This window comes from Lissotriton helveticus, chromosome 9 (assembly GCF_964261635.1).
Source record: "Lissotriton helveticus chromosome 9, aLisHel1.1, whole genome shotgun sequence".
In the NCBI taxonomy this organism is placed as follows: Eukaryota; Metazoa; Chordata; class Amphibia; order Caudata; family Salamandridae; genus Lissotriton; species Lissotriton helveticus.
The window spans coordinates 1,119,408,475-1,119,552,653 of NC_136070.1; the positions used below are offsets into that span (position 1 = coordinate 1,119,408,475).

A 144,179-nucleotide genomic window follows, 5' to 3' on the forward strand; every position below is an offset into this window, starting at 1 on the left:
GAAACTAAGATGGGTTTGGCTAAAGCGTAGTAAGGCTGCGCCGAACAAGATTCTCAACAAAACAAAATGCCAGTACTGCCAGTTCGTTCACCAAATTTTAAATGCACAATGATATTAAACAATTGTCGCATAACCACAACACAAATTATGACTGACTTAATCTGTTTATTTTTTAGAGTTCATAAATATTTCTTATCACATTATGTCTAAAAAGTTTGACAATTATATAAAAGTGGGCGGACGAGAAAGTGAATATATGTTAATCCATAGTGTGTAAAAAAGTGCAGACAAAAACACAGACAAAACCTATTCGAAAAATAGGACCATCAACTTCATACAGTCCATTCACTATCTTTCATTTATTCGGTGGAACAGTCATACACATTCATCTAGCATTCAAAGCAATTTTGGATGAGGGATAAATACGAACAAAGGTGAGCCCGTCTGCGCCCGTCCGCGCCCGACCGGGGCCAGGGGCCCGAGATGCTGCCCAGCTTTTCACCTACACTCTCTCAGAACTAATGGCGTGTCAGGGTAGATGGACTATTTCTAAACTTATACAGGCCAAGTTAGTCACCTTGGGTCTTTTCTGTCCTTCTGACTCTCCCTCTTTGATCCCTGTAGCTGGGGAAGTCTTTGCCCCCAAAGATAGTGAGAACCTGCCTACTGTGCCCTCCTCTGTCTGCCCTCCCGTGGTATTTTCGGCATGCCTGCTTAATACTCGGTCATTAGTTAAGCATCAGCTAGAGACTTTTTGCTTTCTTGATCAAGTCCAACCTGACTGTCTATTTCTAACTGAAACTTGGCTCTACCCCGCATCCTCTGCAGATATCTTAGCGGCCCTTCCTGAAAATTACTATCTACTGCGTTCAGATTGTGCGACAGGTAAATGTGGGGGTGGGGTGGCTGCCATTATTCATTCTAGATGGTCTTTTTCCTTAATGCCCTCCCCGGCGATCCCTGCTGTGGATTACTTAGTTATGAAAACCTTATCTGTTCCTCCCCCGTTGGTTTGTGTTTTGTTTTACCGTCCTCCTCAATCTATGCCCGCTTTTACCTCTCTAGTGAGCGAGATCTTGGTCAATTTGATAGTTAACAACTCGCGTATAGTGATTTTAGGCGACTTTAATTACTGGCCTGGCAACCTCATGGAGGACTCTCATTCTAAGGAGTTCTCTGATCTGCTTACTAATCTGAACCTGATACAATTGGTACACTCACCTACCCACAAGTTTGGTCACATTTTGGATGAAATTTGGTCGGCCAATTTGGATATCTCTTTACTCTCAGTCTCCCCCTGTTTGTGGTCCGATCATTATCTGGTCTCATTTTCTTTGTTATTAAAACCCGTGACTACTACCCCTTTACCCACCAATGTCAAAGTGAGAAACTGGGGGCGAGTTAATATTAACTCTCTTTGCTCCTCGCTTTCCGCCTCCAGCCCGAATAATGCTAATAATCCAGACTCCTCCCTCCATGACCAGGCCTTGGCCATTAATTCTTGGCTCATCTCATCTTGTGATGAACTGGTCCCTTGGAGATCGATTCGACTTAAACGTCCACATGATGCGCAGAGTTGGTTTTCTCATTCTCTACAAAGCTAAGAAACTTCAGCTTAGGCAGATAGAACGTAAGTGGCGTCGGCATTACGACCCCTCTGACAAAATCATTTACTCCGCCATTCTTAGGGAATTTCAAAATGATATTTTCGCTGCAAAAACTCAATATTTTTCCGCAATGATACTATCATCTTCCAATAAATCTAAGGACATTTTCTCTGTTCTCAATAGTCTTTCCAAACTCAATCGAGTAACCGCCAAACCCCTTCCTTCTCAGGACCTGTGTGATTCCCTTCACGATTATTTTTTTACAAATATTTCCACCACTAAACTCTTTATATCTCCTCCGTCTCCCTCTTTCGCCCCTCCTAATATACATTCCATTTCACATTTCCCATCCATTCTGATAGAGAATTTTCTCAGTTTGGTGAGCTCCACGAAATCCGGCTCTCCCACTGATAGTTGCCCTTCATATGTCCTCCGTGAGATCTTTTCGATCTGTGTCGATCCACTGCTTACTCTCCTTAATAAATCACTGGCCTTGGGCGTTGTCCCTAACCTTTTTAAATCAGCCATGATCGTTCCTGTGTTGAAAAAGGTGGGAGCTGATCCGACCATTTCTTCCAACTTTTGTCCCATCTCCCTACTTCCCCTTTTGGGTAAGGTTTTGGAGAGATATGCCACCAACTGCCTTAGCTCTTTTATTGAGGCCTCTGATTATTTTAACCCTTATAAGGCTGGTTTTCGCCCTACTCATTCTACGGAAACTGTCACTCTCGCAGTGCTAGATGAACTGAGAGTTGGTGCTGACCGTGGATCCACTCAGGCCCTTGTACTTCTCGATCTATCGGCTGCCTTCGACATGGTCGACCATCACCTTTTGGTCGATCGTGTCCGGGCAGCTGGCATTTCCGATGTGGACTTGAGTTGGGTCTCTTCATTTCTGGAGAACCGCCAACAGGTGGTTCAGCTTTCCCCTTATTGTTCTACTCTGCGCACAGTATCTTGTGGTGTCCCCCGAGGTTCTGCTCTTTCCCCTCTTCTTTTCAACCTTTATATTTTTCCTCTACTTTTTGCTTTACGCAATCGGGAGGTCACAGTGTTTAATTACTCTGATGACCTTCAACTTATATTTACTGTCTCCTCTTCTTCTGACTCTATCTCCCATTTCCAGAATACTATGATTTTTATCCAGGATTGAATGAGCTTAAACCATTTAAAGTTAAACCCCGACAAAACGGAGTTAGTCCTGTTCGGAGGCTCGTCCAATCCCTGGTCTTCTAATTTTTGGCCCCTTTCCCTTGGTTCTGCCCCTTCCCCCGTCAAGTCGGTGAAAAGTCTGGGCATCAAAATCAGTGACGATCTTTCGATGCATACCCAGATTAGTATGATCGTCTCTTCCTGCTTTTTATGTCTCCGGACTATTCGCAAGGTTTCTCGGTTCTATACTACTGATGCTCTTAAGGCTATTCTCCTCACCCTGGTTATTTCCCGGGTCGATTATGCCAATTCTCTTTATATTGGTATTCCGGCCTATGAACTACGCCGACTTTAGCTCATTCAAAATCAGACCGCTAGGCTGATTTATAATCGGCCCAGATTTCATCATGCCCTTCCGTTGCTGAGGCAACTGCACTGGTTACCGGTTGCCCATAGATGCCTATTTAAACTAGGGTGTCTTATTTTGAAATCATTAGCAGGCTTAGCTCCCTTCTATGTAGCCTCTAGGCTCTCAACCTACATCCCCTCTAGGAATTTACGGTCTTCTTCCAAGAACCTCCTGGTTGTTCCTCGTTTTGTTAGGAAGAAACATGGGGGGGTCAAGCTTTTCTTTCCAGGCTCCCTGATTTTGGAACTCCCTTCCTGATAACCTTCGATCTTCTCAATCTTACTTGGAGTTCCGCAAAGGTTTGAAGACCTCGTTATTCATTAGAGCTTTTGAGGTCTAATTGTTACCCTGTTTTGCTGCCGACTGCTTTAGCGCCATGAAACCTTTTTGGTATACGTGCGCTCTACAAATTTCCCCAACTTCAACTTCTATACTCTCTATTTTCAACTCACAGACCTAAAGCCAGTCTTGTATATAATTTATTGATAGCAAATGTTATTGAGAGACATAAATCCCACATTGAGATTGCATGGGAAATTGATTTGTCCGTTTCTTTACCTATTACTACCTGGGATAAGCTATGGTCCAAACTATTCAAAGTTTCTGTTGCTGCTCGTATAACCCAATCGTTGTATTTTATTTATCATAGAGCGATTATTACTCCTGTTAGTATTTGTAAATTTTCACCAATCTCTTCTCCATTATGTTGGTCATGTTCCAATGAAACGGGCACGTTGAAGCATCAACTTTATGAGTGTTCTAATGTTTTATCCTTTTGGAACTCTGTTTGGAATATGTGCATGTCAGTATTTAAATGTAATGCTGCTTTAACACTACAGAATGTTTTTTCTAGGTTTCTTATCACCTGCTGTGGATGCTGTATCTTCTGTTTCTAGATTATGTGATATTTTTATTGCATTAGCTTTTAAAGGTATTCTATCATCCTGGAAAGACAACTCTAAAATTTCTTTGCTAACTTGGTGGAATTTTATTTGTGATGAACATATGATTGCTACTGTTTCCTCCTCCTCTATTTCTCAGAAAATTAAATCAGATCTTCTTTGGCTTCCTTTCACTACATATTTTTCTTCACACTCTCCTATACATTAATTCTTTTTATCTCCTTCTCTATATTATTCTCCCACACCATTTTGGTTCCTCCTCCCCTGTCTTCCTTTCTATCTCTCTTTTCTTCTTTCTCTCTTTCTCTTTCCTTCCTTCCTTTCCTTTCTTCTTCTCTTTAATTGTACTATTTCTATTTTACCATATGGTATTTGCCTGACTGTTTATTTTAATTATGTTATGTACATTTTATTATGGCTTTTACCCCTTCCCCATTTTATTGTTTCCATTTTCTCTCTTCTCTTCTGTATTTGAAAAACTTAATAAAAATTTCTTAAACAAAAAAAAAGGATAGAAAACAATTCTGATTATTAAAGAGAACCCTCCCAACCATGGTGTTATGTTTTAAATTCTGAGTTTGTGCTTCTCTAGTGTTGCAAAGCCATCCTGTGCCCTGGGCACTCTCCAACTTTTTGCTGACTGGTACTGGTGGTACCTGAGTCTGACTGACCCTGGGCTCTGCCTAAGTAGGCCCAGGGCCAGTACTATGCTGAAAGACACACTTAAAAATACAGTGAAAACACCTACATACACTAGGGTGCACTATGGGTACCCCTATGATTGGCATGACCTCTCCTATAAGTCCCTAGTACATAATAGGGCAGGGGTGTTAGAACTACCTTTAAGTCCCTAGCATATAATAGGGCATGGCAGTTTAGAGGCCAGCAGCCCTTTCTGCACTTGCATGTGTGCACTGCTGAAGCCTGAGGTCAGTTTAAAAGTAGCCCTGTGTTGTAGGACTGCTTTTAATACCTTCGGCGCTCATGACGAGCTGAGCTCGTTATAACCGCTGCGGAACGCCCACGCAGGGATAATTCCCCTCCTGTGCGGGGTGTTCCATTGAGTGGGTGGAGTTGTGACGAGCTCAGCTCATCATGAGCACAGCTCCACCGCGCGCGGCCCCCCCTCCTGCCCGCACCGCGGGGGAATTAGCCCAGCGGGGAAGGGGTTAAAATGCAAAATGTGCCCTAACTCGACTTTTGGGTTTGGGGCACTTACACATTGATAAACTACAATGTTGGGGCATATTAGGTGTCCCCAGGGTTTTCCCTTGGGGTACCAGGGGTGGGGGGTCAGGTATCTACAAGGAGGACCCTTATAAAATGAGTTTTATATGCCCTGGGTTTAGTAAAATTGCACATTTCACTGCCCACATTGTAGTAAAGTTCTTCCCAAAATCGGCTTTTGTGCTAGAAGCACTGTGAAGTGAGGATCTGTAATATTTTCATATAATCAGAACCCCTAAAGTCTTTCCTAGGTATTCCAGGGGTGGGGGTCCTATAGGTACAAGCAGAGTCCTTATATAGGCCCTGGTATTTGAGAAATTGGTCAGTTCATATTTCCATTGCAGATCCCCATCCCATAGGTTAACAATGGAAGTGGTCATTAATTAAAAACTAGAGAAAGAAAAGCCATAAAATTAGGATTAAAAGACTCGGAAGAATATTAATGATAAATGCAACAATGTGGTATTATTGAATGTATTCTAAAATGTACAGACAAGAAGTTATAAGACTTTCTTGCCTGTAAGCCACAATTAAGCCCTCTAGTGCTCTGCCTTGATTGGTCAGAGGTAAGTGGATTAGCCTGGCTGTTTGAAGAGGTGATAAATTACCCCTGAGGTTAGGAAGCCTTTCTGCTAGGAGAGGTTGCTGGGCATAGGAATGCCAGAGCCAGGGGGAGAGGTAGTAAATAATGCTCTTCAAGAGAAGGAGGAGACAAGCTGGATAAATCATTTTCATTTACACCTCTCCCCCCTGTCCCACAGCCGGATGGGGGGATTAAGGAGGAATTCCCAGATGTAAGGGGAGTGGACCAATGTAGATGAAGCCATCTTGTAGGCTGGTTTAGTTAGTTCTGCTCCCTCTGCTGGAAAATCAGCCATGATGAATTTTGTAGCAATTGTGCTCTCTGGGAGAAAAACAATGCCACACTTTAGAGGATGTGGTCATACCCAGGAGCATCGCCCTGCACCCAATTGGACAGGAGTGACCTCCTTCTTGACCCAGAGAACTTGGAATAAGTATCTGAAAGGGACAGAGCCTCTCAGATGATGCTGCTTCAAACTTGGGAGAAGAAGAGTCCCTACTGAGGAGTTTGATTTGCACAAACCAGACCCTGGAGATTGCGCCTGTTGCACAATCTGGAATTATAGCCATGCGGACTACCTTGCTTCAAAAGGACTAAAGAGTGGACTCCCTGCAAGCTTAAGGTTAACAGATCCCATCTGGGCCACCACCACCAAGAATCCCCAGCCTGGAGAACTACCAGTGAATTTGTAAGGGTTTTGTCCAAGTGGATTGTGGGTACGGAAGACCCTTTCAAGGACCATCTTGGAGATTCCAGACCCTTGGAGTAAGTTTTGGACACTTTGACACCCTTTGGGAAACTCCAGGAAGTAGTTCAAGAGGTTTGGAGAAGTTTGGAGCAACTCTGGAAAAAAGCTCCATAAGTAATCCGACTAGCCCTGGCCAGTCAAGCCGGCAACCCTCAACCATGAGTTGGCCTGCTGTCCAGGTTCCTCTCACTAAAAAGCTCCTCGGATCCGACTTCCAGAATTTGACCAGGCGTAGGCGGTGAGTCAAAACTCGCACTAGAGAAAACTCAGATCTCTCTCCAGCAGGAACATTAATCACCATATTTATCTTTGACTTACCAACTCTGAGTCACTGTGACAGTGCTGGAAAAAATAATGTCTGTTTCCCTGGGCTGGTCACTGTACTCACTGCAGACAGCTGGTCAGGCAGTGCTGTAATTTGCTCGAGACAGGAGTCAGTTGGCGCAGTGACAGAGATAATGCTGAGGGTCCTCTGCAGACAGTACAATAGTGCATTGCATCTAATCTGCCGCTGTATATTTAAGTGACAGTGAGAGCGCATGGCTTGGATGCCTTGTGTCTACACTCAGTGCCTGCTCTCACTATCACTGGACTGTGGACACAACCCCACGAGCAGGGGACGGTAGCACGTGTTGAGGGGGTCACTGAGGACACCTGAGAGGTGCCAAAAATGAAAACACAGATGAAGCCCATGGTCTGCATTCGAATCATGTCCCCGCGGCTGTCAAAGTGTCAGAGCACTACACCAGTGAGGTTGCACAGGCCAGCTGACATGGTACCGCCTCTGAGGCAGATGGGGCGGGATCTCAGCTGCTAATCAATAGATTCATCTGAGCCCGCCTGTGGCACTCAAGCTCCAGGCAGGAGCAATTGCAAGTTGCTTACTAAATAATTATTGAATCATGTGAGTTAATTATTAAAACATAACCTTTGACAAACAGACACCAGATTGAGACCAGTGCAAGTGAGTCTTCCAGCAGCGTTCACATCACTTGCGCTGTTCCTAGTGTATCGTGACGGTCGGGGTCACTCCCAGCTTCTCTCTAGCAGGTCACATTGAGGCACAAATGTGTGACTAATGCATTTTAGTGCAATGATGCAACCACCCCACTCGAATGTGTTAGTCTAACCCCCCTTGAATGCATTAGTCTAACCCAGTGCTTAATTTGTAAAATATGAAGTGCAGGAGCTAAACTTTTTGTCGGAGGCCACACCTACTTTTCTCTGGCTCCACCCACTCCCAATGGCTCCACCCACTCCCTCCACTGGCTCCACCCACTTCTTCAACTGGCACTGCAAATAGGGACCCTACTCCTGCCGTCACATTTGGTATGGTTGGCACTTTACCTTCAGACAATCTCAGGAATGGGCTGGTGAGGTTAGCTGGCCGCCCTCGAAATGGGGAAAACTCACTTACCCAGATAGGAAAAGCAGACCCATGCCTTGGGTTAAGCAAGGCCTCAATGGCACTTTTCAGGCAGCATGTAGGCCAGGCCTGTGTGTTTAATAGTAAGAAGAGTGACCCAACTGCAAGCTATCCCAATTCCCGAGCCTATCCCAGAGATGCTGTGCTGGCAGGGATTCTTTGTTGAGCTTCCTGAAACAGCTGTGTGTTGTAGCTACTATTAGGTGTAGTGAGTGATAACTTGACATCTATGTTCGAGCGTGAGCACCTGTGCAGACTAATTTAACACATCAAACTTACACATTTGAAAAATAAACTTCAATGTAATGACATTTGGAAGTAGGAATCCAAGGCCTAAAGTATTATAGATAATTTGGACTAGAGTTTTGTTGCCGGCCACACTTGAGAAATATTTTTTCTATGCAGCAAAATAGAGTACATCTTCACCACAACCTTGTTGTCAGTCCTAAAAATTACATAAATAGCTCAAAGTTGTTGAACAATCACAGACGTGTAACGCCGTGTTTGGGAGCATAACAGCGGAGTCCTTATTATTCTTTCTCTCTCTTACTCGCTTCTATTTTTCTCTCTTACCCCCTGTCTACCTCTAACTCTGATTCTCTTTACTTTTTCTCTACCTGCCATCCCTCCCTCAACACCCTGTCTTTCTATATATCTTTCCTTCTCTCCTCACCCATCTCTTGCTCCGTCATCATCTATCTCTCTTGGTATCTGACCTCACGGCTCACCCCTCTTTACCTCTGTCTCTGCTACCTACCCTTTCCTCTCTACCCTCTTCGAAGTTCACTCGGGAGTACATATCAGCCGGAAGACAATTTCCTACTGGGAACATGGCTATGTGCAATATGATCAATCACTGTCCTTGCTGGATATGTTTTTGGGAAGAGGTTAGCTTGGAGTTTAGTTATATGCTTAAGTGGTTATAATTTAGACAGTGCAACTGTCTAACTGGCGCTGCTAAAAATGATGAAGGTAATTTCTTACAAATGAAACACACTGGTGGTGGTCAGGCATGAGAAGAGTGTGAAAAGGGACCAGTAAGTATGCGGCCTCAGGCAGAGCGAGAAAGAAATTAAACAGAGAGGAGAAGATGGTCTTTTGAGGATAGCATGGTCTCAGAGAGTACTTGCACACAGCAACATTATGGTTGCAATTTGCAACATGTGTATAATATATTTGTAGAAATATCAAACAGGACATTGAGGCACACCCAAAAATGGGCCTCTCAGTGTTGTGTTATAATAAATGAAATCTTCAGTGGGACTGCAGTGAGGAGTCTCTCACAGAAGTGCACAAGACTGCAGCTGTATCAGGGACAGCGACATGCCCACGAATGGAGTTAAAGATGTCTCGCTGCCAAGTTTTGGGCCAGTGAGCCCAAACTCCTCTTTAATAAAATTCTTATGGAGCGCATGCCCTGCGCTTGAGTCGATTATTTCAGTCAAGATTTATGTGTGGCGCGGCACGCCTCAGAAATTCGGACGGCCAACAGAGTGTTATTTTACAGGAGCGACCGACCATCATCATCAGTTTACGATTTTTGTAACTCGTAGACCCATACACAATTGTTTTTGTACCCTGCCATCGGGGCACACTTAACTAAGTATTGTTCAACGAGCGCCTTAGAAAGGTGAGTGTTGTGCACGTTTAAGAATGAACAGACACAGCAGTGCAATGTATGATCAAAGTAATTCCACCAAAAGAGAAGTTTTAAGTGTTCACAGTTTCTGTTGCTGTATAATAACAAATATTCACAAAGGAAAACGGTGAGCTAAATGGCTGTGCTGGAAAAACAAGGGTTAATTATAACAGCCAGTCATTAATGGAATGGGTGAGACTTCAGCTAACCCTTTGGGTTTGGAGGGGGGAGTGAAACACTTGCATAGACTATAGTGTGATTTATAGAATGCTTCCAGCTGTAGAGTCTCAGAACTTTTTTCAAAGTGGCTAACTCCAGGCTCTTTTACCTTTGAGGACTTATCTTCATCTCCTAAAACCAGACGGGGTGCAGGTCAAATAAAATCAGGTTGACAAGTGCTATTTTAAGAGTATGGATTTAGACCGATTATTTCATGTTCGATCTGGGGCAGCTGTGGTAGTGTAACATCTCTGACTGCTGTAATTGCCTGCATTTTTATTATAAATGTAATGCTGATGGAAGGAAGAGGGAATGCCGCTGCCTGCCTATCTTTTAGGGAGTTTTGTTGAGTGCGATGGTGAGCACACTTGAGAAAGTGAAAGTGTGAAACCAAACTGTGTTTCGTCGTCGACTTGAAACCTAATTTGTGCCCGGCTGCGCGCCAGCTGCGATGTTTGGACAAGGACAAGTGAGCGAGCCAGGGGATGGGGCCTGGACGGGTAGGGCATTGGCCTTTTATATACTTGTCTTAAACCCGGCAGGCCCTATATCGAGATTGTGACGCCACGGCGGGCCCCGGCGGACGTGGCGGCTACTACTACTACTAGGCCAGGCACTCGCATTCAGTGTGAAACTGAATGAATCATAAAATCCTTAGTAATAATCGTATCTCTTATGGAGCCGCCGGAGGTGAGCTGCCTCCCTCCATGCCGGTGATCTTAGTTACAACCGGATCGTCACGCCACCCAAAAGAAAATACAATGTTGGTTTTGGCACAGCCTATTTATCAGTATATTGGAATAGTTAGTTAGCTTAGCTACTAGTAATGTAAGTTAGGTGTTAACTGCTTAACTTCTTACCGTTACTCGTGGTGGACCGGCCGGCAGGGACACACACTGGCTGCACTGCCTTTGCTCAGTTTAATAACTGATTAGTATGATTTAGCGGTGGCCTGGAGCTGCTTGCTCCAGACAGTCACAGTACTGTACTACTGGCTGATTGATGCGGTGATGCCTGCACAGGCTGGCTGCCCAACGTTGTCATAGGTCGGAACGGGCTGATCTCAACAACGTAGTCGAGGATGGCTCGTGGTGAGCTGCGGTGGTTATGCTGGGGCGTGGCCATGTGAAAAACATTTGCGCACGCTACCGCGCGCTGCTCACATAGCACATACCCCCTTCAGAAGAACCAAAATCCAGCCCACCCAAATAAATCAGTGTGTGTGTGTCCCGGGGCCCGCCCACCGGCAACACTGCAACAGTCAACTCAACACTGAACTAAGGGCCGTGGCGGCCTGATCAACATATATATTAATTTATGAATCTTCTCTTGGGCTCAGGCAGCCTCACTGCCTCAGGGCAGGCTAAGCAGTTTGATTAAGAAGTCTCACAGGCAGCCGCAACACTGTTAACCGCCTTCACTCACACTCGAGAGACGTGAACACGGTGCGGCTGCACCGAGCAAGTAAGGTACATTTTAAAAGACATCAATGTGTGATGTGCGCAGCAGATGTGTAGACCCGGCCCTGATAATTAAATGCCGGTGCTAAGCACCGGAAAGCACCAGCACAAATTAAGCACTGGTCTAACCCCTGAGGTGTGGTACTTGGCAGGGCTGCAATATCATACATGCAAATGGACCCGTTACAGGCGTGAGACTCCTGATGTTTGAAGGCCAAAATATCTTGTTTCTAGCTGAAATTGCATCTGCGTCAGTACTAATCAATGTGGAAACAAAAATGTTGGAATGTATGCAATATTATTCTACAGTTCTTTGCTACACAAATTCATGTCCATTCCCACACCATCTACTTTTAATACTTCACATTACAATATAACAATATTTTAAAGTCAGACCTATTGGCATTGCATGCTTGTTTTTAGGTTGACCATATTAAGTCTAGAGATAAACGCCAGTGCAGGGTCACTTTGTGGTGCTAGGAGGGACGATCATTGCCTGCTGTATTGCTAATATAGCCAATCGTGGAAAGGGAGGCAACTGGAGGACACAACAGGCCAAAAATGGTAATTTTATCTGGCGTCAGCATTAATTAGTTTGTGGTCAAGCACCCAAATTCATGTTATTTTAATACAGTTTAAGCAATGCTTTCATTTTTCGTTCACTTGCAACCAATAGAGGGATTACCTTTCGGTAAATTCACTGTCGCACAACGCTAAGATGGCCGATACATTTACAACAAAAAATCAGATACCTATCTCTAGTCGGCGACTAAGCTGTAGATGCCTCGTGACGTAATTTCCTTTCAGTTTCCATACCTACACATACACAAATGTAGGACATCACTTCCTGTTGTACGAAGACTAGTACGTTAATTACTTTAGTTCCAGTTCCTTCGCTCTTTAAACGGTAAGAAGCGGCAGATGTTTCACGAGGGCGCGCCGCGGTGGCATATGTCGCCGCCTTCACTGTTCCATGATCTCTACCTTCTGCATGAATGCGCCTCCGCCAATTTATCAGTGCGCATGTTCAAGCGTCGCCCTTCACTAAACAAGTTCCACGACTCTTTGCAAAGACACGAAGCCTGTATAGTACTCTGTAAATTCGTACATTGCTTCCTCTGCCGGGCGCCTTGTACAGCTCGATCCTATCCCTTCACAAAAACCCTGCATTACGCTATCTCGGTATTTAACTCCCTGTGGAGTTACCCCTCCCCGTTTCTTGGGTCGGGGTCCAACTCCTGCGCTGCTCTCACCGGTAGGTGGTTGAGCAGCGAAATGCTCCAGAATGAAGCCTGACTGACTTAGGTAGAGAGGCCCAGTTGGAACCTCTAGCCCATAAAGAGCCGAGCTCTCATATGGGTCCTGCCCGCCTCCCTCCCTCACTGTAACTTCCAGTGCTGCCGACTCTGAAACTGGGGAGACAGGCTTAATTGTCTCGGCGTTAGCTCGGCATCCTGTGATTCTGGGCAAATAATATAATCTCCCCTTGACTATAAACATTAAAGTGATCTTGTGTAAATGGAACTAGTGCTCACATTATAAAGTGCTCCATGTTTGCGCCATCTAAAAACTGCATACAAATGTAATAGTCATAACATAAGGAAAGGAATAAATATACTCGTTTACTGGCTGATTTGTAAAATGTGAAATCAGAATAAATTGCAGCTTCTCTACTTAAATTGTATGATCTTTGCCTGCTATTTTATTTCACCAAACGATTTAATAGAACTATAATGTTGCTCTGTAGTAATCTGGGCCATGTACAAGGTTTACATGACACCGGCCTTGTCTCTGTTTTAAAACACTCACTTTTAATAGATACCTCTCAGTGCAGTGCTATAATGTGACATGTTAATGTCAAAGCTTCCACATGTTTAATTATTGAATTTTGGAAAGTCTTCATCATAGTGTACCTTACGTTTGTTGCATGAATTTTGTTTGTGCACATCGCGCTTCCTGGAAGAAGCTATCTGCTACAGGGAGATTTTAAACAAATCCTTTTGTGTCGCTTATGCTGTTTAGTTTAGCCGCTTTTCCCCCGTTGTGAACAACTGTTTAGTATTTTAAAATAACTGTCCTCGCCTCCTTACCTGGGTCCTAACTCCACGGAACGCTCTCTTGCACAGCGGTATTACGCCGCAAGCACCGCCATTGGGGCGGGCCGGTCCCCGCGCTTTGATTACTAGGGGCGTCATCTTGGGTGGGGTGGAGTGAGACTCTTCAGCTGTTTGCTGAAGCCTGTCACGCGGACTGGCTAGAGGCCGTCCTCCTGGGCCTTACTTAATTCGGGTAGGTGGAGAAGCTCACCCTCTGTCTGAATTTTGTTTGTGCACATCGCGCTTCCTGGAAGAAGCTATCTGCTACAGGGAGATTTTAAACAAATCCTTTTGTGTCGCTTATGCTGTTTAGTTTAGCCGCTTTTCCCCCGTTGTGAACAACTGTTTAGTATTTTAAAATAACTGTCCTCGCCTCCTTACCTGGGTCCTAACTCCACGGAACGCTCTCTTGCACAGCGGTATTACGCCGCAAGCACCGCCATTAGGGCGGGCCGGTCCCCGCGCTTTGATTACTAGGGGCGTCATCTTGGGTGGGGTGGAGTGAGACTCTTCAGCTATTTGCTGAAGCCTGTCACGCGGACTGGCTAGAGGCCGTCCTCCTGGGCCTTACTTAATTCGGGTAGGTGGAGAAGCTCACCCTCTGTCTGAATTTTGTTTGTGCACATCGCGCTTCCTGGAAGAAGCTATCTGCTACAGGGAGATTTTAAACAAATCCTTTTGTGTCGCTTATGCTGTTTAGTTTAGCCGCTTTTCCCCCGTTGTGAACAACTGTTTAGTATTTTAAAATAACTGTCCTCGCCTCCTTACCTGGGTCCTAACTCCACGGAACGCTCTCTTGCACAGCGGTATTACGCCGCAAGCACCGCCATTAGGGCGGGCCGGTCCCCGCGCTTTGATTACTAGGGGCGTCATCTTGGGTGGGGTGGAGTGAGACTCTTCAGCTATTTGCTGAAGCCTGTCACGCGGACTCGCTAGAGCCCTTTATTAAATAATGGAAACGACGCGCAGCGTGTACGCGCATCGTGGGCGCCGGAGTCACGCCAGAGTCCAGCCCGTCTGCGCCCGTCCGCGCTGAGGACGCGCAGGACGCCTGGACTCTGGACTCTGCTGATGCTACATCTTCTCTGCACAGCTATTCCCGTCAGGAAATGCTGCGACTGAAACCCCGTAGATCTGGATGTATGCATTCTTTGGAACCAGACAACCTACTCCTCCCTTTAAGTTGTGGCTGCTTCCCTATCTCCAGGCCTTCCAATCCCCTACGTAGTTCTTCTCTCGGGTCCCCTGGTGCCATTGGGCCCATAACTATGATAGCAGAAGGTATTCTGGTAAATGCCCGCTCTCTTGTTAAAAACAAGATCATGTTTAGGGAAATGGTCTTAGATAGAAATCCGACCCTAGTGTTCATCACTGAAACTTGGGCCAAAGATTCCTCTGGCCCCGATCTAATCGAAGCGGTCCCTGAAGGGTACTGTCTGGCTAGACTTGATAGACAGGGTCGAGTGGGAGGTGGTATAGCGATCCTCCATAAAGACCACCTTCAATGTCATACTTCATCTATTCTGGACTCCCCGGACTCTTTTCAAGCCCTTCATTTTTCCATCAGGGAAGCACAGTGTCCTCTCTTTCAAGGAATTTTATTATACCGACCACCAGGTCCCCGGACTGATTTTACCCTTAAACTTCTTCAGGCTCTGGAACCATACTTTGGCCGAGAAAACTTTTCCATTCTGGGTGATTTTAATTACCACCTAGAACAACAGGACACTCCAGATACCTCAGGACTTATTGAGGCTCTGGCTTCCTGTGGGCTTACGCAGCGCGTCAGCAGTGCCACTCATCGGGCAGGCCATACGCTGGATGGTATTTTCTCTAATGACGGTCGCATAACCACTAAGGACCCAGTGCATCTATCCTGGTCCGATCATTTTGCAGTTCCATTCCATCTGGAATATCTGCGGAGAAATGATAGAAAAAAAGGGAACCATGCAACGGTTACGGCTAGAAATCTTAGGGACATTACCAGCCATTCTTTTGCGCCCTGGACTGCTAGCCTTTCCATTAAAGGCAAGGATAATGTACAGACTGCAGTTGGTCATTTCGAACGAGTTGTAACTGAAGCTATGAATGAGCTAGCTCCTATACAGACCCGACGCCGAGCAAGGAAGAGACCCTCGGCTCCATGGTTTTCCGACTCCCTTAGACTCCTTAGGCAAGAAGTAAGGAGGAAGGAAAGGCTTTGGCACTCCAGCTGGGATTTTAAGAATAAAGAGGCCCACAAATTCCTTGTCAGGAGATATAAGGCCGAGATCGTGCAGGCGAAACAAGATTACTTTGTTTCCCTGACAACCTCGCTGTCCTCGCCGAAGGAGCTTTTTACAATTGTCGACTCGTTAGTCACACTACAATCCCCGGACCCTGTGATTCCTTCGCAGGATTTATGTGATAAGATTGCCTCATTCTTCCACACTAAAATATCTGATATCCATCTAGCTCTTGAGAAGCAAAGAGCTTGTATTAGTGTGCCCACCTCCCTGGTCTTACCGAAGGTACCTGCCCTCGATGCCTCCCCTCTGGACATCCTGGATTCTTTTCCACCGCTAGAATTGCAGGATCTTGAAGCACTGCTTAAAAAGATCAAATCTGGTTCCCCTTTGGATACTTGCCCTCTGAAAGTCATCAAGCAGTGTGGGGAGTCCCTTCTACCACCATTGCTAGATATTATGAACCTAGCAATAAGAGATGGTGTCTTCCCCTTGGAATGGAAGAAAGCAGTAATCAAACCCCTGCTAAAGAAGGCCTCCCTGGATCCGGAAGTCCTGAAAAACTTCCGACCAATTTCGCTGCTTCCCGCCCCTGCGAAGATGCTTGAGATACATCTAAATAAGCATCTCGCTGCTTTCGTAGAAAGCTCGGGCTGCCTTGACTCTTCTCAGCATGGATTCAGGAGGGAACACAGCACCGAGTCGGCCCTCACTGTCGTGTTTGATAACATCCGCTCGACAGTGGATAGAGGCCAGACCACCCTCCTGGTCCTGCTAGACCTAACTGCCGCCTTTGACACCCTCTCTCCCTCAGTTCTTTCATCTCGTCTGAGGGATGTGGGGGTGAGGGACGCAGCTTTGGACCTTCTAACTTCCTTCCTTACTGGGAGGGAACAGAGAGTCAAGATGGGTGAGTTCCTATCTCCATCCCAGTCTGTGCTATGTGGGGTCCCACAGGGGTCGGCTCTCAGTCCGACCTTATTTAACATCTACGTGACCCCACTGGCCAGACTCATAAGAACTTTCGGGATGGAGGTAGTCTCCTATGCTGATGACACTCAAATACTCGTCTCTCTCTCCCATTCAGATGTGCAGACCGCCTCCAAATTTAGATCATGTATGGAGGCGGTTGGTCACTGGATGATACAGAACTCCCTTAAACTGAATGGAGAGAAGACTGAGGTGATGGTGTTTGGCGGGAACGAAAACATCTGGTCTTCTAGCTGGTGGCCTGACTCACTTGGAGTGTGCCCCTCCCCCACTTTATCCGCAAAGAATCTTGGGGTGATGGTAGATCCTGCCCTGGATATGAGCAGACAGGTGAGTAGGACCATCTCCACCTGTTGGGGCCTTATCCATACCCTGCGAAGGATCAGGAAATATCTTTCTGCGCAGTCCAGAAAACAAATAGCCGTCGCGCTCATCAGCTCTCGTCTGGACTACTGCAATGCGCTGTATGCGGGGCTTAATAAGACCCTCGTGCAGCGCTTGCAGGTGGTCCAGAATGCCGCGGCCAGATTTGTCTTGGATGTTCCAAGCCGCTCATCGGCCACTTTGGCCAGAAAAACGTTGCATTGGCTCCCGGTAGAGTACCGAGTACGCTTCAAGGTCCTGTGTATGACATACAGGGCTATTGCCAGAAACTGTGTCTCTGGAGTAGGCTCTATCATTTCTCCCTACATTCCTGGAAGGAATCTGCGTTCCTCCGGGAAAATGCTTTTGTCAGTCCCTCGGGTGCGAAGAGCAAGATGGGGTGGTAGGGCTTTTTCCACTCTAGCTCCGAAATGGTGGAATGATCTTCCCCTGGATCTAAGGTCCTTACCCTCCCTGCAGACTTTCCGCGGGGCCTTAAAAACTCGTCTTTTTCTGAAAGCCTATGTGTAAAGATGATTGATTTAGACTTTCGATATTATTGTTAGGCGCCTTGATACCTGCGGGTTATTGTTTTTGCGCAATATAAATTTTTATCAATCATGATTTACATAGCAAACATTTCCAGGGCTCCACGCCTGTAGGGGCGTTAAGATCTGAGCAAGACCCTTGGCTTGGCTCAGCTCTCCCTGTTAATTTGTTGGCACGCCCCCCCCTCTACTCAGGCGCGCAACACCCATTGGGCTCATGGGGCTTCAGCCCCTCCCGTCGTGTGTCTCAGCCCGGGCTGACACGTCTTCGCGGGCTGGCGAGCATCTATTTGCAGCCGCATCCGAGCACTTAACAGGTCTTTAAAAGACCATTAATTGTAAGTTAGGCTTTTGTTGTGTGTTCACCCATTCTTACAGCCACTCTGTCTGTGGTTGGAAGAATTAGCCCCCCCCCCGAAATATTTTGCAGCCCCCCCCCCCGAAATTTGGCTCTAGTTGCCCGCCTGCCTCTACTGCCAAGTTGTCGATACCACGCTGGCCAGCTCCTGCTTTATATCTGATTACATGGGTTAATTTGATCGTTGTTATTCCGGTTATAACCAGTGCTTCAAATGGAGAGACATTTCAAATGTGAGGCTACTGGTACGCCCCCATCAGAAATATCTGTCCATTTACCGTGCTGCAAATCTCAGCTTTATGAGCGCGTCTGACTGAAGGGATTTACCTTGCTGTAGATGTTGCACTTTGGTTTTCAGTTCGCAGCAATATATGTCAAACTATGGGAAAATAATACCTTCTGCTTCCCTTATTCCTATCCATCCTTATCATTTCACCTGTTTCTCTTGCATACTTTGAGTGCAACCACATGGCTTTTTCTAACACTTGCTAAAAAGGGTTTCCCTTGTTCAATAATGTGCAGTGCTTAAAGTAGGATCAAAAACACTTAGGGCCATATGTAGGTAGCCAAATTGCGATCACAAATTCAGAAATTCACAGAATTTCAGCGTTTGCGATCGCAATTTGAGCAGTATGCTATGTAGCACACAAAAACTCAAATGCAAAATAAGGAATCGCAAAATTTGCGATTCTTTATTTTGCAAATGCATTTAAGGAATCCCAAATTGCGATTCCTTAAATGCAATGTAGGAAGCACCCAAGTTGTGCGATTTTGGCTTAAGGAATCGCAAGTTAATACTAACTTCAGATTGGTTGTAATTTGCGATTTCTTTGAAAAATTCACTTTTTTGCATTTTTCAAAGTGCCATGTGGTGCACATACATGCCCTTAGCGCATGTATGTGTGCCACATGTGCACACATGTTTATTTCAGGGGTGCAAAAGGGTGTCCTATTGACACCCTTGCAACCCTGAAATTGAATTCTCAATTTGCGATTCTCTAATTGAGAATAGCAAATTGAGTCTGTCTTCCCATTCATTCCTATGGGTCTTCTAGCCCATAGGAATGAATGGGAAGGTAGTCCTTATTTGCGAATCGCAATTTGCGATTCGCAAATATTGAATATGTGGGATTCGCAAAATATTTTGCTAATCTTACCTACATTGCTTTTTGCAAATTCTCTAATTGCGATTCCCTAAAAATCGCAATTTGAGAATCGCAAAATACATTTTACCTACATATGGCCCATAGAGATCTCTAAAAGGGGTGTCGCAAAAGAAGCATACTAGGAATACTTTTCGAGAGGCATAACTCATGTGATTAACAGTGTAGCTTAAACTTGTAAACTAAAAGCTCTTGCTTCCCACAGCAGGCCACCTGAGGAGTTTTTTTGACTCCTCTTTGAGTTTTCTACTATTGTATCCAGACATGCCACACAACAACGAACATCTACACCTTAAACAAGCCAGATATATTGGCTTTGCCAATCCCTGTAATCAGCATTATGAGTAACAACAATGGTTTTGTTGTGAATAGTAAAAATTTTAAATATTTCAGTTCTGAAAGTATGAGTCTGAATTAAACATTACCTAGGTCAGCAGAGTGAGAGTGAACTTCTGAGTGTCTCAATCACTCCTGTCCCACCTCTTCACACCATTTGTCTTTGCAGTCCTTTACTCGGTCACTTGGGCCCTACACCTCTCTGAAATCCGCTATCTGCATTTCTCTCACGTAGTCTTTCATCTTCAGCACCATCTTCCCATTGTCACCTGCTTTTGCTTCCTTGTATGTCCTTGAGTTCACCATCCCTTGGACACACATGCTCAAAACCCACCAACTCACCTGTAAGCATTGTATATCCTTTTCCCATGGCACTGTCTATATTTCAACATCTGCGTACCTCCTTCAATCACTTTCCTGCATTTACATTTGGCATATAATTGATTCTCTCTCTGCAGCGAAGCTAAGAATTGGATTTATATGTAGTCTGCACCCCTTTGTGACCCACTGACAGGCCCTGCAAGAAACTTGGATTGCCTTCAGCTACAGAACCCTCAGCTGTCCAATGCCATAACCCCCTACCCACAATCTAAACTCACCCAAACACCTGGGGGTGGCTCGATTTAAAGAATACTTTATACAAGATACACTTGTTGCAATATCTTAAAAAAAAAAATACTCTTAGGGAATGCTAGATAGACTAAAACATGTGAAAAGTAACAGGTTTTGCATTACTGTCATTGTTGAGAAATCTATTTGTATTTTTGCCTGTATTGTTAAGGACTTCTGTTTTTAATTTCTGGGACCTGGCAGGACTCCTCTCACCTAAAACTCTGAATTTGCTTTTAAATAGGTTTACCTATACAACTCTGATGGTCATTTTTTTACTTGCAGGGTGGAACATTGCTCTTACCCTTCAATGGGTACTCAGTCGAAGAGTGGGATGGATTTTATACTTTCGTGTATCCTCGCCTTTATTGTTTCAAATTGCTTTATATACATTAAGCATGATGTTAACAGCTAATAGCTATCTTAGTGATAATGCTGCTAACCCTAACCAGAAATGGAGACAGGTGTGCCAGATAATTGACTAAATAGCATTATCTTTAGAATTTTGCTTACATGGGCTGAATATTTATCATATATCTTCATGATCCTGTTATTTATTCCTCGTCCTACTACTTGCCTATTGACTTGTCACCTTTTCCCCCTGAATGTAGGTGACCCAAGTCAAAAACAAAAATCAGAACTTTCTCATTCTTAACCCCTTCTCCCTTCTTTCCCTTTTTCCAAAGTCCAGGCTATATAAGTATGAACTACCTGTTCCACGTAAACATAATTAGAATTGAAGTGACACAAAAAGAGTGAGGGAGGGTTGACTACGACAGTAAAGGAATATTGCAGTAATGAAGATACCAAATAAGTAAAAGGTTCTAGTTTTTGAGCATGTACTATAGCAGCCTGCCTTGCCCAAAATGGGTGATGAAATCATCTCTCCTGATTTTATAATGCTCATCGAGTTAATTCAAAAAACCAGGGTGTAAAACACAGTAAAATAACTTGGAAATACAATTAAAAGCTTGCTTGTACCAGCTGTACTAGAAGTACTGTTGAAAGCTCACCTGCATCAAAGTACAGGAAACCCTTCTCCCACATATGCATCCTATAGTGTAACAGCCCTGTAACAATCAAAGTTAGATGCCTCTCCAAGTAGGACTCCTACATCAAACACAGTCGCATCTCCGCCTCTAAGTGCTCGCTTTGTAACTTGTTCCTAAGTAATCATATAGTCATGATTCTCAATCCTTCCAACCTTGCTCTGAATAAGGTCGTCTGCCACGCCCCAATTGATGTGACTTCCCATAGATCACACATTATCCGCTGCATGCTAATAAACACCAGATCACTTAATTGAGTATCATCGTTGGATTAATTCCGCAGTAAATGTATTAACGCTGGAAAAAGGCCAAAAAATATGTAGAACCCCTCCTTCTGAGCCTTAGTCCTCTGAAGAACTTAGACTCCCCAAAAAATCTGCCGCAGTCAAAAACGCAGGTGGAGACTAGATCATGATACCACAGAGAAAGAAACGTATAAATGCACTTTTGCTACATAAAAAGAAATGATTCAAAAGAAAAAACTCGATTTTTCATGCATAAGATCGAGGTATCCAAAATTTCTTCTAAGGAGTTGTTTGCCATGGTAAAAAAAACTAGCCAACCTTCCTGATAAAAAGCACACCATGGCCAGTCAGTCCTTTTGTAATGCGTTTGCCTCCTTCTTTAAAGCCAAAGTTAAAGACGTGTACAACACCTTCTTGGCCAATAAGTGGCAACCCTCTCTTTCTCCAGTTGGAAAGAGGTAATTTCAATGTGCTTAAGCCATGTAATGAATTTGAATTTTATTTTTTATTTATATTGCACAGTTACTTAAAACCATTTGCAATACAACTCACATACAATTAAAAGAAAGTTGGAACAACCATTACAAAAAACATTTACATACAGCACTATCAAAACATAGTAAAAGGATAAATACATACATTAGTAAAACGACGAAGATTGCCAGTTAACATTTTTGCAAAATTTCATATGAGTACTAAAATGTAATAGTTAAAATGACGTCTTCACCGACTGGTTGCTGGAGACAAATTATTTAGTAAACCAGATTGACTTTCATATTGCCTGGCCCCTCTTCTTCCATAAGCCTAATTTGGAGCTCAGCCACGTATCTCCCAAACCTGGCCAAGCCTGACAGTAGAATGCAGGAAAAGAGTACCGAGACGGCTTCTTTTACTGTCCGAACCCCGTTACACAGCCATATTTGTTTTAAAAGGTTCTGACGGGGCTGAAGCATACCGAGACAACAACAAATCAAGTGTAGCAGAGATTCATGTTTGAAGTTGCAGATTTTCCATCTGATTTTGTGTTCAAGGGACTTCCACCCAGGGTTTAATTCTTTAATTGGGAGGGGCACTAATCTGGCCCATGTAATGTTTTTGCGTGCTTTCCTTCCTAGAGCTTGATTAAAATAGTGCTGGATTTTATGCCCTACATATGATGTTAACAGCCCTGGTGGACCTCTTCCTGTTACATATTCCGCTAGGTCATTTATATGCGACAGTTGGAAACATTGTTTATTAAGTGACCAGATAGTTTATCGACCCTTCCTGCTAATTTTCAATTGCCAAACCCAACATTTCCACTGCTTTTTCCCTGTAACCTTGCCACGGGTTGAATTCCCCCCCATAGATTGGCTTCAGCATGCTCTTTAAGCTTCCGGCTGGGGCTGTTAAAACTTGAGAGTAGTACTTTGCGGGCATTCCCAAGCATTCCTTACTTTGTTGCTTCAGTCGGAATTCCAAACGAATTAGGCTGTTGCGGGTATATTTAGGGAGTTTGAAAATGCATTTGTAGGCCAGGCATTGTGCTTTGTCCAACATTGCTTCCATTTTGCCTGGAAATGCCTGCTGTGCATAGCCTGCAGTTGCCCTAATTTTAGCTTGTATTACTTTTCTGATAGGGGCTGTCGTTGGACTACGCATTAACTCATTTTAGTTTGCATAGCGAAAAAGTTGTTGACTGTGCTCTGGCCTTCATTTTGTGCAGATGTAATGTTGCTTTACCCGTTTCACTTAGTCAGCACCCGAGGTAGTTGTACGATCTCATGGTATTGATGATTTCTTTGCCCACATGCCATTTCAGTAAAGCTTTTTTGGAAAATGGCAGAAAATAACTACTTTCGTTTTTTGAGCGTTTATTATAAGCTCATTTCTTTCATTATACTTATTGAGGGTGTCTAGGTCCCTTTGTAGCCCGATTTTTGTGTGGTAGATTACCACTAAGTCGTCTGCATATTGTAATATTTGCAGTTTGTTGGTCCAGATTTTCGGGGTTAAAAGACTGGCATTATAAACCTTCCTCAGGTCAGCGGTGTATAGATTAAACAGTGTGGGGGCAAGTACACATCCCTGTTTTAATCCGCGATTTGTCAGGCACTTCTTCTTTGTGGTGTTATCTGCTAACTTCACTTTGATCCAGGTGTTGCTTTATAATGAAATAATAGCATTGAGGAGACCTACTGGGATATGCCAATCATGCAATTTATCCCAAAGCTTATGTCAGGGTACCCCGTCAAAGGCAGCTGAGTAGTCAACAAAGCATGCAAAAACTGTTTTTTTATTTTTGCCGTTTGCTTGCTTAAATACGACATGGCCACGATCTTATCAGTTGTGGAGCAGCCTTTACGAAATCTGGTCTGATAGTGGGGGAGGATTTCGTTCTCTTTAATACATGTATTTAGTTCATTCAGTAAGGTGCTAGCATAGGCTTTTCCTTCAGTGTCCAAGAGGGCAATGAATCTATAATTTTTTGGATCTGTATTGTCTCCTCTCTTGAAAATTGGATGTAAAAAAAAACCTCGCCACGAGTCAGGCACTTTTGCTTTCAGTCTACATTCGATGAACAGTTTAGATACATTTTTCCCCAATATACTGGATGTTCTCTAAAGATAGCTCCTGGAAGACCATTGGGCCCGGGTGCCCCGTCTTTTCTTATCCTTTGGGTCTCGGCTAGAAGCGCGCGAAGCGCGTTCTCGCCAGAGAACTATAGTAGTCGGCTCAGCCGACAACGAGTGGAGACAAGAGCTGGCCACGCGCGCAGCATTGTCAATGGCAGAGGCGGTTTCAGATGCGCGCTTTTGGATTGGGTCACGCGCGTGAGCTTGTAACGTAGACAGCTCACGCGCGCGACCCAATCCCAAGGCACGCGTCGGAATCTTCCTCTGCCATGATGGTGCCCTGTCCGCTCGTGCTCCGCGCGTTCTACGCGCCACTGCCAGAGGAGCTTCGCAGAGACACTGGGAAACAGCAGCGAAGCAGCTGAGAGAGTATGAGAGCCGCCCCGTAATGCTACCGGGAAATGTAGTTCAGCGCCGCCAGCTGGCTGCAGGTGAAAAACTGCAGGATCCACAATCGCACTACAAGTCCGGGCATGCTGAGCGGCCCAGGAGCGCAGACACATGCACACGGGGGAGGAGAGGACACGGCATCGCGGCTGATGCGGCACAGGGGGAAGGAAACTCCAAGGAGCACAACAAGGGGTTGTGTGCAGCTGTGAAGGACCCTGGGCTCTTCCTTAGGTTACTACTGCTGCCTTACGCCGTGCGTTACTATGCCCCTCTCACACATACTGAGTACTACCTCACACTTACTTATTGATACTGCCCTGCTGCATTAGAGTATTGTTAAAACTGCCTAATCCAGGATATTTGTACTAACCAGCACCTAGGTCATAAGTAATGAAGCCACGGTATTAATGTTGGTTTACGCCAAGTTATTAACGCCACTACGCCTGTTTATCATAAAAAGTAAAATGCATATATTGACCTGTAGCGGGTATTTTTAACACTATTTGCGCCGCATCATTAATCCAACTTTGAAAAGGGATGGTTTATAGTGCCACAAACCCCCCGCATTACCGCTGCCTTTCCTTAGCGCGTTAATGCTGCTCTTTGGCGAAGTTGTTACTCATGTGTTCCACTTAACTATCGATAGTTACACCTCGACCGGAGCATCAATACTGCACTGTGGTTTGCCAGCAGGCAAACTAACATCCAGCGGCTGAAAATACCACGTTACAGTTAAGTGCTTAGGTACAATTCACAAAGACATTGCTATATAGCTCACAGGCGCAGGGGTTCACGGGGAGGACAGAGGGATCCCGGCAGACTCTGTTGTCTTAAGAGAAGCGGAATTCCCTCCCTCCCCTCTGTTGTCGCCGCCATTCCGCAGCACTCTTTCTGGTGAAAAGGAGCACTGTGCTTCCCGTTAAAGAGCGTCGTCACCAAATCATGAATTTCTTACATTTTGAAATGCAAATGACAATCATAACTGAGACAACATGCGCTGGTATGCGTTTAGAGACAGTATACATTAAAAATGAAATACGTGATAATTGGCTCACAGCTGTTATTATTCACACAGCTCTGATGATGCACCTCAGGCATGGGCTCACAGCTGTTATTATTCACACAGCTCTGATGATGCACCTCAGGCACGGGGCTGACGCAGTTATTATTCACACAGCTCTGATGATGCACCTCAGACCCGGGCTGACGCAGTTATTATTCCCACAGCTCTGATGATGCACCCCAGGCAGGGGCTCACAGCTGTTATTATTCGCACAGCTCTGATAATGCACCTCAGGCACGGGACTGACGCAGTTATTATTCACACAGCTCTGATGATGCACCTCAGGCACGGGCTGGCGCAGTTATTATTCACACAGCTCTGATGATGCACCTCAGGCAGGGGCTCACAGCTGTTATTATTCACACAGCTCTGATGATGCACCCCAGGCACGGGGCTGACGCAGTTATTATTCACACAGCTGTGATGATGCACCTCAGGCACGGGCTGACACAGTTATTATTCACACAGCTCTGATGATGCATCTCAGACAGGGGCTCACAGCTGTTATTATTCACACAGCTCTGATGCACCTCAGGCACGGGGCTGACGCAGTTATTATTCACACAGCTCTGATGATGCACCTCGGGCACGGGCTCACAGCTGTTATTATTCACTCAGCTTGGATGATGCACCTCGGGCAGGGGCTCACAGCTGTTATTATTCACACAGCTCTGATGCGCTCTCTAATACTCTTTACTAATAACTCTCTCCTACTCACTATCAACTTCTCACTTTACTACTTACTCTGTGTGTGGGTGCTAATGCAATAGGTCTCGCATATGCAAGCGATGAAGCTATTGCCAATGTAAATGACAATGCCATTTATTTATGATTTAGGATACTGGACTGCACAATCTTCTGCTATCTTGTGAAAGTGTGGGGCTCCATCAATTAGTTAGGGACTCAGCTCACAGAGCAGGACACCGACTTGACCTTATTTTTTCAGTCCCACAGCTAGTACATCTGGATGAAATCTTGCCCATGGGTTGGACTGACCATTCCCTTCCTAAATTCCATATTAACAGTAAGGGGGTCAGAACGCCGGTACACGGCACCACCTCTGAATTCATGTATAGAGACTGGAGAGCCCTTGACAGGCTGAGAACCACTGACGCTGTGTTCCAAGTGGATGACAGCTTCTCTCCGGACTGTCCAGTCGATGATAATTATGAGGCTTTATGTCTCAGGATTACCACGAGAGTGGACTCTCTTGCTCCACAAAAATATTGCAAGCATAAGGGCAGAGTGTCGTCTCCATGGTTTAACGACTCTTTAAAGGCTCTAAAACGTGCCTGTAAACAGGCGGAAAGGAAATGGAGGCAAGGTTACAGTGATGCCAACAAGCTACTCTGGAAAAATAAACTTTCCGAATATAAATCTTTGATCCATAAAACTAAATCTGATTATTTTTGCTCCACAATATGCAGAGCCGCGAACAGCTCCAAAAGCATTTTTCAGATTTTGAATAGCCTTACTCACCCTGACTGCTCTAAAACTTCGACCCTTCCCACACAGGCCCTCTGTGACAACCTGGCTCTGTTTTTTAACGAAAAAATAGCAGCCATCATTCGTAATCTGAACATCTCCCCCACACCGATCAGCCCCCCTGCTCTGGGTAAGGCACATTAGACATCGGAGCTGCGAATCCAGGCTGGCAGCTTGAGGATTGTCTGCTGGAGCTCCCCCCTATTTCTGAGACAGACTTTGACAGACTGGCTCGCGGTATTTCATCTGGATCTCCTCTGGACCCTATCCCCCACAAAATCTGGACGGCCTCTGGTGAGGAACTCTTCCCCACTCTCTGCAGGATCTGCAACCAATCTCTGCGTAGCGGCTCAGTCCCTGCTTCTTGGAAGCAGACCCTTGTTTCGCCACTGCTAAAAAACCCTCCCTAAATCCTGAGTGTCTACAGAATTATAGACCTATCTCCCTGCTACCATTCCTGGCAAAAATTGCTGAGCGCTAGGTGAGCTCATGTCTCTCCAAACATTTGGAGCAGTACCATTTCCTCGACGAAATTCAATTTGGTTTCCGCCCAGCCCACGGCACCGAAACAGCCCTTCTTACCGCCATGGAGGACCTTCGAATGCGTGCGGACAGGGGTCAGGCAGTAGCTTTGATTCTGCTGGACCTGTCTGCCGCATTCGATACGGTCAATCATGAGATTCTGTTGGAGAGACTGAGGGAGGCCGGGGTAGGTGGCACTGCCCTGCATTGGTTTCGCTCCTTCCTGTGGGACAGGAAGCAAGCTGTGTCCCTTCCTCCGTTTCAATCGGCTTTTTCCCCAGTATCTCACGGGGTGCCCCAAGGCTCGTCCATTAGCCCGATTTTATTTAACGTATATCTTAAACCATTGATTACGTTGATATAGTCTCATAGGCTAGAGGCGATCAATTACGCCGACGACACTCAACTCATCCTCTCTTGGGAGGGTGAGGAATCGATCCCTTTGGAATCCTTTCATGACTGTCTACGAGACACAGCTGGCTGGCTACACAACAACTCACTACAGTTCAACACCTCCAAAACCGAGGTTCTGTTCTGTGCAGGAAGTCGGATCCCTCGCCCTTTCCCGGTGGATTTTTGGCCCCCTGAATCCTCGGAAAAACCCCAACCGGTCACCACTGTCCGCAATCTTATGATGGACAATAAACTTAGCATGGAAGCCCAGGTTGCAAAAACAGTATCCACGTGCTCCGCCCTCATTCGTTCCCTACGTAAGATCCTGCCACTACTTCCCTTACAGGCCCGGGCTTTAACAGTCAGGTGTACTATTCTTAGTCGCCTCGACTATGGCAATGCGCTGCTACTCGAGTCTCCAGCCACACTGTTAGACAGACTCCAAAGAGTACAATCTGCCGCTGCTAAATTAGCCCTTGGTTGGCCTAGGAGAGCATCGGCCACTGCGGCGATGGCCGAACTACACTGGCTCCCGTTGAAACAACGAGTGGCTTTCAAGTCCCTCTGTCTGGTGTTCAAAGCCCTACAGGTACTTGGGCCCACCTCTCTACAAGCCTTGTTTGATTGGTACCTTCCAACCAGAGCCCTTCGCTCTACAACGGCTTGCCTTGTAAAAGTACCAAGATTCAAAAAAGTTAGGTCCGGAGGCAGATCTTTCAGAGTTGCGGCTGCTAAACTATGGAACAGCTTGCCCCTAGACATCCGTCAAACGAAAGAACTCCTCCCTTTCAGGAAATGGGTCAAAACCTGGCTGTTTCCTAAAGGTTAACCTCCCAGCCACTAATCTGCTGTCCCCGTGCTTCCCCCTTCAGGAGTTACCTCAGCGCCAGGATGCCTGTAAGGCGACAGCCGCGCTATACAAATGTTTTAAATAAATAAATAAATAAATAATACAAAAAAAATCATGAGCAATGCCAATAGCTCTACCTTTAATGCTGCCGAGACTATTGCATTGTAAATGCTTGTTATTACTTGTTTGACTGCGGTACAATCTTGATCTTTACCCAAGGATTCCACTGGGGCCTCCTCATCTGTGTCTGCACTATACGAGGGACAGACCTCGGAGCTTTCAGGGTCTACTGCTTTTTCACTATAGATTGTAGCGACGTGTCTCAGCCAGGCATCTGCGTGAACAGAGTTACGCCTATCTACTTTACCTTTCTCCAGGTTTGCTATGAATTGCCAAAGCTGGCGTTGTTTATATGGTTTTGAGAGCTCATGTATTGTTACCCAATCTTTCTCTAATTTATCTTGTTTAAGTGACCATAGCAAATGTCTGCGCTTTTTAGATAAGTCTTTACACCTCTCCCTTATGTCTTTAGTTCCTGCAATTTTATGTGCTCTTTTTGCCCTATTTTGCTTACGTATTATTGTGGTTAGTTTTATGTTGTTATGTCTAAGTCGTGAGGTGTACATTGTAGTTCCATGTAGGTGAATTTATGGGTATTAACAAGTTTAGCTTTTAGAGCTCCATTCCACCTTGTCCAATTTTCCATACTCGGTTGATTTCCAGGATATTTCTCTTTGCACTCTTGTTTTTCTTTCTAAACGTTAAACAGCCTTGCTTGGTGCTTATTCCATTTTAGCCTTCAAACTAGTGTGTGTTATTCAATCCCTGTTGAGTGGGATACTACAGCTGCTTGTTCCCTCTGTGTAATGCCAGAGTTTAGTTCCACCTGCAACAATTTATGGTCACTAGTTTCATGTGTTTTGACTTCAAAGTTGACAATTTTCTGAATGAACAGGTTGCATAAAAAGATGTAATCAATTGTGGAACAGTTCTTAAATGTAGCAGTACCAGAGTGCTTGAAATCCAGACTTTTCCAGGTTTCACTGGCGGACTTTAAGTCATGATTTTGTAAAAAATTAGTTGAAAACTCTTTCAGAGCTGGTTAGACCCAATCTGTCATTCTTATATGTTCCCAGGTGGGGCAGATTGAAGTCTTCTACAATCACTTTAGCCGACAGCACATTAGAGTGTAACATTTCCTTTATTAAGGTTATGATATTTTTAGTAGCATCCAATTGTTTCTGACCGTATGCGTTTAGGTATAGGTTTATAACTAGGATTGGGGCACTATCATCTCTGTCCCTTTCTCCCTGTATTTCGAGTGCCTGTAACACATCTGACTCGATTTTGACCCTTTTTACTGTTATCTGTTTAGAAGTTTTATGTAAATCGAGATACCCCCCGAAGGTCTACCAATCCGATTGTGTTTGGTTGCTAGTTTGTGAAAGCCGGCATAGCCTTCGAGGTGTACATAATCTGTGGCCCAGGTCTCTTGTAGGCATACAATGTCTCCTTCCTGCAGTATTTTTGTGGCTGTTTCTTGTTTAAGTGCTTTACGTATTCCTGCCACATTCCAAGAGATGATTTTGAGGTTGGAAAGTGATTTATGATTAATGTAAGGTGTACTGGACGTTTCTGATGTTATCGGTTTTGCAATGGGTGGCCCTTGTTGATTCCATAGGGTGTCTAATGTGCTTGAGCCATATAATTTATCTCAGTGTCCATCTTAAGAATGTTCGGCTGAAAATATCTCAGCAAATTCTTTTTTCCTTTTCTCAAATAACTCAGGTCCAGAGACACCTCAATACTTTTAAATTTGGCTCCCCACTTGATCCATGGTCACTTAAAATAATCCAGTTGGTTCCAGCGATCACAGCCTGTCACTTAACCAACATTTTGTATCTCATGTTCAGATCTGGCTATTTTCACTAGCAATGGAAAAGAGCCTCAATTCCCCCTCGCCCCCTCCTGCAAAAACCCAACCTCAATACTTCAGATCCCAATAACTAAAGACCTATTTCTCGCTTCTCTTTCCCCTGCGAAAATTGTACAAAAGGTCATTAATCTTGCACTAACTGCCTTTATTAACAAGAATGACCTTTTAGATCCAACACAGTTTGGGTTCAGAAGTGGGCACAGCACAGAGAGGCTCTGATTGAGGCTTCTGAAGAAGTCAGATACTCGCTTGATAAACGCTGGAATGCTGCTCTGATTCTGTTAGACTTGTCAGAGGCATTCAATACAGTCAATCATAATTTACTGATTGACCGCATCCATTCCTTAGGAATCAGGGGATTGGCGCTTGCCCTGTTGCAATCTTTCCTATTGGAGTGAGAGCAATTTGTCGCGCTGGACAAATTTATATCACCTCCTTTCTCGCTACCATGCAGGGTGCCACAGGGCTCCTCCTTAAGCCCTACCCGTTTTAATCTTTAAGTTACCCCTCTAGGCAATCTCATGAAAAGCTTTGGCTTATCTGTGATATCCTATGCCGACGTCACTCAGATTATCATCTCAGTGGTGAGTAACCCTAAGTACACAGCAGCCAGATTCCACAACGACATGCTACCGGGTAGCAGTTGGATGAGTGAAAACTGCTTGAAATACTGAAGTACTCCTGTTTGGCAAGAACACGTCCGTCTGGTCTCCCAGCTGGTGGCCACAGGAATTGGGTACCCTACCCACACCTGTAACAAAAGTGAAGAAACTAGGATTTTTTTCTATAATACTCTTTCGTTTAAAAATCAGATCAATGCTATTACATCTTCTTTCTTCACCCTGAAACTACTAAGGGAAGTGTTCCCATGTATTCCTCATGAGCTACAGAAAACAGTAGTACGAGCTCTTGTGCTGTCTAAATTAGACTACTGTAATGCTCTCTTTATCAACCAGCAAAAAATACTATTGAACAAACTTCAGATTTTACAGAATGCAGAAGTCCGTCTCTTAATGTGGTTTCCCAGACACCATCATCATCAGAAATCAAGTCATTGCATGGCTTATCACCCGAAAGGGTATCCAGGCGCTGTGCTTCAGGTATCAGTTGAAGAGCAAGGTCTTGTGTCCCGCCCTGAAGTGGGTCAGCGAGGGCGAGGTGCAGAGGTGGAGGGCGTTCCAGGAATTGGTAGCAAGGTGGGATAAGGAGCGTCCTCTGGAGCGGCAGCATTGGAAGTGTGGTATCTGTGCGCGGGCAAGGCGTGCGGAGTGGAGGTGTAGGAAAGTGCTTTTTTGACATGGTTAGCACCCACTTTTTGCCTGGAACATGATGAGGCTTTGACTGAAATTGCACTGGGTCCCTGCTAATTAGGTTCACAGGGCCAGAACATTTCCCCAAAATTGTACCATTTCTCCACATTTGGCACAACCTAAGACCTCTGTAACCCCTTGTAAGTGGTACTTAGGGTATTGGCATAAGGAGAATCTCTCATTGGATGGTTGTTGTTTCAAATCAGGCCGGAGGAACAGACCATGAACCCAATAATAGCACTGTAATAAGAGGGTAACAGTGGGTATGGGAGAAATTAAGCCCCAGTAGGCTCGTGTGTAAATGAGGCCTGCACAGGAGCACCCCATCACTTAATAATCAGGAGTTGCAGTGGCTGGTATCAGGGTAGTCTTGAAAGGACTGCGAAGAAGAACCTAGGTAATCACTCAGTGGCCGATCTTTGGCGAAAGTGTGACTACAGGACGGCACTACTCGCCAGAACCGCATGACCCTTGGCATTAAAAACTAGATGGAAACACCTCTGGACAGAAGACCAAGACAGGTGAGAGCTTTAGGCCTCACAAGTGTGCATGGTGTGAGTGTACAAAAGAGTAGAGATATAAAAAAACACAGCCCTGACGAAGGCCCCATGGCTCTTGGAGTGGGCCGAAACATGTTGCACAGAGGGTATAATTGAATGGTTATATTCAATAAAACCCCACAACCGTGCGATTTTATCCATACCCCAGGTACCCTCAAAATAAAGAAGAATCTTTGGGTATATCTAGAGGTATTTTTAAATTAATCACCCTTCTGGATCCCTGCTTGTCCAGTTTGACTTTATCTAAGAACTCCCATTCCATCTATGGCTCAGTCCACCCTGTTGGTACCACCTTACCAGGTTGTGAAGAGGCGCCACTGATGAAGCATGTCACGATAAGTGAGTGAGGGGTGTATTCCAATTTCTTTGGATGTTGCAGAGGTGCGAACATACATCCTGAAACATAGAGGTTCCTACTCTCTTTTCTGTTGAAATTCTATAAGCACATCAGTTGTTTTTGTGTATGAGGATCATCTTGAAAGGACCCCAATGCGATCCATTAAACCCTGTTCAGCATGCATTTGCATCCTTGTTCTTGCTCTTTGCTGTGACTGTTGTCTGTTCACGCAACCACCACCTGTCCTTCCACAAAAAGAAAAATAAGCTCTTGTCGCCCGGTCATCGTTCTCTGCCGGTGGTCTCAGTTCTCTGGAGTTGGATCACTACACATGGACTGAGCATGATCAAAGACCATTGACCCACGGCACTCAAACCTAGCTTGCTAGCATCATCTGTGATGGCATATTGGGAGAGAAAGGAAAAAGCACCCAGCACTAGGTGAAACTACTGCACCACAATCATGCAGAACACTTGTATTACCCTTGCCCCTCCAACCGGATTTGCCACGGTTTCCTCTTCAATTTCATTGTCTATCAAGATCAGGAGTGTCTTGATACACATCAGTTTGCAATGTTTGCGACATAAGTCCGTCAATTTGCCGCTACCTTGCCATATCCACTCTACTCTCATATTCTGGACTAAGCCTAAACTGATCGTCCAAGTTACCTCCCCTCTACTCCCACTGTATCCTATCTACTGTCCTACCTAAAACAGATTAAAGTCTCTTCACAGTCAAATTAGACATTCCCCTCAAGTGGAACTATGCCTCATTTGACTCAAGAACACAGTTCCTTTCATTTGTGTTCGATCCAGAACTCTGTTACATTGTCATTACTGTTGACTAGTACGAGTGTGTTGCAAAGTCATCCTGTGCCCTGGCCATCCTCCTCCCCCAACGTTTTGTTTACAAATCCTGGTGATAACTGACTCTGAGAGACCCTGTTCTCTGCCTAACCAGGCCCAGAGAGAAGGAGACACTGGAATACAGTGAAAACATATACATACCTTAGTGTACACTATGGGTTAGGGTACCCCTGTGATTCGAATGCCCTGCCCTATAAGGCCCTAGTACATAATAGGGCAGGTGTGCTGAAACTACCTTTAAGTCCCATATAATATAATAGGGCATGGCAGTTACAGGCCAGAAGCCCTTTCTGCACTTGCATGTGTGCACTGCTGAAGCCTGAGGTCTGTTTAAAAGCAGCCCTGTGTTTCAGGACTACTTTTAAAATTTAAATTTTACTCAAACTCAACTTTGGTATTTGGGGCACTTAAAAGTGGGTAAACGAAAATGTTGGGGAATATTAGGTACCCCCATGGGTGGGGGGGGCGTGTGTCAGGTAGTTCTAAGGTAGACCCTTATAACATGAGTTGTATATGACCTGGGTTAAGTGAAATTGCAAATTTCACTCCCCACATTGTGATAGAGCCTCACAAAATCGACTTTTGTGCTAGGAGCACTGTGGAGGGAGGATCTGCAATACCTGCACATATTCAGAACCCCTAAAGTCTCCCCTAGATGTTCCATGGGTGGGGGGGTTCTATACATATAGGCAGGATTCTCATAACATAATTATTTATAAGCCCTGGTGTTGGAAAAATGGCCCAAGTCATTTTTCCCATTGCAAATCCCCTGCCACATAGGTTAACATTAACATCAATGAGATAACCCTGTGTTCCTTGGAACCTGGGAAATAATGATGTGGTTCCATTGGGTAGAGCCAAAAGAAAATTACCTTTTAGAGCCAAGAATCATTTCCTATAAACAAAAGTTATTGAAAGCAATAATTTACAATGGTTACCTCAGAGATATGTGATTGTAGATTGGAATAACTTTACTGTGTGTCCTACACTGGTTTTGTAATAAGCTATGTATTCTGACATGCATAATCTGTAAACATGAATATTATATATAATTTTCAAATCAGTTATGTATTTTTATGCACACTTTTACATTGGAAAGATTCCTCATAAGCTGCGTATTTGGACATTTGATATCTGTAATCACATTGATCATTTGCTTTACAGTACCTAACGTTCTGAACTGCACATTGGAAAGATCTCAAATAAGTTCTGTATTTTAATTCGAAATTGTACATTTGAATGAGTGCAATAAGTTATGTAGTCTTATACGAGATCCCCCCAATACATAGATTACATGCTTTATGACACTTGCTGTATCAAATAATGATTGCCTTTGAATGTAGATTTCTTTACACATTCAAATAATCTCCGTCATTGTATTGAATCTTAGGTATTAAAACTTTGATGGTGAAAAGAAAATTAGGAGCACCACGGATTCCTGTCTTTATTTCTGGTTTTAGGACTGCATCCATGGATGTACAGCCCTCTTTGAGTTTCACAGTCAGTCTACCACGCTTTCCCTTTACACAGTGGAGGCCTGTGGGGTGGTTGGCAGGAAAACTGTATACAATAAAAAGTGCAACAGAAAGCCACACAGTTGGCGAGTACATTGTTGTGAAGAGACTGGCTGACTGTGTGTGTGTGTGTATGTACACGTGTGTGTGTGTGTACATACGTGCTGGGGCGGCCTGACCGCAGCACATTGACGTTGATTTTGAAGGATGGATATTATACCGAGCAGATATTGTTCAGATGATGTTTGTGTTGGGATGAAACAGTAAGATATATGTATATGAGGCAGATAATTTTGATGTTGGTGTGGGTGTCTTCAGTAGTTGTGTTCCTTAGGCTAGGAATGGTCCCTTCAAACTCTAAATCAGTTGAGCCATCGTTCTATAACCTACGATTTTCAAAGTTCTCACGGTTGGAATATTTGTTTTATACACAACCATAATGGAGGGTGCCCGTTGCTTCTACAGAATATCAGCCAGAACCGTGGATCTGTCTGTCACCAGAAATTCTTGACTGCAGCCAACTGTGTTCTAGACACAGGCATTTGAAATACTGTGACCGCCTTGGGTACCACAGTGAAGCCACATCACATTTCCAATCATCCCTTGTGTCCCTTAACCTTGTTTGAGACCAGCTGGCTCCCTGAGCGGTTAGTGTGTCAGACACATAAAGCCCTGATGGAGCTGACACCAAAGTTGAGGGATGCTCTGCTGTTTCTCCTTTGTCAACCAGTGCCTCTTTTCAGTTTTCATTGGAATCTAGAGTTTACTGTTCGGTACACTAGATTACGCTGTGGGATCTACAGCATCCACTCAGACCAACAGAGCTTCCTTATTGCACCCTGACTTGAGTGGTAAACTAGGTCAAATGGCAGACAGATTATAGTTTGGTTGTTACTTTTTAACCGTTCATGTTATGGAGCGCAATTGATTACCATTAATAGAGTCTAGATGACCACATTGGTTATCTGAGGAGAACTATTTAAATTCAGAGACAGGTCTGTGCCTTATTAATGTGCACCCCATGGCCATTTATCCTGCAAAGATACTGGTTCCTTGTGATAGCATTCTCTAAGCATGATAATAACATTTGAGTATTATATCTCAAGTCCAGAAGGTGCTAGAATCACATGTTTTTCTGTTTTTTATTATCTCATTACCCTGTCCTTTCAACATGTAAATAAATATATAGCTCTGAATGAACTGTTTTGTGTGTGATAAACGTGTCATACCATATTTCCAAGTCTATAACCTAGATCAAGACTTGACTACTTGCCTACGCTACCGTTGGCGAGTCAATGGCAGTGACTGAAAGGGCCGCTTCTATTCATTCTGGAACTTTTCTAGAGACACACTCCGATGGGTCTTTTAAGCAGAATGAAAATATGAAGGGGAGAAAATCATTAATGTACAGTCAATTTAGAGATAACTTTTACTGATACATAATAACCAAAAGACACTCAAAGAAGGTTGGTTTGATTTATTACAAAGCCAAAAATAACTGAACATAGATACCCCTCAACACGAGAGTATTAAAATATACAAAGGAAACAGCATGAAGCCAAATCTATGCACTCCATTCAGATGGTGCAGTATGAACAGGACTATTAGTTCAAGAAGGAGGATACGGATGATCAAGAAGCAAGAGTCCGAATTCCCCTGCACTGAGGGTTGGTGAATGAAGAGCATTTAAATCTATCCCTACTCTATCCCTTAAGTGACATTCCTGCGTTAATTTTGAAGCAAGAGAAAATATCTGTCGTGGAGTCTTCTTAAGAAGTCTCTCCACCATTGATTTGGGTCAAGCAGCATGAAGCAGCTTAAAGCCACTATCTCAAGAGAAGGAACTAATCTCAGCAACCAGTTATCCACAGGTAGAGTACCCATGATGCACTTGTCGCACATACTCAACAATGGGTACAGTCATGAGCTTACATTTTCACGGTGTTCTCTATGTTCATCCTTTGCAACAATTCGCCCTTGGTTCCCATGTCATCTCCATTGTGCAACCAACTTTTCCCTTTATCACTTCAAGCCATGTAATTGTAACTTCTTCTCTCCTTCCCTGCCTTCTAAAACAAAGACATGAATTTTACCTAAAGAATGCTTCTCCACCTGCAACGTAAAATGTGAGAAAAAACGTCTTCCACAGTGCACGTGAAATTCCCAACATTAATTCTAAAGCAAGAGTTTACGTTTGCATTTCAGGCCTACAACTTTGGCTAACATAAGACCGTATCACTAAAACATTACGAGTTTGCATAACTATTTTACACTTCGACTAACACATTTACCAAATTATAGGAAATATCATTGTTAAACACATCTAGTACACAAATGGTGTCAAAACTTCACAACACGATTTCTTCATGTTAGCGTTCTCTGCAAATTACATTTAATTCCTACTTTAACTCCTCAAACTGCTCGTCAGTAACTAAAATATGTTATGTAGATACGTTAACACTGTTAATTATTTTAACAATCACGTTTACACAAGACAAGATTATATGCCCATGCGCTCTACACATGATTATGATGTACCCCTACAGATGAATAAACTGTGAATACAGAATTTCCACTCCATCAAGAGTACCTGCCATTTCAAATGGAATGCAGTAGTATGTAAGGCCTTAAGACATCTGTGGTAAACAAAAATACCTCAAATGAGATTGTGAAATAAGCCAAAACGTAAATCAGACACCATTATCAAGATTTACTTTTACGCAGGCCACCTAGCGGGAGGCAGTAACGTGAAGAAAAATAGGACTAACATGATCCAGGGTATTCCACTTAAATAGGAACTAAACCAGCAAGCTTCTTGAGTTCATCTTTGTGCCACCTAACATCTCTTCCAATTTTTTCTGTGTGGGTCTTGGTTGTGAAAATGTCAGTTCTCCCTAATGAATATCTAAATATTAATTGTTATTTTTTTTTATAGAGTTTTAAATAGTGCGAAGTAGACCTGAAGATATCGGGTATCAGAGTGCTTTACATGATCATCAGTTTCGTTGCAGGTGGACACATTCATTTTTTTTGTTAGGCACAAGGAGATTAAGTGATTTGCCCCGAAACATAGGATGTTGAGCGTTGATGCCGAGACTCTAACCCGGTTCCCCAGCTTCGAGGTCAAACGCTCTAGCCGTAAGGCTACATCCTCTCCCCTTTTATGCTATCATTATGCTTTTTCCCAATTTACAGTAAGTCCTGAAATTATTTCACAGTTTGGAACATCTAACCATGCGTCTTTGATCCTCTTAACATCAGTCCAGCCTTGAACGTACTAGTAGTAATCAAAGATTTTTATTACCAAGAAAACTCTCAACTTTCTTTTTAGTCAAAACTTCAGTTGCATTGCTCAGTTTAAAAGCTTGGCTCCCAAGAAACTAGCTTCGGCTCACAGCAATTTGAAAATTGAGTGCTTCCAAGAAAGCTTCTTGCAGGTTGACAGTATTTTGTCTTCTAACCCTCAACCAAGCAGTCGCCAGTAATTTAGCTGACTTTTGGAAGCACTGCTTTTCCTACTTTGCCATTTTCCTAATGACATCAGTACAGTAGAGAGCCTTGTGGCAGTTGAGTGGCACACACTAGATAGCTAGATTTTAGGAGATCTGCAGTTCCTTCACACCATTACTGTTCACGTGTGGTGGTGCCATTGTTGGCATGAACAGGCTCCAGTCACAAGTCAGCATATGTGGAAAACATTTATATCCATTTTTAAACATACGTTTACAGACTGTACAGGGAATCCATACCCAGTTTATTAATTATTCATTTGGCAAAAATGCTGGTGAATGGCGGATCAAATAAAGACAATGGAAAAGATGATGGTTGGGAGTAGTGTTGCCAGACGTGACACAGCTTGAAAAGGCAATGTTTTTCTCAGGTGTGCTGATTAAACGTCCCAGCTAGTACCTCATCTAAACCCCTTACCATCATGCTAGTAGAGATATGCCTGCCAACTAGTTAGCTCATATGATGGCAGTACTAAATCCTGCAATAGTTTCTAAAATATACTCTTACACTGTTGGTCAAATCAATTTTTGATGTTGGCTAGCACAGCACGATAAGTGTGCAGTAAAATAGTGTCCTTAAGAAAAATCGGTCTTCGGTGATTTTATGAAAACCAGTCAGTGGGGAAGAATTCCGGTTCCACAAGCAAGGTTGTCCCAAACTTGTATGGTCATTAGAGGACATTTTCTGCTTCCTTGGCTCACCTGTCCAGAAGCAGGGGCAGAGAGTTAGGTAATTGTTAGGAGAGCAGGGGTTTTTGGGAATGTAAGAAAAACTCTACATAAGTAAAATCTTCGCGCAAGCACTATTAACTAAAGCACTCTTTACAGTAGTTTAAAACTTGATCAAACCAAGTTCAGAGCCTCGGAATTTGGGACTATCGTAACTAGATTGGGCCCAAGTTCAAAACCTTATATTTGTAGTACAAATTAGGAATATTACAGTAACACCACTCACGTACTACAAAATGTAATTCACAAACTTGTGTGTGGAGACTTCTGCTTCTCGTGGCTTTTCTGTGCAAAAAACTCAGTCGTGTGCAGACATTTCTGCTCACGTAGGCATACGCTTTGATACTAAATATGTGAAGGACTGCAGCAGTTGGTGGAAAATGGTGAGTACTTACTCCTAAATGAAAGGGGTTTAGGTAGAGGTAAGCAGGGATGTTTGGAGGGATAGGCATATGCAAACACTCACCCAAAAATGAATAAGCTCATTGCTATTCACAAACGACACTTCTAAAGTTACTGAAGCTAAAATGGTCCCAGAACTGTAGGGGATATCCTCCAGTTCAGCCTTGGAGTTAGCCATGGCCACTCACAGGTACTGTACTTACACCCATAAAACATAATGGAAGCAGGGACTTAATATAACACCCCATAGGAGATAATATTACATGGATTACATTAGTTTGACTTATAAATCAAATATATATATAAAATCATTTTTAGTGGCAAAACATTATTTGAAATCAAAAATTAAATATTTTAAAAATCAATTTACCTTTTTTTATAAAATAGAAAAAGTTACATTGTTTTAAATGAATGCAAAACATGCCTATTATACTTTATAAATAATAAATATTAACATGGTATTGAAGTCTTTTAATAAACTATGAAAACTATAAATTAATATAATTTACCGTTTCAATTTTTTATTAAGGTTTGTATTTGCGTTAATGTGCTGTAATATTTTATATTAGTTCTAGAGCAATATTTATGATTAAAACATTATTTACAATTTTATTTTATATTAAGATATTCTAAATATGTTATTTTTAAACAATGAAATTGTATGTTTTTCCCTATACTTTACCATGGGGAGCTCTCTGCTCGGCTGGTGGTGATCTCCCTCTATGTGTGAAAAGCTACTAGTTTACCTTACACATGTAAATTCAGCCTTGAATATCTTCATCCCCTGGTCTGAGGTGTTGGAGACATGTAAGTCTGCAGTTGGGTGCAAATCTACACTCTAAAATGTTGAATAGCAAAAAATTGTAGAGATAGATCTAAGTACAAGAGTAAATTTACACACAAGTAAATCTATATGTGTAAATTTACCTTCTTAAAACACATATAGTTTGCCCACACTGTGACGGCTAAGAACAAGGATCTTCAATCACATTCATCCCTTGCCTTTTCCCTTTTTATGTCCTTTGTTTTACCATTGACAGGTTTGAGAACAAATTACTGATGTGCATACCTCCATGTCTAAGGCTGAAACCCATTCAACCATTACTATTTAAAAGATGTGTAGGATGGGGCATTTGACTGCTATACTCCTAAAATGCTTCCTCTTGAGAGGTAACTTCCCCTCTGCCTTTAACATGCCTACATACAGCCATATTTAAAAAAAAGCTGATCCACCATAACCTGCCACTAGCTAATATTTTATTTTTCATTACAAGTCAGACTACTTGAAAACATCTCCCCCCCACCCCCCCCCCCCCACACCTGCGAGTCATGCCGGACGATACTGTGCATCAGTATCAAAGATGCTGGGCTCTTGTAGATCTCATTTTTATACATCTAAATGTGGAGTCCTGCAAGCCTCCTCATTGTGCCCCACCCTCTTTTAGACATATATTTCTGCATTAGCAAAAGTTGTTAGGAAATGGGTCTTCGAGGTCTGCTCCTACGCAGATGATTCCCAGTTGATATCATCGCTGGAAGAGAATCATGATGAAACTCGAGGCAAGCTTTGAAAATGCCACACCGAAGTAGCAGGCTGGATGGCAAATTCACTGCTTAAAATTAAATGCAGATAAAACTTAGATCTTGCTATTCGGTGGGGCCCACTTAATCTGGGGCAGATCGTGGTGGCCAGATGCACAGGGAGAGATGCCCACCCTCAAGAAATCAGCTAAAGATCTCGGAGTAGACAAAACAATTGTACCCCGGAACTTCTAAATTTCACATTTCTATTCATGAATTGTAAACATCTGTCTTTATCCAAAATCAATATTACAACTCACAGGAAAACAAGTTTAGGGAGTCAGTTATGCAAAACCCCTATTTATTTCTTGTTGACAATGTTTCACTCAAAGAGTAATAATAATACGGTGCAAAAATAGACCAAAAACATAAACTGTTTCACATCATATAATACTGTGTACAAGTTAACACTTAAAGGTCCCATTATTGAGCCTTCCTTGTTAGCATACGAAGATGGCAGACGACACGTGTTTCGTTACTGATGTAACTTCTTCAAAGCATATATTTGCATGATTGTTGACTCTTATGAATTGTCAACCCAATGCGCAAAGTTAAAATGTTGCCCCAAAGCAGAGAGTGGGGATCCTGATATTCAATATTGCTGGTGTCGAATCATTGATTGAGAACATCCACATCAAATGGAGTGGATCCTAGAAAGGGTGTAACCAGCCTCCCGTGTTAGGCACATACTCAGCTGACGAAGAGCGTGATGAGGGACAAATAAGTGCCATGGAATATGAAAGTGAAAGGCCGGACTTGAGGGGAAATATGGACGAAAGGGCGTTTACTCCATTTTCTTTGTGAAGCATCAATGACTGAGATGTGACTTTTAGTGGGGCTATATGAAAATAAATGTGTGCTAGAATTAAGATATTGTTTGGCTGCATGGATATGCTTTCAAAAAAAGATTAAGACAGATGAGCATGAGATTTAGAGTTGTCTATATAAAGAAGACACATGCATGTAGTAGATGGGTAGGAGATGTATTCAAAATAAATGAGGGAGAGAAAAGCTAAATTCATGATCAATTTTTCATGCAGGATTTTATTAAGTGTATGTGGCAAGGGGAGATGTTTTCCAATACCATACAATCTGTAGTTGTTAACCTGTAGAAAGAAAGTTTTAAATTCTGCTGTAAAGGAATGCAGCTTTTAACAGTCTTTCTAGAGCAAAGGTCTTTAAACTGGGGGGCCGTGGGGGCGTTCCGAAGGGCGGAGGTTGGTGGGAACAAAAATCTCAGTAAGTACTTGTGTATGAAGTTGACTTGGAAGCCCAACTTTAATTATTTTTTGCGTTTCCAGGCAGTCTTCGTATACATTACAGTTGAAGTGCAGAAAAAGTAAGACGGGGTCAACGGCTTGGCAAAAAAACAACAAAGTATTCTAAATGTATTTTGTTGTATTTTCACTTTCATAGCAACTGATTTAAAATAATGCATATACCTAAAAGTGTAAAACAAGTTGATTAATAAATGCACATTAAGCTAATTGATGGGAAATGCATTCATTCACATTATGAAACGTGGTTAATGTGATCAGTGCAGATGTCTGTATTTTAGACCAGAAAGTCACAAGAACTCAATCCTGGTTGGTACAGTGCATAATTGTGACTTTTGTATTTATAGTGCTATAAGGTCCCATCATGTAACAGAAAGCAATGTGAATATGTAAGGCATTATTCTAAAATTGGTTTACACACTGTGTAAGATAGGCTGCCACACAATGATTTTGTGTATTTGATCATGACCACTAGTATTATGCGCCGGGGGCACCAAATTATGCACAGGATTTACTAAATTATGCGTCAAGAAAGACAATTTATGCGGCATAATGCGGCACATTTTTTGCTAGTATTACTTCATTAGTTTTTTACATTTTTAGTCACATGGTAGAATTGTCTGGCAAAGATTTCACCTCGTTAGTACCGATTTAACAACCAAAAACAGAAATAAGCAACTGAAAGATGACCAGTTACCCTTTGCTGTGGGCTTTCACTGCATGCAAACACGTCACCATGTTATTAGTAACTCTTGATCTGTCTGAGTTGATTAAACTGCAGGAGGTGGATTATGTGGCAAATGCGGCAAATCCATAACTATGCAAAAAATGCAGCGGCTGCAGAATTGCAGAATTCCAGTGCCCCTGTATAAGATAAAACAAGTGTTTTCAAAGAATACATATTAGTAATAGCTAACCAGATATTTTATAAGTCCATGAAAAGAACACTTTCCAAAACGTTGCATCCTTACGTTACTTCTAAAAATATTTTATTTTTATCATTGTGATCCTTCAAGTGACTCTATAAATGTAATAATTTTAGGCCGCCTCCTTTAATTCTCACACAGATGTAACTCCAGGTCCACATGAACAAATCTGGGATGGTTATTTTTAACAAAACGTATGGAAACAGTTTTTGTAAAATTACAAAACACATGGGCACCTTCGTCCTTATACACCTTGCCAACTTGGCCTCTGTTTACATACAGATATCCTTTCAGGTGAGTCGAGAGGGTGGAAGGGCATAGGCCCAAACAGTCATATTCAGAGGCCTGATCGTCGGGACCCCTGGGGTTTCCAGGTAATGGTCCAGGAGAAAGAAGAAAGGGGTGAAATCCATGGATAACGTCAAAGAGATGGCCCAGAGAAGGTAGTATGATGTGGAATTTACTTTATAAATGAGACAGCTCCCCCCTTCCTCAAAGAGATGCCCTGAAGAAGCTGTTGAGAAATGCGGGCTCATTTTTATTGAAGGCCGTCCCAACTATTAGTGCAGCAGGTGTATTGGCACTGAGACAATGGAGTGCACCCCAATAATGGGTGTGGTACTAGCACAAAGGGTTGAAAGCCATTTTTCTTGTTAGCACAGGGGCTCAGATTACAAGCAACGAGAGGGGCTATGTGGCGATGTGGATATTTTCCTCCATTTCTTTAACAAAGAGGCACACATTTTGCTTTGGGACTTGGGCCTAGAAATAATAGCCAGTGGAATGGGCAGAGAATTAAGTAACATTGATGCTGCTGGTGCTGTGGCAACGGAACCCTGGGGTGTGAGGACCCAACTAAAGCCCTATTATGGCTGCTTTACTCGTTCCTTTCTTGCATTAGGGCTCAGTGCACCCTTGCTGTGCCAGTGTTGTTTTAGGCATTGGACCAATAGCTCAAGAGTGGGGATAATTGGAGAAGAGGAGACACCTTAGCATCTGGCTTCAGGGTGATGAAGAAAGGAGGATGGGAGTAGGACTTTAACAAGGGGAAGATAAGACTTCCCTCTTTGCAAGGCAGTAGATCAAATTAGCGAAGGAAGCAAAGTGGCACTTGGGCCCAGGAATCTGAAGGGCCCATTTCATCACAATTAAGACTGTCTTACTTTACAATAATTCAAAAAATCAGAGGGGGAAGGGATCACTTGTCCTGGGTCACCAGGGTTTTTTTCTTCATTCGTTTCACGGTACCGATAAAAAACCCTCAATCACGTGCCAAGGCTCGGGTGGCGGTATATCTTGGTTCTCCGTCTTCAAAGGTACGTGGCAGCATCATAATAGGGTTAGTGGTTATGCTTCCTCCACCCGGAGGTAAACCACTGGTAAAACCAGTAGTGATCATTGATCAAAAATAGCAGTGAATTACAAGTGAGTGAAAAAATGTTAAAAAGCATGAATAACCAGAAGGAGGGAATTTATTGGGACTGGGTTCAGGCTGTTTTAAAATATGTGGCTTGCATTGGAAGGGGAGTTAGGGGTATTCCGCACTGATATTAGTCCATAAAAAAGGTCGACATATTTCAGCCTTTGGATGCCCAGGACGGGTCAGTTAGGCTTTCATCAGGACCAAAAATGAGTGGGAAATATAATCTTGACCTTAATACTAGGCTTTCTGTTAGTCTAGGTAAATTGTCCTGACTGTAGTGAGGTATATTGGTACCTCCTAAAAAGCTGGGGGAGGAAGACAAGACGTACCCACTTATACAAAATGGGTCAAAATGCTGTACATTTAACAGAATGCTGCACTTGTACCAATTCTTGGCAAGCTCTATATGAAGAAAGAAACTAAAAAATGGTAATTTTCTACATACTTTACATGACAAAATTCTCGCTCATTCTTAATACTTTACAATAAGACATATGCATAACATTAGGGATGAGGTAGGCCACATGTGGGTGCTCATTTTTTACTGAAAGGGACATACAGTCTGTTTCGAGAATGGAGTGGTGTCCAGATGTGGTGGGGAAGGGGTAAAAGAGGCAGAGGAGATAGCCTACTATGCATGGCTGCAGCTATCATTAGTGCAGAAGGTGGAGATGCATTGGGACCCAATGACCCATGAGGAACTCATATTTTGGGAGTAGTGTTTTTTGTCTAGTTCAGTTTTTTATGTGTTTGCTCATTTGTATGTGTATGAGCTACTGAAAAGGTGTACCTGATATTATCTCACAAGCCCCACCCCCTTGGCTCAGTCCTACCCCTCTCCCTTCCCCAAGACTTTATGTAAAGTTTTTTTTTGGGTGGGGGGCAACTTCAAAATATGTTGGGCAGGGGGGCTCGGAGCACAAATGTTTGAAGACCTGTGTTCTAGAGGTACCTAACTTTTGAAGGGGACAAATATTTTACTCACTGCAAAAACCAAGCCCAGCGCTTGTTGAAACCACTTTATGAGTAACCCTCATGCAGTGCGACATTTAAGCATATCCCAGTACCTGCAATTACAATTTGATTGCGTAGCACCATTTTCTCCCCACTTGTGCCAGGCAAGCAATACTTTCCCACCCCTGAAAGACCACTTTGTGTACCTACTACAGTAATATATTCAATACCTTAAAGTATTTTTACAGGTTTTGCAAATCATTGTACACCAAACATCCAAACATAAACTACATATATAATATGAACGTTATGTAAACATACACCAACTTAAAATATTACAAGACAGCTGATAAACATGCATCAAGGAGCAAGCATCATCAGTAAGTTCATTGTATGTTTGTGACCCATTCACTACCTGGTTTGGATGGTTCTGCCCCTTGTGCCCACCTGAAGAGCACCGGGCCACATAGAACATACACCATGTTCTGCACAATGAATGTGACATGTGGTGACCATGACTCTACACCATTCACTTATCCTCATAATTGAGCACGCCTGGCACTAAACTAGTGCAGTACCGAATGTTTTAATACAATCATGGAATGTGTGCACACTACTTTCAGACGTCTGGAAATTAATTGAAAAAAAAATATGGAAAGTAATTGAAAACAAAAGAGTGAATACAGATACATGCAATTCGAATTGGAAAGTTCAGTGAGAACAAGGAAACTAGGTTGCCCTCCTAATATTGTGAAAACATTTACCAAGGATTGAGTTTTGTGGACAGTTTGAACTCCAGGAATGGGCAGTCCAGAAACACCACTGCTGGCTGTCTTTTAGAAATTAAAAATCTTTGCAAAACCTAATAGATATTTTATCAACATTGAAGTATCACAATCTTTCTCCCTGAACGTGGGTTACGTGGTATCAAATATAATTAAGGTTAGTGACCCTGAAGGTTCACAACCATCTAAAACAAAACAGCAGAAGAAAACACAAAGGCAATTTGGAAGAGGGCAGTGACTCTGATTTCAAGAGTGCAGCGAAAGACACGAAAGAGGCATGCCAACCTTGAGTGTCAAAGTTGACAGTGCTCAGAACCACAGGAACACACAAGGGCTCCCAACTGAGCACAAAGGTCGCTGGTCAGGTAGCTGTCCATATGAGTATTTGCCCACCGATCATGCCCTAATGAAGAAAAAAGGGAGCAAATACATGGATAAGCTTAAGAAGATGCCAAGAAGAGTTATGCTCGCCAGGTAGCCTGGCCGCGAGCTCCTCTGCACTTGCAAGGGACATTCTTTTATGCTGTCTACCTCCGTCTCTAGTAAGCCCCGGAAAGATACGCTAAAGAGCCAATAGCGTGAGGTGAGAGAGTCATATTCCGCTTGGCAGAGTCAAAGCTCTCTCCTTGTATATTTTCAGGGGTTGGTAACATTAAGTTAGCAGATAGATAAGTTGTCATTCCAGACCTAAAATCACAAGAAAGACAGAGAAAGTGAAAAGCATGTCATATCACAGATGACAACACAGTTAGGACTTTCAGTCACGACATGGCCCGTGTGAAGCTGTTATGCATGTTTTTCGGAAATTTATCCGAAATTATTGCAGTTGCATTATTGCACTGTGTAGAAATCAGCTTGAACATATAATTCTCCCTCGTTCTCCAACTAGTCTCATGTTGTCGTATTTCAATTGTGACATTGTTTTGTTTCTGGGTTCTTATTTTTTGATGAGTCGTTTTGGCATTTCCGATTACTGTTTGATTGTTACAGGTCTCTGACATGCAAGTCTGTGAAAATATTAACGCTTTCGGTTAGAAATACCTAATCGAATGAATTTTTCTTTTTCTTTTGCTTAATATTTTTTATGTGTGTTTACTTAATTTTAACACTTCATTTTTCATATGTTTTGCATACATACTCATTTTGTTAGGTTCAGTGTACACGTATAGAGAAATTAAATCAGTTGTGCAGTTGTAAAATGTTATTGCCGAAATTAGTGGTGTCGCCTTCTGTGTTCCCAGGAGTAGAAATTCTAAAGCTGAAATGTTTGATACCTTGAGGTCATCTTGGGTGACATTCTTAATTTGACAAGCGACCGTAGGCAGATGTTGCCATTTGTTTAAGGAATGGAGTAAAGTCAAAATGTCCATAATGCATTTGAAGACTCTATTGATGGATGCTGGTGCTATACTGAAGAGTGACACACAAGAGTCGCTTTGTCCGGTTGTTAGAAACCCAAAGCCTGGAATGCTGTACAGATTCTTGGTCAGTGTTGGCTAAAGGATTGTTTACTTTTGTTTAAAGTTAGACAGTCAGGATTACTTTTTTTTTTTCATATGAGTGTAAAATTAGCTATCCTCATTTACGTTTATTCAAAAAGCAGTTGAAATAGAGCCGTCTGCTTTTTGCCGTTGTTGTTTTAGGTATAGGGCGTCTTTCCACAAAATTCAGCCTTCATATTTTATATGAATCTGAATATAGTGCTTTTGGTTCCAATTGAGTTTCAAGGCTGTCCCCCTTATGATACGCCTGCAGCCTAGCAAAGTTGAATTCGCCTCCATATATTACGTGTTTGTCAGGTGAAAGAGGATTGGATAAAAAAAATGGGTTTGTTTTTCCATGCTGCTAAAACACGGTGCCTTTTCCATTCTCATAATATTTTCTCCCTCCCAGATCAGTCCCAGTTAGCCCTCACTCTGCTGGGTCTGCCACGTGTATCCTTCAGAACTTTCCTCAACCATCTGTTTTGTGCCCCTACTGGTGCATGGCTATGCTATGGTGCTGCTGCTTCATGTGCTGTCCCTCCTGCTCTGTGTATGAGCTGCAGCTCGTTGAGTACAGTCCTCTCTAAGTAGTAGAGGCATCTGGGGCGATCTTCACTGCTGGGCTGGGTGAATTTGCTGGTCAGCAGGCACTGCAAGGCCTCAAAAGGTACATGAACTTGCATTGTAGCTGTTGCTTGCACTTTTGCAGATCCCCAGAGTCAATCTCCTCCACAAACAGCGTCCTCTCATCATCGGCCAGAACAGCAGCTTAATCAAGACCCCTGTCTGCTTACTTAAACCCCATCAGACATTTCCCTTTCACTGCTGAAGCAAAATTTCACTGCAAACAGAGAAAGTGCCACCATTGGCACCCCTCAACCACAGCCATAACTCTCCAGAGGAATGATGGGTCCCAAAACTCCAGGGGATTTGGCAGTGTAAGCATCAGTGTTTTAACTAAATACTGATAGAAAGTGAGTCCATCAGTGTAGTAAGTCACTAATGGTTCAGTGGACAATATTACTGTACCTTGGTTTATTGTGACTTGGACGTATCCCTGTTCAGAGACTAGCCATTAAATTTACTGGACTAAAGCCTTTTCGGCCAGCTGCGTAACATATTCTGTAGCCCAGCTTATCATTTGCTCTTCTGTAGTAGCTTCACTGTAGGTAATCATACTTCCTCCTACTTTGCATCACTAAAGATAAATGTGTTTCTGAAGCTGCAACATCTTCCACCGTCTCTCCCATAGACACACTTTATGAGATTCCAGTCCACTCAAGTCTTGTCCTATGACAAGAGAAAAACTAACCTTCAATTACTTGTGTCTATTATAGAGACACAAATGCTTTCAGACTGATCCTGTTAGAAACATTGAATTAGGATCCCCAGAAGCACTACAGCTCTTTGAGGCTTTTTCTGGACCATCAGGGACCCCTACAAAGTGCTTGATTTTTTTTCTCCTGTTCGTCTCTCACCTTATAATGCCTATGTAAGTCGAGTTTTTTTTACAATTCTGTTTGTTTTTGGGTCACCGCATTTGCATATAAAGGTTTTGTGGCTTCTGTGATATGCATTGGAATATACAGCAACCTTTCTTCCATCCAAAATACAGCAGTAACAACAAAAAGCACAGTCACTTAAATTAGCTAATGCTTGTTCTTTATGGATGTGGAACCACTGGAATTCAAGGTCTAGATCAGTGGTGCTTAAGCTTTTAACGTCTATGGACCCCCACTTTAATCATTACTGAAATCCAATAACATCCACTGAATCATTATTGGAATCTGAGGACCTACACTGACACATTACTGGAAGCTGGGGACCTCGGCCTAAGCTATTTTGATGATTTAAATTGCAAAGCCATACACAAAAATAGACACAGGCACTCCTCAAACAAATGACACAAATTATTCAATATTTTATTTAATTCACAAATATAAAAAAATCTAATTTTAATGGGACAGTTGAAGGTTTTCTAAATTCGACTGAGGCCACCCATCATCCATATTATATTCTGTTTGTTGCACAAGCACTGCTCCCACAAAACAATCTGCGGATACCAATCTAATTTTTAGCCTCCAATTTCAGATTCCTTTAAATTCATAAAACTTTTAAAAGTTTTCAATTTCACTTTTTATTTATATATACTTTATTAATCTGTTAATGTTATTTAATTTTCTAATCAGTCATGGACGCCCTGTGTTGCATTGCTAATCTCCAAGGGTCACAAGACCCACTAGTCTAGATTTGTTAAAATACGACAACAGAGGAGCCTGGACCATAATCAGAATCTTGGATAAACCCCATTCCATTAGGCTACCTAGTATTTCTGGTCTCATTGATATATCATATTTGTTAGAAATGGGATTCCTGGTTGGCTGGGGTATGCACCCAGGCCAGACAGGAACCACCACTCTGGTCAGGGTAAGCTAGATACATATTAAAAGATAACCTGTGCTCACCCTCTGGTAACTTGGCACAGAGGAGACAGGCTTATCTAAAGACGTGCAAAGTATTTGTGCAACACACACTTGTAGCAGGGATTCCGTTCTCCTACAGAACTGTGCATAGAGATTTGGAACCTCAGTGAATTAGGGTGTGCCAAAACTCACCTTAGTACCCAAAATCCCCTTACCGAGTAGCTACAGTGTCTCATTGGTCATTACACACTCCCAATGTTTAGACAAACCAGAACATGATCTTAGAATACCTCAGGTCACGTGGAATACATGAGCACTCTTTCGTTATATAATCATTTCAAACCAGAACGTGGAGTCAAAGAAGACACGTGAACATTTGAAATATTTATTTACTAATGCAGTGTTCTCAAACGCAGTATCTTAGATAATACAAGCAAACATATTATAAGAAGCAAAGTTATCAGCATAGTTACTAGTCCATAAAAGGCAAAAGGTGACAACATACTAAAATGTTGAAATGAATAAGGGTTAACAACACCTAATTCTCACCCTCCCTAACTAGCATATTATATTATTATCTAAGAAGGTCTCTTTGGGTTTTAGCAGGGCGGCTCCATACCTCAAGATCCTAGTGTGAAGGGATCACATCATCTTCCACCAGCTCTCTGCATGTGAACCGCATCAAGTGTCTATCGTGTGCTCTAAACAAAGCAATATAAAACGCGCCTAAAGCCAGATTTTGGCAGCAGCTGCATTTATGTTATGTCTAGGAAGGTGCGAAGATCAGACCTCGCAACAATACTGTGTCGAGTTATCCTTGAGGCTTCAGCACTCACTGTACAGACATAGTTTACCAAGCAAAGCTGATATCAGAGCAATAACATATTCTCAGGTAAATCACAATGCTCTTCTAGGCTGAAAGCTAAAACATCAATTATGTGTCGTGTGCAGAAGCAGCAAAAGGTAAAATGGCGTTTAAACATTTAATAAGCTCATGCTAACTTAACACAGTATATAGGTAAGCAGTAACTATATGACACACTCACAGTAACACATGCACAGTAACACAAGGAATAAACTACAAAAAAACTGCACTTAGGTTTAGAAAAAAAGAGGGAATATTTATCTGAGTAAAACAAGACCACAACAACAATATTCTAATTAGTAGATATTATTTTTTAAAGATTAAATGTAAATGCAGTCACTAATGGTCAAAAGGTTACTTGAGGTTTCGAGGGACTGGTGTAAATCCAAAGTTCAGGCCGACCGTGATGGAGGGCAGGCTAGTTACAGGACCCACACAGGGCCTGCTGCAAAAGTACCTTGGATGGAGCAAAGCGTCAATGTTGAGGTCTCGATGCATCATCAATCTTTTCCACATAGTTGGGTTGCTGCGTCGTCATTCGCTTTGCTGAGGTGAAGGCAAAGCATCATCATCCAGCAGAGCGTCGTCGGGCCGCACAGGCTGTAGAACCGTTATTGTCGAACAGCCTCTGTGTTGGCATCGACGGGCGATGCGTCGGTTCCGATCTGCGTAAAATAACAATGCATCGGTTTTGTAGGAAAACAGCTTTAGAACCCACCGCTGAGGCCCAGAACTTAACGAGGGCACCTCAGGTAAGGGTAGGACTCACAGGATTCAGAGTGCAACACCAAAATTGCAGGAAGTCTTTTGTGTTCCTGAGACTTCAGAAAACAGGAGGCAACCCCTTGGAGATCACTTGGAGGGAAGGCAGAGTCCAGCTGTCCTTTAGTAGAGTAAGGGAGCAGCAGGCAGCTGGGCAACACGCAGAAAAGCAGTCCTTCAAGAAAGGCAGTCCTGTTGAGTCCCTTTAGCAGCACAGCAGTCTTTCTGACAGAGGCTCAGTTCAAGATCAAGATATATCTGATTTTAGGCGGTGAGAGACCCAGTACTTGTACCACAAAGTGCCTTTGATGTAAGTGATGACTTCAAAGCAGCTCTTGGAACTGCACAATGATGTCTTTCAACAAAGTCCTGTCTGCCAGACTATCTGTAGGGGGTACATCAGTGCTTTGTGTGTGGACAGGACACTAACTATTGAAGTGTCATTGTCAGCCCCTCCTATTCCTACCTGCCGGGGACGACCCATCAGAATGCAGATGAGCCTCACCTTCATGTGTTTGTGGCCGTATAGATGAATGCACAAAGTGTAGCTGTTAGCCTCATTTAGATGTGTATTGAGATAGGCTGTCTGGCACATAGAGCAGTAAGTGCGGAGAAATGTCCACTTCCTAAAAGTGGCATTTCTAAAACTTTAATTTTAAATCCAACTTTAGCATTTCAAAGATATGAAACATGAAAACGCTACTACTCTCTGATCAGGAATTACAACTTAAAAGTGTTTTAAGTAATCTGCAATGCTGGCCTGTTAGAGGGGTAGGGCTCACAGTAGTGAAAAACAAAATAGTTTGTTTGTCACTACCAGGACATGCAAAACATAAAAATACATGTCCTACCTTTTGTTTACATGGCAACCTGCCCTTAGGGTTACTTTGGGCCTACCTTAGGTGTGACTGCTATGTAATAAAAGGGGAAGTTAAGGTTTGGCAAGTAGTTTTAAATACCAAGTTAGAGTGGCAGTAAACTGCACACTCAGGCACTGCATGGTCAGGCCTGAAACAGGTTTGAAGGCTACTTCTGTGGGTGACAAGGTACAAAGTGCCTATTTTAAGAAATCCTCACAAGGCTTGCCAATGCGAAGCCCTAATTATTTCACGGTGTTCCATTTACTCCTGTATTAAAGTCTTCGCTTCACTGGTTTAAGTTTTACCTGCCCTTCTAAGTAACTTATCTATCTGCCCTTTTACATGATTTAATAGAATAATTAGAATAATAGTCCTTTACTGTGCACTATTAACCAGTTTCCTCTCTGCTATGTCTACGAACTTAAAAAATCTTCCAGTTAATTGTAAAGCTTCTCCCTGCAAGGAGGTTATTACTGCTTGACGGCATGTTTGTATTGCTTGGCGATTAAAGTCCTGATTTAACAGACTTCTACGTTCGGCTGATAAAGCTGGGCAACTACAAACCATATGGCAAATATCTTCTCTCTTGTAGTTGCAGATGGTATTTTCCCTACTTTTCACTCGGTCCATAATCCCTTGAAGTCCTAGAAGCTGCCTGATTAAAGTCGTCATACAGCACCACCATTTGAGACCAACCCACATAGAGTGTGAATCCAGTCCTGGTTTTCCCAGTTCCTCCAAAGTGGTTATCATTCATCATATATGTTATACCTTTGTACAGGTACGTAGGGACATCAGGGGGTTCTCTGTGGGTCTGAGTACTCAGAACTTTACAATCTAAGGAGCATTTCGGTCTCAGTGTTGTAATGGCGTTTATGCTTCTACTGCTAACATCTGACTTGGTATTGCAGTGCATGTAAGTAACTATTTTCGCTCCTCCGAAGAAACAACTTTCAAAGTTGGTCATTATGAATACACTCGTATCCAAATTGGTCTTTTTTTAATGTATTTTCTTAAATCATAAGAAGATACATTCAAAGGTGGCTCAGAAGATGTGTGTACATATGTGTTGATCATCTACAAGAAAAAAAACAAGTACAAGCAAAACATATTGGTGTTGCTAATGTTTGTTATCAATTGGAGTTAAGAATTTCCTAAATAATGTCGCCAAATAAGTGTTTCCTCTGTCATTGGTGATTAATTAGTGTCTCACTAGAATCCCAACCCTCAGTTTCTAGGATAAATTGTATGCTTTTTCTATAAGTTTGCCGGCTCTACCTCTTGCATGATCCTTTGGCTGCCCTACTGATTCCATTATCTTATTTTTTGTCTCTTACTTCCCTTAGAGCATATTTCCCCTTTCTTCTTATATTGTTATTTAAGAGGCAAAGAAAACCGTCATTACTTCTTTGTGTTAAACTTGGTTCAATCTGCCATATTTCCTTTTTGCAATTTCCTCATATACATAAATTCATTTTATGTACTGCAGTTTGTTCCCAACCAGAATGCACTATATCTTACTTAAATCAGACAAAGTCTTTTCAGGAAAAATTGTGATAAGATTGTGGGATTGGATTCAACATTTGGATTTATCAAAGAAAGTGTACCTCATCAGTTAAAGTCAACGATAATACAGTGTAAGATATAGGTAGTAAACTTCGGGAAAACGATCACTCTTCATTTTTTCCATTATTTCATAACAAATGTAACAACTGAAATACCAAACGGAGATCTAGTGGGTAGTTAGCAAAAACTCAAAATAATATATACTCCTTTAACTTTTGATAGTTCTATCCACATTTACTCACCTGTTTAACTTAATGGTTGTGTAGCCACAAATGGGTTTTATATAGGTGATGACGTTCTCTTCTGTGTTGGTTTTCAGGTTGTTCAATTTATAGAGTATGAAAAAGAATTAGAAAATGCCAAAATATTTATCACAAGAAGTTGAATTAAGCAGGAGACATAATGATATGTAAGTACATGTTCTGTTATTTTACAATTGTTTTTCTTAAAGAAAGTTTCTTCAGATATTGTTATATTACATCTAGCATTTAAAGTTCCAAAGATACAGGTGAATAGAAATGATCCCATTACTGTGAATCAGATAGCCTGAAACCGAATAAACATGTATCATCCGTTGAACACTGTGAAAAGTACCTCTTTTTGCAGTGCTCCCCTTTTTTGTGGACTGATGCTGCTGGTTTTCAACTGCACACAGACGCTCTGTCCAGGCCCCACTCCATGTGTTCTCATCGCTAAAACATGATAGAATTGATTAACTCCTAATTGGTTTATTTAACTTTCCAGTAAGGCCCTAGAATATAGTGCAGGAATATACACCTATTGCATGGAGAGTTAAATGTCAAGTGTAGGCTGCAGCACATGTAGCGACATCCACTAAACTGACAAAGAAAACATGACGTCAGCCTACTTGGGCAGCCTGTCTGCGGCAGCTTTTAAACTTGAAGACAAACCTGTAATAATAACCCTGGTGACAGAAAAGAACCTTACTTCTAAATATCAAATAAGTCACCCCTAAGTAAGCTTTGTAGACACAAGGTAGGGTGCCTAGTATTTCAAAGTGGTACATGTAAATATTTAGTATTGGCATGTACCTTTAGTTGCTAGCCTCCAATGCGATAGCTGCTTCTATGAGTAAAACTAAAGTTCAGCTAAATTAATAGTTTTGCTATCTTTGTTTTGGGAAAAACTACTGGAATGATACAACCACTATTAGAAATCAAATTCACTGGTGGATGTTTAGGAAAAATTATTTACAAAAAAGTTAGACTTTGTTTGCCCGAACCTCCAGAAGTCTAATTAGAATTAGCCTGTCAACAGCTGGCCCCTGTCAGTGCTTCCCATTAATGATGTATGAAAACTGCTCCCAGATCAGAATCAGTGGCTTAGGCTTTTTGGCAGGAAGACCTTGGTTTAAGGTATGTGACTCTTTTCTGCACAGGAATGACAGCTGGGGAGTGCTCGGGAACTTCATTAACTTGAAAGGGTTCATGGGGAGGACTGCCCATTTATAGCTAATTGAGAAGAGAGGCCTAGGGCAGACACATCTGTAGTGCGCTTCGCACCAGCCATGTGAAAGTGGGAGCTGGTCCCAGAACCTTTTTGGCACAGGTGAGGATGAGTGGAATGCTCATTTCCCTAAACACACCCCTGGGTGACACACCAGACACCTCCAAGAACAGACTGGTGCTGCCAAATTGGTTTTGCCTCAGAATAGTGCACTGAGGGTACTTTGCAGTAAGGCAAACAGGATGTGCTATAGAGGGAAATGTTTTGCACTGTCTAGGAGGTATCCCAAACACTAGAAAGTAACTTCTTCAAAGGTTGTACACCACCACGGCTCAGGAGAATGCATCTGGACCTGAAGAAGACTGTACCTAATGTCTGTGACCTGTATAAAGACATGAGGGGCTGGGGCTGCTCCCACCTATGCCCAGGACCAAGAAGAGGACTCCAAGGATCAGTTGGCTGACCTCCTGTGTGGCTTCAGGAGCTGCAAATAGAGTTTTTCTTGAATTGCCAAGCTCACCAGTAGTAACTGGACCTGGACTAGACCCTTCTATTGGCCTCTGCTGGAGTGATTCCTAGCCCCAGCGTGTTGTCTCTAAGGCCCAGGGAACCTGAGAAGAGACTAACAGGGGCTACTCTAGAAAGTCTGAAAAGTTGGGGCCTTGAAAATATTTGGACTTCCAAGACTTCTGAAGCATCAGCAGGACCATGTGGCAAAGGTGTCCAATTTCAATAGCACTTCATCTAGTGGAATACCCACGGTGTCTAAACAAACAGTGTAGCTGGGGCGCCATATTATAAATATTGGTGTGTAGTGAAGGGCGTGGTCTTCTAAACAAGTACATTTTAAGTATGCTTCAAACTGGCGCTATTGTAGTTTTATTTCCATCTGCCCGTTTGATAACACTTAACATGAGCATTAATGAACTCTTTAGAAATGGCACCCATTTGCTGCATACTGCACACATGACTTCTAAGAAGACTACGCCCTTCACTATATGCCGATGTATATTATGGTGGCCCAGCTAGTGTATTCTTTAGACGCCTTAGGGATTACAATAGATGAAGGCTTTTTTTTCCCTGGGAGCCTGGTAAGCGCTGTATTAATAGTATATCCTGGTTTTCACTAAAACCGCAGTGCAAAGGTTTTATTTGGATCTCATCTTCAGCTACACAGCCAACCATCTCTTTCTCATCTCTGTGGATTCTAAATAAGATTTCTCACACCGATTTGAAGTGACTTTTCGCCACTCTACATGTGGTTGCTTTGAATGCTGCCTCCTCCAATTCGCCATTGTGTACAGCAAAGTGGCCCGTCTGAGTGACCTCTTGGATGCCATTAAGACGCACTTGATGAGTAATCTCTTTCAATCCGTCCTCTGCGAATCACCTCCAGAGAGTTTACTGCTGTTTTTTCTGGTTCAATTTATTAATGACGCATGCCGAGGTGTAACCTGGAATAGTTAAACCCTTTTGTGCCTTTTATGCCACAAAGATAGAGCTCACATAGGGTAAGAGAATTCAACTAATCTCTTTTATAGAAAAAGATAACATCTGTTTAAATGTTTGGAGAGATGGCTATCCGTTACTAAATAGAAGTATGTTCCACGTCATTTTTCCATTCATAATTTAAGAATCTATATACAATAAGGATCCAACCACAGGGAACCCTTGGCCTAATGACATACCCGAATAGATGATGCTGTCCCACACAATGCAAAAGAACAGTAATGGTTTTGGCTCTAATAGGTAAGGCTGAGCCTTTTATCAAAGAACAACAACAGAACTGCCAATACCGATGCTTTATTCACATCTAATTCAAAACGGCGCAGGAAAAATATATCTATGTAGGATCATCACTGATTAATAGTTTTTAATTTCAAAAAGATTCTAGACAATTTTTTTTTTTTCGTAACCAATCTTTTCTGTACAAAAAATACACAACACCACAATATCTTTAAAACAAACACTCGAGAAAAATAGAACAATGACTGGCCTCAAGTTGGGATTATCTCATCATACACATTCATACCAAATTCAACCATACATCATTCCACATTCAAACCCAAGTCACATACCACACACCAAACCCTTGGTTAGCTGCCAAATTCTTATTTCTTTTAATTACAAAAACCAAGAGCCCTACGCCAAACAAAGAACAATTTTGCATCTGAAATTAGATGTGTACCAAATCTCTATATATAAAAACGAATGTATGTCTGTCTGTCTGTCTGTTTGTCCTTTATGCATTACTACACCATTCATCCGATCGCCATAAAGTTGTTGAGTACAATCCCGCGAAGGTTTCTGGCATAACATTTTTTTAAATATCGGCCCCCCAGGGACCTCATAATCTTTCGAATACTGAATTTTTCCATTTACGTAATACCAGGCAAAGCGACAACGTATAAGTCCATCAATACTGTGATGAATCAAGACGAAGTTGACAATTACCCAACGGAATTCATGAATTCACTGGATTTGCCAGTTATGCCACCGCACATTTTAACATTGAAAATTGGCGTGCCGATCATTCTTCTCCGAAACATCAACCCACCACGACTTTGCAACGGTACAAGACTTTCGGTGAAAAAGATGATGAACAATGTCATCGAAGCTACAATTTTGAATGGGAAATTCAAGGGGGAAGATGTACTGTTGCCGCATATTCCAATGATCCCAAAAGATATGCCTTTTGAATTCAAACGTTCACAGTTTCCGTTGCGACTCGCTTTTGCAATGACCATCAACAAAGCACAAGGACAATCGCTGCAAGTGTGTGGACTAGATTTGGAGAATCCTTGCTTCTCACATGGACAACTGTATGTGGCCAGCTCACGCGTCGGAAAACCTTCTGATTTATTCGTGTACGCACCAGACGGAAAAACTAAAAATATTGTGTATCCACAAGCACTCGAATAAATCATTAGAATTAAAACGACACTTTGAAATGTTTTCCATATTAAAATGAATACGTTTCAATAAAAATGACCCAATGCAAATTGAATGTTATCATAACGAGTTTCCTTGTATTTTCTTTCTTCTGAGATCGCAGCAACGCGCGACGGGTAAGCTAGTATAATAATAAAAAGCTTTGCAGATCACACATAAGAATTTTAGAGGTGCACAAGACAAAAAACCTTTAAGGGGTACATTTGTTTGGCAATTCTAAAAAGGGTCTACGCGTTTCAAACCCACTTCAATCAGGGGTTCTCTTCAGGACCAAACAACGTTTCCTTAATTCACCAATCAATGGAATCCAAAAGTTATTGAAATATCGCCGTGCAGGCTCATGATGGTGTTTATCACGAAGGAAAATCTTTATGGGTGCTGGAGGAGAAGGAAAGGACTTCAAATATTTGACAGTGCCTAATAGCGGCTTGGTGCTGTAGTCCTCTGTTACGCCGATTTGGCGTTTCTTTTAATTCAATTTGTTGCACGCTCTCCTCTTAGTTCGGAGGGATACTTGACTTCACTATGCCTCAATTAACCGGAAATTCAGTGAAAAAACCACAATGAGCATGAACATGGTGTAGCTCATATGATCAAATTCAGCAGTCATGAGATTGCGGATACTTCCACCTTAGGGAAGCTGAGCAGGAATACTGCCCCTGTGGTGTTTGCTGTCTGGCGTTGGCCTGCAGTGGCTACTTGCTGCCAAGGAAAGGAGAAAAGGACTTTGCTGTTTACTTTGTCACCTGCTTGAGGAAAAGATCTCCAAGGACTTGAAACTGAGCTTGCCTCCTTTTCTGAAGTCTCAGGCATACAAAGACTTCACCACCAGCTCCACTGAACTTCCTTGCTGGGAGTTCTGTTCTCCGAGAGGTGCCTGCTGTTGTTTTGGACCTCTAGAGAACTGTTTTCTGCTAGGAGCTGGAAAATCAACGCAGCATCGAAGAAGCGTGACACATCCGTACCTCTTTCTGACGCATCGCTGAAGAAAACGTTGCAGTGCCTGCCGCGGCTCGAGAAATCGGTTCACGATGCATCAAATGCAACGGTGTCCGAATTTCGAGATCACTGCACCGAATCCGATGAAAGCCCTGCTGTGCGGTTGCAAGGATCCACCCATCGTCCCGGATTGTCGCATCGTTAGGGGACGCAGTAAGACACAGATGCATCAACTCCCCACGCAGTATGAAATCGCATCAACTCCTCTCTGGTAAGGAACAGACACCTCAACTCCCCTGCGCTGCAGTAAGTAACCGACGCATCACCTCCCCCCAGGGCAAGGAACCGATGAATCTCCTTCCCTGGTGTAAGGAACAGATGCATGACCTTCCCTGCGGCCCGTTTTGTTTGTTTGGGTGTTTGGATGGCCCATCCAAGGTACTTTGTTTGAAAAGTGTGACATCTAAAAGTAATATTTTTATTACTGTATTGTGGGTTTTTTGTCATTTGGTCTTGTTTTGGTTGAGATAAAGATTACTTATTTTTCAAAACTTGTGTGGTGTTCATTTGTAGTGTTTTCACTGTATTACTGTATGTGTTCACAAATGCTTGACACACTGCCTCTGAGATAAGCCTGACTGTTCGTGCCAAACTACCAAGGGGGTGAGCAGGGTTTATTTTAGAAGTGTATCCCCCTAATCTGACTAGAAGCAAGGGTCCCTATTTGGACAAAGGTACCTGCCTCTGCCAACTAAAGGCCCCCATTTCTAACAGTCTCACATTGTTGGACAGAGTTAGCAATGTTGGTATTACTCCTTGTTGCCAGCTGGGAAGCGTGAAAGTGGGAAGCAGCGATTGAGGGGGCAGGCCGCGAGGGACAAGCAGTGGCTGGGACACAGAGGGAAAAGGCGCAATAAGCAAGAGAGAACAACAGTGAAAAGAAGCAAAGAAAAGCGAAGGAAAATGAAACGGAGGGAAAAAGAGATCAGGAGGCAGAGAAACAGTGGGCAGAGCAGAGCTCTCCTTTGGACACCAGGGATGAGACACACATGGGTGCCTGTGGGTGGAGGAGGGCCTCGAACTTGGACCAGCAAGGATCAGGGGCAGCAGTTAACTAGGCAGAGCTGTGATAGAAGGGAAGCAATTCTCTGACAAGGTCAGTGAGATTGCTCCCTTCACTGTCCACCAGGCACCATAAATTGTGTAAGGGGAGGGCTGGACAGCTGGGAGGTGGGAAAGGGGGGCACAGAGGGAAAAGGCGCAAACAGTCATGGTGGCCACCAAAGCTGCACCAGGCCCTATGGGAGGTCAAGCCAGGATGGTTGTGTCAGAGTGGATAAAGGAGGCGCTATAGTCGTCATGAACACGACTTATTATGAAGCACAAGTTGAAGCTCATATCACTGACAAACAAACGTATGCTAGACTTGATGCTAACCCTACCGAAAAATGTATGGATTTGTTGAAGCACACTGTCAATAAGGCTGTAGAGAAAGGTGTGATCAATGAAAAAGTTTAGAGATTTCTCATACATAACAATCCTAAAATTCCATCAATGTATATTCTACCAAAAATACACAAAGACTCACAGAACCCACAGTTTCGACCTATAGTGTCCACCAAAGGTAGTATGCATGAACCGATAGGAACATTTCTATATCTCTATCTCCAACCAAGTGTGAGAAAAATGAGCACATACATAAGGGACACAAATGAATTTCTAACTAAAATCAATCAGATCTCATTTACTGAGGAAAAACATATTCTACTATGTATAGTTGATGTTAAATCCTTGTACACTTCAATTCCCCACCAGTTGGGCATTGAAGCAATTGAACATACACTCCTTCAAACTGATCTGAATTTGGACTTACACATTTTTCTGATGGAACTTTTACATTTTATCCTATATCAAAATTAATTTAGATGGAAGTGAAAAAGTGAAAAATATCTTTATTGTCTAGTTAGTTAAAACCATCACACTATTCCAATACATAAAATACGTTTTATCCACACAGTAAAATACCCCAGTTTCTTTGAATTAAAAAGAGAGAAAGAGAAAATAGTATAGGCAGATGATACACCACCGTCTTTGTTCAATACTTTAAAATTTGATTCATTATTTCTATTTACAACATTATGACTGTTAAAAGACAGGGAGAGTCCGCTAAACAATATTGTGGGCTGTATCACTGTTTCATTAATTTCTCATAACAGATTACAAATGTTATCAATAGGCAGATTAGTTGCGGGTCCTTTGGGTCCAGGCATGTTAATATTGCCGATCTGCAGGTGCGGATGCCTCTTTCATTAAACTGTCTCCTCAACAGATGATGGCGGTGGGACCCTAAGGCTGGGCAGATATATATTAGAGGTATGAAGTCCTGTATTGATGACCAACATAGGCTGCATGCTTTTGAGCCCTGGTACTTCCAGCTGGGGAGGTCGGCGTTGGGAAGCAACTTCCCCATGCGCAGTTCTAAGAACTTAGATTTTAAATGAGGGGAAAAGACAAGGCCCAGGTATGTCGCTGGCTCGGGCTTAGCGTAGGAATGTAATACCATTTAGATGGAAGGACCAATGGTACCTCCAACTAACTGGTATCTCAATGGGCAATTGTGCAGCACCCGCATATGCAAATCTTTTTTTGAGCAAATTTGAAGAGGAAAACATCTTATCTATATCCCTCGTGGAAATCTCACATCAAACTATTTTTAAGATACATTGACAGTATCTTTATCCTATGGAATGGGTCTGAGTCAGAACTGTCTAATGCTTTCAGAAAATTGAATGACGTTAAGGAAAGACTACAATTTACCCATGAAATACAGGAACATCATATCACTTTTTTGGATGATAAGATCAACAAAACCCAATTTGGATTGGAAACTGATACATGGGGAAAAAAGACGGACAGGAATAACACACTTCACTACAATAGTTTTCATCAACAATCATTGAAACGTCATCTCCCATACAACTGCTCAGAGTCAAGAGAACTATATCCAACCTCAATATATCTAATGAACGCATGGAAAACATGCTACAAAGATTTGCAGATCGTGGTTATCCAAAATCAGTATTAAATCAAGCTAAACTTCGGTGTAACCTAAAATCTCGCAGAGATTTACTCACAAGCTTGATTACCACCACACAAAACCGCATGGTGATCGTATCGAAATTTGCCACCATGAGTGGCCCATATAAGAGAATCATCAAGCGACATTGGCCAATCTTAACTTTGGAACCTGACTTCAAACTAGTCTTTGCGAAAAATCCTATCTTTGCTTATAAGAGTGGAAAAGACTTGGGTGAAATTTTGACATGTCCCACTAAGCACATTAAACTACCTAAACCAAAAGGAACAATTCCATGCCATAATTGTAATAACTGTCACAATATAATTCCGGGGCCGACTGTCATACATCCGAGAATGGGCACTAAAGTTAGATTGAAGGTCACTGCTAGGTGTGACACCACAAATGTAATTTACTTACTGAAGTGTCCGTGTGGCAACATTTATGTTGGTTAAATCTGAAAGAAAAACAAAAATCAGGATCAATGAACATAAAAGTAACATAAGAACAAAGAATATGGAATCTGTTGTCACTGTTCATTTCCTAGAACAGAACCACAATATTAGCCAATTGAAATTTCTTGTTCTAGAAGTTGTTGAAAAAAAGTAAGGTAGAGATAACCACAATCATGTACTGCAAAGAGAACACTTTTGGATTAGACACCTGGATGCACTTAAACCTCACAGGATGAATGACAGAATGGAATTTCAATGCTACCTATAATTATCATCTCCGTTGATTGATTGACTGACAGTTTTATAACCCAACACATTGACTAACGTTCACATGGACATTTTACATTATTGGTAGTTTTGTGGTGATTCTGTTTATACATTAGCAATGACTCTACTCATTACTGTTTACATTTGGGTAAATGTATACCATATTACTATTTGCTTTATTTCACAGAATCGTTTTGCAGTTTTAATTGTTATTTCACTATTGTTAACCCTTCTCACAACTACAAGATATTTGTCTTAATCTTATTATTTGTTTTAGCGCTCAGTACTTTTTGCTTTACAGTTCTAATAGTTATTTCACCATTGTTGATTTATTTTAGTTTTTGCCTTTTACCGCATATTCCAATATGGCCACTGGTGTGACTTTCTATTTGGTAGTCTTTGGCTGTAGTCCTATTACTCTTTCTTAACTTGAACAGCCAGGGATAAGAGGAACATACACACACTGCGCTTTATTTGTTACTAACACTAACAGCACACCGCCTTGGTGAGTTTAACGAATAAACCGAGAAACACACTGCTTTCGACGATTGAGTAAGTACAATTAGCATGATACTTGTTGGACAGCGGGTTTTGATGGCATGCTGGAGCACTTAATTCTCTCGCTAAACACTTGAGGCTCTTGTTACCTCGCCTATTGGGAGCACTACTTTTTCCGTATAAACATGCGATTACTTATGGTTATTCACAACTCATAAGTTCATTTACAGACACGCATGCATTTATTTTGTTTTTTATTTACTACTGTTGTCTTGCTTCAAGATGGGTGCTCTTCATTTTGACTATCTCTTCACGCTCTTGACCGGAGAGCTATACCCCAGGAGCACATCAAAATACATTTGATTGTTGAACATACTTTATTGAACTTCATTTGCATTGAATTTGGCTGTGTGCCTACATTAACTTTGTGGACATTCAAGATTATCTCATTGGGCATGACAGGCATAACTTTGGGCAAGAAATCAGTTGATCCTTGGGAAGAGATCGAAGCCTTATCAGAATAAGAGTCTTGTGGTTCCTCCTCGTTGCCAGCCGAGGGTGGAGCCAAGCCCCCAACATTTAAGGCAGCCATTTTGTCCACCCCCTGCTGGTGCATATGTCTCACCAGCGATTGAGAGGGGTCAACTGCCCGGCCATTCTTGACCTGTTTCTGAGGACATTATCTGTTATGTTATGTTATGTTATGTTATTATTATTTTTAATGCGCACAGATGCTCCAGCGAATGAGCGTCCTGGCGCAGGGAAAGGTGGACATAACACAACACTAAAAACCAGAAACAAAGAAGAAACAGGAGTGATTGAAACAAAAAAATTAAAACAGACAGATCGCGTGTCCCTTGAAGAAGCATCTCCCCCTTGTTGAGGGTAAGTGGTCCATCCATTCCAAAGCGCATGCGGTGATGTGAAGAAGTGTATTGAATTGCCTGTGGTATCCCGCGGACTGGCTGGAAACATCATAGCATATGTTAGACCCAGCGGGCCAAGGATTTTTTGGGCATCTATGAAAGAGGCTCTTTGCTTCTGGGCCTCTCTCGTGAAATCAGGGAAGAGCATTGCTCTGTGATTGTCAACCATGATATCCCCCAGAGTCTGGCTTAGTACAGGGTATGATGCTGGTCTCAATAGTGTAAGAACTTTGCCACTATTGGCCACGGAGCCACTGCAGGTAATGTGGGCCGTGTAGGGACACAAAGAGCACATTCTAGCACATGATAGAGAGAGCGGAACCCTCTGGGGTCACCTTCTCCCTAGGCCACTCCAAGAAGGCAAGCATGTTTGCTGCGGATCATTCAATGCTCTCCGGGAGGCCAATAATTCAAATGTTATTTCACCATGCCCTATTTTCAGCATCTTCAGCCCTGGTTTCTAAGGTGGTGGTTCTGGCCTCCGTAGTGGACATCCAGACCTGGATCAAAGCCAGCCCCGGGGTAAGGTCATCTACAGCATGCTCGGTGGACGTGACCCACTCGGCTTGTCGCTGCTGGTCATCATGTAGCATGCCCATGTCCGCCGCCATGGTATCTATCTCATGTTTGAGTGCTTCCTTGGAGGCGGCCAAGGCCTACAAGATTGTGGTCAATGTGTGTTCCGACTGTGCAGCTCCTGAGACCTCCAGGGCAGGTGCAGATCCTACCAGGTCTTGCAGTGTCAGCACCTGTGAGGTGCATGAGTCAGTTGGCTCCCTTCTCTGGGTAATTTTACCCATGGCGGTGATCCCATAGGGCAGATGCAGAGGTTCACTTCCCAATTAGTCAGGAATACAACTTGTGCAGGGGTAGGAGCAGCCGCCGCCGTAGCAGCACTGTGGGCGAAGAAAAGATGGGATCCAGTGTCAGAAGGGTCTGCAGCTCAGCCATGCCAGGTAATGATTGCTGTACATGTGGAGTCAGGTTTTAAGTAATTGTGCGCTTTTGAACCATGCACCCTGGGGGATCCAGGGTCCCACAACAAGCTCAACAGGGGCTGGGGCTGGCTCAGTCTCGTCCCCTGATCAAACAACGGCCCCAATTTCACAGACACCGCAGTCAGCAGTGACGAGAGGGTGGGGCCGCAAGTAGGAACTCCCTGTGCAGTGCTGCCCACCCAGGGTCAGCCATCACTAACCTTCAGAAATGGAGGGAGCCACCCAAATTTGCTAACATCTAGTCTACTTGGCCTCAGGGAATGTTTTAGACCAGCTTGCAGAGGATTCCAGGAGATGGCCCCTGTCAGGCACGGCCCCCTAGAAGCAACACCCAGCCACCAACACAGATGCAGCGGGCCCCTCCAGGGCCATCGGGGAGCTGTAGGAGGTAGCAGCCAATGCCAGTGCAGGATCCCACCGCATGCCGGTGCACCAGAGGCTGCAGGGCCACCGCGTGCACCCCAGGAGTCAAATTCAATTCCGCATGTCTGTTGGCACTTTCCAGCGATGGCCCACTCATCCTGACGGTCTGGAGAAGAGGTCCCGGGTCTCAGCTGCAACAATAGGGAGGGCATCAGCCCCTGAACTCAGAGGCCTCGGTTTCTCGCCACGCCACTGCTCCTCGAGCCCCAGGCCCCCAAGTAGCCATGGCTTACTGTGCTCTCACTCCTTATCTCCCAGCTACAAAAGTCCAGCTCATTTCCGCCATCCCAGGCAGGCAGCGTCGCAGCACTAATGACCTTTTTGAGCCAGCTGCAGCACCGCTGGACAGAGGAGCAAGCAAGCACCAGGCCCTGCCACAGTCAGGCTGGGGCCACAGCAGTATCCTGAGCAGCGCAAGCTCACCTCACAGTCCCTCTGGGCCACCGCCAGGTCCCGCAGCCATCAACTCGCAGGGCTCGGCCTCCAGCTCTTGGGCCCTGCTGATGCACACCAGGCCGCAGCTCCACCACCTCAGGTCATATCGGCCCTCAGTCTCTCGGGCTGGAGCCTCTTGCAGCAGGGCTCAGCCCCCACGATACACCCAGATGATTGGGTGCTGCGGTCCAGTGCAGCCAGAAGGCCAGCTTCCAACAGGGGCCCTCCACTTTAATGCTCAGACCAGTGAGGGACCATTATACTTACTGGGGTTGTCCCTCAGAACTTGGGCATGCAGTGTTACAAACTAGGAGTTCCATTGGTTGTCATAAATATAAAAATATATATTTTTATAGGGGTCTAGCTATGGTCACCCTATTGAATGAAGTCTGGATATCTACAACACGACACAGACACAACTTTTTGATAGAAACATATATTGAATAGTCATGTATCTAATCTTTGGATAAACTTTTGATTTACACATTTTTAAGTTTATCCAAATATTAGATATATGTCTATTCAATATATCTTTCTACCTAAAAGTTGTGTCACTGTCGTGTTGTTGTGGATAAACAGACTTCATTGTTGTAAAAGGTTGACCATAACTTGGCCCTTATAAAAATGCAATTCTTTAGAATTGTGACACCCTGCCCAATGAGCAAGGCAGACCGACATCTTGCATGCAATGGTGCTGCGTGCCAGCCATAGTTACCCCAGGAATTTTGGTGCCAGCTTGATTTTCTGCAACTTCAGCGGAACTCAATCATTCCAGGGCCCCCAAACGCCAATAATGGGAGCCAGATGCTGCGGATGGAGGTCAGAATGCCTCCAGATGGCAGAGTTCAGCCAGGAGCCCCTCAGTCCATGTCCTGCTCCATCGGAGCCAAGCCACGCCCCCACCCATCTACATACATCGGCATTCTGAAGGGCTTTTCTAGGCATGAAGGGAGGAAGGGGCTAACACATACACTTCAATAGGTAGTGGTCTGACCCAACACAAAGGACTGATACGCTGCTGGACCACTGCTTTGCTGAACTCTGCCTTGCTGTGCTCTTGCCTTGCTGAGCTGCCCTGCTGCCTGCTCTTTGATCGACTGGGTGAGACGGACTGGGCCCACATCACTTGAACAAAGAGTGACTCCAAGGGCTTGCTGGCTTGCCTCATTTTTTCAAGTCTCAGGGATATCAAAGGCTTGAACCACCTGCATCTGGACTCTACAAGACGTGAGTCTGCCCTGCTAAGTGGTGCCATCCCAGTTCTGGACCCTTGGAAGAGAGACCCTATGATGCTTGACAACCCACACTCTCACATCTGCATTGTATTCAGTGCCTCACTGCCGAAGTGTGGGTCAGAACTAGCACACTCGCCGTTGAGTTTATTGGACTCAGTGCATCCCTGCTGTTACGTGGAACTCCTCTAAGCATCTCGTCCACAGTGTGATCTTCACAGCCTCGTAGCGACAACATCGTCCGTATCAAAGTTACTTCTGTTAAGCTGACCCACAGAGGCCCTGTTGCTGATCTGCGCTCCCTCACGGTCAGCCTGAACTCATGACTTTGTCCTAGCCTAGTGCGACCCGATAATTCACGTAAGCACTTATTGTCTCTAAGCACTCTTCTGACTTTTGGATTCCGGATAGCTTCATACTTCAACAACTACTACAAAGATTCTTAGCGTTTGATCTTGTTTTTATTTATAAAATCATACTTTCTTTTTTATAAACTGTTGTGAAGTCTTTTTGTGGTGTTTTCACTGTTTTACTGTTTAAGTGTTGCACAAATACTTTATGAATACGCTAGAAGTATAACTGTTCCTTAAGAAGAAAGTGTGTCAGGATGGATGATGGTGAAGGGGGAACATCCTTATTAGAAAGTGGTGCCCTCACACACTCATGAGGGTGTCATGCTTCACCATAGAGCTTAGCTCCTCGTGGAGTTGATGCTGCAATACCCCACGGGCATCGCAAGACTGCTCTTTGGCGGAGACCTTTTCAATAAATCAGGGGTCCTCTTGGTATGAATAAAAATGTGTGTGTAGGTTGTGTTCCAAATCATGACTAACAACAATCTATCAATATGAGTAGGTCCAATACTTTACACATTGCCTCTTAAGTTAAGCTTGATTGCTCTGTGCCGAGTTACCACAGGGTGAGCACAGGATAAATTAGGTTGTCTAATGACTTACCATGACTAGACTTGGGGCTCCTGCTTGGACAGTTTACATACTCTGCCAACCAGAAACCCCATTTCTAACTCTCAGCCTCTTAGACCCTAAATTTAACAGAGCTTAAAAAAGCTCCCTGTTATTTAAATACTCCTGGGACCTCCAATGATGCATAGAACAGGCAGTTGCTTGACAGAGTCAGTTCTTTTAATCGATATGGGAAATCAACGAAAAATCCAGTCTTATATCTCTTGTGGCAGAGGCACTCGGTGCTGGGGAAAGGGGAGGCTCATTTATGGCTTTAGTGAAGATTCCTGTAATGCAGAGCCAGGACTACAGGTAGGGGACTGTTTCTTCCTTTTTATTAGCAGTTCTCTGTGTATTTGTGTGGCGGTATAGCGGGGCGTGCTGGACTTATCCATGGAAGTGAACATCGTGGCTGTTGTAGAAGCAATAAAGCCCTTCTCTGTTGTGTGTAAGGACTGTGTTCACTCTTTTCCACAATAGGACTTTTGCCGCTTGGTGTGTTGGGTAAGAATAGGCTGTCCTTTCTCTTGTATGCTGTTCTTTTTCTTCGGCTGTGTGAGTGTGCTCTGGTTTAGTGTCTTAATAATTTTGAGATTATCGAGTACGATGAGACAAAGCATCATGGGTAACTTGCCTTGTGCGCTTAAATGCACGGAGGTGTGTAGTGTCTCTTCAGGATTTCTTACAGTTTTCCTTTGTGTGCATTGTATAGGAAGAAACATGTTTAGTGATTGTCTTCCTGTGTGTTTGTATAGGTGTATAGTTTGACGTCCATCTCTTTCAAGGTGACAATGTCTATGTGGGTCATGCCATAGCTCAGGATGTCTGTGTGGGCAATGCTATAGCTCAGGATGTCTATGTGGGTCATGCCGTAGCTCAGGATGTCTGTGTGGGTAATGCCGTAGAGCAGGATGTCTGTGTGAGTCATGCCCTAGTGCAGGATTTCGGTATGGGTCATGCCATAGCTCAGGATGTCTGTGTGGGTAATGTGTTGCTCATGATGTCTGTGTGGGTAATGCCATAGATCAGGATGTATGTGTGGGTAATTCCATAGTGAAGGATGTCAGTGTGGGTAATGCGTAGCTCAGGATGTCTGTCAGTCATGCCATAGTGCAGGATGTCTGTGTGGTTAATGCCATAGCACAAGATGTCTGTGTGGGTAATGCTGTAACATAGGATGTCTGTGTGGGTCCCGCCATAGCGCAGGATGTCTGTTTGGGTAATGCGTAGCTCAGGATGTCTGTGTGGGTCACGCCCTAGCGCAGGATGTCTGTGTGGGTAATGCGTAGCTCAGGATGTCTGTGTGGGTCATGCCTTAGCGCGGGTCTGGTACTTGGCCAGACCAGCTGCGCCTTAGCCTCTCAGACCTGCTGCTAGTGGAGGGTCTTATTGCTTGTGCAACCTAATGGTGTAAATCAATACTCTATTTACAAGTGTGCGTGTGGAGACAATCCAATAGCCACTGCGGAAAAAAACATTTGTATATAGGTTGTATATAGGTTATGCCAGATACCATTTTGGTACAAGTCTGACAAATGCTGTTATTTATTCAGGAGAATATTAGAGAATGGTTTGACACAGAAACGAATTAACTGTTTTCTGATGTATGTTCACTTCATAGATTGTCTCAAAGAGTTGTACTACTTCAGCAGATGGAAAGCCAGCTCGAAAACGTCAAGGCTGAATCGGAATCTTGTAGGGAAGCACATGCTGCAGCACGTATCAGAAATCAGACGCTTATAAATGTACGTATATTTAAAGTAAATCCAATGATCTTTCCGACTTGTGAGTTTTATAGGCAGAACAGGGACACTAGTAAGGTTTATTCACCTCCTCAGCATTGACATTCGTTCTTGTTACCAGCATGTGTTGATCCTGTTAAGAAACGAACGTCATTGTCTATGAAATACTGTAACTACAGAATTCACCACAATCAAGTTAATAAAAGTCACAGTCTGGAGACCTGTTTCAGAATAAACATCAACTGGCCTGCCCAGTGTCACTCATCTTGTTTTAAAGTGACACATTTTGCAAACTTTCCTGCGTCTGAAACTGATCACACCTATCGAGTTTCAACATGCCATATTTCTTTAAGCATTTCAGCTTGTTGAGTTTTAGACACTGTATCCTGGCCTCACTCAAACGAGCTTAATGCTGACCAATAACTGACCATGTTGCCTCACCTTACACGAGTGACTTACCATGATTTTAACAGAGTGCAGCTGTCAGTGTTGTAATCACTATGTAGCCTCAGCCTGGTGTAACTGCTTACTTCAGTACATTTCCCTTCCTTCCAGCACTATTGACGTTTGTTTGAACTTTATGCAATGTGGTATTAGAATGCGTTTGACATTGGAAACAGTATATGGCAGGGGTGGAGGAAGGATCAAGATTGGGTGAGATCTACGCCTTTATCTGCTCTGCTGGAGCTAAAATGTTCTACAGAGCCAGAGTAGGGTGAAGTTGAGGAGGATCACCTCTTGAATGTCGGACTCTTCCGCCCTCTCATGCAAGATGCTTCGGTAAATTTAAATTTGAAAGTTCGATGACCCTGCTGGGAAAGGAAATGGGCTCTTAATCCTAGAGCAGCATTCAAATATCCCGGTCTGCTTTCCGAAAGACATTTTGAAAGCATTCTCTCAGATATTGGAAAACATGTGTCCTTTTCTGCCGTAGTGTACATTTGAGTAACAAAGAGAGAGCTCTGAAAATTGAGCGCTTGGATTTCATTATTCCCTCTTATACCAATATCTGGTTTCAGACATCTGCATTTTCAGCATTTTTTTCATTCCTTCAAGAAGCCCACTGACTTGACTGTTTACTGAAGTTTTTTTATCAAGAATATTATGTTAATATGCGCTTGGCAAATGTTTAGGCATTCATAATGGGGGACCATGCTAATGTTGAAGATATCAGGGTCATATCATGAATAAGCTTATTCATAGAGTGCATCCAGGAAGGTCAGCAGATGACAGAATTACTGCAATGTTTCTATTGAGATAATCCCCAGATCATGTCAACACCATTCCAAGGTTTGTGGCCTTAGGCAACACCTTACAAAGATCCCTAGCTTTACTCATTGTGCTTACCCTGTGAAGCCCTGGTGATTGTAATATGTTGGTTGTGCCACGCAAAGATGGCGTTTTCAACTAGCGTAAGATAGTAATGGTGCTGTAGAAGGTCTTTAGAAACTCTTTACTAAGCTACTTTAAGACTTACTAAAGCTTTGGAAGCCCTTTCCATGTTGGCAGAAATAGAACATCACATCTCTTTTTGAGTTTATGAAAACCGAATACCAAGTAGGGCAATTCAACGAGCATTCGAAGGGTAAAATATGAGAAGTCCTATAAGACTTTTAATCCTTAACAACATCCGCTAAAACAGCAGTGTTCCTCTGCTCCAGGCCTCTAGCTAATTTTTCTATTCACTGATCTTGTGAACTCCTCCTGGAGGTTCTGAAGCTTCATAATCTGAAGGCCATAAACTAACACTCTAGGAGGAGATCAGCACTCCCTCCTCCCACCCACAGTCCTTTCTCACCCATCACAGGCCATCCATCCTCTGTTTTCTACAACATGCTACATCTACATTAGTTGACCTAAGCCTTAATTCAATGTGTCAAAATCAACCCACATCCAAGCTCTATGGTTAAAATTGTGCTTTCAAGCATGAAATTATAAAAGGCTCCTTCCTAAACAGATAGTGGCCTGTCTAAAGGCGTTGCTGCACTTATTTCTTAGCCATAGACTGTTGAAAGCCATCCGGGTAGTCCCCATGCAGCTTCTCAAAACTCCCTAAAGATAACAAGAGCTAAATCCTCTCTCCCTCCAAATGATGATTTTGGACCTAGCAAAAAAAGAGGGACTTAAAAAGGCAATCTTATTTTTTAGCTTGTGGCATTGCTCTCTTAGCATCGGGCATTAGGTAGGCATAGAACAAATGAGTAAATACAGATTACGTACATTTGTGATTCTATTTCTCTTTGTCCCACAATTCAGATTACTCCAGACACCCCAGCTACTACAATTACATGTGCCTCCGAGTTTCCTTCTGGGAGGAGAAAAGAAGTCAGTTAAGTCTGCAGCTGACTTCTGATTTTAAGATTTAGGCTTTTCATCACCTCCCCTCACAGGATTGACTTACCATGAGTTTGGCAGAAGTGTGGCTGTCAGTACAGTAATCACTATGGTTAGTAACTTGTAGTTTGTTGCCATGTTTTTTTTCTTGCAGGATATAGTAGTAGCAGAGAAGAGCCTCCATGCAAAGACACTTTTAAAATTCAATCCAGATGTTGTCAATTTAGAAGTAAGTCTTCTTTTAACCTTTGCATTTCCTGCAGTATCATTAGACAAAGCGTCCTTAGCCTTGCACATCTTCATAGAAACAATGACATAATATGTATATGTGGGGGGGAGAGTTGTTTTGTAGCTGTGCATTCACCAACATATTCCTCAAAACGAAAATAGGACTGAAACCCACCATTTTTTCAGTTTTCGTGTTTAGCAAATGACGGTTTAGAACATCTGTTCTATCAAATAAACATTCAACTGTTCTTATTGGGCACAAAGAACGACACAGTGTAGTTTCTGTGACATCCGGGGGAAAGAACTGTTATGGGAGGTGACTTGAGGTTGTCCATGCAACCGGGGGAGGGTGGGGGAGGGGGGCTGTTGGACATTCTCAGTACCAATATGTGAAATCAATAGTGTTTCATTGATCATATTTGTATTTCTGCAGTGGCATGTAGTGAGACAAAACGTGCTTTTTGTTTGGAATCTACGTGGCAGGCTATGACTACGAGAGGCTACAGTCTTTGCATTAGCTATGACTGAGCGTCAGCACCATCTGATAAGGGTGGCTTATCAGTCTTTCCCACAAGGGCATCCTTTTCTTCATATTTGGTAGCTTACACCGAGGGCATAAATTAACTTGAACAAATATTCTAATGATGTGTGGTGTTTCAGCGTAAAAAAGAAAAATGCAATTAAATGCTAAAGCACTTAACTACCCTACTCATCTTTTAAAAGTATAAAAGTGCATTAACTAAGTGCAATGAACGATTCGATTAAAAATGAGCGAGTGAAACTGCATTCAATTGTTTTAAATATAAAAACAACAACGTGAGTTTTGAGATAAAACAAAAGCCGTTAAATGAAAAGTACAGAAAAAACTTCCGCACCAACAATAGTCTTTTAGTAAATCTGTCCCCTAGAGCGCAGCGGAGCACCAGGAATATTCACTTCCGGGTCCCAGCATGCCAAGTATACAGAGGCGAGCTCAATTATCTTCGGCATCCACGTTGTTTCTCTAGCGTGGTGGTACAGGTTTCCTGTGTGTATACTGAGATTCAAGGCCAGACCTGGTCAACACAGTCCCAATTAGTACAGCTCCTGCGAGCAAACTGCAAACACCACAACTTGCCCCAAAGTTGTTCAAGTCCTTATTAAACAAGCTATGTTAATCTTTTCCTGCTGAAAGCAGATTTTCTGTGGCATCCAAGACCTGTCTGCTTCCAGACTCAAAAGGAAAGATTAGTGTTTGCTGTATGGTCCAGTCTCTAGCTGTTCTTTATGCCTCCCATTTATGCTTAAGAGTGTGGGAAGCAGAAGCAATGAAGCTTCTCTTCTGGTCAAGCATTGGCAACAGAACGGTTCTATGTGGGCTTAGTTAGCAAATCAGTGAATACAATCTAATTAATAATAATCCCAATTCATGAAAACACACCATGACACTTATTAACTAATACAAACACATGTATTCAATAATTTGTTAAATGAGTCTGCAGTGAACCGCATGGTTTCTAATGTTTAAGCTCACCCATAGTTCTCACATGCCATACTGGGTGGCCCTTGTGTTTTTTATTGTTCTGAATAGTTTCTAAGATGTATGTATGCAATACAACACACTTACAGAAAAGAGTACCGAATCATTTGTTGTGGAGATCATCTCGCATCCGCCTAAAGAAAGGTAATGGAGGTCTGGCAAGAGCTCTCTTTTCACTGCATAGCCTGGACTTCAAAAGGATCTCTCACCAACTTTGAAGGCACCTGTCAGGACACGCCTCATAGAGTCTGAGTCCCGCCGCCTATCTAGTGGACATGGGGTAGCATGAGTGGCAACGCAGCACCTATGTTGTCAGTTTTCTGGCCTAAGCAGAAACCCCCTCGTTCTAATTCCCTTAATGTGTAGGAATTAAGAGTCAGGAAGAGAAGAAGATTCCCACTCAAATGAATCAGTGTTCAGTACTGATCGTCTCTCTGTTCTCCCGGTGTGCCAGGCGCAAGTATGCCATTTGGACCTCTTGTGACATTTAACTAAAAATGTGTATTACAGTGATTGCAGATTTGTCGCTTTCAGCGCCCACAAATTGGTACCCCCTCTGTAAATCTTCTTGGTATCTGCTACTTTTCAATAAAACCTCATTAGGTTTCACCTACACAGCGCATGAGCTGTTCTGGAAGATGTATTGTTTACAATTCAGTGGGCTTCCTACCCGCCCACAGTATACCATTAGTTGTTTTTGTTGTCACTCTATTTGCAATCTGTTGATTGCTTAACTCCCATAGGCTTCCCTTCCGTTCCTTCCTTTATGCCACACTGCTGTACTCCGCTACACTCCACGCCAATTTGCTCCACGCCACTCTAGGTCACTCTACTCTACACCACTCCATTCCACACAATGCCACTCTACGCCTCTCCACTCTGTGCCACTCCACTCTACTCGATGCCACTCTGCTCTACTCTACATTAGCCTAAGCCTCTCTACTCCACTCTGTGCCATTCTAGTCTATGCTACTATATTTTATGCCACTCTATGTCCTCCACTCAGTGCCACTCTGACACTCAACCCTACACCACTCTACTCCACTCTTCCCTCTTCTATGCCACTACTCTACATCATGTATTTAATTTGTAGCCATGTTGAACAGCTGCCAAGCTGCTATACAAGATGGCTAAAACACATTAGTAAATCCAATAGCTCTCGAATGGGCGGCACCTATTGGCATTACCAATGCTTGTTTTTATTAATTGTTCAACTGGAGGCAAAAGCCTTCCTGTTGCTTGTGTAATACAAAAACACATGACACAGTTTGTATGCAGAAAAAAAACTTACACTCTAACTTGTCACCTGGCCTTCGTACACTGACCATTCAGGGGAAGCCCTGTGCACAACATCTAATTTACAGTGTAGTGGCTCAACCGAGAGTAATGTGCAAGTGTCAAGACAGCCATAGATTATTAAAGGCTGAACCAGACGTGAATGGAATTTCATTTCTTGGGTCACTTAGGTGCTGAGGCCTGTACAACTAGACAGCCTAACCCCGTTGATATTATCAGATGTTGCCCTTGCGTCTATAAATGCCACAGAGATTTCTCGTGTGGAGAAGTGTGCTCCTTTCTGCAAACTTTTGCAGAATGAAACTGTGATTATTTATCGATTTGCTGAATTGAAACCTGCTGGGGTTCTGGATAATTGAGCAGTTGTTATCCACTGAAGATTCCACTCTGTAGAAGAATGTTGAGAAAGATTATAGGTACATATATAGGCTTAAGGGTCAGTAGCTTATGGTATTTTCAATGGGATGGGACCCTTTTTATGTTTAAGGATCGTTACTCTTCTAACCCAAGTAACAGGCCCTTGCCTTAATCCTCAAACCGCCCATTACTTTTCCTGACAAGATAGACAGAGGGCATTGCATATTTTGGAAAAAAGCAAGCAAGCCTGCATTTCCAGTGTGTGGTAGACTCTCTTGCAGCTAAGTTTCACAAAGCATTGGCATTCTTTCCAAATGGATGTGTGGGTACCACATACACTGCTTACTTGTGAATCATCCATGTATGTGAGTTCTGCTTTGCCCTGCAACCCAGCCCTTGGTCACACCTAAGAACATCACACATTTCTCCAGCTTTTGATCATTCACACATTCACCTGCTTTAATTATTCTCCATTATCATGCTGGGAGTCCATAGTAATATAAATCAGCAGGAAACCTAATAAAAATGGCCACTATCCCCAAACGTGAGTTTATTTGTACAATCATCTCTTTGAAACCCAAACTTAAATTAGTCAGGAGAATGCACCCATCACCCTCACTCAAGGCCTCCATAGTTTGATTTTCTACAGCACATCAAGGGTGAAAGAGGTCCCTGAATGACTGAGCTGTTCACTATCTGCTACATATGCCTCATAGAATCAGGATTTTATATTTTCTTCTCTCCTGGAAAACCTCCGAGCCCCAACTTTAGTATGTGAGTTTTGGTGAGTTACTTTTGGGTATTTTGTCTTTTGGTCCTTGAAAAATGTCAGCCAAAATTCCAACTTCTCCTCAGGGACAGAAGTAATATCTCTTCAAAGCTGTTCAGCAGGTTACTTAGAACGTATTTTCACTGATGTACAACACCAAAGTGCATTTACTTTCTTTATCTCAAAAATAAGTCATCAATATGTGGCAATGTGGCATCTGTAAATCTGTCAAGTCCAAAGCCTTGTCAAAATCAAAGATGGGCAAGTCATCTGCTTCCTAATTAGTGGGTACTGACTTTCTTTCAGCATTTCCTCATCATGGATAGCCTCATCTACTGTAACTTCATTAGTGGCCGTCTTTTCCTCTTCTTTGATGGTTATCTACTCATTGGCAATGCTCAATCAATCAATCATAGCATTTATAAAGCGCACTACATACCCGTGAGGGTCTCAAGGCGCTAGGGGGGGCGCTGCTACTTTTCGAAGAGCCAGGTCTTGAGGAGTCTCCTGAAGGTTAGGTTTTCGGTCCGCCGCAGGCGGATGGGGAGGGCGTTCCATGTCTTGGCGGTGAGGTGGGAGAATGATCTGTCGGCGGCGGTCACTCTTCGGATGCGGGGGACGGTGGCGAGTGCGCTGTTTGCGAAGCGGAGCTGGCAGGTGAGGGTGTAGAGGCTGAGTCGGCTGTTAAGGTATGCTTGTCCGGTGTTGTGGAGTGCCTTGTGTGTGTGGGTGAGAAGTTTGAAGGTTATCCTCTTGTTGATAGGGAGCCAGTGCAGGTCTCTGAGGTCGGGTGTGATGTGGCTGCGGCGAAGGATGTCGAGGATCAGGCGTTCGGAGGCGTTCAGGATGCATTGGAGCCGTTTCAGGAGTTTGGCCAGGGCTCCGGCGTAGAGTGCATTGCCGTAGTCCAGTCTACTGCTGACGAGGGCCTGGGTGACCGTCCTAGTCTCGGTGGGGATCCACTTGAAGATCCTGTGAAGCATGTGGAGGGTGTTGAAGCAGGAGGAGGAGATGGCGTTGACCTGCTTCGTCATGGAGAGGGTGGAGTTGAGGAGGACCCATTGGTTGCGTGTGTGGTCGGTGGGTGTAGGGGGATCTCCCAGTGCGGTCGGCCACCAGGAGTTATCCCAGGCCGAGGGGGTGGATCCGAGGATGAGGACCTCCATCTTGTCTGAGTTCAGCTTCAGTCGGCTGTTTCTCATCCAGTCGGCGATGGCCTTCATTCCTTCGTGGAGGTTGGTTTTGGAGGTGTGAGGGTCTCTGGTGAGTTAGAGGATCAGCTGGGTGTCGTCGGCACAGGAGATGATATTGAGGTCTGTGTTCTGCCGGAGAGGAAGGAGGTGGTCCAGTCCAGGGCCTTCTCTTGGATCCCGGCGTCGAGGAGGCGTGCTCGTAGTGTGTGGTGGCATACCGTGTCGAAGGTGGCTGACAGGTCCAGGAGGATGAGGGCTGCGGTTTCTCCATTTTGTCAAGCAGGGTCCTGATGTTGTCGGTGCCGGCTATGAGGGCCGTTTCGGTGCTGTGGCTGCTGCGGAGTCTGGACTGGGACGGGTCCAGGATGCTGTTCTCCTCGAGAAAGCTGGTCAGTTGTTTGTTAACTGCCTTTTCAATGACCTTCACCGGGAACGGGAGCAGGGAGAGGGTCGGAAGTTCTTGAGGTCCTTGGGGTCCGCTTTAGGTTTCTTGAGTAAGGCATTGATCTTTGCATGTTTCCAGCTCTCTGGGAAGGTTGCTGTCTCGAAGGAGATGTTGATGGTTTTCCGGAGATGGGGTGCGATGGTGCTGCTGGCTATGTTGAAGATGTGGTGTGTGCAGGGGTCTTCCGAGAATCCGGAGTGGATGGTGTTCATGATCTTGATGGTGTCGTCATTGTTGATGTTGGTCCAGGCGAGCAGGCGGTTGGTGCGGGTGGTGGTCGTGGGAGCGGAGGTCTTAGCCGTTGCCGGGATGGTGACTGCGTCGAAGCTGTTGTGGATGTCTGCGATCTTGCGATGGAAGAAGGTGGTCAGCGAGTCGCACAGGTCTTGTGACGGTGGGATGTCGTTGGTGTTGGAGCTTGGGTTGGAGAGTTCCTTTACGATGTTGAAGAGCTCTTTGCTGTTGTGTGTTTTGTTGTCTAGGCGGTCTTTTAAGGAGGTCCTTTTGGCGGATCTGATGAGGTGGTGGTGTCTGCGTGTGGTGTTCTTGTGGGCTGTGTTTGCTTCAAGCCCTGGAAGTCTTCGGTGAACCAGTTGGCTCTCTTGCTGGTGTGGGTGTTGGGGGGCTTCTTGAGCGGGGCGACGGTGCTGGTGCAGCCTTCGAACCATTGTCTGAGGCTGCGGGCTGCAGCGTCAGGGTCGGTTGGGTCTGCCTGTGGGCTCTGGGTGAGGGCGGTGATTAGCTGGTCCTCTGAGACATTGCTCCTGTGGCGGTGAGGCATCTCCTGTGTGGTGGGTTTCCGGAAGGTGAAGTTGATTTAGCGGTGGTTGGTGCAGTGGAGTTCGGTGGTGCGGGTGAAGAAGACGTGGGAGCTTGCTGAGAAGATGGGGTTAAGTGTGTGGCCGGCGGAGTAGGTGGGTGTTGTGACGAGTTGTCTGAGTCCGAGGTTGGCGAGGTTGGCCAAGTTGTTGATCAGGGTGGAAGAGTTGGAGTCGTTGTTGTTCTCGATGTGGAAGTTCAGGTCCATGAGGAGGATGTAGTCCGCGGAGGCGAGGGCTTGTGGGCTGATGAAGTCGGCGATGGAGTCCGGGGGTCTGTAGACGATGGTTCCTCTGAGGGTGGTGTTGGGATCGGTGTGGATCTGGAAGTGCAGGTGCTCAGCGGTGCTGAGGGTGTCATCTGTGTCTGTCGAGATTTTGAGGGTGTTTCTTTGGACGATGGCAATTCCTCCTCCTACTCCGTTGGTGCGGTCCTTGCAGGTGATCTTGTAGCCTTCCGGGATGGCAGTGGCCATCGGATATCGGATGCCGAGGAGGGTTTCAGCCAGGTCTCTGTCAGGAAGGCGACGTCTGGGGCGTTAGTGTCGAGTAGGTCCCAGAGTTCGACGGCGTGTTTGCAGGCGGAGCGGGTGTTGAGCAGGATGCATCTGAGGAAGTTGGGTTCTTTGGTAGGTGGGTTGGCAGGCCGGATGCTGGTGAAGCTGCAGCTCCGGCAGGAGAAAGGTCCTTGGGCGCGCTTCGGGGCGGCCAGGCAGCAGGTGCGTGATCGTCCGGCGTTGAGAGCGTGCAGGGTGCTGGAGTCGTAGTAGAGGCAACCACACAGAACATGTGAGAAAACAATGGCACAAGAGGCACAGACTAAAAATAAAACAGTGGGCAACAATAGCAAAAGGGGCACAGAAGGAGTGTGGACAACAATAGAAAAATTGGGCACAGAAGGAAAAGTGGGCAACAATAGCAAAAGGGGCACAGAAGGAAAAATGGGCAACAATTACGGAGTCACAGGAACAACAAGCACAGCATACAGAGGAGGAGCAGGGGACTTACGGCAGCAGCGGGGGAGAGGCACGGGCACTGCGGAGGTGCTGTGCGGCGATAGGAGCGGCCTGACTTGCAAGCAGGGTCAAGGGTCGCTCTCTATCTATCTATCACTATCTTGTTGCAGCTGGTAGAAGTGCCCTTAATGTTGACTGTCCATCTCATTGTCGATGAGCAGTTTGTTTGAAGGTGCCACTGAGTTTTGTGCAGCTCTCCTCTTCTCTGTAGGGGATGAACCGGCTATTTATCTTTATTTTGGAGCTGACGAGGAAGATGATCTTCAGCAAATTATTCCAGTGGAAGAACAATTCCAGATGAGATGTACTCTGCAGCAGTTAAAAGTGTCCCCAGAATATAATCTGAAGGAGCTGCAACATCATTATGAAGCTGACCTCTACTAAGATTCTAGGCATTATAATAGATAGGAGTCTGTTGGAAAGGGCCCTCTTTGTAGGCTAAAGTGCTTGTGCTTTTCCTCTAAAGCATGGTGATATTGGTATATACCTAATTGGCATATTTAGTTCACCTGTAAGACCCTTACAAATTAGTATACCATATACCGAGGGCATGTAATCTAAATGCTACTAGTCGGGCTGCCTTATTGGTTCAGACACCCACACAAGTAGCAGTTCACTGCCACTTCGACCTGGCATTTAAAACCACTTGCCACGCCTTAATTTTCCATTTTATTACACATAGGTCACCCCTAAGGTAGGCCCTAGGTAGCCCTATGGGTAGGGTGCTGTGTAACTAAATGGCAGGACATGTACTTTTAAATTGTGCATGTCCTGGCAGTAACAAACCGCTAAATTAATTTTTTCACTACAGTGAGGCCTGCTGCTCTCATTGGCCAGCATTGTGAATTCCTTAAACCACTTTTAGGCTGTAATCCCTGATCAGAAAGGAGTAGGTACATCATGCTTCATTTCTTTGGAATGGTGGTGATAAATCCTCTTTAATGGTTAAGTTGGATTTGACGTTACCATTTTATAATGCCACTTACAGAAAGTGGACATTTCTCAGCTCTTTACTTTGCTCTGTATGTCTGCAGTCTGTCTCCAGTACACGTCTGGGTTGGGTGACAGCTGCACTCTGTGCATTCCCTCTAGACAGCCACCAACACAGGAAAGGCTGGGTATGACAGAGGACTTGTCTGCATTCATCTGCATTCTGATAGCCTTCCTGGGCAGTAAGGGGGAAGGGGTAGCTACCACTTACTTCTGAATAGGCTGTGTCTTGTTCTCACCCAAAGAGCTGACCACACCCCACTGATAGCTTGGCAGATAGGGCTGGGTTTATAGGGGTCCTTGTGTGCTTCAGAGAGTTGCTTTGAAGTCACCCCCTACATCTAAGGCACTTTTGGTATACGTTCTAGGGCTCTGACCCTACCAAATTAGCACACTACTGGACCTGGGAAGAACACTGCTGGAGTAAAGACTGATGTACTGTAAGGATTGCCACTTTGCTTGGACTGACTCTTATGAGAAACTGCTGCTCTGCTTTGCTGAGCTTACCTTCTGCCGGATGATGCCTACCCTGCTAAGGACAAGGACTGCACCTATCTCACTTGAACCCAGAGTGACTACTAGGGCTTGCTGGCTTGCCTCTTGTTTTCTGGAGTCTCAAGGACACAAAAGACTTCCTGCATTCCTGCTGGTGCTGCTGGACTCTGCCATCTTGAGTCCTACCCTTGCCTATGTTGCCCCTCCAGTCCTGAGCCTCAGAAGTGGAGTCTGCCGCTGATTTCTGCAAAAGATTACGCATTGCCTACACTGCAAGGAAAATTCCTCTGCATGGTCCGTTGACGCCGATGCAGAAGCTGCTCGGCGAAGGCGGATCTACAACCTGCACAGCTTGACAACATGGCTATGCACCGCTCAATTACAACGCATTGCGTACACTTCAGCGGAGCTCGACAACAATGCAGGACCCCTTTGCCCAGCTAGATGACCCCCAGTAGGTTCCCGATGTCGGCATTTGCTCCATCCAAGGTATTTTTTCTGCTGAACCTGTCTGGGTCCTGTGGTCCTGTGGGCGGACTGTCCTCCATCGCATCCGGCCAGAACTTTGAATTTGCACCTGTCCCTTGCGACCTCAAGTAACCTTTTGACCGCTAGTGACTTCTAAGCACTGACTTCACATTACATTTTTTTTAATTCACATCTCAACTTCTACTTATTGTATTTTTTATATTTTTGTCGGCTTGGTCTTGTATTACTCAGATAAGTATTCTCTATTTTTCTAAACCATGTGTCTTTTTGTGGTGTATTAATTATGTTACTGTGTGTGTGTGTGTGTGTGCGTGTGTGCGTGTGATGCACAAATACTTTACACATTGCCTGTTAAGGTAAGCCTGCCTGCTTTTTGCCAAGCTACCAGTGGGTGAGCACAGGTTAATTTAAAGTATGTACCTAGCTTACGCTGACTGAGTTTATGATCCCTACTTGGACAGGGTGCAAAGCTCTGCCAACTAGAGACCCACTTTCGAACAGAATCTTACTATGAACACCACTATGCCATATTTATACATTGCCCATCAAAACTGCAGCTGGCAGAGGTTCCAGTTAATTTATTTCAAGTAATTTCAACAAATGATGGAGAGTATTTGGAGATGACTGAAGGATCCGGTTTCACACCAGTGGTATCCTTCTTATCTTCTCCAGTGCTTCTGCCAATTCAGGTGCTAATTGCACTGACACTAGAGGATATGGCCAAAGAGGAAGTTGATGATGGTGTCGAGGATATGGAGGATGGACCAGAAGAGTTCAATATGGACCTGGATACAAGAAATGTCCGCAACTCTTAAGATCAAGATGACAATGATGATTTGCTCATGCTAGATAACGGAAGCACTATCTCAATTGAAGCCTACACCAGATAATATTTGTGAGTTACATGCTGTGCTTAAAAGTGCAGCAAAGAAATTTGGCCTACCAATGATAGTAGCAGAGCAGTAATGTCTCCTCTGCGATTTTAATGAACAGCCCAGAAAGTTCATCAAGTCCTTCCCTATCCTAGTTTTGCCTATTAAGAGGGATTTAAACTTAAGAAAACACTTGCCATAGTATCTACTACTGTTCCATCTTTAGAAAATGCCACGAATTCTGCTGCATCCTGTCCCAATGGTCACCCAAGCCCCGATGAGGTCATTAGTGCATAATTTCAGTGCAGATCACATATACCATTCACACTTTCTTCTACACTTATTACATCGCAGATCAGGGTTTACTTACAGTAATGTTTCAAGAAGAAGATAGCATGGCTTTGATTCTTGCTCCAGGGTATGGTAAGAGGTTTCACCTCCCTCTTCCTGGCTAGCAAGGGTATCTCTGCAGTTGTGGCCTCCCAGCAGGTTGTTCCCTGGGTGCAGCGTAATGCCCACTTGCAGGAACAGGCAGGTCAATTGCAGCAGGAGTACAAATGTGGCCTCCGTGTTGCCACTTGGTCCGTTGCAAGATCCTGGAAAGGATTGTGACCTTTTTGCTGCTGTAGAAGACCCACTGCTAGTTCTACAAAGATGATCGTCACAACCAGCCCTTTTCACTTACAATCCTATTCCATCTTTTGCTTTGAGTGAACAAGCCAAATTTTGCTTCATTACATCGAATTCTACTTACAAACTCCTGCTTTCCCTCATCATGGGCAATGACTTTCAGCCAAATTGTGGGTCACTTCTTGGGCTGCGTAACCAAACTCCTGGCTGACATAGAGTAATCTAGGGCCGCAGGTGTCCTGAATAAAAGTTTTACCCAATGCCAAGCTCCACATGTATTGCCTGCAGTTCCACCTTGCAAAATATTGGGCCCAGCAGCTGGACGACCAGTGTAAGCAAATCTGAGTCTGGCCAACCTTGCTTCTGAGCTTGCAGTGCTGGTCACATGTTCCCAACCTTCTAGTTAGATCCTCCTTCTGCAATTTACAGTCAACACCATTTCCAAAGAATATGGGTCAGCCATAAATGTAGGGGGCACCATTAGTGCAGTTTGATAGCCATATTTGTCTCTGCACATAGTAGTTTTTAATTCTTCCTAGCCCCGAAAACCTTTTTTTTCAGTAGTAAGATGTGAAGTGGAAATTATCCACATTACCGCCCCCTTCCATACGAAAATAAATTAGGGCATCTATTCCCTGCATGTCTGCCAAGTGTCAGTGGCTCAGTGTGAATCATTCTTGTTAGATACATTTTGTTCGAGGCATGTGTGGCTGTAAATACACATGCTGTGCAAACTTCTACTTTCTAGTGTTGGGATCGGATGTGTGCAAGTTGTTTATCTTTGAAGAAGTCTTTAGAATCACAAGACAAAGGGACCCCCTCCTCTTGGTCATAACATGCATGGGCATCGACTCCATTGTGATATTGTTTTCTTCCTGGAGTTGGGTTTGAACACGATTTGTGGCGCTCAGGTTCAAGACCGTCTCTGGATCATTTTGGTTTGATGTTCTTTTCCACCCTCTTCGGTATTGTTTTGGTCACTTTTTATATCCTTGTGCCTGAAAATCAGACAATTTTTGCCCGTCTATTCAATGTGCTTCCACGCGGCCTGCGGGCCCCGGCCATTCAGCCTACTCTTTTTCCTGCCAGCTTCGACTGAGAATGCACTGCTAATGGAACAAACTCCATTTCGATTTTGCGCAGCTGCCACATGAAGTCACTGTGAACCGACCTCCATCAAGTTTGCAATGTATGCCTGTCTTTGGGCCACCAGGAGGTAGACTGTGAAGTGTATCGATCTTTTTGATAGAAAAAGACAGTATGGGACCGTCGGGAGCGTTGCAGAGAAATGCAGTGCAAAGAGATCACAGAGACACCACTCTTCGGTCAAGATGCCAAACAGGAAGAGCTTCATGAGGCCTCTGCAACAGAGAAGGAGGCCTTTTCAATCCCTGACTTTGAATCAGGCTTCGCCTCCGATTCTGACCTCTACTCAGGATTTCAGATATAAGAACTTCCTTCAGGCAAGCATACAGCGAGTACCCCTGTCCCTGTAGCATCTCTTAGAAAATAGTTGGTTTCGACAGATACTTGTTCTACCCGGCCACCACTGCCAGCATGCCATGGTAGGCACCGAACATCTATTATAGACGCAATAAAAGCCAAGCCAAAACAGATGGCTTATACTCCGAGCCAATTGAACTCGGCACACAGTTGACTACCTGACTCTTCCCCTCCTAGCAAGCAGCTTCCATCACCTTCGGCTCTGACCCCCTTGGATCCGAAAAAGAAAACTGCTTCAACACAGAAACCTTTGACTTCGGCATCTAAATTGTCTACAGAACCAATCTACTGGATTATGCAGGAGTGGCTCGATTCGAAGCAGAAATAGATACATATACAACCTCGGACTAGCTGTATTTTTGCTCAGCCTGTGCACTCGGCATCCAAATCATCTAAGCGCAAGCTTTCCTTTGCGGAGGCTCTAGATGTACCAGTGCCTGTTAAGAAGAAGAAGAACATTGCAACCAGCCCTTTGCACACTCCTCTCCCTTCTTCTCCACCACCTCCTTCACCCTCTTCTCCACAACCACCTTCACCACATCATTCATTTGGTGAACCAGAAGACTTCACACCACAAGAGTCTTCACAGTCTCCTACCGATGATCAGGGGGGAGGAGAGGATTCATAGCCACAGATCCTTGGGATAATTATGATGTTGATCCCCGGGTAATACTGACCCAGTTCTCTACCCAGCTAGACCATCACCCCCGATGATGCTTCATCTTTCCAAGACCTAACCACTAGGGCAAAAGCTAATCACCAGGTTTCCGTACACAAATGAGGATGATTTCCTTTTCAAAACTTTATCCAACATGCATACAGCATGTCAATACCTGCCTATGCTTAAAGGGATGGTTGGACATGCTGCGACATTTCAAAGACCCAGTGCGCGCACGCATAATCACACCCAGGGTAGACAAAAAGTATAAGCCTGCACCTTCAGATCCTATTTACATTAATGGTCACCATTCTCCAGACTCATTAATCGTATCTAATGCCCATAAAAGGGCCAATTCTCAATCCTCAGGAGGTGCTTATCCACCTAATAAAGAGTTCAAACTCATTGGTGCTTCAGGGAAGTGGGTGGCAGCTCAATCCTCCAATTATTGGCAAATCGCTAAAACACTCAAGCCTTGTTAGCAAGATATGCCAGGGATGAAATAGAGGAAATGGAGGAACTCCTCCAAAATCTCCCTTAGATACATAAAAAAGGTCATGAGATTGTAAATTAGGGAAATGTAATCTCTAATTATTCCATGAAATGTGCCTTTGACTTGGCAGACACAGCAGTCAGAGGTGCCAACACAAGTGTTGTGTTGCATAGACATGCTTGGCTACGTATATGGCATTAAGCCAGAGCTGCAACAAACACTTTTAAACCTACATTCTGATAAAGAACATCTACTTGATCCCAGGTAGACCAAGCATTAGTAAAAATGAAAAAAGGACAATGAAGTAGCTAAATCAATGGAGGCGCTACAAACCCGTGCTTCGTATGGCTCCTTTTGGCATCCTTTCTACAAACAGGGCACCAAAACAACACCAGTTGATGCTTCTACCTCCTCCTTTAGGCAACAACAAACCTCCCCTTCAGTGAGATGCTTTAGGGGCACATATAGAGGAAATAATTAAAAAGGTATAGTTAGAGGTGCCTCAATACGGTATGCCCTCTCTACCTCCAAGCAGTGACTCTCTGTGTATTCCCCCTGACTACTTAACACATGCCTGGTGACGACTACAACAGTTTTTCCACACCTGGAAAGCCGTAACCTCAGATCAATGGGTGTTGACCATTATCCAACATGGTTATTGTCTGGAGCTCACAACCACACCTCGAAACATTTCACCTAGCAGACACAATCTCCCCATAGAGTATCAAAACCTGCTCCAACAGGAAGTGGAGGCCCTTTTACTTAAGGGCACTATAGAGCCTGTCCCTCTTCAAAATCAAGGTACAGGAGTATTTTCTTTATACTTTCTAATTCCCAAAGAAATACGGCTCACTACGGCCTATCTTAGATCGCAGGCCATTAAATCACCACATACTTTCAGAACACTTCCATGTGGTCACTCTTCAAGTCGTGATCCCACTGCTTCAGCAAGGATACTTTATTTCCCCACTAGACTTAAAGGACGCTTATTTCCACATGCCAATCCACCCTTCACATCGCAAATACCTCATATTTGTTATAGCTGGAAAGCATTATCAGTTCAAAGTTTTCCATTCGGAGTGACCACCACACCTCAAGTGTTTACCAAATGTCTAGCAGTACTAGCAGCACATCTGTGCAGACAGAACTTTCATGTCTTCCCATATCTGGACGACCGGCTCGTCAAAGCCAGTACACAGCTCCTGTGTCAACAACACACACAGACTGCTCTCCATCATCTCCATCATCTAGGGTTTACTATCAACATACAGAAATCACACCTTCAACCTTTACAGATTCAGCTGTGTTTGGGAGCCATACTCAAACCACGGTTAGCCAGGATTCACAGTATTCAAACACTAAAACAGCAATTTCAACACAACAAACTTATAACAGTCAAAACAGTTATGCGACTCTTAGGCATGATGCCATCTTGCTTTGCAATAGTACCACATGATCGATTACATACGAGACCGCTGCAAGAATGTCTGGCATGCCAATGGTCTCAATCACAGGGTCAGCTACAAGGTCTAGTGTTGGTGGACAGCCTCAATCATCGTCTCTGCAGTGGTGAAACACACAAAACCTAGCAAAGGGGAGGCCGTTTCTCGACCCTGTTCACCAGATCATTAACACAGCGTATTCATCCCTCACAGGATAGGGTGCTCACCTTCAACGTCTCACATTTCAGGGTCTCTGGAATACAAATCGCCAGAGTCTCCGCAAAAATTACCTGAATCTTCAAGCTGTTCACGAGCATTAAAAGCATTTCTAACTGACTTGGCAAGCAAAGTTGCCTTAGTCCGGATGGACAACATGATAACCATAACCATTAATTATTTACAAAAACTGAGGGTGGGGACAACACTCTGCAATTATCACACCTATCTCAGACGAGATGAGTGTGAAATCCACCCACAAGTCTTTCTACCATGTCGGGGTTTCCACAGATAGACCTGTTAGCAACTGCAGACAGCACAAAATGCCCATACTTCACCTCCAGGTTCTCACATCTCACTAACCAGAGGCAATGGTCTATGAATGAACTGGTCAGGGATATTTACCTACACTTTTCCACCTCTCCCTCTTCTGCCTTTTATGGTTCAGAGGCTCAGGCAAACGTCTCTCATCCTCATTCTAGTAGCTTCAACTTGGGCTTGCCAACCATAGTTCACTACACTGCTCGAACTCTCTGTAGTTCCCCAACAGAGGTTCCCTCTCAACCGCACCTTCTCACTCAGAACCATGGAGAAATCAGGTACCAAAATAGCTCAACTTTTGGATTTGGCTCCTGAAGTCATAGAATACGGTTACCTTAATCTTACCCCTGAATGTATGGCCATGCTTAAAGAGGCACTTAGACCTACAACAAGAGCATGTTATGCAGTGAAGAGGGAAACGATTTGTTTTCTACTGTTTGCAGTAAACAAATTAATCCATTTGATGCAACTTTGCAAAATATTGTAGGCTTCCTTCTTCATTTGCAGACTTCTGGCCTCGCTTACACTTCTATATGTCTATATTTAGGGGCAATTCTTGCCTATCTACAAAACAATACAGAAAAGGGGGTGGTGATGAACAGAGTGTCTGAATTAAGCAGACCACTCTTACCCAGTCCAAAGATCAGGGCTTGATCCATCACCGTTATTTATCTCACTGCCCCATCCCAGCTCAGAACCTGGCTATATGCAAATTAGTCTGTCCCTGGCCCAGTGCATCATGGGAACAGGGCAGACCAAACTACCAAGCCAATTCTTCACCAGAAAGGAGACAAGCTACCGGGGACCGGTTTCTGGCATTTCAGCCTCTTCGGCCCGGCTTGCTTGAATCCTGATGGAGCAGTGAGAAAGGGACTCATGTCTGAGTATACCCTGCCACACCTATAGTGGCCAAAAACGATACAGAAAAGGGGGTGGTGATGAACAGAGTGTCTGAATTAAGCAGACCACTCTTACCCAGTCCAAAGATCAGGGCTTGATCCATCACCGTTATTTATCTCACTGCCCCATCCCAGCTCAGAACCTGGCTATATGCAAATTAGTCTGTCCCTGGCCCAGTGCATCATGGGAACAGGGCAGACCAAACTACCAAGCCAATTCTTCACCAGAAAGGAGACAAGCTACCGGGGACCGGTTTCTGGCATTTCAGCCTCTTCGGCCCGGCTTGCTTGAATCCTGATGGAGCAGTGAGAAAGGGACTCATGTCTGAGTATACCCTGCCACACCTATAGTGGCCAAAAACGATACAGAAAAGGGGGTGGTGATGAACAGAGTGTCTGAATTAAGCAGACCACTCTTACCCAGTCCAAAGATCAGGGCTTGATCCATCACCGTTATTTATCTCACTGCCCCATCCCAGCTCAGAACCTGGCTATATGCAAATTAGTCTGTCCCTGGCCCAGTGCATCATGGGAACAGGGCAGACCAAACTACCAAGCCAATTCTTCACCAGAAAGGAGACAAGCTACCGGGGACCGGTTTCTGGCATTTCAGCCTCTTCGGCCCGGCTTGCTTGAATCCTGATGGAGCAGTGAGAAAGGGACTCATGTCTGAGTATACCCTGCCACACCTATAGTGGCCAAAAACGATACAGAAAAGGGGGTGGTGATGAACAGAGTGTCTGAATTAAGCAGACCACTCTTACCCAGTCCAAAGATCAGGGCTTGATCCATCACCGTTATTTATCTCACTGCCCCATCCCAGCTCAGAACCTGGCTATATGCAAATTAGTCTGTCCCTGGCCCAGTGCATCATGGGAACAGGGCAGACCAAACTACCAAGCCAATTCTTCACCAGAAAGGAGACAAGCTACCGGGGACCGGTTTCTGGCATTTCAGCCTCTTCGGCCCGGCTTGCTTGAATCCTGATGGAGCAGTGAGAAAGGGACTCATGTCTGAGTATACCCTGCCACACCTATAGTGGCCAAAAACGATACAGAAAAGGGGGTGGTGATGAACAGAGTGTCTGAATTAAGCAGACCACTCTTACCCAGTCCAAAGATCAGGGCTTGATCCATCACCGTTATTTATCTCACTGCCCCATCCCAGCTCAGAACCTGGCTATATGCAAATTAGTCTGTCCCTGGCCCAGTGCATCATGGGAACAGGGCAGACCAAACTACCAAGCCAATTCTTCACCAGAAAGGAGACAAGCTACCGGGGACCGGTTTCTGGCATTTCAGCCTCTTCGGCCCGGCTTGCTTGAATCCTGATGGAGCAGTGAGAAAGGGACTCATGTCTGAGTATACCCTGCCACACCTATAGTGGCCAAAAACGATACAGAAAAGGGGGTGGTGATGAACAGAGTGTCTGAATTAAGCAGACCACTCTTACCCAGTCCAAAGATCAGGGCTTGATCCATCACTGTTATTTATCTCACTGCCCCATCCCAGCTCAGAACCTGGCTATATGCAAATTAGTCTGTCCCTGGCCCAGTGCATCATGGGAACAGGGCAGACCAAACTACCAAGCCAATTCTTCACCAGAAAGGAGACAAGCTACCGGGGACCGGTTTCTGGCATTTCAGCCTCTTCGGCCCGGCTTGCTTGAATCCTGATGGAGCAGTGAGAAAGGGACTCATGTCTGAGTATACCCTGCCACACCTATAGTGGCCAAAAACGATACAGAAAAGGGGGTGGTGATGAACAGAGTGTCTGAATTAAGCAGACCACTCTTACCCAGTCCAAAGATCAGGGCTTGATCCATCACCGTTATTTATCTCACTGCCCCATCCCAGCTCAGAACCTGGCTATATGCAAATTAGTCTGTCCCTGGCCCAGTGCATCATGGGAACAGGGCAGACCAAACTACCAAGCCAATTCTTCACCAGAAAGGAGACAAGCTACCGGGGACCGGTTTCTGGCATTTCAGCCTCTTCGGCCCGGCTTGCTTGAATCCTGATGGAGCAGTGAGAAAGGGACTCATGTCTGAGTATACCCTGCCACACCTATAGTGGCCAAAAACGATACAGAAAAGGGGGTGGTGATGAACAGAGTGTCTGAATTAAGCAGACCACTCTTACCCAGTCCAAAGATCAGGGCTTGATCCATCACCGTTATTTATCTCACTGCCCCATCCCAGCTCAGAACCTGGCTATATGCAAATTAGTCTGTCCCTGGCCCAGTGCATCATGGGAACAGGGCAGACCAAACTACCAAGCCAATTCTTCACCAGAAAGGAGACAAGCTACCGGGGACCGGTTTCTGGCATTTCAGCCTCTTCGGCCCGGCTTGCTTGAATCCTGATGGAGCAGTGAGAAAGGGACTCATGTCTGAGTATACCCTGCCACACCTATAGTGGCCAAAAACGATACAGAAAAGGGGGTGGTGATGAACACCACCCCCTTTTCTGAATTATCTACAAAACAGGCAGCATTTATCTTTGTTCAAAGTACCAGTTAATAAGGTATTCATGGAAAGCCTTAAAAGAGTAATTCCACCTAGAGTTTCACCAGCATGGAATCTCAATATAGTACATACCAGATTTATGGGTCCACCATTTGAACCATTGCATACCTGTTCCCTACAATTCTTGTCTTGGAAAGTTATTTTCCTAGTCGCCATTACCTCACATAGACATATAAGTGAGCTCCAGGCATTAACCTTGGAAGAACTTTTCTTCCAACTTCACAGAGACAGGGTGGTCCTTAGAACCAACCCAAAATTCCTTTCAAAAGTGATTTGATCTTTCCACCTCATCCTTCAGTGGATTTATCCGTTTTCTTTCCGTAACTCAGTTGCCCTAGATGTCAAAAGAGTTCTAATGTATTATATTCATAGATCAAAAGAGTTCCCTAACACTAAACAACGCTTTGTTACTTTTTCACCCCCTCACACAGGAAGGCCCTTATCTAAGTCAGGTTGCAAAGGGGGGGTTGACCCATGGACGTCACTGGGACCAGGGTAGTTAATGCACTGAGAGAGAGGGGCCCCAGTAAGTACACACAAAATTATTAATCAAATGTTATGTTATGTTAGACCAGGTTTATATAGCACACGGCTACTCTAAAAGAGTGTCCCGGCGCTTTCCACAGGCAGCTCAATACAGAGTGACATAACAGCAAAAGCAAATACAGAAAACAGACAGAGCAAAGCCCACCCAGAAGAAACTAAAGATTAAAAAGCCACGTTTTCAGACTCTTCCTAAACTGAAGCAAATTAGGGGTACTGCGTAGCGCCAGTGGAAGAGTATTCCACAGCTGGGGGGCCTTACAGCTGAAAGAACGGCCCTCAGTGCGGGCCTTCCTCACACGCGGAACCACAGCTGTGAAAAGAGATTCAGACCGTAGCGAGCGGGTTGGGCGATAGAAGGCCAACCTACGCCTTAGGTACCCAGCCCCTGAGCCAAAGAGTGCTTTATGCATCAGCGTCAGGGATTTAAACATAATCCGCTTCCGGATAGGCAGCCAGTGGAGCATTTGCAACAGCCCGGAAGCTCGTGCTCGCCTATGCAAACCAAAGATGGCACGGGCAGCGGAGTTTTGAGCCACCTGTAGGCGCTGGACAAGGTAGTCAGGGAGGCCAAGAAAAAGGGCGTTGGCATAGTCCAACCTGGATCCGATAAGCGCCTGGACGGTTATCCGCCTATGCTCCGCAGAAAGCAGTGGAAGAAACTTGCGGAGCATTTTCAGAATGCCGAAACAGGCGCCGGCCAGACCCAGGACATGTGCCCTCAGCGAAAGCTTGTTATCCAGTTTAACCCCCAGATTTTTGGCGACCACTGATGACTGTGCGGGAGGGCACATTTCAGACGGCCACCATAGCCGCCACTCAGGGTCGGTGACACAGCCGAAGAATAACACCTCCGACTTATTGGAGTTAGCCTTCAGGCTATTCCGATGGAGCCAATCGAATACCATGCCAAGACAACCCCGGATATTCTCTCCATCAAATGCTAGGTCTTTACCGCATGTGAAGAGGAGTTGCGTGTCGTCGGCGTAGGACACGATCTGGGCCCCATAAGCCTCCACCGCCGCCGCCAAAGGGGACATATAGATGTTAAACAACGACGGGCTCAACACAGAGCCCTGTGGAACCCCTACTCCCAAAGGCGGCATCTCGGCGGAGCTCTGAGAGACCCAGACCGTCTGGCGGCGGCCTTCCAAAAAAGATGTAAACCATTTGAACACCGTCCCCCTGATGCCGATGTCATGGAGCCTGGCGAGGAGCGCCTCATGGGGGACGGTGTCAAAGGCCGCCGACAAGTCCAACATGACTAACATGGCCTTGCCACCAACATCCAGGGTCTCCCTGATGATCTCAGAGACCTCCAACAGCGCCGTTTCCGTGCTAAAATTAGGACGGAATCCGGATTGGGAAAGATGGAGCAGATTGTTAGTTTCAAGAAAGCTCGACAAGACGCCATGAACATGTTTTTCGGTGATCTTCGCCAAAGCCGGAAGAAGTGAAATTGGCCTATAATTGGCCAAGACATCAGCATCAAGACCAGGCTTTTTCAGGAGGGGGATCACCATCGCCCTTTTCCAGGTGCGAGGAACACTCCCCTCCCTCAGAGAGGTATTGAGGATGGGATTAACCAGGGGATTCACCACCGCCGCCATCTCTGCCAAAAATTTGGCAGGACAGGGGTCAAGTGGCGAGCCTGATTTGAGGCTGGCCAGCAATACCCGGGACGCCTCGCTAGAGACAGCAGGAAAATCTGCCAGTACTGCGGCAGGCGTGGGCGATGACTCATGTCCCACCCCGGGGCCGCAGCCACACTCCTCCACCCACTCCGAGAAAGAAGCCTGAATAGCCTTGATCTTATTGGTGAAAAAATTGGCGAGATCACACGCCCACGCATCCGATGATACTGGCGGGGGTGAGTGGGAACTGGGGGTGGTGAACTCCCTCACCACGGTGAAGATCTCCTTACAGGAGTTCGCCGCCATCTCAATCCTCCTAGCAAGGTATTCTTTCTTGGCACCTAAGATGTCCCGGTGATAAGCCTTAACAGCCGCTCTATAGGCCAGTTTGGCCTCCCCGTTATACTGAAGACGCCAGGCCCGCTCCGCAACCTTGCATTGGCTGCGGGCCGACCGCAGTGCCTCTGTAAACCACGGCGCAGATTGCCGAAATACCGTGGCCCGAGGGGCAGCCTTTGGAGCAAAATCGTCTAGCCTTTCTGTCAGCCACCGCTGCAGAGCCTCCGTGTCTTTTTCCAGATCACCCGAGAGATGACAAGGATGTTCCGAGAGCGCCTGCTCCAACATCTCGGGTGTCACTCTATGCAGCGCTCTTGAGGCTGGTCTAGGCAGCATGGGGGCACTATTGGCCGGCCGCCCACTCTCCAACACGGAGAACCTAATCAGCCTATGATCCGTCCAGAGCACCGGCAGAGTCTCGACATCCACAATGGGGACTGACGAGAAGACCTGATCGAGGGTATGCCCTTTCTCGTGCGTGGGACCTGACACAAACGGTGCGAGGCCCAGCGGAGATGTAATGTCCAGCAATTTGATGGTGTCCGGGTCACTGGTCGCTTCAAGATGGAAATTGAAGTCGCCCGCCACAACACAGTGCTGTGTAGTCAGCGCCAACTCAGATATCGCTATCTGCAAATCCTCGAGGAAGGAACCCAGAGGGCCTGGCGCCCTATAGACCAGCAACCCCTTAAACGCTTGGGCCGGGGACAGTCTGAGCGTAAAGGCAATAGACTCCGAGCCCCCAATGGAGTTCAGAGGGAGAACTGAGCAAACAACGTTTTTCCTCACCACCACAGCAACTCCACCGCCCCTGCCCTTCCCTCTGTCCTGCCGGAAGATGTTATAAGCCGGAGGAATGGCAGAGAGTATATCCGGCTGAGACGCCTCTCCCAGCCAAGTTTCGGTTAGGAGAAGACACACGGGATTTTCCTTCACCAGAAGATCATATAGGTGCAGGGCATGACAACCCAGTGAGCGTGTATTCAACAGCAGGCAGAGATGCTTCGCACAGGACTCGGCAGGCCTGTCCACGTTAATAGAAGTCCACATCGGCGACCAGCCAATGACAATCTAAATATAAAATCAAAACGAGTCAATCCGCTAACACTGTTTTTATTACAGTGAAGCTGAACCAAAATTTTGGTAACAATTGTAAGTTTTCTGATTGTAACTTCCATTTGTTTTTTGTTAGACTGCCGTTTAGGTATTGTCTTAGGTAATTTTCTTTACATTTCTATTCAGTATGACGCGTTTCTTCGATGCCAAGAATTCAAATAGGCAGTGTTATCATCCTGCGTCCAGAGGTTGACTTAATTGTCCAGAATCTACACCCTAAGAGGGTTAGTTCTCTCTCCACCCCCTGAAAACGAGCCTCTCGGTATGTCTTGTTTTCTTTCATTTTCTATTGGATGTGCTTAGTAGTTTTGAGTAATTACTTGTATGGAGTTACCCCTAATTTGTGAATTCTTATGCTAAACAGGTCTGTGTCCCTGTCTTCTGTCCTGATGAAGACCCCACTGCAAGGGATCAATTCTAGCCTGCTTCTTTAAAGGGGTCGAAACGTCAACTATTTTCCTGTTTTCCAACTTCATTTCAACATTGTGTTATTTAGTACACTTATGAAGTCTGGTTTTCTCTAGGTTACAATTGAACCAACGGTCATTTATTTCTAAAATTGGAATACTTATGTATATAATATTGTGTGGCCCTTTTGGCCCTTGTGTTTATGTCACTTATCCCTCCCTATACTCACTATATTCACTGCACACTCCCTTTCCCCCTTCCCAGGGCACGGAAATTCAAAGAATTTATTAATTTTGTACATCAATTGTTACCAAAATTTTGGTTCAGCTTCATTGTAATAAAAACAGTGTTAGCAGATTGACTCGTTTTGATTTTATATTTATATTGTCATTTGATTAATAAGTTTGTGTGTACTTACTGGGGCCCCTCTCTCTCAGTGCCTTATCTAAGTCAGGCATTTCTAGATGGATAATTAAATGTATTCAGACATGTTATGCCAAAGCTCAAAAGACTTTGTCTACACCTCCTAGGGCACGCTCTACCCATAAAATAGGATTTTCTGGGCAATATCCCAATAGCTAATATTTGTAAGACAGCTACATGTTCTACACCACACACTTTCACCAAACATTATTGTGTGGATGTATAGCACACTAACAAGCCAATGTAGGACAGGCAGTGCTACGTACTCTCTTTCAATCAACTGCAACGCCCACATACTACACACCGGGACTGCTTTACAGTCTATGAAGTGCATATTTATCTACAGCGACGTGTGCCTCAAACTGAATGTGTTATTTACCCTGTAAGCATCAGTTTGTGGCTTACAGTGCTGTAGATTCAAATGTGCGGACACGTGTGGCTGTTGCAGTTCCTTTACACTATTTCATTTGCATGGACATCTCAATTCAATTCGAACTTTATGCGGATGCAAAAGCACCCATAAAAGTAACATACACATCAAGGACAATAAAACAGTGAATAAAAACAATGAATAGTTAAAAATGATTTTTAAAAAACAGCAATTAAAATGAATAAAATATGACCATAATAACAGCGTTATCATACATGCATGGAATTAAGGGCACGTACAGCCGATCTTAAAAAAGAGTCAATGTGCAAAATAACATTATCATCAGACAGTTGTAATAATAATTCAAAAGCTACCCTACTCTGTTTAATGTTATGATACTTATTTTTTTAAACGGGATTAAAAAGTGTCTTGTGTATCTTTCATAAAATCTACAAAAGAAAGTAAAGTGCAGCACCGATTGACTTAGCTTTTCGTCACAAGGACAGGGATCAAGATTCCTCTTAAAACTCAATGGGAAGCATAATAAATGTTACTGTGTCAGTTCTAAAACAGAAAAGTAGTGAGCATTCCTACCGTCCCTTTGGGCGCTAAAGATAGTAAGTGTGGCAATCTTCAGGAAACTGACTGAGGTAGGAGGAAATATTGATTTTCCCTTCAGCTTCCCTAATCTTCTATAAATGCTCATAGTTGAGCAGTGCTTGTTGAACGTTCCTCTTGTTTAGACTGTTGCAAGTTGCTGGGGCTGTAAAACCTTGTTGTGGACTGATTTTACAATATTCAGATTAAACCAGCCAAGGGATTTGAAGACCACTGTCACAAGACAGATAATACATTTTAATTTCTCTTGACAGAGAAGCCTCCTCATTTTTCCATTTGAGTCATAAGGAAAGGGGGCCGTACTTTGTTGAGATCTACTATATAAGGCAATCCAAGCTCTTTGTGGCAAACAAAGTGAGAAGAAGATATAGAGGCTGAAAAGAGTTTCCTACAAAACCAGTTCTCTTTGATCTGAATAGTCTCACATTGCAAAATGCCCCACACTTCAGTGCCACACATTGCAATAGAAATGCATTGCGACTTGTATATCTGTAACAAAGGGGTAAGAGAACTGCCCTCCATTGGTTGCGGAAGACTGCATAGAGAATGAATTGCCCCAGACAGTTTTATCCTACGCTGCGCAATGTTTGGGGTTCAATCAATCAATCAATCAGAACATTTATAGAGCACGCTACTCACCCATGAGGGTCTCAAGGCGCTGGAGGGGGGGGTGTCGCTACTGCTCGAAAAGCCAGGTCTTGAGGTGTATCCTGAAGGTGAGGTGGTCCTCGTCAGTCGTAGGTGTGTGGGGAGGGAGTTCCATGTTTTGGCTGCCAAGTAGGAGAACGATCTTCCTCCGGTGGTGGTTCTGCGGATCCATGGGACTAGGCTGGCAGAGCGTAGCTGGCGAGTGGGGGTGTAGAACGAGAGGCGGTTATTAAGGTATTCTGGGCCATTGTCGTGGAGTGCTGTGTGTGCATGGGTGAGGAGCCTGAATGTGATCCTCTTGCTGACGGGGAGCCAGTGCAGGTTTCTCAGGTGGGCGGATATGTGGCTGTGGCGGGGGATGTCGAGGATGAGTCGTGCGGAGGCGTTCTGTATGCGCTGGAGTCGTTTCTGAAGTTTGGCTGTGGTTCCTGCGTATAGGGCGTTTCCGTAGTCCAGTCGACTGGTGACGAGGGCCTGAGTGACGGTTTTCTGGTTTCGGTGGGGATCCACTGAAAGATTTTACGGAGCATGTGCAGGGTGTTGAAGCAAGATGACGAGACGAGACTTGCTTGGTCATAGTGAGGGAGGAGTCCAGGATGAATCCCAGGTTGCGTGCATGGTCCGTGGGTTTTGGTGCGGAGCCCAGCGCTGTGGGCCACCAGGTGTCGTCCCAGGCGGAAGGGGATTGTCCGAGGATGAGGACCTCCGTCTTGTCTGCGTTCAGCTTTAGGCGACTGAGTTTCATCCCTTGTGCGACGTCTTTCATTCCTTCCTGGAGGTTGGTTTTGGCGGTGGCTGGGTCTTTGGTTAGGGAGAGTATCAGTTGGGTGTCGTCGGCATAGGAGATGATGTTGATGTTGTGTTTGCGTGCGATGGCGGCGAGGGGGCTCATGTAGATATTGAAGAGGGTTGGGCTGAGCGAGGAGCCTTTGGGTACGCCGCAGATTATCTCGGTGGCCGCTGAACAGAAAGGGGGTAGGCGGACTCTCTGGGTTCTGTCGGAGAGGAACGAGGTGATCCAGTACAGCGCCTTTCCTTGGATCCCTGTGTTGAAGAGGCGGATTATCAGGGTGCGGTAACATACGGTGTCGAAGGCAGCCGAGAGGTCTAGGAGGATGAGAGCGGTAGTTTCTCCGTTGTCCATTAAGGTCCTGATGTCGTCGGTGGCCGCGATGAGGGCCGTCTCGGTGCTGTGGTTAGCTCGAAATCTGGACTGGGACGGATCGAGCGAGTTGTTTGCCTCGAGGAAAGTAGTCAGCTGTTTATTGACGGTCTTCTCGGTGACTTTAGCCGGGAAGGGAAGAAGAGAGAGGGGGCGGAAGTTCTTGAGGTCTTTGGGGTCCGCTGTGGGTTTTTTCAGAAGGGCGTTGGTTTCTGCGTGCTTCCAGCTCTCAGGGAAGGTGGCTGACATGAAGGAGTTGTTTATGATGTGCCGGAGGTGGGGTGCGATGATGATGTCGGCTTTGTTGAAGATGTGATGGGGGCAAGGGTCAGAGGGGGAGCCAGAGTGGATGGTGTTCATGACGTGTGTGGTGTCTTCAGTGCTGATGGGGGTCCAGGTGCTGAGGATGGTGGCTGGAGGCGGAGTCTGGGGTCCTAAGCTGTCGTGTATGTCTGCGATTTTGCGGTGGAAGAACAAGGCGAGGGAGTTGCAGAGGTCTTGTGATGGTGTGATGTCGTTGTTGCTGGCGCTGGGGTTGGAGAGCTCTTTGACAATGCTGAAGAGTTCCTTGCTGTTATGGGTGTTGCTGTCTAGCTGCTCTTTGAACGATGCCCTTTTGGTGGTGCGGATCCACTGGTGGTGTTCGCGAGTGGCGTTCTTGAGGGCAGTCATGTTTTCGGTAGTCTGATCGTGGCGCCAGGTTTTTTCGATGGTTCGGCAGGATTTCTTTAAGATTTTGAGGGCGTCTGTGAACCATGAGGATTTCCTGTTGCGGGACTCGCCTGGGGGGTTCTTCAGTGGAGCGAGGTCGTCGGCGCAATTGGTGATCCACTGTGCGAGGTTGTGGGCTGCGTTGTTGGTGTCCGTGGTGTCGGCTGGCGGGTTCTGGCTCAGTGATGAGAGGAGCTGGTCGGTGGTGATTTTGCTCCAGCATCTGCGTGGGATTTGTTGCGTGTGGAGGTGAGATGTAGTCTTTTTGAAGGTGAAGTGGATACATCTGTGGTCGGTCCAGTGTAGCTCAGTGGAGTGGCTGAAGGAGACGTGGTTGCTGGCGGAGAAGATGGGGTCGAGGGTGTGGCCAGCTAGGTGGGTGGGGGTGTTCACCGGTTGCTTGAGTCCGAGGTTGGCGACGTTGTCGAGCAGGGTGGTGGTGTTGTTGTCGTTGTTTTTCTCCAGGTGGAAGTTCAGGTCCCCTAGGAGGATGTATTCTGGTGAGGCTAGGGTGTGCGGGCTGATGAAGTCGGCTATGGTTTTGCTGAATTGTGTGCGCGGGCCCGGGGGTCTGTAGTTGAGTGTTCCTCTAAGGGTGGTCTTGGGGTCGGTGTGAATCTGGAAGTGTAGGTGTTCGGCGGCAGAGAGTGTGTCTTCGTCGTTGGTCGTGATGTTGATGGTGTTTCTGTAGATGATGTCGATTCCTCCTCCGGTTTGGTTGACGCGGTCCTTCCGGGTAATTTTGTAGCCGTCCGGGATGGCTATGGCGATTTTGGGGGCCGATGAGGCGTTCATCCAGGTTTCCGTGTGGAAGGCCACGTCTGGTGCCGTTGTGTCGAGGAGGTCCCAGAGTTTGACGGCGTGCTTGTGGACGGAGCGGGTGTTGAGGAGGATGCACTTGAGGTGGTTGTTGTCGGTGTTAGGTCCGGTGGGAGATCTGCAGGTTTGGAGGCAGGTGAATTTGCAGGCTTGGCAGGTGAAGGGTCCGTGGGTTTGCTTTGGGGTGGCTTGGTGGCAGGCGGGTGGTCGTCCGGTGTTGAGTGCGTTGACGGCGGCGGAGTCGTATCTCAGTCGGGTAGCTTTGCTTTGGCGGGGGCCAGGGGTTCTGGCGCTGGGCGCGGTCCAGGCGCGGAAGGGCGCAGACGGGCTTGCCTTTGGCGCGCCAGCTGCACGCGGCCGCCGTGCGGCCTCCATAAGAGGCGAAGTGGGAGGGAGGAGCAGCTGGGAGGCGGGAGCGGAGCGGCCAATGGGCAAGTGGCAGGGGGTACAGAAGAAAAAAAGGGGGCGGGCCGCGGGGGAGCAGCGGCGGGGAGCGGGGGGGGCACAGAGGGCAGAAGCGCCTGAAAATACAATACAGAAACGAAACGAAAATACAATTAAAACAGACAAGAATGCAAATACAGTTCACGGCCCTCTGGCGGAAAAGATGACCCCTAGAAAAGAAAAAGTGCTAGTGCTGCTCAAACAATTGATGCAAACGGATAAAATAGTTTGCTGTTTACACTTTGGGCCCAATGACATAATGTGTGATTTTTGCAAAGTTTGTGCGTAAATCTAATGCAGCCATAAAGTCCTCCAATCCAAGCACCAACAGAAGCAGAGGTTTTGGTGTATGTTCCATAAGCACTGCGTTGTCCACATAAAGGAGTGTGGGTAATCGTTTGACTTTGGTTTGTGGTACATCAGAAGTAATTTTTGTTAGAAAGGGATAGAGCTAATTAATATTTCAAATAAACAAAAGAGGGGCTAACATGCACCCCTGATGCACCCCACAATGAATGTCTATATCTTCAGAAACCTCACACTGCATGCTAATTCTAACCCTGACTTTCATGTGATTGTGCAAAAATGCAATAAAGTGCACAAGTGCTTAATCCAGAACATGAAAAAAAGCATTTGCCATAATTTCGATCTGTTGACACTGTCAAATGCTGAGGTCAGGTCCATGAATGCCAAATAAAGGGGAGTTAGTTTGGCTACAGTATATTTGCCCAGGACCAGGTTAAGATTCAAACATTGCTCGACCGTCCCGATTTTATTCCTGAACCCGTACTGACAGGGATATAAAATGAACTCTTTGTGGGCCAATCCCTGACTCTTTTATAAATTACCCTCCCAAGAATTTTAGACGTAGAATCAATTAAGGACATGGGCCTTTAACATCCAGGGAGTAACCAATCCCTTTTTTTTAACAAAACGAACTATAATAGATGTTGACCAGCTGACAGGCCCTGAAAAATGGGCTAAGTTGTTAAAAACATTTGTTGATAGTGGAACCCAAAAGTCAGTGTTACATTTTATCAAATCAATTGGGAGGCCATCGGGGCCAGGTTTCTTACCACTGACACTTTGGTTTACAGCGTATTTCACTTCACTTAAGGATGACTGAAAGCCGCACAGTTTATAACTATCTACTTCAAATAATACATCTTGAGGATGGGGCAGCATATATGTTTTCAAAATGGACCTCCCTAACTTACTTGCAATGTGACAAGTAATAGGTGACAGTAACTTATGGACATTTCTTTACTGATACTTACATTCACTCCATTCTCACCCAGACACCAGCATCTATTCCTACAGTGGTACTGAAACTAGATAAAAAATACAGGGCACCCGAAGACTCTTCTGCATGTCTTATTGGTCATCCTTGGCCTGAATCAGTTATCATGCAAGCATCTTAAAGAAGATCTAAAAATCCTTTTTCTCCATGCGCAGCTCCACCTGACAAGGAAGGGCGCCGTCTGGGCAACATCGGCAAAAGGTTCTCCACATTGGCAGCCACCGCTAGTAGAGCCTCCAACGCCATAGCTATCCTCTGGAGATATGACCGACAGATGTGTTCCGACATCTCTTTCTTGTTGGAATATCTTCCTGAGGACAAGAAGAAGGAGGCAAAGGATGTTCTATGGGAGTGGGAGAGATCTGCTTCCGAGATCATTGATGTGGCTCTAGACATTTCATCGACCGACTGCAGACAGATGACGGGAGTGGCGGTGTTGAGATGGCAGGGGTGGCTAAAGGCTACAACATTCCGCCCTGAGGTTGAGGCCAAGGTGTTGGATTTGCTGATCAACTGCAAATTCATTTTTGGCAAACAAGTGGATGACACGCTGCAGTTGATAAAGTCAGACACGGACACAGCTAAATCGCTGACAAATTTGCAGCAAAATAAGTTTTCTTCTTTTCGCGGAAGAGGTAGAGGTAAATATCTCTCTCGACCTCCTCTCAAGCAGCATTTTCAACCCTATTACCAGCAGGGATTTCGATCGCAGTATTCTACACAGCCCTTTCAATGAACCTCCACAACAGCCAATTCTAGAGCATCGGCATATCGGTGTCCAGCATCGGAAGGAAGAGCTCATGACGCCAACAAGAGGCAATGAGGATTCACAAGCCCCAGTTACTGAAGTCCCACTTCAATTGGGCCTGCTTGCTCCAAATTTTTCACTCAGTGGAGGCTCCTATCTTCCGAGAAATGGGTGTTAGACATATTCCACCGTAGTTACACCCTGGAATTTTGTTTGACAGCCTATGGATTTACCCCTGCAAAGAACCTCTCATCGTCCTCTGGCAGTTCTCAAGAGGGAAAACAGATTGCTCCTCTCCAAGCAGGCAATTGAAGAAGTGCCGCGCAGTCAGCACAATCTAGGTTTCTAATCTCATTTCTTTTTTAATAAAGAAAAATATAGGAAAATCGAGGCAAATAATGGACCGCCAGTTGCTGCCAAATTCTTCAAAAGTCCACCCATCAGGTTGTTGTCGCTCCAGGAGATTTTGCTTTTCATGGAGGTGGGGGGTTATATGTCCTCCCTCGATCTTTTGGGTGCATATTTCCATATTCCCTTACATCCAAAGCCCTGATGTTTTCTCAGGTTCGAGGTGGCAGGGTGCTATTACCAATTCAAAGTGCTGCCCTACGGGTTAAAGTCAGCCCCAAGAGCCCTCACCAAGTGCTTGGCGCCAGTGGTGGCTTTTCCCCAGTGATCCGGTCACCAGGTATTCTCTTACCTAGATGACTGGTTGGTCAAAGCTCCATCCTTCCGAGATGCCATAAGATCTACAGAGGCATGTGTTCAGCTCTTTTTCTCTCTAGGTCTCAAACTCAATGGGGAAAAGTCCTCTCTCATTCCTTCCAGGTCACTGGTGTTCCTAGGAGCAATTCTGGATACCACGCTTTCATAGGCCTCCTCAACAAGAGAAAGGATTTTGTGGCACCAGAGGACAGTGCAATACCTATCCGCCAAAAAGTGCGTTTCAGTAAGGACAAACAAATCAATGCTAGGGATGATGGCATCCTGCAATCCCGCTGGTCCCACGATGTCGCCTATGGATAAGACCTTATCACGAGCGGCTCGATGCCCAATAAACTCAATTGTGGGGCTTCTTAAACGACATTGTTTTAATCACACCAGAGATGACCTCAGTGATGTCCGGGTGGGTAGTCAGAGACAAACTTTCTCAAGGTCTATCCTTCCTTACGACAAAACCGAAGTTGTCAATGACGTTGGGCACTTCCATGGAATGGTGGGGAGCCCACCTACAGGCGTTACAGATTCACAGAAAGTGGTCACCTTAGGAAGCGCAGTGTCATATAGCTAAAAGCAACTAGGCCTCCAGGCTTTCCTGCCAAGGATCAGGAAATTGTATATCCTCGTTCGCACGGACAACACCACCATCATGTTCAATATGCTGAAACAAGGTGGGACAATATCACATGCCCTCTCAGTCCTGGCTCAGCAGATCTGCAAATGGCTAATAGCCCATGTGATAACAATACAGGTTCAACATGTACCAGGACTCAAAAACAAATGGGCTACTCCTTCAGCAGAGACACCAAACAATGTCATGAGTGGTAGCATAACTAGTATTAGCTGCAAAGGGTTTTTGGCTGTTGGGGGTTTCCAACCCTAGATCTATACACTATGTCTCTCAACATAAAATGCAGGTTCTATGCCAGCTGATTTCCTCAGCCAGGCTCTATAGAAAATGCCTTCAATTTCTCTTGGGATGGAACATTTGCTTATTCATTTCCTCCCTTTCCTCTCATTCCAAAGGTTCTGCAAAAGATCAAACAGGAGTGCTGCTGCATCATCCTTATTGCACCAGCGTGGGTACTGCAGTACTGGTACACAGAGCTGTATCACCTATCAGGGTCCTCTCCGATCCTTTTCCAGCCAAAGAAGACTCTCATTTCCATGAATAAGGGCCAAGTAGTTCATCCACAAATTCACACGATTCACTTTTCTGCTTGGCTCCTCATCACGAGGAATTCGGAGTGCAATTTCTGAAGAATGTCAAAAGAATACTGCAGAAAGCCTGAGCTCCTTCTATGCTCAAGTGCTACTCGGCTAAATGGAAACGATTTTGCTCATGGTGTGCCGAGCACTCTTTTGACCCTCTCTCATTGCCTCCTGAAGACGTGTTTCCCTATCTGTTGCCTCTCACCAAGTCTGGCCTAGCACATACGTCCATCAGGGTGCACCTGGCAATATCCAGATACAGACGACGTTCTGGTCACTTGTCCTTGTGGTCTAACAGGCTGGTTAACGAGTTCGGGGCCTACCCACCGATAAGACTCGAGTACTATGGAAACTAATCCTTGTCCTGTCACGGCTTTTGAGGTCTCCCTTTGAACGAATACACAAATATGATTTAAAATTCCTTTTGTGTAAAGTTGCTTTCCTGTTGGCCATCACGTCGGCTAGACACATTAGTAAAATCCATTCCTTTACTGCAAGAGAGCCTTATCTACAGTTTCATCGTGACAGACTAATTCTTCGTACCAATACTTCTTTTATTCCTAAGCTACCTTCCACGTTTCATCTAAATGAACTACTGATTCTGCCCTCCTTCTTTCCTGCTCCATCTTCGCTGGCTGAAAGACCAATCCATTCACTGGACATTAAACGCTGCTTAAAGATCTACTTGCAAAGGATTCAGTCTTTCCGAAAATCTACTCAGTTGCTCATCGCCTTCTCGTCCCCCAGGAAGGTTCGGGCTTTGACGCGGGCATCAATTGCTTGCTGGGTCTCATCGACACTACTCTTCCGTCATGTGAGGGCTGGCCGCCCTCTAGCTACCAAGGTCACAGCTCATTCCACACGCAAGGTGGCAGCTTCCTCTCCCCTGTTTGCTGGAGTGTCCTTACCTGACATCTGTTGGACGGCGTCATGGACGAACGTCCATAGCTTCATGAAGCATTACTGTCTGGACGCATGCCAGAAGGCGGATGTAGTAGTTGGACAAGCTGCTCTGTGACGTCTGTTTGCATAAGATATGAACTTCTTAGTGTCAGTTTTTCATATACAATTATTTTATGATCAGTGATTAATACCTTTCGAATACCTTTTGTGTGTGTGTGTATGTGTATATATATATATATATATATATATATATATATATATATATATAATGGCTACACTTTATGAGTGTGTGTGTGTATATAATGGCTACACTTTATGACTATTGTTTATTTTTTCTACTTTGGGTCACATGGTGGGATGGTTCACCTTACCTGCTGCCGCTGACTTTTGAAGACTGCTTACTATTCTGATTCAAGCATGTGAAACCACAAAAGATATAATACTGGAAAAAAACAAGTTACTTATCTGTACACTGTTGTTCTCCAGTATTAGTATCTTTTATTGATTCACGTGCGCCCCACCCACCTCCCCTTTCAGGTGCACCCTCCGTACCTCTATTGTTCCTCTAATTGTGTTTGTCCTCGAAATCTGAGGTATGGTAGCCCTGCAGGGGATGCAGACTGTATGATCTCCGCTCTGATTGGCTGAAGTTTGGATGTTTTAAAACAATGATAATAGGTTGATAAAGGTTATTGAATTTCTATGGCAAGTGAAAAGCTTTAATACTGCTATTTTACTGTTAATGTGGGGCTCCCACCATGACGACGGGCAAGATTCAAGCACGTGAATTTACAAAAGATATCAATATTAGAGAACCACCGTTTACAGGTATGTAACTTGTTTTTTACCAATAAGCACTGGTCTCATGTTCATTAGAAAGAGGATATCTGGAGCTGTCACAAGCAGCAGCGAACACTTCTGTCCTGATAAAAGGTTGCAGTAATACAGAGCCATATCTTGACTGACTTATGAGCTCCCCTGGGTGGTTTTAATAACCTGCTTTGTGACGTGATGAGTGAACGGCATGCCTAAATGACCAAAAATCAGCACCCAAAATATATGGTTTATATGCTGACCTTCGGCCACACGCATTCAATCTTCCACACATTTCTGTCAATTGTTTTCTGTGCAAAGGCACAAGGTTTTATGTCAGACATTGGTCTCGGAGGGGATTTAAAACTGCAGATCTACATTTGGGAGTTTATTAAACCATGAGTTTTCTTACGCATTTTTTCCAAATGTTCAATGTAAGCTCTTCAGGTAAAATCTTGGGTTAAGCTAGACCATGTAGTGTTTGGTAAACACTGTTATGAGTTGTAAATTAACCGAGTTTGTATTCTGTTTGTAAGTGTGCTTTATGAATTTGGTTAGTGGCCAGGGTGGAATTACATTTTTATTGTATATATTATCATGTATTTAAACATTTGTTTTTATGAAGGTTGGTAGAAATAAAATAAATTGATGATTATGACAGAATACTTACTGGAGGTGCCTGAAAATCTCAAAAGATTGACTCTATTGATCACTCGGGGACTTAAATTATTCATCCTACATTTAAGTAACATGCTACAATAAACCACTTATGTTCAGACTAATACAAGCTTGATTTGAAAAATTGGTTGTATTTATATTCTGTTTTCGATTCATCCAGAAATGGTCCTCGATGATCTTGTTTTTGGGCCGACTTTATAGGAAAACTATTCGATGCCACCTCGCGTTTTTTTAGCAGTTCTCTTTCCCGCTCATTTTGTGGTTATTTTCTTGTTGCAACCATTCCATACCTGTAAGAAGTGGGTTATTTATGAGAGGAAGGCGAGTAATACGCTACAAGTGGTATTCGATGTCTCCGTTTGTTTGAATGACGTGTTTTTTTCTATAAACCGCAAGCACATTAAGGCCTTCACTGTAATCGGTGTTTGTTGTACAGGGTGAGAGAAAGTTCAGCCAGCAGTGTATGCGAGCGTTTACTTTTATTCTTCTTCTGAAAAAAAGGCAATCGGTCCTCACTGTGTGGTGGATTAAAAGCAATCTGAAATGGAGAAAAGGTTTCATTGTCCACGGAAAAAAAGAAAGTGCGAACATACCTATACCAGAACACACCTGCCTAGTCAAGCCTTTGTGTTTTTTTGTTTACGGTCGTTTAGAGGTCGATTGGAAAATGTTTACAGTCAAAGTAGTTTAAGCCTGAAAAATCTTATCTTTGTCTTTAGTAAATGCTTCGAAAATGGCTTTCAGAAAATATTCGAGATGTGTGCATGACAGCAAAATGAATCTCAATGCATCACGTTTGGGAATTGGCTCACGTTGCGTGATAGGCTTTTCTGTCTGATACTCGAAAGGTTATCCTTAGAGTATTATTTAGAATTCGAATACAGTCTTATCATTCAGTGCGCTGCTTTACTTTTGTGCCAAGTGCAGATTTAACAAAGCCAGAGTAATACCTAGTAAATGATTACGTTTAAAGTGAAAATATGCATTTTAGGTCAATCCCCACAAGAGGGCGTCCTAACTCAAAGTATGCAAACCAACATCATAACTTGAAAACTGTCTTAGTTTTCAGCCACTATATGAACCAAAGGTAATTTTTAGAGACCACGGGGATTTTAGTTTGAGTGTGTCAATGTATATATTCTGTCTCAGGTCACATAAAATTGTTTTCGTTCTTTTTTAGACCTGTTATTGGGCATCAATTGAAGAAAGTATTCCTAGATGGGAACACTTTCTTCTTGGAAGAGCACACTCTCCCGTGGGTGCTGGAAAACAGAAACACGCAGTGCGGAAACAAGATACCCACCAAAAAGAAATACAGACGACAAAATACAAAGAACGGTCACCCCCTGGACTGGATTCAAAGGGCAAACTCCTCCACAATAAAGGCTCAGGCCATTAAACGCACCCGTGATACTCAAGTTCTTGTTTCACTTGTTCTGTTTCTCCACGTTGCTATGTTCTGTATATTATTGGATTTCAGTATAATATAGATTTTAGATGGCATTGCGAACACTGCTTATTTCAGACAATTGGATTTGGAGGTGTTTGTTGCGATGTTGGTAGGGATGTTGTTTCATTTACCTCTTTCTTTGTCCCTATATTATGAGTTTTGTCAAAAGAAATATTTAAATCTTAATTTAAACACATGTACACTTACACGTGGAATCAGTCGTTTCTATCTCCCCTCTCTCCCTGTCAATCAGGACAAATACTGGGCACGCATTCATGAATGACGTCAATGAGGACACCTATTTTTTAAATCTCTAGTTTTCTGTATCCTCGTAAAATTAGTAAAAAGGGAAAACTGGAAGACTACTTTAAAATGGTGTATCTTGCTTGAACAAGTCGTTCTGTTGGCTATCCGTAATGTTTTGTCAAGCCGGTCCCTATTTTGGATTTTTGACTAGCCGTCAGGCTCAAAGGTTTGCCCTGGCCAGAGCCAGTCATCCCCTTCTGGCCTCGTAGTTGTCCTGTTTGAATGAGAATAACAATGCAAGGTGCTTCTGTGGCATGAACAAGGAGGAGGAGTGGCGACACTTCATGTTTGTCTGTCTGTTAAGATACATGTAATCTACTGTTGATTCCCCTTTAACAAAAGAAGAGATACGCACACTGCAGTGTTTACCTCGCAAGTGACTCGGACACGGTTACTTGAAAAGCAGCTGCTTTAATGACGTAAGCATGGTGCATTAGATCCCACTGGACACTCCAAGGAGTTTCAACAAAGAGACAGCAACCAATGAATGAAAACTGGTCTGCAGCTGTCAACTGCTACATACGGGCTGGGGCATGGAATGACACTCTTCCAATGCATCTTACTTGAATATGTGCCTACAAGCATACTTTTATCTAGGCCTAGGCGGAGTCCGCGAAGTTACGTGGAGCTCCGCAAAGTGACAAAAAACTCAGCCGAGTTCTGCAAGTGACGGAGTACAACGCAAACTCCCGTTCGCGCTGATCTTTCTGCCGCTGGAGTAGAAATTCTACTCGAACGGCAGCTCACGCTCGCCAATTTACCATTGGTGAGTGGGGAAAAAACTCTGATGCACTACATGGAGTGGAATTTTCTGCACTCCACAAGCTTTGCGGGGCGCAGAGTGCATAAAACTCCACAAACTCCTGAACGGAGCAGAGTTCACCGCCCAGGCCTACCTTTGTACTTGATGCCCACAGACATGCCTATGTAAACAATCCACATTTACAGACACCTGGCCTAACTGAGGTGCTGTTTTCTTTTATTAAGTGACGCCAGCCAGTTTGGCCCTTGTCAAGTAATGTAATGGCTTGTGCTAATCGGCTGAACCTTCCACTCTTTTGCAGTCCAAATAAAATGAGCTGATCTGCTTGGTTTGTCATCATTCATAGTTATAATTGCTTTTATAACAGCTTTGTTGTTATCTTTTTTTTCTGTTGGTTTTAACTTTTTAATGATTCTTATTTTTTTATTAGTTTGACTTGTGTTTTTAAAACCGCTTCGGTGCGTCGGACGACCCCCGGCCGTCAGACATCACGGTGGGGGTGTGTGGAGGATGGCCGGGGCCGTCCGAACCGCGCATGCGTGGAGTGTTCCCGCACGGCGGGGGAATTCCGGCCGAGCGAAGGGGAAAATGCCTTATAGCCCAATGCCGAGAGCCATGCTGGTTGTTAAAATCTCTGAGCCAGAGATATAGGCCCGAGCTGCAGGTGATTGCCTATAACGAGGGAGAGGGCCTTTAACAACAGGCATAGACCGAAGCAGAAGGGCTATAAGGCTATTAGAACACCCCACCCACTGAGGATGGAATGTTCTAAATTAGAAAGGGAGAAAACGTAAGACAAACATTGGAATTTTGGAGCAGAAAGCTTAATCTTCAATGGGAACTCGCAACATTCCAATGTTCCGATATACATTTTCGACTTTGACATATATTATCATAATCTGTATTTCTTGATTTGCGTTTGAGCAACAAGTTTACATTAGGTCTTATAAGCATCAAGTTAACATTACCATTAAAATGAGTGTGTTTGTTTAACATGGGCTTTGCCTGTTTCTGAGTCTACTGAATAATAATTCTTTGTTGTTTTGTGTGCAATTTGCCCCATACCGCTGCTCCACACTGTTAAACTTTAAGTGCAACTTTCCATCTCTGCAGTTCTTACAGTTGACAGCAGCTAGGAGATAAAACTTTCCTTGCAGAAATGACCTGGTTAGATGTCCTCCAATGGCGTTTATTATGTATTCAGTACCTGCTTCAGGAGAAAGTGCTGTTTTTCAACTAAGTGTTGCTACATGCCCAAAAAGGGGTTTCGAATGGGAGTTGTCCCACCAGCTCCCTAGGAATGCTATAAAACTTTCGGTCTGGAAGCACCCTTCAGTAATCGAGAATGGACAGAGAACAATGGAAAGCCTGGGTGATGCTGCCCAAGAAAACAAGATAACTGAAGACTGCGTGAACTGCTGCAGATATGAAGGAAGGTCACAAATTATTAGCAAGTCAAGCAGGATGTTTTACAAGAACTAATTACAAATTTGTGAAACAATTTTCGGGGAGTATATTCCGTTCATTATAGCAATAGTCATTATTGTGGAGTTGTCTATTTTCTGATGGATACTTCTGCCTGTGGATTCCTCACCTTTTGAATACCCCCTGTGCCAGCATTCCGCGGGAAACTCTTCCCTAGCTCTCCCACGTCGACGAAGGCATCACAATAGGTAGGCTCCGCTCGTGACACCGTATGACGTCATTGGAGCCATAAAAGGACCTCGTTGGCGTGCTGACGTCAGTTCCACCCCTTTTTTCTGCGCCGTCGGTTTTTCTAGGGGCTCTCCATTTTCTTTGAAGAAAACTTTGTACCACTTGTTGGTTTCTGATGGCTACTTCCAGGAAGATCGGATTTAAACCCTGCAGACAGTGTGGCGGGCATATGTCGATCACAGACCCGCATAAAGATTTCCTTTGGTGCTTATCTTCGGATCATGACGTCGAAGAATGTTGAAGCTGCAGGAAAATGAATCCCAAGGCTATTAAGGAGCGTGAAGCTAAGCTGTTTATTGCCAAAGCCAAAAAGGAGAAGAGGGGTCGAAAGAGGGCGAAGTCTTCATCTTCCCATACTCGAAGTCAACAAAACATAAGAAGTCTAAGAGGAGACATGGCTCTCGGCACCGTTCTTCGAACGCCAGGGCGTCGAGGTCGCCGACTCCAGCTGAGGGGCCTCGAAGAAAGGACTTAGCTCTCCATCTTCATCTCCTCGGGTGACGCCGGTTCCATCTCCAGTTCCGGGGTCGCCGGCTTCGAAAGGCACTTTGATGCATGAAGACTCACCGGCTCCAGCAATGTCTCCGGCGCCTAGGGAGTCATATACAGGCCGGGTGGCTTCACCTCTGCGGGTGACATCCCCGGCTCCGCAGCCTCCGGTTCGACCTCAGGTGGTTCCTCTTCAGGAAGGTACGGATCCATATCCTGCTTTTCCTCCTCCAGGGTCAGATTCTTCGCATTTTCTTAATGCAATGTTTGACATGTTTGCCAGGGCCTCTGCTCCATCCGGTGCGCCTTCGGACCCCGTGGGTCCTTTGGCCTTTAACTTGGGTGTTCCTCAATTCTATCCTCAAGCTCCCTTTACTTGCCGTCGACTCCGGTTTGGCATTTCGCGGCGCCAAGGTCCTCCACTCCGGCTCCTCGGACTCCTTCGGCTGTTGAGAGTCGGCGCCGCCTCGAGTTCGATTGACATCGAGGTTCGAAGCTGAGGCTGCTCCGTCGACGCTGATTTCTAAACAACTCTCTAGGAGGGAGGCGCAGAGGCTCCTTGAAAAGGAGGAATATGCACAAAATCAGGAGGAAGGAGAGATTGTTGATTCTATGTATGAGTTTGAGGGCCTTCATGAGGCTAGTGGCTTGGATACTTCTCCTGAGTATAATCTCCCATCTGCAAATGCTGGGGTTGTGCAAGACATTGTTCCTATCATGTGGTCATAAGACAGGCGGCTGATTTACTTGGTCAACAGCTTCCCTCTGCTGAGGTGAAATCTAATATTCTTACGGAGGTTCTTAATACATCTTCTTCAACTTCTGAACTGTTGCTTCCCTTTACTGATGCTTTTGACGGAACCAATCATGGAGGTGTGGCAGAATCCTTTAGCTGCTCCAACGATTTCTCATTCCATCTCTAGAAGGTACAGGCCCGCTACTGGGGATCCGGCTTTTTTATCTTCACATCTTACGCCAGAAAGTATGTTTGTCCAGGCTTCTTGTTCGGAGCAATCTTCTGGTTCTTTCCCTACCATTCTTGGTGATAGGGATTCTAAAAAAATGGTGCAGGCTGCTAAGAAGGTGTTCTCTTCTGCAAGTATGGCTCTTAACCCGTTGGCCGCTGCCGCAATTTCGCGGCAGTGCGGCCGTTTTAAAAAATGGACGGGGCTGCGTCGGCCGTTGAACATGTGCAGCACCAGCCAAGTAGTGCTCCGAACGTTCAACGGCCGACAGCAGCACTTAACGGGTTAAAACCACTAATGCAACCTGCCTTCTTGGGAGGTATAACCATGCTTTGATGGACTCAGTCATGCAGCTAGCTCCGAAGTTGCCTGAGGAGGATTGGGCTAATTTCTTGGAAGTCCTTTCTGATTTGCAGGCTGCGGCACGTCAGGTGATTCAATTGGGCCTGGACACTGCTGACTCTGTGGCTCGTGTGATGGGGTCTTCTGTGGCTGCAAGGAGACGGGCATGGCTTCAGTCGTCCGGTTTCTCATGTGATGTTCAGGCGACTTTGCTGGATTTGCCCTTTGATGGGTCAAAACTCTTTGGTGCAAAGGCGGACTCAGCCTTAGAGCGTTTTAAGGACAGCAGGGCTACTGCAAGGTCTCTGGGCCTCCAAGAGCAGTCCAGAGGATACGGCTACAAGCAGTATCGTGGATTTGGGAGATCTGCTTCTTTTCCTGGCCGCCAGCAATCTCAACAGAGCCAGCAATAGCAGAATCCCTTGTACAAGTCGTACAAAGGGAAGAAAAAAAGAGGCCTCAGGGGAGCAGCTTGACAACAATCCTCCTCCTCTTCCACTACTTCCCCTCCCGCCACCGTTGGTACATCAGGAAAGCAATTCTAGATCCCCTACCTTAGAACATGTTGGTCCGGTTTGAGGTCGGGTGTCCCACTTTCTACAAGAATGGAGACTGATCACTTCCGATCGTTGGGTCTTGAATCTTGTAGAGAATGGATACACCCTTCCCTTTTTGGAGTTTCCTCCTCCTTACCCTCCTCGCCGGGGTTGGTTCTCAGAGGACCACTTACTGCTTTTACAGCAGGAGGTTCTTACTTTGCTACAGAAAGGTGAAATAGAGGTCGTTCCGGACCAAGGAAAGGGGTCAGGGTTGGTATTCCCGGTATTTCCTGATCACCAAAAAGGACGCTTAAAACCAATCTTGGACCTCAGGATTTTGAACCTTTACCTCAGACAGGCGAAGTTCAAAATGTTGACCTTGGCTCAGGTTCTTCTTGCGCTGCAACAGGAAGACTGGATGGTGTCCATCGATCTACAGGATTCATATTTTCATCTTCCCATCCTGAGGTCGCATCGGAAGTATCTCCGGTTCACGGTAGGGTCGCAACATTATCAGTTTGTGGTTCTTCTGTTCGGTCTTACTTCCGCACCTCGAGTCTTTACAAAGGTGATGGCGGTGGTAGCGGCTCATCTCAGAAGGTCAGGGGGTTCCTGTTTTCCCCTACCTGGACGACTGGCTGTTGAAAGCGGAGTCTCCAGAGTTGGTTTTGCGCCACTTGCAGGTAACAGCTCATCTGTTGTTCAAATTGGGTTTCTCAATAAATGTACCCAGATCTCATCTGGTGCCTTCGCAGCGCAGCCTGTTCATAGGGGCAATACTGGAAACTTCTGTGTGTCGAGCTTACACTCCTCCGCAGAGGATTCTCGACATTCAGGAAATTATTCCTTTATTTCACGATGGAGCGGTTGTTTCAGTCCTGAAGGTTCTTCGCCTGCTTGGTCTGTTTGCTTCCTGCATTCTGTTGGTCAACCATGCACACTGGCACATGAGGGCACTCCAGTGGTGCCTCCGCAGGCAGTGGTATCAGCACAACGGAGATCTCGGGGAGAAGATCAGAATCTCCAGAGAAGCTGCAGTGGAGCTGACTTGGTGGAGTTTGCAGGGCAACCTGTCTCAAGGAAAACCCTTTCAGCCTCCTCCGCCGGTGGCCACAGTGATCATGGATGCCTCCACTCTAGGGTGGGATGCTCATCTGGGGGATCTGGAGGTCAAAGGAGTTTGGTCTCCAGAGGAAAGGTTGCTTCATCTCAACCTGTTGGAATTGCGGGCCATACATTTGGCACTAAAGGCTTTCCTTCCCTCCCTTCGCGGTCAGTCAGTTCAGGTCCTAACGGACAACACTACCGTGATGTGGTACATCAACAAACAGGAGGTGTAGGGTCATTGTCTCTCTCTTGAGGCTCTGCGACCCTGGTCCTGGGCTGTGTTTGCAAATCATCTGGCCGGTGTGCTGAATGTTCGTGCGGACAGTCTCAGTCGGCGTTACTAGGCCGATCTTTCAGATGTGGGGGCTCCTTGGTTGGAACTGTTTGCCACTCAGGACAACAAGCACTGCCCGTTGTTCTGCAGTCTCCAGTATCCGATGCAGGGAGCGTTGGGGGACACGTTTCAGATAGATTGGAGCTCAAACCTCCTTTACGCGTTTCCTCCCATACCCTTGAATCCTCACGTTCTGAGGAAAATTCGCCAAGACCGGACTCAAGTTATATTGATCGCACCAGATTAGCCAAGAAGGGTGTAGTATACAGATCTACTTCAGCTCTCATCGTACCCGCCGCTCCGTCTCCCTCTCAGGGCAGACCTCCTCTCGCAGGGGCAGGTTCTACACCCCCACCTCCAGAGCTTGCACCTTCATGCCTGGAGATTTAACGGGGCAACCTGAGTTCTTTCGCTCTCCCTCCGGATATAGTGGATGTTATTTTATCTTCCAGGCGACACTCCACTAAGTCTGTTTACTCTTCCAGATGGTCCAGATTTGTTAAGTGGTGCGGAGAGAGAGACATTGACCCTTTGAAGGCCCGTTTGTCTAATATTCTGGAGTTTTCACTTTCTTTGGCACAGCAAGGTTGTGCTGTAGCCACTGACAAGGGCTATTTGTTGGCTTTGTCTGCCTTTCTATGTTTGCCGGACCAGCCGTCTTTATTTAAGTCCCCCATTGTCATGAGGTTCATTAAGGGCCTTACAAATAAGTTCCCTCATACACCTTTTATTATGCCTCAGTGGGATTTGAATCTCGTTCTTACCTTTTTAATGGGTTCTCCATTTGAGCCTCTTCATACTTGCCCGTTGAGGCTTCTTTCTTTTAAAACGGTTTTCTTGATTGCCATTACCTCGGCTAGGAGGGTAAATGAGCTTCAGTCTCTTAGTTTGAAACCTCCTTTCCTGACCAGTCATGCAGATAAGTTGGTTACTCCATTTCATATGGGACAGGCCATTACTTTACCCACCTTCTATACTCCTCCTCACCCTTTCAAGGAGGAGGAGAGACTGCATTGTTTGGACACTAAGATAGCCGTCAGCTTTTATTTGGTTCGGACAAGAGATCTGAGGCTGGATGATCAGCTCTTTGTGGGCTATGTTGGGAAGATGAAAGACAAGAGGACTCTTTCCAGGTGGATTGTCTTGTGCATCAAGGTTTGCAATGCCCTGGCCAAGAAGGACCCTCCTGAAGGTATCAGAGCTGATTCCACCAGAGCTAAGTCTACTACTTCTGCTTTGGCTAGAGGTGTTCTTGTTCTTGATATCTGTAAAGCAGCAACTTGGGCCTCCCTCCACACCTTTGCAAAGCATTACTGATTGGACTCTGAGGTTAGGCGGGATGGCCATTTTGCTCATTCTGTATTGCAGGATTATTTGGTCTAGACAGGTGGACACCCTCCTCCAGGAGAGGTACGGCTTTGGGAGTCTATTCAAAAGGTGAGGAATTCACAGGCAGAAGTATCCATCAGAAGAACAAGTTACTTACCTTCGGTAACGCTTTTTCTGGTGGATACAGTATCTGCCTGTGGATTCCTCACTGTCTCGCCCGCCTCCCCGTTGTCCACCTCTTTCTACCCAAAAATGTTTTCTTTTAATCATGTTTATATTTCAATAATGAGAAATGCTTTTTCAGTTGCTATTTCTCCATGCCTTTATTGATTATGCATTTGTGATTTTATATAGTGGAGTGGTGTGGCTCACTGGTTAGAGGCGGCAGACCCGGAAGCAGAGAACGGTCCGGGACCAGGGTTCAATTCCCGACGCGGCAGGGTCGTGGACCAGGGTCAGCGGACTCGATAATTCTCGCCTCGGTGCCTACTCTAACCAGGGATTGCACTCGGCAACTCTGGGCATTAGCTTGCCTCATCTCTACAACGACCCCCCACATACCCAGTAGGGACCATCTCACAGGGATAGCCAGGACGGGTTCCCCAGCGGTCTACAGCGCCACGACGCCTCAGGGCAGCAGTGCGCTTTACAAGACACATACATTTACATTTACATATATGTTTATATATTTTATATGATATGTATACATTTGAAAATGTGTCGTTCCGCCCATTTGCCTTGGTGGCATGGAAAAAATGGGTGGAACTGACTTCAGCACGCCAATGAGGTGCTTTTATGGCTCTGGTGACGTCATACGGTGTAGCGAGCGGAGCCTACATATTGTGACCTCCTCGTCGACGTGGGAGAGCTAGGAAAGAATTTCCAGCAGAATGCTGGTGCAGGGGGTATTCAAAAGGTGAGGAATCCACAGGCAGATACTGGAACCACCAGAAAAAGCATTACCGAAGGTAAGTAACTTGTTTATTGTGTCGATAATCCCAAGACATATGATATACATTAAAAGACCTACAAAAACATTACTAAGGCCCTCATTACAAGTTCAGGGCACAGTTTTGTTCTACAGTTTAATACATTATGATTTTGTTTCAAATGCACAAAACCACTGAAATTCGCCATTATGGCTCACAACGTGCACAGGAAACACATAATTACTTATGTTGGCTGGTGTGTTTAACTCTTTCTAAACTGATTTTTTTATATTTAGGTCTAGTGATAGGTAAGACCTTTTGACTTTACTAAAATAATAAGCATAAAATACCTACTTAAAGGGGCTTTCAGCCGCCTCTCTTCACACACATTGGTCTGTTGTGTCATTCCCATTTTGCTCCCTCCCACTACAGCATGGGGAAATAGGTCAGCGTACATAAGCCTCGGGATCGTGTCACTTTCAGGGACTGCATTTCTCTTTCAAAAGGTGCACATCCACACACAAGAAGTTCCCTTTAGTGCCAGTGTTGCCTGACTTAACAATATGACTCATTTAAAGTGAGCACAGAGCACAGTCCAGCTTTATCAGTTACTGTCTCCTTCCAAAGCCTTTCGAAGTGGACTGCTGCTATTTCACAGCATACCTTATTATGTTCCTGGACTCTTTTTCACAAATGGTTCTTTGATGAACTTTGCCCAGGAAGAATTTGCAGCACACTTGTAACAGTTGGGTTTTATTATCCAATATTTTACATTGTGAACCCTCTTTCCTTCCTTCTTACCATCGTCTTTCTGTTTTTCTTCTTTTTTACCTCCCTTTTTTGATCTTTCTTTCTTTTTCACATTCTTACCTTCTTTTGCTCCTTTCCATCTTTCTTTTTTTGTCTTTCCTTTCTACTTTCCTTCTTTTGACTTGTTAGCCTTATTCCCTTTTTCTTTCCTTCCTTTTTCATCTTTTGTCCTTCTTTTTGCCTCTTTTCTTTATACTTTCTCATCTTTTTCTCTTTTGACTGCTTTCATTTTTCGTTCCTTTTTTGCCTACTTCCTTTTTTCTTTTCTGCTTCTTTCTTTCCTATCAGTCTTGTTTGCCTTCATTCCATTTTTATCCCTATTTTCCATTTCTTTTTTGCATCTTTATTTCTTACTGTTTTCCTTTTTCTTTCCTTCTTTCTTTTCAACTTTCCCCTTTTTTCTTTTTGCCTTCTTGATTTCTTTTTAAAGTCTTTCATGCTTTATTTCCTTCTTTCATTCTTTATTTTTTTGCTTTAGTTTGGTCCTTTCTTTTCTTTGTTCTTTCTTTTTTACTTTCTTTCCTTATTTTTTTCTATTTGCCTTCTTGTTTCATTCACTCTTTCTTTTTGTTTTTTGCTTTTTCTGTTTTGCTTTCTTTCTTTCATTCTTTCCTTTTATTTATTTTTTGTTCTTTCTTGGTTTTTTGCTTTCTTCCTTCCTTCTTTTCTTCTTTCATCGTTTCTTTCCTTCCTTTTTGCATTCTTTTCCCTTTCTTTCATTCTTTCCCTTTTTTGGCTGCTTTGTACCTTTTCTCCTTCTTTCTTTTTGCCTTGTTTCTTTATTTCTTTATTTCCTTCTTGAATTAAATTACAAGGGTTAGACAGCCCTGGCTAAAACATCTTAGGCAGAAATAATAGAAAGACCATCATAATTATTTGTAGCATATACTAACAGATGGAAGAAGCAAAGTTACTTTTGCATCTTCAATAAGCAAGGCAAGTATAGATTTCAACTTTTAAGCAGGAGTGGCAGCGTACCAGTAGATGTGACTAGATAGAGTTATACATGTGGCCCTTTTTTGCCTACCAAACCTTTTTTTGTTGCGGTTCAGTTTAATAGAATTCTTGCTTTTTCATTGAAGAACTATAAAAATAGTAGAACTGTAAAAGCAGTAGCCAAGGGTGCGGAATGCTCCCTGTGCATTTACAGCTAGACGAATGATGATCTAAATATTACACGTCAAACAATACATGCATGTTCCTTAAAATACACTAAACGCATGTTCCTTAAATTCAACCGACAGGTAGTCAAAGAACAATGCCCAGTTGGTCTCAAAGGCCTCCAGCTTATGCTGTAGCTACTTTGAGATTTTGTCCACTCAAGGTTTCGTTGCCTGTATGATCATTCTTTGAGACCCAGGAGCCTGGTTTCCCGCAACAAGGTGGTCATCGCCTGCCTAGTAGCACAAAGCTCAAATACAAATTGCTTTCCTCTCTGTGGATGGGGATGCAGGGTCTTTGTCTGTTTGGTAAGCCTAGAAGTGTTTATTTTGGAAAACGTAGGATGGATGTGTTAAAGAGTAGTGACAAGAACTTGTAAGGGTGAAGTTTTGGACAGTGCCAGAGGAGGTGAACTGACGTACCTGTGCTTCCACAGTTATGTCAAGATTTTTTAGAACACCTTGTTTACCACTCATGCAGTTTGGCAGTTGTATTGGTCCAATGTTATGTCATTTTAGCCATGGCTTCTTCAGCTGATTTTAAACATATCTCATCCCATTAACCTGATCTGAGCGGTTTCCTCAGGTTAACATCATTGCGGTTCTGCCTGGGGGATTTCTCTGCAGCAGAGGAATCTGTGATGAGTAGATTTCTGAGATGAGTTTTTGTTTTATCCCTGGCTCTCATTAACAGCCACCTTTCAAATTGTGTGAAAGAACGTCCAGCATAGGGATTTATAGCAGTGGTGGCTGGTAATTGTAAAAGCTGTGGCGTGGGCACACAAACATGCACATACTTACTTCCGCCCATCCACAACCATACACAGGGGCAGGGCACATACTCACACCCATCTATTTAGAACCACATACACCTATTCACAAACTCACACATGCACATACACTCACCTTTCTTTTCATACATAGAAGTACACATGCGCAAATCCCCATACATTCATGCATACAAACATCCCAGTGGTTGGTGGGAGGGAGAAGCACCATGGCTTAGGAAGGAGCTGGAGCCTTAGGATGGAATTGAGAGCAGGAAGATTCCACCACCTCCGCTCTTTGGTTAGCCTTAGAGAGAGGGACCTTCACTGAGTAATTACTGCTGTGAGCAGTGAAACATTCTGATTCCATCACACTGATGAGTTATGAAAGGATGATGCAAGGCTTTACTGAGTAACAGTCAGCGCCGACCACTTCAGGGCTGAAACCTAAAGAGCAGCAGGCTAACTTTATTGGTGACTTACTCATTGTCATGAGGGTGAGGAGCCTGTCGTGTTGCGGCGCTTGCCGTTTCCTTGGGGGCTCCTAGGCACATACGGGAGACCGGGATACTTACTTCCGGCGGAAGTCGAGTCCCGGTCCAGTCTTTCCTGCACCCACCAGGCAAGCATTTCCGGGGGAAAACGCATAACACAGCGTTTCGCCGCCGGGTCTGCGCTTTGGATTCGAGTTGAATCCCGGAACGCCAGAACCCGCCTGCAGTGCCGTCGCAGCATCAAAGCGCAGGAGCGCTAAGACTTGGTTTTGTGTTATTTCCCGCTTTGCAGCCGCGCAGGAGCGCTGCTGATTCTCTCCATGTTTTCCAAGCTGGGAACGTGGTTTGCTTCTAACTCAAAAGCAGTGCTGGAACACTGGGACACTGTTGGTTCCATCCTCGAGTACCGCACTGAGGGAGAGGTTTCCTTATGGTTTTCCGCGCTGAAGCGTTGTTGCTTTTTCTTATCTTTGTTATCCTCAACCCTGTCACAGCGCAGGAGCGCTATTGATGATTTTGCCTTGCTCAGAGGGAATGCCACATTTTGAGTGATTTTCACCAGTATTGCACTAACGCGCAGGAGCGCCATACTTTGTTGTTTCACACGCGCAGAAGCACATTGCTTTGGGTTTATCTCACTCGCAGGAGCGCAGTACATTGTGTTTGTCTTACGCCCAAGGGCGCTATTCTTTGGGTTGGTACATTATGCGCAGGAGCGCTATTTTTTGGTTCACCTGACTTTGGAGCATCAATCCAACCCTAGGTACAGCAGACTGCGCTACGCTGGTGAGCCGTGAGTGAACAGGCTTTCTGTATGTGCTTAGATGTCTGCAATGGAAGGGGGGAGGTGAGGTCATTCCCTAAGTTAGTCTTCTTTGTCTTCCAGTTGGCGCCAAGACCCTACCCGAGCTCCACACAGGCCAGGCATTTTGTTTCCTTTCTGGCTTCCTTCCCTGTTCCCATCTCATCCTTACCGTGTATTACATTCTATGCGGGTCAGGTGGGTACAGGGGCGGTAGCTCCTGTCGTCTCTGCGGAATCGCTTCACAAGCAGAGGTAAGACTTGTGGGGCTCTGACAGAATCCAAAGCCCACGTTATCTATTCTGCCCAGACGACATGGGCGAACCGGAAATCACCTTGCAAGACATAGCTGTCATGCTAGCTGCCATGCAGGCAGAGAATCTTAGCCTGTGCAATGATATGACAGCCATGCAGGGCCAATTAGCAGCTGGGGTCACCAGTCCTTGGGGAACCACCCCGAGCCCCAGAGTTAGACAAGAAGGGCTGTTGCGACCACCCACGTTCACCTTTGGGGGGTCCTCCACTGCCACCAATCAGGACACTGCCATACAAGTCATCACACCCCACCCAGTACAGCTGGCTCCTCCTGAACGCTTTTACGGAGACAGCACCAAGTATGGCGTTTTCATCCATCAGTTCCACCTGCATTTCATGGCCAGGTCATCAGCCTTTCCTGACGACGCATCCAAGGTCACGTTCATTCTGTCATACATGGGCGGGGATGCCGCCCAGTGGTCCATCGCTTTGGTGGAAAACGACGACCCCATGCTTAACGACTTGCCGATGTTCAAGGAGGCCATGAGGCGAATGTTCGCTCGTCACACCTTTGTGCAGGCAGCAGACAACGAGCTGCTCAACCTCAAGCAAGGCAATAATGACTTACTTCATTATATCACCATGTTTAGTAGGCTCGTCATTGAGGCCCAGTGGCCGGAGTCAAAGAAGGTGTCGATATTCTATCGGGGCTTGCGTGATGACCTGAAAGATCTTATCTCACAGTTGCCCGATCCGCCTGATGAAATAGGCACTTTCATAGAGTTAGTGGTCAAAATTAACTTCCGCTTACAGGAAAAAAGGACCGAAAAAGGGAAAGGCAGCGACAACCGCTTCCTGTCCTTCGGAGACAAGGGCGCGGAAAAGGGCAAGGAAGAAGCCGCTCCCCAGAGTGACACGCCTGAACCTATGCAAATAGGTGGCGTCAGAGGACCCATAACAAGCCAAGAAAGGGAAAAAAGGAGGAAGCAGAACCAGTGTCTGTATTGCGGAAAAAGCAGACACTTCGTTCGAGAGTGCCCGGTAAAGCCCACACGGCCAAGGGGCAGAAGACCCTTTGCATTACCCATCGCCAAAGGAGACAAGTCGGGAAACGAGGCAACCCAGTAGACAAAGGGGGTCCGTCCTCTGGGTTTTTCTTCCGGCTCCTCAGCGATCCCTGCAGTATTCGATGCCAGTCACCACGTAGGAGTGGAAGTGACCTTGCGGAACCAGGCAGGCAGTTCTTGGCTAGTGACCGCTATGTTGGACTCTGGGGCAACAGGCAACTTCATCGACACAGCCTATTCGCAAATCCTGGGCATAAACACAGTACCCGAAGCACAACCCGAAACAGTTAAGGCAGTCGACGGAACGGACCTGACTTCAGGCCTTATCAGACATCGTACCGAAGACCTGACTATGTCCCTTGCAAATCACCACGCCGAACACATCAACTTCGACGTCATCGACGCTCCTCAGTTCCGGGTCATTTTGGGTCTGCCATGGTTGGTACACCATAATCCCCGCATCGATTCGGTGTCCTGAATCATACACCTGGATTCGGAACACTGCTGCAGGTCCTGTTACGAGATGGACGACCCACGAGGTGATCGCACCATACAAGCACGCTCATTACCCTTACAGGGCATGGGGATGGTTACCCAAACAGAAGTCCCCGAATATTACCTGGACCTGGCGGAAGTATTCGACAAGAAAGGAGCCAACACCCTACCACCACATCGCTCCTTTGATTGCCGAATAGACCTGATACCCGGCTCAGCATTAACATGTAGCAGGATTTATTCCCTTACAGAGAAGGAGAACATCCATCTATGCTCCTATCTGGACGAATATTTGGACAACAGGTTTATCCGCCATTCCAGGTCTCCGGTGTCCTCTCCTCTCTACTTCGTATCGAAGAAGGAAGGCGATCTGAGGACCTGTATCGACTTCAGATCGATGAATGCCATCACAGTGAAGAACCGGTACCCACTTCCGTTGATCTCCAACCTCTTGGATCAAGTGAAGAACGCCTCCATCTACACCAAACGGGACCTACGGGGTGCTTACCACCTAGTCAGAGTCCGGAAGGGAGACGAATGGAAGACCGCCTTCCGGACGAAGTTCGGTCTTTTCAAATATCAGGTCATGCCTTTCGGACTCTGCAATGCCCCCGCAGCGTTCCAGTATTTCATCGATGAGGTGTTAAGGGAATACATCGACGTCTTCTGTATCGTCTACATAGACGATATCCTGATATATTCGCAGAACATCACAGAACACGTCCAACGTGTGCGCTCCGTCTTCCAGCAGCTGGGAAGGCATCGTTTGTACGTAAAGCTGGAAAAGAGCGTTTTTCATGTCGCCTCTGTTGAGTTCCTGGGACACATCATCACTCCAGCTGGCATCCGAATGGACAACAAGAAGGTAGAGGCCATTCTACAGTGGCCCACTCCGGAATCAGTAAAAGGGTCCAACGGTTGCTGGGGTTTTCCAACTACTACCGACGATTCATCACGGGCTTCTCCAAAATGGTGGCTCCTATAACATGCTTACTGCTCAAAGGGGTGTGTTTTTGCTGGGATCAGAAAGCAGACGACGCGTTCCAGGAGCTAAAAAGACGATTCACCACAGACCCCGTTCTAGTGCACCCGGATACAGAGCAGCCCTTCATAGTGGAGGCGGACGCCTCAAAAGACGCAATAGGGGGCGTATTGTAACAAAGGGACCCCAGCACTGGACTAGCACATCCAGTGGCCTTCTACTCCAAGAAACTCCAACCCGCAGAACGCAACTACACCGTGTCTGACCGGGAGCTGCTGGCGATAAAAACAGCATTCGAGGAATGGCGCCACTACCTGAAAGACGCCAAGCACACCGTCACCATCTACACAGACCACCGGAACCTCCAGTTCCTACGCTCAGCACGTGCCCTCACAGCACAAGAGCTTCGATGGACGTTGTTCTTTAATGAATACAACTTCGTGATCACGTTCCGACCCGGAAAAGAAAACGCCAAGGCGGACGCGCTGTCACGACTGGGCGAAACCGATGAAGAAACCGTTGCAGTCGAGCCGGTTCCCATCATACCAGAATAACACTTCCAGGGCGTGGTAGCGTCCTTGGAGTTCATGACTCAGGTGCACAAGGACACGAACCTAACCGCTCCAACCATCCTGGCACAAGGACATGACGCGGTGACCCGTGTTGATGGGTTGCTGTACAAGGGAAGCAAGTTGTACCTACCTGGTGAACCTAGTCAGAAACAAGCCATCCACATGTGTCACGATCACGTCCTCTCCGGCCACCCTGACTACCACAAAACGCTCGACCTTCTACAGAGACAGTTCTGGTGGCCAACGTTAGTGTCTGACGCTAGAAGCCATGTGTCGAGTTGTGTCATTTGCCTACAGGGCAAGAACAGGTCGGAACTTTCAGTTGGTTTGCTACGTCCCATCCCCGTACCACCATTCCCATGGCACACCATCTCCATGGATTTCGTGGTTGACCTCCCTCTGACCAAGACTGGCCACATCACGATACTCACCATAGTGGACCACCTCTCGAAGATGGCACATTTCGTACCGTTGACGAAAATACCCACAGACACTGAACTAGCCTTGGTCTTCGTGCACAACGTGGTTCGCCTCCACGGCATTCCGGCAGTGGTGATAACGGACCGGGTTTCACAGTTTGTCTCCCGTTTCTGGAAAGAGGTGTGCAGGATCTTGGACATGGACGTGCGCATTTCCTCCGCATACCATGCCCAGACGGACGGACAAGCTGAGAGAACGAACCATACCATGGAACAGTACCTCCGCTGTTTGCTGCTTATGGTTGAGAAGGAATGGTCTGAGGTGCTATGGATGGCGGAATACGCGTACAACAACAGCAAACATTCGGCCATTGGCATGTCCCCTTTCTTCTGCCTCCAGGGACGTCACCCCCGCAACTCTGCCTGGGAGGAACCTCTGGACAGCCAGTGGCCAATGGTGCGGGCGTATCATGGTACCCTGTGCAGTCTCTGGCAACAGGCCCAGTTCGAGCTGGCCAAGGCGAAGGACTCCTACAAATCGCATGCCGATGCTCACAGACAGAAGGAACCCGAATACCACATGGGTGACAGAGTGTGGCTTTCCATTCGGCACCTCAATGTGCATGGTCCCAAGAAACTGCTGCCCCGTTATGTGGGCCCTTTTGTCATCGAGAAGGTGGTTAACCCTGTTGCAATGCGGCTCTCGCTTCCTCCACATATGAAGATCCATCCGGTCTTCCATGTCTCCCTTTTGCATGCAGTTCATCCTGGCAGCACAGTCCCGTCTCCTCCTTCCCCGGTGGTGGTGGAGGACCATGTGGAGTATGAGGTCAGGGCAATCTTGGGTTCCCGTCGTACCAGGGGGAAGCTCTACTACCTAGTGGACTGGAAGGGGTACGGTCCTGATGAGCGGTCCTGGGAACCCCTGTCCCATGTGCGCCACGCTCCCGTTTTGGTCCGTGCTTTCCATCTGAGCCATCCGCTTAGCCCTCGCCCTGCCTCTCCTTTCTGAATCCGGGTGGTTGGGGGGTCTGGTTTTAGGGGGGGTGCTGTCGTGTTGCGGCACTTGCCGTTTCCTTGGGGGCTCCTAGGCACATACGGGAGACCGGGATACTCACTTCCGGCGGAAGTCGAGTCCCGGTCCAGTCTTTCCTGCACCCACCAGGCAAGCACTTCCGGGGGAAAACGCATAACACAGCGTTTCCCCGCTGGGTCTGCGCTTTGGATTCGAGTTGAATACCCTAACGCCAGAACCCGCCTGCTGTGCCATCGCAGCATCAAAGCGCAGGAGCGCTAAGACTTGGTTTCGTGTTATTTCCCGCCTTGCAGCCGCGCAGGAGCGCTGCTGATTCTCTCCACGTTTTCCAAGCTGGGAGCGTGGTTTGCTTCTAACTCAAACTCCGCGCTGGAACACTGGGACACTGTTGGTTCCATCCTCGAGTGCCGCACTGAGGGAGAGGTTTCCTTATGGTTTTCCGCGCTGAAGCGCTGTTGCTTTTTCTTATATTTGTTATCCTCAACCCTGTCACAGTGCAGGAGCGCTATTGATGATTTTGCCTTGCTCAGAGGAAATGCCACATTTTGAGTGCTTTTCACCAGTATTGCACTAACGCGCAGGAGCGCTATACTTTGGTTGTTTCACACGCACAGGAGTGCATTGCTTTGGGTTTATCTCACGCACAGGAGCGCAGTACATTGTGTTTGTCTTACGCGCAGGAGCGCTATTCTTTGGGTTGGTACATTATGCGGAGCGCTATTCTTTGGTTTACCTGACTTTGGAGCATCAATCCACCCCTAGGTACGGCAGACTGCGCTACGCTGGTGAGTCCGTGAGTGAACAGGCTTTCTGTATGTGCTTAGATGTCTGCAATGGAAGGGGGGAGGTGAGGTCATTCCCTAATTTAGTCTTCTTTGTCTTCCAGTTAGCGCCAAGACCCTACCCGAGCTCCACACAGGCCAGGCCTTTTGTTTCCTTTCTGGCTTCCTTCCCTGTTCCCATCTCATCCTTACCGTGTATTACATTCTGTGCGGGTCAGGTGGCTACAGGGGCGGTAGCTCCTGTCGTCTCTGCGGAATCGCTTCACAAGCAGAGGTAAGACTTGTGGGGCTCTGACAGATCCTCACACGGCTTTGCCAAGCTGATGATGCTGCTTCCCTCCGCATGCATGTCATCCCTGATGACGAGAGTCAGTCAGGCTGACCTTTTCTCAGTTTGTTAGACACTCTTCATGCACTGGGATTAGTGCCAATGCCCATATAGATAGCCATCCTCGTCCTGATAGAATGATGTTGGATTCAGTACCAAACCAGGCAGTAATGATACCTCACCATCTCTAGCAGTCCAAATTCCTTCCTGATTGTGTCAAAGGATGTAATGCCTTCCTGTGTTTCTTGTTAACACCTAGCACACAGCGTCTGGATAGAAGGTTTTACCACTTACTCCTTCACTGGCACTATGTTTTAGAGACTGTGTTCACCCATACCTATGATCTACTTACTATTTCTTCTTGTCTTTCCTGCCTTTTCCTACTGTATTACAGGCTTAATTTCTCTCAGGCATGTAAACTTTACATCCTGATGATGATCCCAGTATTGTTTTTACGAGAATGGAAACGCCGTCGACCTTATATACACCGTAAATGCAGTTGAAATTATAACTGATGTGTAACGGTGTTACTATTTATTGTTTGCTTGTTGTATTTCTGTATATAATTTACAGGCACTTTTTTTGTCCTGCCTGAGCCTTTCTGTGAATTTCTGTATTTTGTTATATGTGTTGCGTTGGACGCAGGATTATGTCCCACTTTATTCTCATTTTTTGTGTGATTTGAAACATTATTAAAACTCTCGGTCTGGCTGGACTGCCTTAATATAGCACTGATATCAGGCCTATATTCTTTGTTCTTTTTGTATATCTCCCTTGTCAGGGACTACTTTGTTTTTATAACAAACTACTACCCAAGGTCCCTGACATTACACTTGGGTTCTCTTGTTACTTTAAACACATACCTCTTTGAATAGGTCACCTACTTTAGTGCTGCCCTTTTATTTAAAGATATTTTCATCCACCGCTTCTAACACGTCAGAGTGATCCATAAGCGAGTTTAACACATGGACAAAGCCACCCAGTCCCACACAGTTAGCACTGCTCTATTGACAAGAGATGAAAACAGTCCGAATGAATTGTGCCTCCTCTGTAGCCATTGGACTTTCCAGATTTGTCTCCCTGCATGAATTTGATACCCAAAGCAACCTTGCTGCTCAGATTCGGTTATCTGCCTGCTGTACAGAGTCACATTCCTGCCCAGTGAGGTAGGTAAACAGAACCCGTCCGCGGAAGATAGGGCCTAGCCTCTCTGTCTCCATTGAAGTAAATCACAGTGCTTGCATCCATAGAAAGCTCACAGCCCCCACGCAATGAACGAAGACATATATGCTTTTTCTGATTCTAGTGATGAGCAACCTTTGCTTCAGATAATACATCCCCTGACTTAAGATATCAGTTAGTACCAGACGTGCAGGGTCGCCTTGACACTAAAGTTCTCTCTACTAGACTGAAAGTCAGCTCTCCTCCCAGTTACACGTCAATTGCACGTCATGCTCAAATTGCGTGCACAAGTAGGGCAAAGTTCCAGCCTGCCATGTAACTCCTCCTCTATGTAGCCACCCACCTATCACCCACCTGTGACTCATCAAGTTTACACCCTCATGCACGCCCACATGCTCCTATCTCTTTCTTTCTTGCACTGCCTGGAGCGTTCCTCCCTATGTACAAGAAAAATTGTATATATGTGTTGTTCTTTGTAAATAATGTTAGAAGACCCTTCCTGAACCTCAGTGGTGATGGAACAGATTCTCCCTTAACTCGAGTTATTGGAATAAAGCCCTTTTAACTTGGACACCACGGACTCTCTGCCTCTCATTTGATACATGCTAATTGTTAATGCCTAGAAATTATGCCAGGGTAATGTTTTATTTACCACATTAATTTGGCGCCTGAATAGGAACATATCCCTTTCCCCACGCGCCGGAGTTGTAGGTCCTGCTTTGCCCCCTTCTACAGCCGTGACGGACTTTAAAGTGTACACGCCATCGGGATTTCCCGTTACTCCCTCAGGCCCAGGAGGAGGACGGACTGTGACCAGGCATCCATACGAGGCGGTGAGGATTGCGGATCGTCTCAACCAGAGCCCGACTTGTGAGAGAGCAAGGTCCGAGGTTTCCAGAGGTCCACCCGTCCCGAGGCTCATGCGTAGACGTAGATGCGTAGAAGTCCGAGGCCTTCAAGTTTCAAGTTTTGTTTCTCGGTGAGTACCACTATGGGGAATGCATAAAGTTTCAAGACGGGTTCATTTTATATGAACACGGTCAAGACGGGTCCACGGTAAAACTTGGGCACGGTAAAGACGGGTTCACGTTATTCGTGATAACGGTAAAGACGGGTTCGTTCACACGAGCACGGTCAAGACTGGTCCACGGTAAAACGTGGGCACGGTAAAGACGTGTCTCATTATTGATACCGGTATGGTTGTACTGTATCCCAGTGCATATAGTTTTTCAAGTACATGTTTAGTTCTATGTATTGGTTTAGATCATGTTTGTATTAATGTTATGATGTTTTAGTGTGAATGATTGTTGATTGGTTCAGTCTATTTTTGTGTATTGTATTTCCATTGTGTTGGTTTCAACATGCCACTGTTTTCAAAATTGCGTCAGATAGGGACCAGAAAAGGTATACTAGAAGAGTCAGTTAACATCCCGCCTAGAGACACACCTGGTCATTATATGTATAATAAGCATGGATTAGACGCCATCTTGTTTTTAGATTTATGGGTAGACTATACAAAGGACCTGGAGGAAAAGTATAGATGGCCTATCTCAGGAACTTGGGATTCAGAATGCATTATGAGAGTAGAGGAAGCGCTATGGAAAAAGAAATCAAGACCCTCTCAGAAAGATGCCATTGAATTGTGGCGCAAAGAGTCACACAGGAGAACAGAGAAAGAATTCAATAAAGCAGAGAGAACTAAACAAGCAGAGGAAAAAGCCAAAGAAAAAGAACTACGGGAGGAGGGGGAACGGGTCAAAACAGAACAGACTGTTAGAGAAAGAAACGCCGTCATTACTGGTATTTATCCCGTCCTGGCTGAAGAACTAGCTAGAGTGACCACCTCAGAGAGACCCAGTAGGTCGCGAACGCCACCACCTGTACCATATAGAGAACGTAGAGTAAAGCCGACAGCATCGGAGGCGTTCATTTCCTCGTATCTAGACGATTCCCTTCCGGACTACGTTAATGCAGGTTTCCCTCCACCCCCACCAGCAGATCAGCTCCAGCAACTGCAGCAGCAGCTAGTAAAAGATGACGTAGGTCCCGGGGAAGTGGGAGGGGTGCCTACTGTAGATGTAGCCATTCCATTTTGTGTATATGATCCAGAACCAGGAAAAGGTTCAATGGTCGTGATTTCACGTAGGCTAAGACAAGCCGTTGCATATCTAGAGACATTACCAGACATGAAAGAACACCTAGATAAAATGTACCGTTTCATTAGAACGGGGGAGGGACCAGATAGTATAGCACAAGCCATGGCACAAAGAAAGGTAGGGGTTAAGAACCATATCCTACGTTTTATTATTAACTGCCTGATCAGGGAACAAGACGAAGGAGACGGAGATGTAAAACAAGGTTTGATAGAATGGAGCGAGCACATAGATGCCGGTAGACATGATAAACAGGGACAGATAGATGCCATGTACAAGAAAATACGAAAGGAAATAATAGAAAGACACAGAAAAGAGTCTGACGAGAAGGGCGAGTCATCAGCGGAAGAGGTAGAGGATCATCAGGATCCGAAAGGCAAGATTAATTATGTAGGAAAAGCGCGACAGTTTGACAGACCCAAGTGCCTTGATTACCGTAAACAAGGGCCAGCTATAAAAGAAAGGTATTCCCTTGAAGCTCTATTCCAGGCTACTGAAAAAGCACTGAAACAATGGATAGGGAGCGAGCGACCTCCCACACAACACGAAATAGAGTTGGCCCGGTCAGCCACCCAGTGGGTGTCCAATTCCAATATATACAGCAGTGATATAGTGGCTCAGACTTTCTTAAGCCTTCCACCTAACGAACAGCGTTTGGCTGGTATTTACATGGTCCAACACTTGATAACGTTGTATGAGAGTCAATATTCTGATCCTGGTCACTTGCATAAATTACTAGACGACATTTTACTAGACAGATGGACAGGTTTAGGTACCGAATTAATTAATGTTATTCTGGATCAACGACATAAGTACATAGATTCTCTGACTACATGCATGCCCCCAGTCTCACACCACGGTAGACATAACGTACACATAGACAGACAGAACCCCCTAAGAGAGGTTCATCCTGTCAGGAATGCGGCCAATGAGTTACAACGGGTGTATGTTTACACCCCCTTAACGAAATTAGAAATCCTAGAAATGAAAAAGATGTTGCCTTGTCATGATAAAGACCCAGGGGGGTTTCACCGAGAATTAAAAGACATCCTCCGCATAGGAGATTATACGTACGCTGACATTCTGAAGTTATTAAAAGTACTGTTACCTGCAGGGATTTATGAAAAGCTTAAGGAAAAAGACTGGGAAGTGGGTGATAAAAAGTTAAGTTGGGATGCATTGGAAACAGAAGAAAAAGGCAGGCTCCCTGGAGTTGTTCTTGGGGAAAGAGCTAGAGAACTACCTGAATTCCTGATACAAGTTTTGCCGAGATTATTGATTACTAAAAAGGAAGACTGGGATGCTATTTCAGCATGTAAACAAAAGCAAGACGAGGACACAAGTGATTTCTATTCTAGGTTTGAGAAATGCTTTACTATTAATAGTGGCCTTAAGCCAGGTAGCGAGTCATTTCCACATCTTTTTGTGAGCAAATTAGTTGAGAATTCCTTGCCCCAGATCAAGAATAGAGTACTGAAGGTTGAGAGTACTTGGCAAGCAAACAGCCCTTCACAAATGTTACAGATGTTACAGTATCACCAGAACAGGATTAGAGAAGAGCAGGACCATGAAAAGAGACGCATGAAAGAGACAAAAATGAAAGTGCTGGTTGCCCAGACAGTACCGGCGAATTCAAACAAACATAGCACGACACCTGTCAAGGGGAACTGTAATTATTGCAAACAACCAGGTCACTTTGTAAAGGACTGCACTATTCTGAAACACAATATAGCTACAGGCAAGACAAAAGAACGACAGTACACTCCTAGACAGAATAGCACGCAACAGAACACACAACAAACAGTATCTAATCTTCCTCCACCACCGCCTGTACAGGGCACACCACAAATGTATCAGTACACACAGTCTGACTATCCTGAGTATCAACAGTTCTCATGAAACAGCCTCGAGAGGGAAGTAGGCTTGCCCCTTATTGAGGTTCCTGTAGATCAAGAGGGTCCGTATGTACATAGTCGTGTACTAGGACAAGACTGAAAATTTCTGATTGACACAGGGGCGAGCAGGACTACCATCAGTCATGACGAGGTTCCAGGGGCACCTCTCTCAGGCTCACAGAATGTTTCCCTGGGATTTTCAGGAAAGCCTATTGTTAATGAAGTATCGAAACCAGTTTCCCTAGGAGTTGGTCCACTGTCACGTACCACAGACTTGCTACTTACTAAGTCATGTCCAGAAAACTTACTTGGTATGAAGACATTAAAAGACCTAGGAGCAGTTATCTGCTGCTCTCCAGAAGGAGTGCGCCTGTTCTTACGTGATTTTAAAGGTCATTATGTACTGACTGATTTTGACCACAGACTCAAGAATGTGCCACAGACTCTATGGGCACAAGGACCGACTGACGTAGGGTACATGGACATAATGCCACACCATGTCACACTCAAAGCAGGAGTAGTACTTCCACGTATTAGACAATACAAGTTACCACCTGACGCCGAAACAGCCTTATTGAAATTAGTTGACGAACTTATTGCACGAGGAGTAGTGGTAGAGACTGACTCAAATGTATGTAACTCGCCTGTCATCCCTATCCTTAAACGATCTGACCCTAGTGTACTGCCAGTGTACCGACTAATTATTGACCTACGAGAATTGAACAAATGTGTAGTACCACAATATCCAGTGGTGCCAGACATTTCTTCATTACTGACTGCTATTGATTCTGACGCTACTTTCTTTACTGTTATCGACTTGAAGAACGCTTTCTTTAGTGTTCCCATCCATCCCGACAGCCAGTACCTGTTCGGATTTTCATTAAAAGGTCGTAGCTTTGTATTTACAAGAGCTCCACAAGGCTTTACAGAAAGCCCTAGTATTTACAGTCAGGCACTGAAAAGACAGCTAGACAGTGTTCACATGCCTGCCAACACTGCGCTACTTCAGTACGTAGATGACATCCTGATTACAGCACGATCAGAACCAGAATGCGAGAATGCATCACTGACAGTTTTACATTTTCTGGCTGACAAGGGGCACAAGGTGTCCCCTTCAAAGTTGCAATTCTGTGAAAAGCAAGTGGTGTATCTTGGACACTTGCTTTCCATGGAGGGTAGACAGTTAACACGAGAACGTATACAGATCATTGCTAACCTTTCACAGCCCAAGACACAGAAAGAAGTACGTACATTTATTGGCCTCACTTCATACTGTAGGCAATGGATTCCCCAGTATGCCTATCTAGCCAAACCACTCATACAGTTAACTACACAGGAGGCAGCCACTCCGACTGTCCTCCCTTGGACACAAAAACACACCTTGGCATTTGAGGAATTAAAAAGAGCATTATGTCAAGCGCCAGTTTTAGCGACTCCAAGTTACAGTAAACCTTTTATGCTTTTCGTAACTGAACAAAATGGAACAGCGTTATCTGTCCTCACACAAGATCAAGCAGGAAAACACAAGCCTTGCGCTTATTTTTCTAGTACACTAGATCCAGTGGCCCAGGCTCTGCCTGCGTGCCTGAAATCAGTTGCAGCAACAGCCCTAGCCATCAGACAAAGTGACTCGATAGTGTTGGGTCACCCTCTGACAGTACAGGTTCCACATGCAGTGGAGGTTCTCTTAAACAGGACACAGACACAACATTTGACTGTAGCAAGACTGACAGGATATGAACTGACATTATTTCAACCACACATAGAGATCAGACGTTGTAATATTCTGAATCCTGCAACACTTTTGCCCTCAAGTACAGTAAATGCACCGCCACACGACTGTGTGGAAGTAATGAATATAGTGACGAAACCAAGACAAGACCTGACAGATATTGCACTTCCGGACCCAGACTTAACGCTCTATGTAGATGGATCATGCATGAGAACGAGTGCAGGAGAATTAGTAGCAGCATATGCTGTGACCACTGCTACTAAAGTCATAGAGACACAGAAAATAGACACACTATCAGCACAAGCAGCAGAGCTCATCGCTCTGACACAAGCCTGCATAAGAGCTAAGCACTTGAAAGTAAACATTTATACTGACTCACAATATGCTTTTGGCGTTGTTCATGATTTCGGGGTCTTATGGAGGGAGAGGGGTTTCTTGACCTCCCATGGGACCAAGATCCAGCACGGCCAGCTCATTCAAGCCCTGTTGGAAGCAATACATTTACCTACAGCCATTTCTATCCTGAAGTGCAAAGCTCACACCAAAGTTACAGACACCATTTCCCAGGGTAATGACCTGGCAGACCGAACAGCTAAACTTACAGCCCACACAGCCCAGACACCAACAGACACGACAAGGACAGAGGTACCATTACTGATAACATGTATGACAGTCAGGGATCCCACTCAAGATGTACTCGACATACAGACACATGCCACTGCAGATGAGATAAAGAAATGGACTGAACAAGGAGGGGTCCAGACTGAACAAGGTTGGATGACTAAGGGAAAAGGTACATGGTTTCTTCCAGATTCTATGGTACAAGTAATCATAAACACAGCACATAGTCCAGCACACTTGGGAGAAAAGGCAATGATAGACAGCTTGCAGAATATCTGGTTTAACAAGCACATGCGTGCAGCAGCGAAACAGAAAGTACGAACATGTATGATCTGTTGCCAGTTCAATCCAGGTAAAGGCATTTCGGTGGAACAAGGCGGATTTCATCCTCCTGACCACCCTTTTGAGGTCCTCCAGATTGATTATATCCAAATGAACAGATGTAGAGGTTACAAGTATGTCTTGGTAGTTGTGTGTGCACTATCTAGATGGACAGAAGCATATCCAGTTCCAGATTATACTGCTGTGACAACAGCCAGGCAATTAGTGCGCGAGTACTTCCCCAGGTATGGATTGCCTCGGGTCGTATATTCCGATAACGGTCAGCCATTCTCCTCTGAATTAATGAAACAAGTGTCTCTTCTGTTAGGATATACTTGGAAATTCCATTGTGTAAGACACCCTGAAGCAGCAGGCCTTGTGGAAAGACATACTCAGACAATCAAAACAAAACTTGCTAAGATATGTGCAGAAAAAGGCGTGGATTGGATGGTAGCCTTACCGGTTGCCCTCTTTTACATGCGTATGGTAGCTCATTCCAGAACAGGCCTATCCCCGTATGAAGTAGTCTTCGGTAGACCGCCAAATATGTGGGGTACGCCTATGCCTAAAAGAATAACTGATGTTGACAGTAACATGCTGACAGATTACCTGGCTTCCTTGATGTCTGCACTACTTTCTTGTCGTTCACAGGTTGCTGCCGCCTTCCCTGACAACACCCAGGTCAAGGAGCATGCCATATCACCAGGCGATTTTGTATGTGTCCGGAATTTTGATCGTTCAAGCCCCCTCGAGCCTCGCTGGAAGACCCCGAAATTAGTGCTTCTTACAACAAGGACCGCGCTGAAGGTGGAGGGACGCAAAGGATGGATCCACGCTCAGCACTGTAAAAGACACTTTGGACAATCTGGTACTTTAGTGAAAGATACAGACACTAAAAACATTAAAGACAATACAGACTTTGCGCCGCTTGCGCCGCCTGCGCCGCCTTTACTAGAAAAGACTCCACAGCAGGAGTATAGGTCTAAGTTGAGATCTAGTAAGTCAGACGTAGTTTAATTGTTTAAGTCCACTCGGTGGTGAATCAGTTAGACTAGATTTATGACATGTATAAGATCACAGACGAGAATAGTAAGAAAAACAAGATGAAAGCAAAATACTGCAAGTTAGTACACAGTAGATGTATAGTTACTTTGATCATTCTTTTTATTCTGTGCATTGTTATAATCTGTGTCAGTTTATTACTACATGTTTTCTTTCCTATTTCCTCACATATACACTCTTCCAGTAACAGCACCATAGAGCATACATTTAGTGAACTGCCACCTCATGAATTGTCATATCGACTTGCATTGCGTAACAATACTTTTATTCAAATGTTACACCATTCTCACCAGACCAGCAATGTGACTGATTGCTGGGTATGTGGCCAACTGCCACCTTATCAAAGGGCGAAGGGAGTTCTACCCTTCTATCCTCTACCGTTCTCACACAATGGTTCATGTGGAGCATGGTTTGCCTTAATGACCTCAATAGATAGAAAGTACATAGCTTATCCAGGTGGCTGGATATATGGAAACCTGAATAAAGTAATGAATGAAGCATGTTTTCCAGACAAAGACGGATTTCCCCAAAGGAAGGGAACCGATCTAGAGAATGAACAGTACGAGCAGGGAAATGCATCCGTTAATTTTATAATGTTAAACGTTCAGCCCAAGCAAAATACAGGTCCACCGTTTATTTCAGTTCTACCAGCAAAAGGTGATTTATGTGTTATTAAGAAAGGCTCAGTACATATGGGACACAGCGAGTGTAAAGTTGTAGTAGAGTTTAATGATAAAGGACTTTCTTCTTTCAAAACATCACGCCATACCTATTTCATTTGCGGTCAGACAGCCTATGTACATCTGCCCTTAGACTGGGGTGGGACTTGTTATATAGCATTCTTATTGCCACCTGTATTCTTGGCCCCATCCCATTATCATAGAGATTCACGACTAGAACATGTTAGAGTAAGGAGAGAGACAGATGCCTCAGGGATTGATCAGACTGAAACAGCTTGGGAGCAATATACAGATTTCAACAAAGGATTCTTTTTCTTCATAGGTCCCGTCCAAAACAGTAAACTGATACGCAAGTTAACAAGGACTCTTGAGGCAGTAGTGAATGTGACTGCATCTGCCCTGGCGAACTTGACCCAGGAACAGTCTGCTATGAGACTTGTTGTTCTTCAAAATCGCCTCGCTCTAGACGTCATCTTGGCGGATAGGGGCGGAGCTTGTAGCGTGATCCGATCTAGTTGTTGCGTTTTCAGCCCAAATAACGCGCCATATGTGTATGCAGCGATAACAAGGCTCCACAAGATTGCTCATGGCATACATCAAGACCCAGGCACATGGACTTGGTCCAGTTGGCTCTGGGGTGTGATATCTGCTTGGGGATGGAAAGTGTTGTCCTTCCTAGGAATGATCCTACTTATGATATTTGGTTGCTGTCTCTGTCTGCAGTGTGGCCCGGCCATTTGCGGCCTGTGTGCAACTGCATGTGTTCCACATCCAAGTATACAAAGGGTTAAGGACGAACAAATGATGCTGTATGATCAACTATACGGTCTCATGAATATAGATGTATCCTGAAGGGTTAAGTAGGGGACAAGGAGGGAACGAGGAAAATGAAATTTTACATGACCAATATGTCCCCTGCGTGTACCCTATGTTTAATGTATGTGCATGTCATACATGCATTTTCCCTTAAGTGGCCTGAATCACAAGGCCTCTGCATTTAGGTCCTGCATTAGGATGCCAGTCATCAAGTCTCCCATGTAAGAAATATTAAGTTAGCATTTAAGGCCCATGTATTTGCATTGTGCACTTTTAAATAAATATCGTAATGAACCCTTTTTGTGGTTCAGTCTGAGCCACTTTCTGAATTAGGGTTTTCATGACTCCTGACACACTGAAAGCTGCAGTTACGTATCTCTGACCTCGCATACTTCTAGCTCAGCCGAGACCCAGCAAGGGTTGCCAAGACTGTATTATGAATAACAGTTATCTGCCTGCTGTACAGAGTCACATTCCTGCCCAGTGAGGAAGGTAAACAGAACCCGTCCGCGGAAGATAGGGCCTAGCCTCTCTGTCTCCATTGAAGTAAATCACAGTGCTTGCATCCATAGAAAGCTCACAGCCCCCACGCAATGAACGAAGAAATATATGCTTTTTCTGATTCTAGTGATGAGCAACCTTTGCTTCAGATAATACATCCCCTGACTTAAGATATCAGTTAGTACCAGACGTGCAGGGTCGCCTTGACACTAAAGTTCTCTCTACTAGACTGAAAGTCAGCTCTCCTCCCAGTTACACGTCAATTGCACGTCATGCTCAAATTGCGTGCACAAGTAGGGCAAAGTTCCAGCCTGCCATGTAACTCCTCCTCTATGTAGCCACCCACCTATCACCCACCTGTGACTCATCAAGTGTACACCCTCATGCACGCCCACATGCTCTTATCTCTTTCTTTCTTGCACTGCCTGGAGCGTTCCTCCCTATGTACAAGAAAAAATGTATATATGTGTTGTTCTTTGTAAATAATGTTAGAAGACCCTTCCTGAACCTCAGTGGTGATGGAACAGATTCTCCCTTAACTCGAGTTATTGGAATAAAGCCCTTTTAACTTGGACACCACGGACTCTCTGCCTCTCATTTGATACATGCTAATTGTTAATGCCTAGAAATTATGCCAGGGTAATGTTTTATTTAACACAACTTCATCCACCCTACCACACAATGTAGCTAAGTAATACCTTGCAGGACTAGGGAATCCCATATACCCTTTTTTCTATGGCAGAGTGAGCAGGCGTCTGGCAATTCCCAAAACCTCCTGCTCATATGAAGCTATTTATAGCCTCCTGTAATTTCTTGAGACTCCAAGTGGTCTTTTTTTAAAAATTCTTTTTATTGAAACAAAAACAAAAAATTACATAAAATTATCTCTCAGGTGAAAGTATTTGGTTCCAATGCATGGGTCAATGCGGCACAATACAGAATCAAATACACAATGGTTGATACTAGGGTCTAGGGGAATCCATATTATACCAATTCTTTAATTCAAAAGCGATAGAGTGAACAGGATCTGTTCAAGAGATTGTCTGGTTTTATAATCCGTTTATACTCTTCATTTCAATTTGGACCCTGCTTATTTTTACATATATACGCACATTTTCTGCCATCGGTTCCATCGTGAGGACACATGATATACTGGAGAATGGGTATCATTGTCTAGTTACCCTTTCCACAAAAAATGGTGGAACGGACCCTCCCCATTGACCTTTAGCAGATGTCAGACCTATACCCACATGACTCACATTCTTAAAATCAAGGACCAAAGTCAAAGGTTCCAAGGGTTGTACCCAGAAATCACTAGCTGATTTGGCATACATTTTCTTAACGTCAAGCAAGTTCAACAGAGCATTTTCCTCATTCTGTACATATTCTTTATGACATGCAGGAAGTATGTTGTATAGTCCCTGCAACTCATCATGAAGACAAATCCAGACTGGTGTGGCATGGGAGGATAGACCCCAGTAAGGTAAACATTGTGCATATAAATTAACTGATAAGAAGGGCCTTTACAATAAAAAAAAGTATGATATTTACCGAGTTTGGGGATGACTGGGCCATGACCTCCATCAAAAAAGCTGCCATTTCCCTAACATTTGAGAATTAATTTAATAGTTGTTTTAAGATAGGGTAATCTATGTTGATGCCCCAATGCATGGAGGGGGCTGAATGTTGTAGAAGCAAGGATCACACACATACTCAGAGTTCCCTCTGTAGTAGGCATTTGCAGCATTTTCTCACAGTCATAGGTTCTTTCACTGGGACAGTGATCGGACGGTTCAAGTATATAGTTTGCTTTATTTGTGGTTGGTAGAAAGGGGGGTCTCTAGTTGGCAATGCTTTGCACCTTTTTCCAAGTAGGGATCCTTCTTCATAGAAGATGGTGGGCCATCATTGAATTTATACATAGAGGAGGATACGTGAGTAATTCACTATCAGACTTTTTCAAAAGACTGAGAATAATTCCTCTGATGTTGCTCGGTCGGCCCCAAAATATTATCTTCCTATATCTTTTGCACTGGAAGAAATCGAACTTGCCCTTTCTCAGTCTTACTCCATGAAGGCAGCAAGTCCATATGGGGTCCCCGTGGATATTTTCTTCTCAAACAAACTAATGTGGGCCCCACTGTTGACAATTGTTTTTAATGCACTAGCTAAAACAGGCCGGCTGCCCTCCTGGATCCAGTCCTTAATCATTCCAGGTCATGAAAAGGGGAGGGCTCTAATCCAGCTAATTACCGACCCATCTCCCTAATAGACAGTACAGCTAAGCTAATGGGCTGACTATTACTGAACAGGCTCGAAGAATGGGTGGTGGAAAAAAAGTCTCTCGCCAAAGACCAGTATGGTTTTAGGAAGGGCAAGGGTGCATGAGGTCAGGGCCTGAATTTGACTTTAGTGGCTGCAAAATTTTCCATAGCAAATAAAGGTAAACTTTGTATGGTCTTTATGGACCTGCCAGCAGCCTTTGACTATGTGTCACACATTAAACTGTGCTCCATGATGGAGGCCATGAGCGTGAAGGCTCCGATTATTATTTTTATAAGGCAACTTTAGACAGGTGCATCAGCCATAGCCCACTACGGGAAGCAGAGGGAATGTTCAAAGCCTTTTAAAATTGAAAAAGTTGTAAGACAGTGATGCATGATTGCCTCTTTTCTATTAGCCCTCTATACCAATATGTTGAATCAGGTCTTAACTAAAAATGTAAAAGATACCCCATTATTTGACTCAACCCCTCTTTCCATTTTGCTTTATGCACTTGATGCCGTGTTATTTGCTAGAACACCCATGGCCCTGCAAAACCTCATAGAGAAATATTCATCTTGTATGGCTGACTTGGAACTCTATGTTAACCCCTTCCTTGCTGCCGTCGGCCAACGGCAGCACTACCTCCCCAGTGCTGCCGTCGGCCAATGGCAGACTCGGCCCGCCCGTTTTGCAGAAGTGCTGCACTGCCGCAAAATCGCGGCCGCCGTAAACGGGTTAATAAAACCAAGACATTTGTTATGGTTGTAGGGGAGGAGTCTAAGAGGACTATGAGATTCTAACTAGGTCAAAGAAAAATAGGACATGTGAAAACAAAAACTTACATATTTAGGTGTCCTTTTCGACTCCAAACTAAAATGGAAGGATATGGTGCTAAATAGAGTACATAAACAAAGAGATTCTATCAATGTGTGGTGATATATTTTATTTGTTTGTTTTATAGTGATGAGAATGTGGTGAAAATACTCTCTCTTAGGGTGGTAAAGATGAGAGCGCAATGTGCTTTTTAAAATACCCCTCACACACTAAAAAAATCCAGTAGTGTCATGCTTCATCATTGGGGTCTTCCCGTCCCTCTACGGGGCGGGGCGTGCTACGACCTGACCGACTACGCGGGAGCACTTAAGTGGTGACAGGACTATGAGATGGTGCAAAGTGGATAGTGTCAGTGAAAGTGTAGGGACCTAACAATGTGTGGGAAATACAAAAGTTAAAAATCCTCTGGCTAGTAGAAAAAAACGATTTATTCACTTCTCTAGCTGGGGACGTTAAGAAGGGGGTTTTGGGGTTGAGCCGATTGCTACAACCTGGTCTACATGTTTCGTAGGCAGTCCCCTACTGCCTACTCATCAGGACCTTCTACTGGTCCCTACTAAATTAAGCTCAGTTGCTAAGTGTTGTCAGCCTGTCTTCCTAAAAACTAACAGTAAAAATCCACTGTTAGTTTGTGCTTCAGGGCATGAGCTGGCCCCCGTGGAAGCAAAAATCTCAAAAATTGTGACCTAAATATGGTCTTGCTGTGGCAAGCGTGTGATGCCCCATGAGCTGACAATCGGTAGGAATTCGCCGCGGCGCTATTGTCCGCAAAGTCCCTAAGTCTTACTTCTACCCGTGTTGCCATTTCAGCAGAGCGGCAACACGGGTAGAAGTAAGACTTAGGGACTTTGCGGACAATAGCGCCGCGGCGAATTCCTACCGATTGTCAGCTCATTGGGCATCACACGCTTGCCACAGCAAGACCATATTTAGGTCACAATTTTTGAGATTTTTGCTTCCACGGGGGCCAGCTCATGCCCTGAAGCACAAACTAACAGTGGATTTTTACTGTTAGTTTTTAGGAAGACAGGCTGACAACACTTAGCAACTGAGCTTAATTTAGTAGGGACCAGTAGAAGGTCCTGATGAGTAGGCAGTAGGGGACTGCCTACGAAACATGTAGACCAGGTTGTAGCAATCGGCTGAACCCCAAAACCCCCTTCTTAACGTCCCCAGCTAGAGAAGTGAATACATCGTTTTTTTCTACTAGCCAGAGGATTTTTAACTTTTGTATTTCCCACACATTGTTAGGTCCCTACACTTTCACTGACACTATCCACTTTGCACCATCACATAGTCCTGTCACCACTTAAGTGCTCCCGCGTAGTCGGTCAGGTCGTAGCACGCCCCGCCCCGTAGAGGGACGGGAAGACCCCAATGATGAAGCATGACACTACTGGATTTTTTTAGTGTGTGAGGGGTATTTTAAAAAGCACATTGCGCTCTCATCTTTACCACCCTAAGAGAGAGTATTTTCACCACATTCTCATCACTATAAAACAAACAAATAAAATATATCACCACACATTGATAGAATCTCTTTGTTTATGTATATCAGTTTGGAGGGTGATTCTGTCAACACCTCTGCACTTCCTCTATTGTTTTGGAGCTAAATAGAGTACACCTTATGGGCAAAGGCATAGCCACAC

General features: G+C 44.8%; 1 protein-coding gene across 2 annotated transcripts; it reads left to right on the plus strand.

Annotated features, from left to right (window-relative positions):
- The first annotated feature begins 12,168 nt into the window (after positions 1 to 12,168).
- On the plus strand, positions 12,169 to 109,871 carry CEP15 (centrosomal protein 15). 2 transcript variants are annotated; one of them, XM_078661524.1, is made up of 6 exons: positions 12,192 to 12,279; positions 53,768 to 53,956; positions 55,061 to 55,150; positions 70,993 to 71,116; positions 73,602 to 73,676; positions 109,411 to 109,871. In XM_078661524.1, the coding sequence occupies exons 3-6, from the start codon at positions 55,098 to 55,100 to the stop codon at positions 109,627 to 109,629; spliced, it is 471 nt and encodes a 156-aa protein (XP_078517650.1). In that variant the 5' UTR covers positions 12,192 to 12,279; positions 53,768 to 53,956; positions 55,061 to 55,097; the 3' UTR covers positions 109,630 to 109,871. The 2 variants fall into 2 exon arrangements, with proteins under 2 accessions (XP_078517649.1, XP_078517650.1); XM_078661523.1 differs by lacking the exon at positions 53,768 to 53,956 and having other exon boundaries at positions 12,169 to 12,279.
- The last annotated feature ends 34,308 nt before the right edge of the window (positions 109,872 to 144,179 follow it).

Coding starts and splice junctions, on each gene's coding strand:
- CEP15 (XM_078661523.1), top strand. CDS start 55,098: ATGCCAAAATATTTATCACAAGAAGTTGAATTAAGCAGGAGACATAAT. Junction 71,117..73,601: donor GAAATCAGACGCTTATAAAT/GTACGTATATTT, acceptor TTTTTCTTGCAG/GATATAGTAGTAGCAGAGAA. Junction 73,677..109,410: donor CAGATGTTGTCAATTTAGAA/GTAAGTCTTCTT, acceptor GTTCTTTTTTAG/ACCTGTTATTGGGCATCAAT.